This window comes from Elaeis guineensis, chromosome 8, assembly GCF_000442705.2.
Source record: "Elaeis guineensis isolate ETL-2024a chromosome 8, EG11, whole genome shotgun sequence".
Taxonomy (NCBI): domain Eukaryota; kingdom Viridiplantae; phylum Streptophyta; class Magnoliopsida; order Arecales; family Arecaceae; genus Elaeis; species Elaeis guineensis.
The window spans coordinates 14,800,028-14,944,206 of NC_026000.2; the positions used below are offsets into that span (position 1 = coordinate 14,800,028).

Sequence of the window (144,179 nt, forward strand, 5' to 3'; positions counted from 1 at the left end):
AATGTTGTCTACTTCAGCCCCCAAGCAAGGTTTCACAATTTTTACAAAAACAATAGTATGTGAGCTAATTGGATGTTGATAATCTCATATGGTTAATATGTCTTTCTGCTGCGGTCAAATCATTTGGACATCTTAATTGTGCAAATTGTTCCGCACTATCACCGTAAATTATTTTTCTTCTTTATTGAAATTTAGATGCGTACATACCTCTCAGAAACATCAAGTATTTGCAGCGGACCTTTGTGCTTCAAAAAGTTGAACTTATGGGATGTGTCGCTAAGATTATTCAAGATATATAATAAGAAAATAGACCTTCTGCTGTATTTAAAAAATATCATAAGATACTGTATATGCTTTAAAAATATTTATCAAAAGATGAGTGGCAGCATACACTTACGCACATGCGTTAAAATACTAAGAAGAGAGAAATAGATAAATTCCAAAGATATTTAAATAGTTTAGATAAACATCGTATGATCATCTTTTTTTTGATGGACGTCCCAATATATATATGGTACCGTATGATACTTTTTGAATACCGCAGAAGATCCTGTTCCATATAATAAGTGTGCCGGTCCTCTACGGTGCAACTTTTGCACCGTAGGATGCTGTACAAAATTTGATTATAGCCACGTGAAGAGAGCTGGATCCAACGGTTCTCATAGAACTCTCCCTCAACGGATTTTAACAGCGCCAGTCTTCTCATAAAATGGGCGTTAATAACCCCAGATACATGCCCTCCGTCCTGCCGCTCGCCTTTCGCCATCTACCTCACCATCGCCACTATTATAATGAGGTTCGCATGGGTCAGCACACCTCTTGCTCGCCTCCATCATCCCCGATGAGTATAACATTGCCGCCATATCTAACTGGACAACTTTCGCCACTGATGGCGCCGCTTCCAGGTCGCCGCCCTCCATCAACTCTTTCGCTGACAACGGCCCGCCCACGTAGGACTCTTCCGGCATAGAGCGGGTGGTGAGGATGGTGGGGACAGCGGTGGCGGCTATCTTGTGGGCCTCCTTGGGAGCGGCGATGGCATGGAGTTGGGGAAAAAAAGAGAATGATATCGGCTTTTTGGATGTGGAGGGCGTAGTGGAGGATTGTGGCGAGGGCAAGGGCAGAGCGGCAGAGGTCATAGAAGGTGAGGCGGCAGCTATTAGGAGAGGATAAAGGAGGCGAAGCCAGAGCCGCATAGAGCAGCGAAGGATGTGTATCTGGGGTTAGTAATGCCGCTTTTATGAGAAGATTAGTGCCGTTAGGATTCTTTGAGGAAGGTTTTTATGAGAACTGTTTGATCTATTACTCTTCACATGGCTATAATCGAATTTTGTACACCACCCTACAGTGCAAAGTTTGCACCGCAAAGGATCTGCACCCATATAATAAACATTGTGAAGGCATAGGATGGACCTAAACCTAGAGCCTTGGTAGTTCCGAAATTTTTACCCAAAAAAAAGAGGATATTGTTATTAGGGGTGAGCATGGTCCGATTTGGACCAGTTCCTATTCAAACCTAAGCCGAATTAGTCCTAAACAGTTTGGCATTTCTAGAAACCAAACCGAATCAATAAAAGATTGAAACCAAACCAAACCAACATGATTTAAATAGTCTAATTTAGTTTAGTTTACTGGTTTATATTATTATTATTTTTGTGATTCATGAAGATTTGTTTTCTTTTCACATTATAGTTCCACCGAGAGAATTTATCAAGTAAAATGATTTAAATTGATATAAGATATTGTCATCCAACAAAATAAAATTCTTAAACAAACACTATCATTAAGGATTAAGATAAAGATCTCCAACACATTAAAAAAAAAAAATAATTCAGTAAGTCACTTAGAGTTTAAGACTAATCAACACAAAACCAAATTGATAAACAACACCATAAATCCAAAATTATTTTTTAATATATTAATACTCTAATATAAATAATATTCTAATCAATATGACGTCGTTTTATTAAAGCCGGTCCGGTTTGATTTGAGAACGATTTTATTTACCGACAAACTTAAACTAATCCAAATCTAGTTTTTATATGTCAAAAATCAACTAAATCAAATCAAATAAAATTTTAAATCAAATCAAATCTGTGGTTTGATTCGATTTTATTGGTTTGATTGGTTCAGATTTTGCTTACCCCTAGTTGGTGTCAATAGAACATAAGGAGAACAATGAACTAATATTGAATAGAATAGGAGTTGTTAATTGGTTGCGAGTTCATCTTTAGCGTTATAATATGATAGATTAAAATATAAATATGGAGATAGATGGTGCACAAAACCTCTTAAATGTCGTGGACGAATTGACTTTCGATCCTTTATTTTGTGTTTATTGACATGCATGATGTGATTTGCGTGACAATTTGAAAACATTGCCGTTGGATACTTAATTCCTTGTTTAGCATTAGAATCTAACTTGAGTTAGAAAACGTTAATTGGGGGGGGGGGGGGGGGGGGGGGGGGGGGGGGGGGCGCGGCGGTGGGGGGAATAGAAATTTTACCAAAAGCTCAAAAATTGTTTATATACTTAAAAATTGATAGGTATTGAAACAAAGAAGGTAAGATCAGCCATAGAATGTAAGTTAACGGTAAACATAGCGAAAATAAAATATATTTTTAAACAAGCAAGGATTTGCCTAAGACCCCTCTCCTATTCTTCTATTTTTTGAGGGAAAAAAAAAACCTATACCATATATCAGACCATAAGCATGCATTTGAAATTGTAATATATTTTATTATTATTCTCTTATATTTTGATTTTTGGATACATTTTGCTCAAGATACCAAGGCATAGAAGGGGTACTTGTTAACATATTTATGAAGTCTCTTAATTAAACCTTCAGTTGTATAGACCTCGGATCATAATTAGTATTGCAGACAGGGGCTCGGTCCGTCACATGAAGTATTGTCCACTCTGATCAACTATTGGTGCTCTCCACATTATTAGAACTACAACAGAGCCCTCAAGTTAAGGAAAACTTCGATGCATACAGTTCGAGGAGCCCTACAATCAGTCGAGGCGGATCTCGACCCCTACCTGACGCGTCATTGTTGCAGATAATGGCTCGACTCATCACATGAGGTATTGTCCGCTTTGGTCCATGGACCTCACGGTTTTACTCTTTAAAAGATGCCCACGTGGAAAGAATTTTTTCCTCCTTATAAGTGCGAGTTTTTTGACTCACAACCGATATGAGACTATTGATGTCCTCCATATTATTAGAACTACAACAACTAGCATCATCTTGAATCATCACAAAAATCAAATTTTCAATATTTTTACAAAGTAGATGGATTGCAATAACATTAATATAAGCTTTAAGACAAACAATGAGCCAGTCATATTTTTTTAAATTTTAATCTCCCATTACTTCATCAATTCAAGTAGAGAGATGATGAACCAGTGATATTCTCCATCCAAAATCGCTCTCCATCACCAGATTAAAATCTTTCTCCTAATCTTAGCCCTACACTCTATCTTTTCATCTTGTCCATCCATAGAAACACAACCTCAACACCAAGTTGGATTAGAGAAATCCCAACCTGAGATTCGATTGGGTTAGATTAGGGCCGAGACATTCAACCTGACCCAGCCCATTGAAGTTGTAGCTCTAATTGCTTCCCCTTGTAGTCCTTATACCCCTCATACGAGTCCGCCTCCACATCAGGGAGGAATTGAACATTTTTGGTCTTCCTTATAGCCCACAAATGATGAGTCCACCTCCACATCACGAAGGAATTGACAATGTTTGGTCCATGTGGATTTCTGGGCCTTTGGGCTCCGTTCGGTCTGGATTGACCTTCACTGGAACCTATCTCTGTACTCTGCACCCTACAGCTGGGCAAAAAAAAAAAAAAATCTTAAAAAAAAATATTTATGCACCACAGGCATTATGTGTATCGTCCATTATGTTTGGCTCACGTGCAAAACCAAGCATAGCATGAAATTTTTTTCTTTTTTTCATCGGCTCTGTGGAAACTAATCACCGCGGGCGGTGCAGCTCCGCCCGCGGTGCACAAAGTATTTCTCATCTTAAAAATTGGAGGGCCGAGAACCCTAATTTTTGTAGCCCATTTCCTTTTATGGCAGATTGGTCAGTTCCTTCTTAAAGTATATCCACTGGCAAGTCCCAACGTGCACAAAGTATTTCTCATCTTAAAAATTGGAGGGCCGAGAACCCTAATTTTTGTAGCCCATTTCCTTTTATGGCAGATTGGTCAGTTCCTTCTTAAAGTATATCCACTGGCAAGTCCCAACTGGATCAATGTTTTTCCTATTCATTAGATTGTAACTTGTAATCAAAAGGTAAAAAAAAAGGAAAAAAAAGAAAAAGAAAAGGGAAAAAGACCAGTTCTCGCACCCCCCACTCCCTTTTCTATTCTTATTGGATCGTCATGGTGCGGATGCGGGTCCGAAGTTTAGGCAATAAGTGCGGGTCGGATACGGGTAACACGGAGCTAAACCCAACCCGTTGATATTTCTTCACGAACCAGAGCCCAAAACCCTAAAACCCTAAATCCTGAGCCACCCTGGCTCGCCCATCCCTAGTCTCCCTTTAACCACTTGCCCAAATTCCGATTGATCAAATTGGACGCCGGCGCCCTCCTCTCTCTTCTTCTCCCTCTGCTACGTGAGAAACCCTAGCCCCGTCAGGGCTCGTCTTAGGTAGTCCCTGATCTTCCAAGGGTTTTTTTCTTCTTTTCCTTCTCCTAGTTTTTGTCTCCCAGCTTGTCACCTTCCCCGATTCTCGCCTTTTAATTAAATTTTTTTTTTAACGATTGAATGAATATTTATAGGTTCTTGATCGATTAACGTACTAATATGTCTCAAGTTTCTGCTCAAATTGATGAAGAAAGGCTGTTTTTTTATTTAAAATTCCGTTTTTAGGGTTTTATTTAGTAACGATAAATTGTAACACAGGTATTGTCTTTTATTTTCTTTAAGTACTCCTGCTATGCAAATCTCTTTTTCCCCGTGTATATTATTATTAAAATCTGGTTTTCCTTGGATATTGTACTAATTGCTTGGTAATTTTACAATCGAAAATCTGTCCAAACTACGAATTTTTATGACGTGAGAGACGTAATTATTTAAAATAGTATATTTTTACCTTTTCTTCCTGCTTCAATTTAGTAATAGTAAGAATTCATTCCAGTATTAGTGGGAATGGGGAAGAAGCGGAAGCATGAGGAGGCTTCAGAAGCTCCAAAGGAGAAAACCGCCCCAACGAGACCCCAGCGGACTCTTATGGGATGGAAGGAGGGGGAAGTTGAGAAGAAGAGTGATTCTCCAGTCTTCAGAAACAAAGAGAAGGTTTTAGTCACATGCTCACGGCGAATTACTTATAGGTAAGTCTGGTATAACTATACCGATGCCTAACTTTTGAAAAGTACTTTTTCTTTATGTTTTGTTTGAATATGGTTTAATTTGTATTGGTAGGTATCGACATCTGATGTTGAATGTGGTGTCTCTTCTTCCTCACTGCAAGAAAGATAGCAAGGTTGAATCTAAGGAGAGCAAAGGAGCTACCCTTAATGAGCTAATTGAGCTCAGGAACTGCTCCAGCTGCTTGTTTTTTGAGGTCCAAGCTAAATCTTTTTATTTCATATTACTTGCTTACCCAACTAATTATGTTGGAGGTTAGTGCTTTTCTGAATATCACCGTAGTGTGGCCTCTTTGTAATTAAATTCAGCAACCTTTAGGTTAGCAGCTGGAAGTGGTTGAGATCAAGGCTCTAAGCTTCCATATAAACGGTGGATGCATTACGATTCTTTCTCAAATTAATAAAAGAGAAACTTTTTCTTTTTGTTTCTTTCCTTTTTTTCCCTAACATGGCTAGAATTTTAAAGTCACTTTCTAAGCCTACGAGTTTAAGTGGTTTTGTTACATCTGATAGCTCTACACTGTCATCACTTTCTTTTTTTTAAACTTAAATGCAACCATAAATTATATTTTTTATTTTTTTTTTTATTGTTGATTCCTTGTATTATACCTGTACATCAGTGCAGAAAGCAGAAAGATCTTTACCTCTGGATGGCCAAGTCCCCAAGCGGACCATCTGTGAAATTCTTGGTCAATGCTGGTAATTACTTCCAATCACTTACATCATGTTCTTCTGCATATTATGTCAAAGGCAACATGATGTAGATTTTTCAATTACCATTGGAACTTCTGTATCAGCTGAAAGTATCTTCTCTTGATTATAAATAAGAACTCAGAAAAAATTCTGTGTTGTCTGGATACACCACAACCATCATATATTCATGCCTTGATTGAGCATATTTATTTCATTCTTTATTAGTACACACAATGGAGGAACTGAAGCTGACTGGAAATCACTTAAAAGGATCTCGCCCAATCTTAACATTTTCGACAAATTTTGATAAAGAACCTCACTGGAAGCTTCTAAAGGAGATCATAGTGCAGGTATGCTAGGTTTTCCATTCTTACCATGTGTGATGGCCTGAAGCATAATTTCAGAAATAGTTTAGAAGTTGAATCCATAATATTATTTTGATCAAGCATTTTTAAATCATGCATGCAATGGGATCTATGAAAAAATAAGAAATGAAAACATTCACTTTATTGAGCACTTTGTATCTACATACAAAACAAGGCAATAAACTCCTGTTGTGCCAAAAATCATTTTGCCCCATAAAAGTTATTGCTTGTTTTTTCTATATAATTTTGAAATAGGTATACAACTCAAACAGGTATATTGAACTGACTGACCCCTGAAAAATATAGTTTAATAGTATTAAATGAAAACATGAAGCATCAATCTATGTGTGGCAAGGAATTAGAAATCATTTATTAAAAATGCATATGTTTCTTATTTTCCTTTTGAAGTTTTATGTTATATCTTAGTAATGGTGCCGCTACTAGCATTTTGTAATTATAGTTTGTCATTTCAAAATAAAATAGAGGCTGCTTCCTTTTGACTTTTTGCATGTCCAAGGGATGTTCATTATTTTTCTGTTTGTGTAGCCTTTTTTTAATGTTTTTTCGTATTCATATTTGCTACCATCAGATGTCAGATATGCCAATGGTTTACAGTGAAACAGAACCACTGATTGACTTGAAGAAAAATCATGAATTTGGAATAGGATGAACTAATGTTTGATTTGGTGAAAATGGACCAGTGAACATGTTTCATGGTTTTCTTTTCTCAAGTACCACCAACAAATATTTGGAAGAGAACTGTTCCAGAAGTTGAAGAAACCATCAGGATTCAGCCTCATGAATAAGTTTGTTCTTTTATTTTTTGCTTTACTTGTGAGTTTTCAAAAAGGAAGTTTAGTCTTGTTGGTGTAGATAAAAGAGATCTTCCAATCTGTTGGAACCCCTATATAGGTTTAGTTGTGACATTTTCTTGGAGAAAAAGAATTTCTACCTTATGTGTGATGTCTTTTAGAAATATGTGAAAAGGAGCAGTTGAATGCTCCATTGACATTTTTGAAGTGACACATAGAAGCATTTTGCTTATTTTGAAATAGGAAAGCATGATGTACAAAGAAAACCATCACGGAATTTGTAGGGCAAATAGAATGTTTATTGTGAGGTAAGAAGAAGAACAATGTTGGCATCAAGTATGTGAAAGGCATGGTGGATTGTAACGTCAATAATCTTTTTTGTGGTGTGTGCAAATAAGTGATAAAAATCTCTACATCCCAACTTTCAGATGAGCCCAAATTTTCCATGATTGGATATTTGTATGTTCATTTTCTAGTAGTCATGAAACATAAGGAGCAAGATTTGGAGTGTTTTTTTCTAAAAAAAATATTTCTTTAACTGACTAGCAACAGCAACCTGATGTATACACTTAGGGCGCATTTGGTTCGTGACTGGAATTGGAATCAGAATTGGAATAGACTAGAATGGATATTAGAAGAAACATAACCTCTGACGTGTTTGGTTAGTGATTGGAATTGGAATCTCAATAGAATTCGATACTAGGGAAGAGTAGGGATTGAGTTTTGGGGGATTAGAGCATTCCTATTTTTCTTTGGAATCGGAAAGGAATGGGATTACCCCAACCAAACAGCTGGAATAAGAGTCACTAATTTTTATTCCCATTCCAAAGTCCAACTTTCCCCAATCAAACATGCCCTTAAAGAATCTTGTCACCACACAAATTACTCCATTTTACGAAGTATAGACTCATGTAAGAATTAAATTACATTGATAAACAACATATGGAACATATCAGAGTTATATAATACATATTTAATATAGACTACATGGACAACCATATCGAAAATCTCTTGGAGTAGAGGTGGATCATCTTTCAAAAGTATTGCCACTTGAGATGGTGACTGATAGTGAAAAACCATGAAAATTTGTTTTGTTTACGCAACAGCTGTCTTATCTTGGATTTTCTGTAATTTTAGCAATCAAAGCTGTGTTTTTTTAGATATTTTGATGTATGTTAGTGGTTGCTTCGTGATCTCATTAAAGTTCGGATCACATTTTGCTTGGATTATGATATTCTAGCTATTTGTTTCCATAGTTTTCTATCATCTTGAGATGACAGTTCTAGGCATTAAAACAAATAATAATACTGACAGTTCAGTTTGTATTGTTGCTCCCATTATGATGCACGGCAATGGTGTAATCAATATTTATTAGTGTCTCTATGATTCTGTAGCTGATGCTTGTAAGAGTTAACTTTCTTTCCTTGTGTGCATTGATTACATTATTTTGCTGCAGATGTACTGATGCATTCTGCACCTGATGTGTGCAATGGTAACATTATATTGCTGCAGATTTACTGATGCCTTTCTTTTTAACTGCAGATATTTGGAACACCAAAAGATCACAGAAAAGCTAAACCTTTCCATGACCATGTCTTTGTTTTTTCAATTGTTGATGATCACATATGGTTTCGAAATTATCAGGTGATGTGGTCATACAATGATGCTTATGATTAGTTGCTATCAATCGTTATGCAAGCAAGCAGATGCCGTGTTGGCAAGATAAACATTTTGTACACATGAAAACACCATTCAATTAATCTTGTTTTCAGATAATTTTGGAATTAGGATCCAATTGTTAAGCTTGCCAAGTGGTGTCATGTATCATATGCTGTGCTTAATCTCTTGTATGCATGCAAGTGTTATGTCTAATGGCTTCCTTATTGCTTAAGGCCTCCATCTGAGCGAGATAATGAGTTTCAAGCGTTCAATGCAAAAGCATACACACCCCCACAGCCCTGTTAACATTACCAGCAGATTTATAATTTATTTGACCTTGGACCAACCCCCCAATACTGCTGGTTGAATCTAGCTTTGGTGCAAATGCGATCAAGTGGAGCTCTCAAAAAATTAGATTAGGAAAGTTCTTAGGAAGTTATGGAAGCGAGTCTGCACAGAAATCTCATTGTGGGTGCAGCACCCTAGGCTGAAAGGTTATGGCTGCTAAACTCTCAAAATTGAAAGTGAAAGCCACATGTTCCATTTGTGCTTTTTCCTCCTGGGAGGAGCCCTAGCTCTGTTCTTAAACCTAGATGTGGAAACTTCCATAATTATCATGATACTGTGCACAGCTATTTGTGGCCAAAAGCCTTTGAAGTTTGAACCATGAACATATGGAATTTACTGATCCATTGCATGATTTTGAAGGTATGGTACCTGGTCCTTTCTTGCTAGGGATGATGTAAAATTTTACACCCTATGTCAATGTTTTCATGTTGTTTTAACCTGCACATGTTAATCACAATGAATTTAGTGGAAAAACTAAAGAGGCATGGAATAGTTACAAGTCATTTGCCTGATGTTGGATTGAGGATTATATCCCCTGTTCAAGTTTAATGAACTAGTCCTGGATGACTATGCTTTGAAGGGCGCCAAAATGCAGCTTTTGAACTGTAAAATTGTTTTCCAGATTTTTATCAATATAGGTATATATTATATATTTCAAACCTTACTTACTAAGGTCTGATGGCCATGCAGATTTCTGTTCCTCACAATGAAACAGATAAAGTGGACAGAGGAGGTTTAGACAAAATGACGCTTGTAGAGGTATCCAAGAGCTTTTTCTCAAGTTTTTAAGGCACATATCTTGACATGAATATTGGTTCAGTGATAACATGAGTTGGATGCAAATAGGTTGGTCCAAGATTTTGTTTGAATCCAATCAAGATATTTGGTGGCAGTTTTGGTGGCCCAACATTGTACGAGAACCCTTTTTATGTATCACCTAATCAGGTAGCTGTCATCTTTTACTCTGTGTTCAGATCTACCTTTTACATGATCTAAAGTTTTGGCTAGTATTTGTTATTTCATCTAAAATGTTTTGAAGGAAAAATAAGCAGAAAGCTAATACCTACAATAGAAATAAGCATGTAAACACTTGACTGGCGTTTGGTTCAAAATTGTAACATTTCATTGGACCAAAACGAGAACTGTTTTTGTTTGCACAAATTCACCTGTCATGAAGTTCTAATCAGGCTTTGGAGACTGGTTGGGGCCTGTCCATTTGAACCAAGTTTCTTGTGAGCACTCTTCTCTATTAGTGAAACGATTCCAGCTGAAATCAAAACAAAAGGACTTATTTTCCATTATATCTAGATCAGGACCTACCTTGAGCTCATGCCTAGCAAGCCTGAATTATAATGTGGTTCTATATGAATTTTTCTTTGTTCATCTTATAATCATATAAAACGGCAACTTAGCAAGGTTATATGTGTAACTCTTAGTAAGATCTGCTTCTCAAATATCACGTATATGGTTTTCAATTTGATGTTCTTTTAGCATTTTGCGCCCCTTGCAGAAGGTATGGCAGACATCTTCTTGTGTATGAGGGTTTCTGAAATACAATCTGCAGAGGTGTTGCCAAATAAATCTTTGTTTTAATTTGCTTTGACATTTACTTTCCAGGTTCACTATAGGGTCATTCTCTTTTCACTGTTTTGATAAAAACATCGAGTCCACTGAAGCGTTCACTGATCATATCGTTCTAAGGCCCTTCATATATTTTTAAGTGGATGATAGAGATTGTTTGTGATGTTTTGAGTGCTTTTCCTTTCTGCTTTTTGCTTTTCTTTTTTTTTTTTTTTTCAAAGAATCCTTTTTTTAACATGATAAGCCAGATGGCAACCATGCCTTCCTCAAATGAAAGACTGATATGCTGTAAAATGGTCTGGTTATATAATCATGAATCTGATCTTCCATAAGGTTTCACATGGTATTGCTTGCCATATATCCCTGACAGTGCTCTTACTGTAAGGATGCTCTAGAAAAAGGCATGACCCATCCTTGCAAGTAGTTCAGTTTTCATGTCCAACTGATGTGAACCACCCTGTGGGGCATTTACACAACTTGCTTTCTCACCTGGGATATTGCCCCTTATGCCCAAGGCCTCACAAGATAGACATGTTCCTCCATCCAAGCCCTTTTTGCAATTAAACATTAAGTTGTTGTGAAAATCATCCTTTGCAACTCCAGCAGATACCAGCGTTTCTAGAAATTTGTTGATCTTAACTTCATGAAGTCTTAAAGATATCATTTTCAACCTCTGCCTAAGTTACCTATTCATGTAGGCAACAGTTGTGTGCCAAGAAATAGGAGAATGCGTCTTGGTACAGATTACATTCAATTATATTGTATGATGTATGTTGATTATGATTTTATATACTCATAAGAAGTGGTGGTGATAATTGTGAAGGTAGGACGTACCAGAATGACTATAGTCCTGTTGCTTTACCCATTTTTGTATATTATTACGTTCTGGGGACTTTGTTGGTGTCTCAATATTGTTGATCTTTGAAGTTTGGTTTTTCACACTCTTTTAACTTGCATCAGGTTCGGGCACTTGAGAAGAGGAAAAAAGCTGGGAAGTATGCAAAGAAAGTCAAGGCCAAGACAAGGAGGAAGATGCATGAAATGTCAAATCCTCTGGAGCCTGACGAGTTTGCAGATATGTGGAAGGAATAAAGTTCGCCTGCCTATGTTGTTAGAGTTTAACCTATAGAAGATGTATGCATATGAAAAGCAGAATTTTTGGTTGTCTTCTTGCTTTTCAGTTCTGGGAATAGAAAAGGTGAAGGCTGGGATGCATGTTTTCTGAACTAGGAATTGAATGCATTTGGGTGAGGGGAGAAATCATGATAAGATATTCGTTTTTTGATAGAACATAAATAATATTGATTTTTATTTGCCACTAAAGAACCAGAGTCAGAGGTTCGACCCTACCCATGGAGGCTGTTTTATGATACTGCTGTAATGCACCTACGATTAGGGTAGTTCTATAGGAGCAAATTGTTCTCTGCCCTAGTTTCTCCTGCTGCTAGTAAAATTTACATAGATCTAATGCATTTAGATTATTAGCATTATTTTCCTTGTTATAATAAATCAAATATCAAACTGTTTTGAGTATCTGAATTTTTGATTCACTAAAATAGCTTGTTGAATGTCTGCTCAGAGGACATCCGTGCATGGTTGATTACCACGAACTAGTTGGTAAATCGATTATCAAGCAATATTTTCAAATTGGATTTAGCATGCGGTCTAATGTTATAGAGAGTGCAAAGTTTGGCTCATCTCTTGTCAGATTGATGATAGTCATGAAATAACATCCAGTTAAATTTCATTTCGAGTCTTTGGGCGAACTGTTAGCTATAAGCTGCTATCAACACTTGGGAAACTAATCACGAGTGGATTTGTCAGCACAAAAGGATTATGTTTTCACGTTGGACTAAACCAAACCGGCTGGGGGAGAAGTATTATTTGCCCTCCAAACTTTTTCTCAGTTTGAGTCTTTGAGACACATATAATCTTTGGGCCAAGCCTCAACATTGTTATTTGTTAAACACGAACGTGCAAATATGAGTTCTTTGAGTCTGTTCAGCTCGGATCAAGTTTAATTGGGTCAGGTCAAGTCAGTAAGCTGGCTTTTCCATGAGCACGTTTTTAGGTTCGATTTGATTCATTTCCATCCGATTCCACCGGTGCTAACAGGTACATCATCTGTGTCCATCCCCACCGGCCACCCGCGCCCTACCTCTCATGCATCTGAATGAAGCCTGCGATGCTCGGCATCCAGCAATCAAAGAAACCTAGCTCACTATTGGATCCAAATTTGCAGTTGGTCCGGTTCAGATATTGGAACTAGAGCTGTCAAAATGAGCTGGTCCAGTCCGGTCCGGCTCAGCACACAAGGGCCTAAAATTTGATGGGCAGATCCGAGTTAGGTCCAGCCAAAAAATGGGATAGTATATAGCCCAGTTCTTTAAGGATCACGGGCCGGGCCGGTCCATCAAAATATAAAAAAAAAATTAGAGCGGTCGTCAATGGCGTGGTTGGATCAAAAAGCTTAGAGTGGAAGAGAGGAGAGGGTGTAACAGTGTACCTTGTGATCGGACTCGGAGACAGCGATGTCGGTAACGAAGAGAAGGAAGGAGAGGAGCTAGGAGAGAAGGCACTACCGCAGCAGCCGCACTAGGCATAGATCAGATCAGGTGCGGTAGGAGGGCATCACTACAGTCGAATTTGACTCAGAGGTGGTGGCACCGACAATAAGGAGGAGGAAAAAGAGGGGGTTCTGCCTTTTGAGAGCTCGGAGAGGTTGGATGGGACGTCCATCGGCGCAAAGGATTTTGATTCTTATTACTAGACTCGGAAGCAGTGGCGCCAGCGAGGAGGAGGAGGAGAGGGGATCTGAGAGCCCGGAGGCTAGCGATTGGATGGGGGGCATGAGACGAAGATCGACTGATCGAGATTCGAGAGCTAAAGGAAGGAGAGAAGAACCAACGATTATCCAATGACGGTGGTGATGGCGAATAGTTGAATAGTGAAAAAAATAAATATAATTTTTTTTTATTTTTTTGGTCCAGCCAGACTAGTCCGGCCCAACCCATCTCAACCCTTGGACTGATGTGGGATGGGCCAAAAAATCCGATTGTTATTTGGGCTACGAACATGGCAGCCTAGCCCACCTCATTAACAAGGTTGAGCCGGACTGGCCCTGTGGGCCAAGCCCAATGACAGCTCTAATTGGAACGCGAATCTCCACGTCCAACGGATGATAGCGCATAAAACCTCCGTCAACCGATTAGGGTTTGCAGCGGGTTCTTTTCTCCGTCCCAGATAAATCCTTGCCCGCCTCCTCCTCCTCCTCCTCTCCATTTCTTCCTCTCCGTGCTCCCTGTGGTGTTGTCAAAGAGAGAGATGGCGGCGAAGAAGGCTAGCTTGACGAGCAGGAACCCGGAGTTGATCCGGGGGATCCGGAAATACTCGCGGTCGAAAATGTACCACAAGCGCGGGATCTGGGCGATCAAGGCCAAGCACGGCGGCGTATTCCCCCGCCACGAGCCCAAGGCGGCGCCGCCCAAGCCCGCCGAGAAGCCCCCAAAGTTCTACCCCGCCGACGACGTCAAGACCCCCATTCCGAATCACCGCAAGCACAAGCCCACCAAGCTCAGGTACGCCCATAGCGCCCTCTCTCTCTCTTTCCCCTCTGATCTCTCTCTTTGTTCTAGTTTGATAATTAACGGTTGTTTTATTTGGATTTTGGGGACCAGGCCGAGCATTACGCCCGGGACGGTGTTGATTCTTCTCGCGGGGAGGTTTATGGGGAAGCGAGTTGTCTTCTTGAAGCAGCTGCCTTCAGGATTGCTCCTTGTTACTGGTGAGTGTTTGTAGCTCGGTTTAGCTTGGGTCTGTTGTATTGCATTTCTTAGTGCCATGTTTTTTTTTACCTGATTTGTTAAGGATTTGTTTTTATCCCTTAGAAAGGAGATATTGTTTGTTGCTGATGTGTTGGATATGTTTGAGCTGTTTAGAAGTACTTTGGTATTTTATCTTGAGGTGCATGCAAATTATCATGCAGCATCGATTGCATGAATTGAATTTCGTCTGTAAATTCATGTTGATTCCTTTTGTTTATGAATTGGGTAACATGGGGTTCCTTTCCTGCTCTACTTAGTAATTATTTGCAGTCGAGTGAATTAAGAGTGGTAAATGAACATATATTGTTCTATTTATCCTATTAGTTGGGATGGTAAGTATTTGGGGTGGCTGCTGAGCAATTCACATCATTTAGATGGGGTAGGGTGCTATAGTACACTTCCAATATGTTTTCTTTTTTGAGATGGTACCTGTCAATCCCAGCCATCCATTTGAGGGGGTAAAAATGTATTTTTCCATATTATATGGTTTCATCCATGTCATTGGAATGGTGAGGGCAGCTGCAGGGTGGATCGAGCAGAGGTGGACTGTCGAAACCCATGTATTGGTGCTGAAGTGGGCGGTCAGGGGGAAGATGGGAAAGGGGTGGTGGATTGGAGCCTTGAAGCTGTTTTTGGCATGGTGGTGGGGGATCGAAGCCAGAGCTGGTGGAATGGTACCATTAAGCACTTGTGGAAGTGGAATATGATGGCTGAGAGCAGCTACTACAACAGATTTGAGGTTGGATGTGGATTGCTGGAGGTGGTGGAGAAAATTGCCTGGAGTGGGGCTATAGAGGGCCTTGCCAGCAGCAGTAATGACAAGGTGAAGGACCTTATCAGTGGATGGTAGCTGGCGTGGTTTAAGCATGGAGCAGAGGGGCATGGCTCATTGGTGGCCTCCACAATAGGAGACGAAGGAATAGTAAGGATATAAAATGAACAGAAATAACCTTGATAGTTCACCAATATCACTGGAAAAAAACAACAGACATGTATGGATGACTGTGTAGCACCCAGGTTCTGTTGCTTATACTTTGTTCTTTGATCTTGGAAGGAGTGATGATGCTTTAACAAAATTTGGTACTTTTACGGAATTTAAAAGAGCACCATAGCATCTCCCTTTAGATGGTGATGCAACATATTTTTAGGACATAGTACTAAAATGTTTTCCATTATTTGAGGTTGTTTTTCCCTTATCCAATGATTTGGTTCTTCTTAAAAGGATTTATTCTGGTTTTATTAAATATAATTACTATAAAGGAATGGACTTGTTGATGAGTTATGGATGTAGGTGGTAAACTTGTTCATTGGTTTGGTTTGGTTGGTTGGGTACCGAATGAGTCAATTTATGAAAAGCAATGTTAAATTATTGTTATTATTATTATTGTTATTATTAATTATTATTTATGTTTTTTTTTGGGTGTGGGAGTGCTGGGGTCAGGGTGTCCTGAGAATTTTCTGATTCCACATTCGGAATATTTTTGTCAGGATCCCTTCTAAAAATAATCACACTATCTGGTATGTTGGTGCAGTCAGTAAATCCAACCCTAGACCTGCTCAGATGAGTCTCCAGGAGCGAAGGCAGGCTGCTGAGGCCATCTTGTACTTTCATCATTCACCTCTGAACTTTATGTCCAATATAGATATATAACATAGCACACTATTCAAAAACATCTAAATACCCAAATAGTAAATAACCAGTTGACAAAAATACTAAATTGTCCATTAAATTAATTTACAGTGGTCACTATTGGAGTCTTTACTATTAAACAAATATATCATATATTCTCTTCTACATTTTATAGCTTTAGTTTATGTGAGTGATTAATGTAACATTAAGCCATGGTGACTATACAAGCATGCGAATTTTGACCCCAATTCCATCCTTTAGGGTTATCATCTTTACATCATGTTGTATTTGTTTTAAGATGGTGCTGGTGCATCCATTCCATCGGCTAATAGTTGTAAGCAGTGTATTGCACCTGTGACCTAGCCTGAACTATTTTGGTGGCTGGGTCAGATACCGTTAATTTGATCTACAGTAAACTGCAGTATGACTGCTTTGATCCATCATCATCCATAAGGCCCTTCCCCTTCTACCTTAAAAAAGTTGATATTCTACCTTGATCATTACAATCAAAAGCAGGTTTTGGGACATGAAATGAAAGTTGCTGTAAGTACAGCTGCTTTGCCTTTACTGAAAAAAGTATACTTTTTTTGTTTCCTTGGAAACTTTGTCTAGCCTTTAAGAGACATATCTACGTAGCTGTGGGTATAACCATGTCAAAAGTTTTGCATGCATGATTTCAACATGTCATGAATCTGGAGTGTGGAAAATGGTGGTGCATGCAAGACAATGGAAGAGAATGAGGAAGAGAGCTGGACTTGTGCAGGTGGACCTGTGTAGTGTTTTAAATAAAATTTTGGAAGGAGGTTCGCAATAAGGTGGTTTGAATCAAGATTGTTCATGTCCGTCTCTTCTGATACAGGTTGTGGACCTGACCCTGCTAATGGTTCAACCATGTGAATTGAATCAACCTGCCTGACTCAGGGTACCGTAGCTCCTTCGCACATTATCACCACCAGCTGACCATACCTCAGCCTGATCTGATTGATGTAAAACATGAAAAAGGACAGAAAGGAATAATGAAGGGTAAAGCACAAGATGCGGAGCACATTGCAATAGATCATTGATATTAAATTTTAAAGGAGGGAAAGCAAATGATGCTGACTGTTCTGTCATTGCTCTTTAGTATATTTTATAATGTGATCTGTTTTTTTCCCTTTGATGTTGATAAATATGTTGAAATGCATTCTTCTTGAAATAGTTAGTACTTGTTATAATTTTGAAGGCATTGCTACAATTGTTATGTTATTTCTTTTTCCTGTATCTTACAATGATAATCTGTGTTTTCAAGGCAACAATAATAAATATGCTGAAATTCTCAGTTTTTGGAGAATAAAATTAACAGTCTTGTAGCAACTTTAAAGATACATATTATGGATAGCAGCAGTAACTATCAATACATGACTTTAGCTATCTATAGCGTCCTGTTTTTATATGTTTTGATCAAAATCCCAAGTATCTCATCCAATGCACAATTTGATGAAATAGTGCTGAAACCAACATACTCCTTTGACATTTTGTTTCAGTATAGTAGGCCAAAAAATCAGAAACAATAGCAAACAAATATGGTATTAAATCTAACTGTTTAATAGGTTTTACCTGATTCCTTTTTCTGATAGTTGATTTCTATCTCAACCAATTTTTTTTTTGTTGGTATTGCTTCTTGTAAGGGTAAATTGCAAAAATCCCCTTGAAGTTTCGTTTATTACACTTACACCCAGTAATTTGTAAAACCTACATTTACACCCACATAAATTAACAGCATTAGTCAAACCGTTTACATAATATAAAAAGACAAAAATGCCCTTGAGGTCTTTCTTTTTTTTTTAATCTTTTAAATGATGCTTCTCTAACGTCGACACTTCCTTCTCCATCCATCCCTTGGCAACACTTCTTAATGTCATTTCTTCGATCTCAACACTTCTTCCTGACAAAATTAAAGAACTGGCCAAGATCATATTTCACTAAGATCTCTCATTTTTCGCTGATGTCTTTCAATGCAATATAATAACCCTGAGGTCTCTCATTTCCCTGGCCAGGCCGACCACTACCTTCCTTGGATTCGATTTCTAACTGTCCATTGCTAGCTACCTGATCCAAAGGATTGGTTGAACTCTCTGAAAATATAGATAGAAGTGTCTCAGCTACCTTGATAATCATATGTTCCATCTCTACTGCTTTAATTGTCTGCTACTTGTTGTCATCTTCAGGCTTTGCTTTGCTACTATTGCATGAATTTTTTGGTAAGTAAACATTATTAGAAGCTTCAAGAGTTGGGACCTTTATGCCAGAAAACCTTGTTGCAATCAGAATGGCTTGAGTTGTTCCCGAATCAGCTGCAATGGAGAAAATTGCATGTTCTTCAACACTTTTATCTAGTGAAGTGCATTCTATGTCATTGCTGCAGGTTGTGACTAAAGTCGACTTTTTGCTATCAATATTAATATTATATGTGGTTGAACCAGCATGTCGATTTTTGCTTCTTCTGGTTCATATAAGTTTGCATCGGAGGGGGCTGTTGTGTTGACATTATACTGAATTTCTCTAGTAGAAAATCTATAAAATCCTTTCTCAAAGTCTCTGTACGTAGCAACGTGCTGGGTCTTCAGCACTGGATTTTTCATGCTTATGATCTAATCCATATTGATTATCATTATACCCAGAAACCATAGTACCCTTTGTTGAAGCCTGAGTGCAAGAAGGATGTGCATGTTTACTACCATGAAACAATCAATCAACATTCTTTTCTCTTGAATTTTCTAGAGGAAGATCATGCTGAATTGTCAAAGAGGATTCTTTTGGGCATCTGTTGTTTGATTCAGACTTTTTTGGACATTTGTTGCTTCATTCCCTCCAAACATCTCCATGGTGAACAACTGATGAAGTCGTGGATGGAGAAGGAAGTGTTGGCACAATATTTGGTCTCTCATTTTTTTGAGGTCTTGTTTTCTCTCCGACTACGTTGATCGCCGCACCTCCCTCATTGGCAACCAGCTCCAACTCTATGTCAAGATCACCTCCATCGTCCATCATGGAGGAATTGAGAATGGCAGCTAGCAAGAGAGGTGAAGGGAGAGGAAGAGCTGGCAAAGTAGCTCGACGAGCTCAAGGAGGAGCGAAAGGCATTATTTTTGGAGAGTGACGAAAGTTTCCTCATGTTTGAGCACCCAACCCAACCTGGGAATCAATCAGGTGGGAGGATGGCCCGGCAGAAGTACCTCGAGACCACTGAGGGTGGACGGTCCCTCAAGAAGAGCATCTCCACCCCATGCATGAACACCTCTGAGAAACGGTATACTATATTGGAAGTCCACAAACACTCATCCCAGGACTCTACTTGGATCATTGTCTATGGCCATGCCTATGATTGTGCCGGCTTCATCAAAGATCACCTTGGTGGTGCGGACAGCATCCTCATCAATGTAGGCATTGACTGCGTGGAGGAGATCGATGCCATCCATTCCGACAAGGCCAAGGGCATGATCAACACTTACTGCATCGATGAGCTGATCGTCACCAACTACTCTGATAACTCCGTTCATGGTGGTTTCAATCTTTCCAACCTCGCGGCCATCGGCGAGGCTTCAAGAAATCCCATTGAAGCTCTAACTAATCCATCAGAGAAGATACCTTGCAGGCTTATATCCAAGACCATCAGATTGTGTGATGTTCACCTGTTCTACTTTGCACTCTCCTCCAGCAACCAAGTTCTAGGCCTTCCCATCAAGAAGCACATATCCTGCGCACCACCATCGAGGGAAAGCTCTGCATGTGGCCTTATACCCTAACTAGCCCCGTGGTTGAGGTCGGCCGTTTCGAACTCCTCATCAAGATCTACTTCAAGGGTGAGAACCCCAAGTTCCCCAATGGTGGGTCATGTCCCAGCACTTGGAATCGCTTCCTATGGGCTCCATCCTTGATGTCAAGGGACCCGTGGGCCACATTGAGTTCTTTGGATGAGGAAACTTCCTGATCAACGGCAAGCCAAGATTTGCGAGAAGGCTCTCAATGATCGCCAGTGGGACAAGGATCACATCGGTAGGAGGAGGTGCTGGCGGCGCTTGCAGGGTTTGGGCAGGAGGGTGGAGATGGGAGTGGAAACAGCGGTGGCAACAGGCGACAGTGGAGGAGGAAGGGGAAGAGAAGTTGGGGCAGGAGAGGAGAAGGGGAGGAAGTGGGATCTCGCTTTTTTTTAATCTTTTGTTCGAAGTTATTTTGGTCATTTCAAAAATTTATTATGATGTGCTAACTAGATCTAAGTTAACATTAACAGACTACTTAACGGCATGCATTAGATTGTAGGGTTAAATAAAATGTGAAGGGTGTAAATGTAGGTTTTAGAAATTGAGTGTACCTATAATTTTAACCTAATCTTAGGGGAGTTTTTGTATCTATAGCATCCTGTTTTCATATGTTTTGATCAAAATCCCACGTATCTCATCCAATGCACAATTTGATGAAATAGTGCTGAAACCAACGTACTCCTTTAACATTTTGTTTCAGTATAGTAGGCCAAAAAATCAGAAACAATAGCAAACAAATATGGTATGAAATCTAACTGTTTAATGGGTTTTACCTGATTCCTTTTTCTGATAGTTGATTTCTGTCTCAACCAATTTTTTTTGTTGGTATTGCTTCTTGTAAGGGTAAATTACAAAAATCACCTTGAAGTTTTCGTTTATTACACTTACACCCAGTAGTTTATAAAACCTACGTTTACACCCACATAAATTAACAGCGTTAGTCAAACCGTTTACGTAATATAAAAAGACAAAAATGCCCTTGAGGTCTCTCTTTTTTTTTTTGATCTTTTAAATGATGCTTCTCTAACGTCAACACTTCCTTCTCCATCCATCCCCTAGCAACACTTCTTAATGTCATTCCTCTAATCTCAACACTTTCTCCTGACAAAATTAAAGAACTGGCCAAGACCATATTTCACTAAGGTCTCTCATTTTTCGTTGATGTCTTTCAATGCAATATAATAACCCTGAGGTCTCTCATTTCCCTGGCCAGACCGACCACTACCTTCCTTGGACTTGATTTCTACCTGTCTATTGCTAGCTACCTGATCCAAAGGATTGGTTGAACTCTCTGAAAATATAGATAGAAGTGTCTCAGCTACCTTGATAATCATATGTTCCATCTCTACCGCTTTAATTGTTTGCTATTTGTTGTCATCTTCAAGTTTTGCTTTGCTACTATTGCATGAATTTTTTGGTAAGTAAACATTATTAGAAGCTTCAAGAGTTGGGATCTTTATGTTAGGAAACCTTGTTGCAACCAGAATGGCTTGAGTTGTTCCCGAATCAACTGCAATGGAGAAAATTGCATGTTCTTCAACACTTTCATCTGGTGAAGTACATTCTATGTCATTGCTGCAGGTTGTGACTAAAGTCGACTTTCTGCTATCAATATTAACATTATATGTGGCTGAACCAGCACGTCGACTTTTGCTTCTTCTGGTTCATATAAGCCCGCATCGGAGGGGGCTGTTGTGTTGACACTATACTAAATTCCTCTAGTAGAAAATCTATAAAATCCTTCCACAAAGTCTCTGTACGTAGCAACATGCTAGGTCCTCAGCATTGGATTTTTCATGCTTATGATCTAATCCATATTGATTATCATTATACTCAGAAACCTTAGTACCCTTTGCTGAAGCCTGAGTGCAAGAAGGATGTGCATGTTTACTGCCATGAAACAACCAATCAACATTCTTTTCCCTTGAATTTTCTAGAGGAAGATCATGCTGAATTGTCAAAGAGGATTCTTTTGGGCATCAGTTGCTTGATTCAGACTTTTTTGGACATTTGTTGCTTCATTCCCTCCAAACATCTCCATGGTGAACAACTGATGAAGTCGTGGACGGAGAAGGAAGCGTTGGCACAATATTTGGCCTCTCATTTTCTTGAGGTCTTGTTTTCTCTTCGACTACGTCGATTGCCGCACCTTCCTCATTGGGAACCAGCTCCAACTCCTCTCTGTCGAGATCACCTCCGTCCTTCATCATGGAGGAATCGAGAATGGCAGCTAGCAAGGGAGGTGAAGGGAGAGGAAGAGCTGGCAAAACAGCTCGACGAGCTCAAGGAGGAGCGAAAGGCATTATTTTTGGAGAGCGACGAAAGTTTCCTCATGTTTGAGCACTCAATCCAACCTGGGAATCAATTAGGTGGGTGGATGGCTTGGCAGAAGCACCTCGAGACCACTGAGGGTGGACGGTCCCTCAAGAAGAGCACCTCCACCCCATTCATGAACACCTCTGAGAAACGGTATACAATGTTGGAAGTCCACAAACACTCATCCCAGGACTCTGCTTGGATAGTTGTCTGTGGCCATGCCTATGATTGGGTCGGCTTCATCAAAGATCACCCGGGTGGTGCGGACAGCATCCTCATCAATGCAGGCACTGACTGCACGGAGGAGTTCGATGCCATCCATTCCGACAGGGCCAAGGCCATGATCAACACTTACTGCATCAATGAGCTTATCATCACCAACTACTCTGATAACTCCGTTCATGGTGGTTTCAGTCTCTCCAACCTTGCGACCATTGGCGAGGCCTCAAGAAATCCCATTGAAGCTCTAACCAATCCATCAGAGAAGATACCTTGCAGGCTTATATCCAAGACCATCATATTATGTGATGTTCACCTATTCTACTTCGCACTCTCTTCCCGCAACCAAGTTCTAGGCCTTCCCATCGAGAAGCACATATTTCTGCACACCACCATCGAGGGAAGCTCTGCATGTGGCCTTATACCCCAACTAGCCCCGTGGTTGAGATCAGCCGTTTCGAACTCCTCATCAAGATCTATTTCAAGGATGAGAACCCCAAGTTCCCTAATGGCGGGCTCATGTCCCAGCACTTGGAATCGCTTCCTATGAGCTCCATCCTTGATGTCAAGAGACCCGTAGGCCACATTTTCTTTGGGCGAGGAAACTTATCAATGACAAGCCAAGATTGCGAGAAGGCTCGCAATAATCGCCAGTGGGACAAGGATCACACCGATAGGAGGAGGCACCGGCGGCGCTTGCAGGGTTTGGGCGAAAGGGTGGAGATGGGAGTGGAAACAGCGGCGGCAGCAGCGATGGCAACAGGCGACAGTGGAGGAGGAGGAAGGGGAAGAGAAGTTGGGGCAGGGGAGGAGAAGGGGAGGAAGTGGGATCTCGCTTTTTTTTAATCCTTTGTTCAAAGTTATTTTGGTCATTTCAAAAATTTATTATGATGTGGTAATTAGATCTAAGTTAACATTAATGGATTATTTAACGGCATGGATTAGACTGTAGGGTTAAATAAAACGTGAAGGGTGTAAATGTAGGTTTTAGAAACTATTGGGTGTACCTATAATTTCGATCTAATCTTAAGGGAGTTTTGGTATCTATAGCGTCCTGTTTTTATATCTTTTGATCAAAATCCCAAGTATGTCATCCAATGCACAATTTGATGAAATAGTGCTGAAACCAACATACTCCTTTGACATTTTGTTTTTAGGCCAAAAAATCAGAAACAATAGCAAACAAATATGCTACTAAATCTAACTGTTTAACAGGTTTTACCAGATTCCTTTTTCTGATAGTTGATTTCTGTCTCAACCAATTTTTTTTGTTGGTATTGCTTCTTGTAATGTTATGCTGCTGCAGGGCCCTTCAAGATAAATGGAGTTCCTCTGCGTCGTGTGAATCAGGCTTATGTCATTGGTACATCCACCAAGATTGATATTTCTGGGGTTGATGTTGAGAAATTTGATGACAAATATTTCACAAAGGAAAAGAAGAAGAAGACAAAGAAGAGCGAGGGTGAATTTTTTGATACAGAAAAAGAGGTCTGTTTCTATTTATTGATCACAGGCTCTGGGTGATGACATATATACACATAGCTAATCCTATAATTCTTAAAATCATGTAGGCAACCAAGGCACTCCCTCAGGAGAAGAAAGATGACCAGAAGACCGTGGATGCCCAATTGATTAAAGCCATTGAAGCTGTTCCAGACTTGAAGGCATATTTAGGTGCTAGGTTTTCTCTTAGGGCAGGCATGAAACCACATGAGCTTGTTTTCTAAAATGACAATGAAAACATTTCAGCAGCTCCCTCGGAAGTGCTGTTCAAGCTTCAGTGTAGCTGGGTTAGTTTTAGTTTTGGATTCGAGGAAGTGAACTTGAGTTTTGTTTTATGTTTGGTTTGTTGTTCATGAGGGATGTTTGTTCGGTTAGGCCGTATTTGGTTGGTTGGACATAAATCTGAATTATTAAAAGATATACGTCTCTTTTTTTTTTTTTTCTTTTTTTTTTTCTTTTTTAATTTTGAGTAGGACGCGTTCTTTTTTGACCTTTGCGAATGAGTTGTTCAGCACTAAGAATCGTTTCGTATGGAATCTGATCACGAAGGTGTTTTTGCCAGATTTGTGGGAATAAAGTTCAGCAGCGTAATCTTAGACAATGTTATGTGATGCAGTCAGGAGAATATAACTTTCATTTATTTTAGTAGTGACGGCAAATATTCGTGTGCGCGCGCGCGCGCAATTGATGTAACTTTAATTTTCTCTGGGCACGATTTACTTTTAAAAGTAGAGCACCCATGCGTTCTTTGTATTCAGTTGTTCCCAATCAACCTCAAGCACGATTAAATGGTGGAAGGAGAATCCCCTTTTTTATCGATCATACTTTCTCTGGAAGTCTCATTGAGCTGTACCGTCCGCTTGATCTTTTTTTCTCTACTTCATCTAAACATCTTCAAATATTAGCCTATCTTCCACCTAAGGTACCTTGTATTATTCGATTGTAGTGACTAGTGCGTCATTACCTGTGATGCAAAGCGGTATACGAGCAATCTAGAGATAGCTTTTCTCAGAAAAACCAGAGGGAAGTTTGAATAAGAACCAAGTACATATGAAAAAGCAAAATGTCACATTCACATTATTACATCACCGGACTTATAGTAATATACTCTAGACTCAACTCACCATCCAAAATAGAAACAAGAGAGCTGAATTTTGAAATCATTACACCACTTAAACATGTAAAAAAAAAGGCAAAAAGAAAAAAAAAAACCCAGTATAGTTCAACAAATACCAAAATTATAACAAATTTGAAAGGCCAGATCTTCCCCCTAAACAGGTTCCACGATGGCAGCTAACATCCTTTCAGAGCATGCTATCTATCCGGGACGGCAGTCTCTTGAAGAAATTACTCGGCACCGAGGGCAGCTTGCTCCTGAACCGGGGGTGGCGCAGTATATACAGCCCTGCCACCAGTGCTATCACCCTGAATGGGGTCACATACAACACCACAGCCGCAATGAGGCAGAACATCACAAACAGGCACGTCGCCCTTGGATCCCTCCAACTCAGTAGAGACTGAAACCTCTCCCCCTGCGTCGCCATGTCCCCCACCACCGTCTGGATCCTCCCCGCCATGCTCCGAAGCCTGTCATACCTCATCCGGACCAAATCATGCGGCTTCGTCGTGGGAAATGTATCGAACTCTTCGTCGAGCTCGTCCGGGTGTGTGGCCTCCGCCCACGAAAGCTTCGTGTCCATGTGCGGCGGATGCCTCGGCCTGAACCTATAATTCCACAACCCAATCATAAACATGTACAGAAACATCGTCGGCAGGATCAGCTCGGGATAACATGCAGATCAGTGTCACGAACAAGACATGAACCAGTATGGTCGTGATCGGATTCTTCCAGTGGCAAACATCGTCGAACCACCGGCACATAGCAATGGACCCCGACAGCAGCGACATGATCCGGAAGAAGTTGGCCTTGCTCCTCCTCATGCTCCACATGTGGGAGTCCGCGTCCAGCATGTACTCCACCACCTCCTTCCGCAGCGGCGGCTCCGCCCTTCCGAGCCTCGCCGCCACGATGCTCATCGCTTGGTACCGCAGGTTGTCGACCTGGCTCACAGTGAATGGATGGATATAATGCATCTTGGGCAGCAGAGGGTGGCCGTAGAGGTAGATTATGTTGGCGAGGGACAGGCACGTGAACCGCACCGCCAGCTGCAGCTCCCCCATCTTCTTCACCCCCGTCGGCTGGAGAACGATAAGCGGGTACGCGTGTGTGTATATCCTATCCATCTCGAGCGTCGATAGCCGAATCCTCACCTTGCCAACTTTCGTGTCTTTGCCCGGGCCACCTCCGGCAGGCTTGTCGTTGCCACCGAGATGACAGTTGTCGAACACCCCAAGCGTGATCACGGTGCAGGGGTCGTAGACCTCCCATGTGTACTGCTCGTTCCATTTGGGACTGAAAGAGTCGATGATCGTTCGAGTTCGAACCCATTTCTGGCCATATTTCGCAACGCAATAGGCGTCGGTGGTGCCCCTGCCGTCTTTCGTCTTCATGGGAGCCAGACCCTGGGCGCTGAGAATGCCGACTTCCAGGATTCCGATGGGCTGCTTCCAGAGCTGGCGGGCGGTGGGGCGGGTGTCGCTGATGTACATGGTGGACTCGTCCATGACATGGTAGGCTCCCTCGAGGCAGACGCGGAGATGGACCCGGGTCGAGAACCTGAGCTCCTTCCGCTGAGCGGGCCGAAGCCGAACCTCTCCAGATTGAACCACCGCGAGTGCACCGGCCGGTGGTCCAGCCGCTTCTCGAACAGGGTCAGTGGCAAGGCGATCCTCCCGAGCAATTCGTCCTTGGTCGCATGCACCCGGTCCTCGACGGTGAGCACGAGGTGCTCCTCGAAGGGCTCCGCCGCGACGAACACCAGGTCCTCATTCCACATGGGATTCAAGCTTCGTGTGCTGCTGACTCGAGTCTTGAGCACCTGGTTGCCGACTTGGGCCTTGACGAAGGCATCCGGATACCGGCCTCTCTCGTTGGGTTGCACGTCCTGAGCTTCGATGACATTTACTCTGAGGTACCAGAGCTTTGGAGAGACGTAGACCTTGCACCGGATGTTGAACACTCCCTCGCCTTGGACGGAGGCAGCGTCGGCGTGCCACGCCTCCGGGAAGGCCTCATCGGCCTGCGTCCCCATCCATACAGCGAGCATGATCTCCCCCCTCACCTTGACTTCCTCCCGGCGGTCCTCCAGCCGATACCATTGCGGGGCTAAGGGACTGTCCGGCGGGACTCTCGTTGGCACTTCGTTCAGATCAAACACCACCTTGCCGACGTAGTCGTCCCTCGCCACCATCTCCCTATCCTTGACAAATACTTCGAGAATGGTCGATTGGATTCGCTCCTTGGAGAAAGCGAACACCTGGTTCCATTCAGGATTGGTCCTCTTCTCGAAGTGTTTGGTGGTGCCCCGGTAGTTGCCGAGCTTCACCTCCGCGTAGGGGTCGCAGCTTCCGGTGATGGCGTTGGTGGGGAGGTCCTTGGCCTTGACGACGCGCACGTAGAGGTAGTACATCTGCTCGACGAGGTCGTAGGTGCTCGTGAACTTGTCGCCATAGAAGCTCGTCATCCAGGCGCCGCCCTTCCCGTGGGCCCCCGCAGGCCAACGCTCGCCGAGCTGGGGGCTGGTGTCTTTGAGCTTGTACTCCTCTGCCCGGCTCCCCTGGGCCTGCCCATGCTGGACCTGCTGGAAGGTCATGATGGGCACCGGCACCGCTGCTGGGCTGTGCTGCTCGATGGATTTCTCCGACTGTGGCGAGATCTGATGCTTGTTGACGTCGAAATCAGGTATACTAAGTTAGAAAAACTAACTTACGTCTTGTTAATTGCAGTTCGAAGATTCGATCTTACTTTCAAAGGTACATCATAACACTGCTCACCGACCAGCCGATTAAGACAGTTTTGCATCGAGCGGATGCTTCCGGAAGGATAGCGAAATGGGTAGTCGAGCTCACGAAATTCGACATCGACTATCGACCTCGGCCGGCGATAAAAGCCCAAATATTAACAGACTTCATAGTGGAGTGCACATTCCAGAAGAGGCCGAACTTGAACGAGGTGAAGCTGACAACCCAGGGCTTCCGTCGAACTCCCCTGAAGAAAGAATAGATCTCCCTGATGATTTTTGGGCCCTCTATGTGGACGGTTCCTCCAATATGTCAGGCGCAGGTGCGGGCCTGATCTTGGTCAATCCAGAAGAAATTATCGCGGAGTACGCGCTGTGCTTCGAATTTCCTGCGATAAATAACGGAGCAGAATATGAAGCTCTGATTGCAGGACTGAGGATCGCCAAAGAGTTAGAAGTAGATCGGCTCCAAGTCTACAGTGATTCCCAATTGGTGGTGGGACAAGTCAGCGAAAACTATGAAGCTCGGGAGGACAGTATGGCCATGTATCTCGAAAAGGTAAAAGAGATCATCCCTGCCTTCGGCAGCTTTGACATCAAACAGATTTCAAGAGCAGAAAATACCAGGGCCGACCTTCTCTCCAAGTTGGCTACATTGACTCCGGCTGAACTGCCCAAAGAAGTCTTCTTCGAAGTTCTGAAGTGCCCAAGTACGGAAGAACCGCAGCTTGTAATGGAGATCAGCCATGAACCCAGCTGGATTGACCCGCTGGTTGCATACCTCAAAGACGGGGTTCTTCCTCATGATGCAAAAGAAGCTCGAAAGCTTAGGAACCAGGCCTCCCGATACATCCTTTATGAAGATAAGCTGTACAAGAGGTTGTACTCTCTGCCCCTCCTGAAATATCTTCGGCCTTCTGAAGCCGATTTTGCCTTGTGGGAGGTACATGAAGAAGTCTGCGGAAGTCACCTGGGAGCCAGATCTTTATCCCACAAACTGCTCTGACAAGGTTATTACTGGCCTACAATGTACCACGACTCCATCGAATATGTCAGAAGGTGTGATCGGTGCCAGAGATATGCAAACATCCAAAGGCAACCCACCTCTGAACTTACACCCTTGAGTGCCCTATGGCCATTTACACAATGGGGGATGGATATCCTCGGATCTTTTCCCATGGCATCCGGGCAGCGGAAGTTTCTCCTAGTGGCAATTGACTATTTTACCAAGTGGGTCGAAGCTGAACCTTTGGTGAAAATCACAGAAGCTAAAGTGCAGGACTTTATCTGGAAGTCAATTGTCTGTAGGTTCGGCTTACCCAGAACTCTCATTACTGATAATGGCCGACAATTTGCTGGAGCAAGATTTGCTGAATTTTGTGAGGACTTAAACATCTCCCATAACTTCACGTCAGTAGCCCATCCACAGGCAAACGACGAAGCCGAGGTGACTAACAGGACCTTGTTGCAAGGAATCAAGGCGAGACTTGAAAAAGCAAAGGAAACTTGGGCAGATAAGCTTTATCATGTGTTATGAGCATACCGAACTACCCAAAGACTGCCCACGGAAGAGACCCTCTTTGCCTTAGCCTTCGGCACAGAAGCCGTGATCTCGATCGAACTCAAGCTTCTGTCGGCGCAAGTCGTGGCATTCGATGAGCAGTGCAACTCACAGGATCTCAAAGCTAACCTCGACTTGTTAAAAGAAAAGCGGAAGACAGCTCAAGTTCGGATGGCAGCCTACAGGCAGAAAGCAGTCCGCTACTACAACTCCCAGGTCAAGAGCAAAGCCTTCAGAGCGGGGGACTTAGTACTTCGGCGAACCGCTGTTTCATAACCTCAGAACCAAAGAAAACTTGCCCTGAACTGGGAAGGTCCGTATGTAGTCAAGGAGGTAGTCTGGCTCGGAACATATTATCTAAAAAAACTTGGAGGAGCAGACCTTCCGCGACCATGAAATTCGAAAAATCTACGAATGTATTATCGATAACTTTGCCTTAAATAAAAATTTTATATTCGCATATCTTTTCTTTTGGCCTGAGTTTATAACGACAGGGAGTAGCTCCTTCAGACAATCGAAATTGAGCGTGTCAGGAACAAGAGGAGAACCTTGTCCTGACACAAATGAAGGCTCGATTATTTAGAGACCGGATGGGGGGAGAGGCCCTCGCAACGGCCCTAATGCGCCCTCACAGTCATGTTAGGAACAGGAGGAGAACCTCATCCTAACATGAGCAAAGTCGAAGGCCCGATTATTTAGAGATCGGATGGGGGGAGAGGCCCTTGCAACGGCCCTTATGTGCCCCCACAGCCATGTTAGGAACAGAAGGAGAACCTCGTCCTAACATGAGCAAGGTCGAAGGCCCGGTTATTTAGAGACCGGATGGGGGAGAGACCCTTGCAACGGCCCTTATGCGCCTCCACAGTCATGATAGGAACAGGAGGAGAACCTCGTCCTAACATGAGCAAGGTCGAAGGTCCGATTATTTAGAGACTGGATGGAGGGAGATGCCCTCGCAACGGTCCTTATGCGCCCCCACAGTCATGTTAGGAACAGGAGGAGAACCTCATCCTAACATGAGCAAGGTCAAAGATCCGGTTATTCAGAGATCGGATGGAGGGAGAGGCCCTTGCAACGGCCCTTATGTGCCCCCGCAGCCCTGTTAGGAACAGGAGAAAAATCTCATCCTAACATGAGCTGAAATTGATCGTGTCGGGAATAGGAGGAGAACCTCGTCCTGACACAAATGAAGATCTGGTCGTTTGAGACCGGATGAGGAGAAAAGCCCCTCAGCAGCTCCTCTACACCCCTACAATCTCGCTAGGAGCAGAGGGAAAACCCTCGCCCAAACATAAAGAAAGGGGGAGGAAAAAAAAAGAAAAAGCGACGAGCTACACCAGAGATAAAAAAAAATGAACTACATCCAAGACTCAAGGGACCTCGTCTCAACGAGGAAGAAAACCCTTGTCAAAAATCTTCAGTCTCTAAGGGGGAGCCCAACAATGGCAGGAGAAAATAGACTTCCTCGAAGTAACGAGAAGTTCAGACCCCAAGCTCGAACATCGGGAGAGAGCGTCAAACTCGAATGGCCTCGAAAAGACCTTCGATCATGAACAAAAAGGATGAATCAACACGGCGATGATCAAAAATCTTCAAACAACGTCGACATCGAATAAGACAGAAGACAAAAGAAGCTCGGTAAACGACAATTTAATGCAAGAATGGATAAGGTAATAAAAAAATTCTTTTTCATTTCATTAGTAAAGTGCGCGTTACAAAGCCTTTGAAAGCAAAAAAAAAAAGAAACAATCAGAAAAGAAAAGAATACATAGAATAAAAGGTAAAAATACTCTAAGGAAGCTCGGCCTCTTCAGATTTCGGACTCTCGGTTTCAGCCATTGTCAGGGATTGCTTTAAGTTCTCAACTTCTTCTTCCAGTCCCCCTTAAAGGATTTTGCTTCTCCGGCGTCCAACACTTCCTCCATTTCCAGGGTTTTTTCCCCTCCTCTCTTCCTTCGCTCTCCATGGCGCCAAGGAATCCGAGGGCTTCGAGCCGAAATCCCGAGCTCATCTGCGAGATCGAAAAGTACTCACAGTGGAAGATGTACCACAAGCGCGGGCTCTGGGCGATCAAGGCGAAGCACGGTCGGGTCTATCTCTTCTACCCTTGCCTTCTTCGCTGATCTAGAAGTTGCGGCCCCTTTCTTCTTGTGGGCCTTGAGACCCTTGGCTAACATTCGAGCCGCGTCTGCGTCTATATCTGCAATGAAAGAAGATCGGCACAGCTTAGAAATAGAGCCACGAAAAAAGGAGAAAGTGAAAGTCGAAGCCCGGTGCGGAAAGCTTCTTGGTATAAACAGAAGCAGCCAGAGGGAGTGGCGCTAGCCCGGCCAGTTGGCTCGGGAAGCTCCAGCTCGTACTCCAGAGGAATCCCGTACTGAATCCTAATCAGTGAGAGTTCCTCCAGAGTCAGAGAGCTGGGGATGGTGTCTGGTACAAAGATCGGACGAGGTTCATTTACAGAACTAAGATTTTGGGGGGCTGGAACGGACGAACTCCTAGAACTGCTAGAGGAGGAAGTGTTGGAGGATATTTTGAATCAAGTGAAAATCCTAAAAAATCTCGAAAAATTTGAGAAAAATAGGAAACAGGGCGCTCGCAGAAAATCAAACAGGCAGAATGCAAAGGAGAAAAAATGAAAGAACAGTAAGAAAAAAAAGGGGGGTTCTGAAACTAACCTAGGCTGGTCCGAGAGATGCAGAGATGCAGAGATGGGGGTTGACTCGAAGAACGCCTAAGGCCGAGAGGGACGCTGGAGAAGAACGAAGCTCTCGGGAAGAAGGAGGGACCGAATAAAACCTCAGGCAAAATGAAACCCCTGAAGGAGGGGAGCGGGTTTAAATAGACGACAGGGTCCGGCGCAATAATGATTGCGGATCTCCTCTGGCCGATCTACAACCGCCGCATGTCCCACTCATCATGGCAGGCGGCTGAAGGCGGCTGACAACTGACAGAATCATTATTGCGCCGTACCTAGAGCAACGCTCCAGCGGGAATTTCAAAAAAAAATTTTCGGATTGCCTCGATTTGAAAAGACTCCAGCACCAGTGCGCCAAACGTCAAAATATCTGGAAACAATCGAGTATGAAAATCGAAGGAGGCAACTTCGGCTGTGAAAGTTTCTCTGTACTTTTTTCATTCGGAACCCGAACTTAGAAGTAGGGGGACTGGTGTTGGGTATAAAATAACCTCAGTCGAAGTTCGTAAGAGGCCAACCCTCCCAGGACTCTTCCGGCTTCCGACCTTGTACGATATTTTTTTGAACTCCCCCGGTCGTCTGAGCTTCCACAATACCATCCGGACTCCTCCAGTAGTCGACCTTTCATAGTGCCCTCCAGATTCCTCCAACGGACGAACTTCTATCGTGCCATCCGGACTTCTCCAATAATGAGCTCCTCCATCCATCTACTGGACTGCTCCAAATGCTCTCTGAGCTTCACTATCAGTCGATTTTCTACAGTGATCGACTATTCTCTGAATCTCTTCCAGACTTCTTTCAGCCACGATCGACTCTACTCCGAACTTCTATTGCAAGCGGACTTCATCCGAGCTCCTACAAGAGTCAGACTCTGTCCGAACTTCTACAATAGATGGATCCCAGATGAACTTCTACAATGGACGGGCTCCACCAGCCGGATCTCTACCCCAAACTTCTTTCGGACTTCGTCAATGATCGAGCTTCTCGATCTCTACCCCGAACTTCTTTCGGACTTCGTCAATGACCGAGCTTCTCCAGCAGTGGGACTTCTACAGTAACCAGACTCCATCCAAGCTTCTACGGTGGTCGACCACCTTCCAAATTTCATCCGAGCTTCTACAATAAGAAGTCTCCATCCGAGCTTCCACGGCAATCGATCTTCGTCCGAGCTTCTACAATAGGCGGCCCCCTTTCAGACTCTTACAAGAGCCGGACTCCGTTCGAACTTCTACAGCAGAATTGAATCTCAGACTCCTCCAACGTTCGACCTTCTACAGTGTCCTCAAGACTCCTCCAACAGACGAACCTCCACAGTGCCATCCGAACTCCGCTGTCGGTCGACCCTCTGTCGGATTCCTCATGAAATCGGACCTCTCCGACGGACAATCTTCAGACAAGCTTCTACATCAGGTAAATTCCAGACGGACTTCTCTAGCAATCGGACTCCTACCGGACTTCTCCAACAGAAAATTTTCGTCTGAGCTTCTACAGCAAATGATTTCCGCCTGCAGCATCAGTGCCTAAGGCACCCCACAACTGTGGACTCGTCAGCAACCTCGGAAACATTCGAATTTTTCTTAGATTGCTGAGACAGAGAGCCATTCCGCTCCACCAGACATCCCAGCCGAGCTTCAACCGTCCAGCCCGAACTCTCTGGCAAGTCGCGACAACGGACACCACTCCACTCTCTGTAACAGATTTCACATGGCCCCACCACTCTCTGGCAAGTCGCGACAATGGACACCACTCCACTCTCCATAACAAACTTCATGTGGCCCTGAATGGCCCACTGACGCCACTACTCTCCGTAACAAACTCCGTGTGGCCCCGAACGGCCCACTACCAGGCAGTTACAGATATCGCTATCAATCAGTTACACTCTTCCGTCTATAAAAGTGACCCCCACATACGTTCTTCTCTAAGCTCTAAACTCTATCTCGAAATTCTGCTAAAATCTCATTCGAGTGCTCCATTTCTGTTGAGGCAGAGTACTGATTTGAGCGTCGGAGGGTCTTGCCAGAGTACCCCCAACTCCGGTTTAGACTTCTCTTGCAGGTCCCGATGGTGGCCACGATCCCCTCGACTCCAGCTTCTCCGGCATCGGCGAAATTCTGCACCAACAGACATGTTCCTCTATCCAAGCCTTTTTTGCGATTAAACATTAAGTTATTATGAAAATCATCCTTTGCAACTCCAGCAGATACCAGCGTTTCTAGAAATTTGTTGATCTTAACTTCATGAAGTCTTAAAGATATCATTTTCAACCTCTGCCTAAGTTACCTATACATGTAGGCAACAGTTGTGTGCCAAGAAATAGGAGAATGCGTCTTGGTACAGATTACATTCAATTATATTGTATGATGTATGTTGATTATGATTTTATATACTCATAAGAAGTGGTGGCGATAATTGTGAAGGTAGGACGTACCAGAATGACTATAGTCCTGTTGCTTTACCCATTTTTGTATATTATTACGTTCTGGGGACTTTGTTGGTGTCTCAATATTGTTGATCTTTGAAGTTTGGTTTTTCACACTCTTTTAACTTGCATCAGGTTCGGGCGCTTGAGAAGAGGAAAAAAGCTAGGAAGTATGCAAAGAAAGTCAAGGCCAAGACAAGGAGGAAGATGCATGAAATGTCAAATCCTCTGGAGCCTGACGAGTTTGCAGATATGTGGAAGGAATGAAGTTCGCCTGCCTATGTTGTTAGAGTTTGTTACGGTCAATCCCCTCATCGCCTGGTCGTCGGGAACGAGCACCTGTAAAAAAAAGTCCACACTGATCGGAGGGGGCTTCGGCGGGGATCCTTCGATGGTCAAGTCAGAGAGGAGACTGGACAATAGTGAAAAGAAAATAAGGAGCTCAACGAGAGAGGGAAAGAGAGGGAGAGGGAGCAAGCCTGAGAGTTTTCGAAAAGGCCCCTAGCACTGTTGCCTTCCCCGATATATATAGTGGAGCGTGGTATGGCGCCGTCATTAATGGCGCGGACAATTGAAGAATTGTCAATTTACTGTAGACTGTCAGAGTCGCCGTAAATGTGTCAAATCACCGTGGGACTGTCAAATTACTAGGGTTAACAATGCCCTAGGCGGGATAATGCCCTTAGGCGGCAGTGCCGCATGCTGTTGTCAGGACTGACAGTCTCTGGCAGTACTACGGCGATTGGAGGAGCCGACCGACCCTAGGTCGGCGGCCAGCTGAGGGGCGTCGGGTGAAAATTTGGGCCCCTCCGACAGTCAGTCGGGCACGTCGCAGGAGTCGGACATCGGACTCCATAGTGCAGTCGGTTGGGAGAGCGAAAAAGGTCCGCCCGACCGACGTATCCTCGGTCGATCGATAGCCGTCGGTCGGTCGGTAGCCATCGGTCGGTCGGTAGCCGTCGGTCGGTCGGCCCGACGATGAGTCGGCATGAGTGGGGTCGGTCGGTATTCTCCAACAGTTGCCCCCCTCCACTCCTGAGTCGGACGGCGCGCTGACCAATGTCTTTGTTCGGGCAGCGGCGTCGGGCGAAAAGGAGTGGATTACCAGCGTGTCAAGTTCCGACTGTCCCGTGGGCTGATGTGACGACCGTACTGTGGGGGGACATGATGACAGGCACCTCATGAATGCCGAGAAATCCACTGGTGTTAGACGTCCTGTCGGTGTCAGGCATCCTGTCGGTGTCAGACGTTCGGTCGGTGTCAGACGTCCCGTCCCGTCGGTGCCAGACGTCTCGTCCCATCGGGAAGGAGAACCGTCATTCCCGCCGCCCCTTCGGGGATGCAAAATGTCACGGCCTCTGTGCCACGTGGCGTGTGGCCATTGAGACGGGTCCGTTGGAGCGGATGGAGGTGACGTGGCCTGATCTGAGGATGGGTGCGTCGAACCGTCGGATGGCCCAGACGATGCCATGTGGCGCGATCCAGGAGTTCCTCGTTGGTCGTGCCTTCATCTCGACCGTCGGGGGTTACTATATATACGGGGTCGTCCATATTCAGGTTTTTACCCCCCTCACTTTGCTGTCGAGACTCTGCTCGCGTAGTCCCCTATTCCAGGTACTCCACTTTCTTTCTTCTTGGGAGTTCTCTCTTCTCCTTCTAAGGGCCATCACCATTTTCACCGTCTTCTCCTTGGCCTCCTCGCAGTCTGCTCCTTTTTTTTTTCTCTGTCTTTTGTCTTACTCCATGGCTAGAACATCCCCACGAAGAGGTCGGTCGGGAGAGCCGACTGACGACCCTCGGTCGACCCCGGAGGTGGAGGTCTCTTCACTTTCGGTGCCGAACGTCGATCGGCTCCGGGAGCAATATTGCATCCCGGGGCAGTTTCGGCTGTTCGCCCCTGGTGCCGACGGTCGGGTTAATAGCCCGTCCGAGGGCCAGATGGCCTTCTACGTTGAGGACCTTCGGGCCGGCCTTCGCTTTCCGGTCCCGGAGTTCGTCCGAAACGTGCTTGACTATTACGGGCTGTGCCCGGCGTAATTCGCATCGAACTCAGTTCGGCTAATAGTCAGTTTTGCTCTTTTATGTCGGCTTTTGCCGACTGACCCTCGGATCTCCCTCTTTCGAGCCTTCTTTGTCCTCCGACCCCACCCTAAAGCTCGAGGGTGGTGGTACTTCAATCCTCGGAAGGGGCTTTCTTTCATTACTGATCTTCCGTCGTCTATTCACGGATGGAAGAACCAGTTCTTTTTTGCGTCTTCTTCCACTCCTTGGGGGTTCCCTGCCCGTTGGGAGAATCCCCGAACCGAACCGAACGAGAACAGTCGGGTGGAAGCCGAAGATCGGGAAGACTTCTACCGGCTGAAAGACCTCTCGGTGCCGAAGCAGAGGGAGCTCATCACTGAGCAGGCCCTATACGACGCCGGCCTCAGTCCGGTCCCTCGCTTAGGTCGATTTTTTATTTTTCTTTCCTTTTTCTTTTCGTCTTTTCTTTATGGTGCTGATCGTCTGTCGTCGTTTGCAGATATGCCGCCGAGGTCGAGACTGACGGCAGCCGATGTACGCCAGTACGCCGTTCGGAAAAGGCCGGCGCAAGGGGCCGGGCCGTCGCAGCCTCCCAAGAGGCCCCACGTAGCCCCGCCGAGCGAACTGACTGGGTCGGGGGCGGAGCCAGTCATCGCACTGTCGGCACCGACAGTGCTCGTCGAAGTCCCGTCCGAGGGACCGTCGGGCGAGGGCGCAGCCTCGCCCGAAAGGAGGGCGGCCGATGAGTCGGTCGATGGCACACCGACTGCTCAGCCGGCAGAGGAGGATCGAGAGGAGGCGCACGAGCCCGAGCGACCCATGCCCGCTGCCGCCGCACCGTCGGTCGAGACTCGGTCGGGCTCAAGTTTGCCGTCCATCTCCGACGTCAGGGCCTGGGCGTCCGGCCGAGGGAAGGCCCCTATGGCGTCGGGCGATGAAGGACGGTCGGCCGACGGTGGAGGATCGACCGACTTCCCACTCCCCGAAGGTGCATCGGGCTTGGCCAACCATGACTTGGCCAGGAGGCTGTGCCAGGCGCTCCTCCTTCCCACCGACATCGAGGCGATGAAGAACCAGCGTGTCTCCGACATGCTGTCTTCGTTCTACCCGATGATGATCCGGGTAAGTTTCTCTCTCCTTCGTTTTCAACGTAGTTTCCATAAGCTCGGTTCTTTAACGGTCAGCTTTGTTTTGTGCAGCTGGTCTACAACATATCCGAGCTAGAGGCTGGATATTGAAAGTTCGGCGACATGCGCGCGGCTTGGAGAGACAAGGTCGCGGCCGTTGAAGCCGACAAGGTCGTCCTGGTCGACCAGCTGCAACAGTCGGTCGAACGGGAGGGCCGACTTGAGGGGGAGGTCTCCCGACTCACGGAGGAGGTCTCCCGACTCAAGGGCGCCTTGGCGACATCGGAGTCGGAGCTGCAGTCGACCCGGGATGATGTGAAGAAGAAGTCCCAGACCGTCCATCGGCTTCGGCACGAGCGGGACAGCTTCGCCAAGGAGCTGGAGGCCGATCGCGAGCAGCTCCGAGTAAGCCTCGAAAATCTCACTAAGGCCGAGGAAGGTCTATCCGTTGCCCAGGCCGATGCAGACATCGCGAGGGCAGAAGCGGAGTCGGCGAAGGAGGCCATGAGTCGGGCCGTCGAAGACTTCCGTGACTCGGAGGAGTACCGAGAAGAGCTCCTGGAGAGCGGCTTCCTTTCATACCGGGTCGAGTACGAGGATGCTCGGGAAGCCATTCGAAGTCTGTACCTGGAGCTTGATCTCAGCAGCATTGTTCTGCCAGAGTCGGAGGCCCCAGCTGCGGAGGAGACGGCCGACCCAGCATCGGAAGGCCTCACCACCAGGGCGAAAGCCGAAGAAGACGCAGAGCGAGCTACTGAAGATCAGGCGACCCCGACTGCTGAAACCAGAGAGGGTTCGCCGACCGTCCCCTGTCGTTATCCAGTGGAGGAGGCTGACTCTGAGGACTAGTCGGTCTTTTGTTTTTGTTTTTCCTGTACTTTCGCTTGTCATACTTGACCTGATCTTCAATGAAATCAAAGTCAAAGTTTTTTGGACTTGAACTTTTTTCCTCCTGCATGTCTTTCTTTTTTCATGTGTTGTGGAATGCATTTGAACACGTAAGTCGCTAACCCATATAGATCAGTTAGGACGTTCGGTAATTCTTGCCGCCACGAAGGTAGAACAAGTTCCGACCTTGGATCGGCCTTTCGATGGTCAAGGGCCTAAGTCGGGCATCCTTCGCCCGGCTGTGAGTCGGGCGTCCTTCACCCGGCTGTGAGTCGGGCGTGTTCGTTGCGTCGAAAGCCGATCGATCGTCGGATAAGACCTGGCAGTCGGGTCTCTTTCAACGCATTCAGTCAGATGTCGTCTGATGCATTTAGTCGGAGAAACGATGATAAGTCAGATCCCGATACCCTTGTATCGGGTACTTACACTGCGCCGCATGATATACGGTGGTAAGCCGAATATCTCCCGGCCGGCTATAGCTCGGTCGGTGAGTCATGAACGCGACAGTGGTCGCTTCGTATGATAGACGGTGGTAAGCCGAATATCCTTCGACCGGTCGTAGCTCGGTCGGTGAGTCGCGACGGCGGTCGCGCAGGCGTTAAGCCTTTCTTTGGTCGGGGCTCAGTCGGCAAGTTAGCCGATCATTTGGCTCGAAAGTTCAACCGTAGAAGGAGTGTTAACTCCCGTTGCAGTGGGCGGTTCGGCCCTTGTGAGCGTCCGATACACCGTCGACGATCGAGCCGACAGTCCCATGCAGACATTAAGTCCGAGTTGGGGCATCGGGATTCGTCCTTCTTGGCGAGCGCCGATCATCAGTCGAAGAGTTAAGACTCCGAAATTTGAAATCGGATTTGTATTCCGAATGAACAGGTACAAAGTTCATTGGTGATACAACTTCAGGTTGTCAGCATTTCAGGTCTGGAGAATGGGTTTCCCTTCCAGAGTTTTCAGTCGGTAAGCCCTTGGCCCGTAGGTGTCCACTATCATGTAGGGTCCTTCCCAGTTCGGAGCTAGCTTCCCTTGGTCTAGGGGCTTCGAGACTTCTGCCTTTCTTAGGACTAAGTCCCCAGGCCTGAAGAGCTTTGGCCTGACCTTGGCGTTGTAGTATCGGGCTACCCTCTGTCGGTATGAAGCCATGTGAAGTTGTGCCTCGTTCCATAGTTCGGGGAGGAGGTCTAGGTCGGCTCTCCGACGATCAGAGTTGTTCGGCTCTTGATACTGCTCGATCCTGATTGATGGCAGCCCAATCTTGAGCGGTATCATCGCCTCCATCCCATAGGCCAAACTGAAAGGCGACTCCCCGGTCAGAACGCGGGGGGTCGTTCGGTAAGCCCACAGGACGGAGTTCAACTCGTCGACCCAGAGGCCCTTGGCTTCATTCAGTCGAGTTTTAAACCCGTGTAGTATGGTCCGGTTGGTCACCTCGACTTCGCCATTGGACTGTGGGTGCCCGATTGAAGTCAATCAGTGCGTGATGTGAAACCTCGCGCAGAAGTCTCTGAAGTCCTGGTTGTCGAATTATCGTCCATTGTCGGTGATAATGGTATGCGGCAATCTGAACCTAAAGATGATGGACTTCTGAACGAAGTCCTCCATCTTGCGCTCGATAATCTGCGCCAGGGGTTCGACCTCCACCTACTTGATGAAGTAGTCGATAGCAACGACTATGAACTTTCTTTAGCCCGAGGCCGGAGGGAAGGGACCGAGAATGTCGACCCCCCACTGAGTAAAGGGCCATGGGGCGACGATAGGAGTGATTTGGCCGGCTGGTCGGTGTTATACGTTGGCGTACTTCTGGCATGGTTCGCACTTTTGGACCAACTCAGCCGCGTCCTTCCTCATGGTGGGCCAGTAGTATCCCTGCCGCAGGACCTTGTAGGCTAAGGATTTGCCCCCCAAGTGACTCCCGCAGATTTCTTTGTGCACTTCTCTGAGTGCGTAATCTGCGTCGGTCGATCCCAAGCATCTGAGCAAGGGAAGGGAGAATGACTTTTTGTAGAGTCGGTCATCCATGATCACATATTGGAAGGTCGACCATCGGAGCCGCCTGGCCTCCGCAGGATCTTCAGGGCTGATCCCGTCGGTTAGGTATCGAACAATCGGATCCATCTAGCTTGGTTCGGCCGTCAGTTGTAGCACCTCCTCGACCTTGTCGATACTCGGCTGCTCGAGGTTCTCCATGAACGTCCGACCCAAAGAGTCGAAAGCCGAGGTCGCCAGTCTGGAGAGTACGTCGGCCCGGGCGTTCTCCGATCTAGGGATATGGGAGATTTCAAAATATCTGAGGTGCGCCATGAGATCCTTCACTTTTTGAAGATATTTTGCCATAGCTGGATCTTGCGCCTCGAATTCGCCTTTGACCTGCCCCACGATCAGCTGAAAATCGGAGAATGTCCTGAGACTGTCGATCCCGAGTTCCTTTGCCATCCTCAAACCGGCGAGGAGCGCTTCATACTCGGCTTGGTTATTGGAGGCTTTGAAGTCGAATCGGAGGGCGTACTCGGTGACTACCCCATTCGAGTTGGTAAGCAGGAACCCAGTCCCGCTCCCTTGAGCGTTTGAGGCTCCGTCGAAGTGCAGTACCCAGGTAGAGATCGGGTCAGGCTTGGAGGCCGCATCTCGCTCGGGGTCCACGTCTTTCGACCCTCGATCGGCCGTCGGACATTCTGTGATGAAGTCGGCCAGGACCTGAGCCTTTAAGGCAGGTCGCGGTCGGTACTGTATGTCCCTCGGTGAGCTTCATCGCCCACTTTGCCAGTCGTCCCGACGTGTCGGGTCGGCGCAATATTGCCCTCAGGGGCTGGTTGGTGAGAACCACAATGGCATGCGCCTGGAAGTATGGGCGGAGTCGCTGTGCGGAGACGGTCAGGGCGAAAATCATCTTTTCTGTCTCGGAATATCGAGCCTCAGCGTCGCGGAGTACTTTGCTGGTATAGTAGATAGGTTGATGGGTCCGACTCTCATTTTCTCTGACGAGCACCGAACTGACCGCCTCGACGGAGGTGGCCAAATAGAGATACAATGTCTCCCCGACCTCCGGCTTCACAAGCAACGGCGGGGAAGCCAAGTACCTCTTCAGATCCTCGAAGGCCCGTTGGTACTCATCCGACCAAGAGAAGCCCTTCGCCTGCCTCAGAGTTTTGAAGAACGGGAGGCACCTTTCAGCCGATCGAGAGATGAACCGGCTGAGAGCGACGATTTTTTCATTCAACTGCTGGACTTCCTTCTTGATGTTCGGGTGGCGCACGTCGATGATGGCCTTGATTTTCTCAGGGTTGGCCTCGATTCTCCATTGCGAGATGAGGAACCCGAGGAACTTTTCCGAGGTTACTCTGAAGGTGCACTTAGTCGGGTTCAGCTTCATCCGGTGTCGTCGTAGAGTGCGGAAGGTTTCTTCGAGATCCCGGACATGATCCAAAATCTGCACACTTTTCACCAGCATGTCGTCGACATATACTTCCATGTTGCGCCTGATCTGATCTTTAAAGACCTTGTTGACAAGTCGTTGGTAGGTGGCGTCGGCATTCTTCAACCCGAAGGGCATTACTCGGTAGCAGTAGAGGCCCTTGGGGGTCATGAAGGCAGTGTGCTCCTCATCTTCGGGCGCCATCCGGATCTGATTGTACCCGACGACGGCGTCCATGAAGCTGGTCGATCTTTGGAAGTGGAAAGCTGTCCTTCGGACAGGTCCGATTCAAGTCGGTATAGTCGATACAAATCCTCCACTTTCTATTGGCTTTCTTTACCATGACAACATTGACGAGCCAATCGGGATATGTAGTTTCTCTGATTGTCCACTTCTTCGTCGATGGCCTTCTGTCTTTCAGGAGCAAAAGACCTTTTCTTCTGCCTCACCGGCCTCATCGTCGGGTCGATGTTGAATCGGTGCGTTATCATTTCCGGGGGGATGCCCGGCATATCCGCTGCCGACCAAGCAAATATGTCGGTGTTGGCCTTCAGCAGCTCCACCAACCATTGTCGTTCTGGGTCGGGTAGTTGAGACCCGACCCATACCTTTCGGTCGGGGCTCTCTGCTATCGAGATTGGAATGAGCTGTTCGGCCGGTGAGCCCCGCTCTTCCTCCTCCCGTTGGTCTAGTTTGTCGATCGTCAGGGAGCCCTTCAACTCGCCACTTTGAGTGGAGATCTGGAAACATCGACGAGCGAGCTATTGGTCTCCGCGCATCTCCCCGACTCCATTTTTGGTTGGAAACCGAACCAGAAGATGGTACGTCGAGACAACCACCTTGAGGGCGTTTAGTCCGGGTCTTCCAAGTATGGCGTTGTAGGTCGAAGGCACTTGGATGACCGCAAAAGTCAAGTGGACCGTGCTTTATCGTGGTTCGGTGCCGACCGTCACGGGCAGAGTAACTTCTCCTTCCATCGCGACGGTATCCCCGGCGAAGCCTATCAAGGGCATAGGGACCCTCTTGAGTCGGTCAGTTGATAGTCGCATCTGGAAGAAGGTCGAGTAAAACAAAACGTTCGTTGAACTTCCATTATCCACAAAAAAAAATTTTACATCATAGTTCGCTATTGTTGCCGAAACAACAACAGCATTGTCGTGGAGAGTTTGGATGCCCCGAACATCTTCTTCCGAAAAGGTAATTACGTCATTCGGACGCAGCCTCTTCGTCGGCTCCCCTCCAGCAGACGTCTTCGAGCCCAGTCGCTTGAAAATCATATTGATGACCTCGACCGTTGGCTGATTAGTCGTCGCTTCTTCAGTCGGCTGGGGTCGTCGATCGGCGATTGGTTGAGTCGGCAGGTTCCTTCAAAATTTATCGAGATACCCTCGGTGGATGAGAGCTTTGATCTCATCCTTAAGTTGGATGCATTGCTCGATATTATGGCCGTGGCCCTGGTGGAATCGGCAGTACTTCCGTCGGTTGAGGCCTTTTGCCTTCAGAGGCGGAGGCCGTCGCAGGTACTCTTCCCCCTCGATCTCCATCAAAATCTGCGCACGGGGAGCAGAGAGAGGAGTGTAGGAGTCATACCTGGGGCGTGTCGGCCTTGGAGTCTGCCGTTGGGGCGACTTCTGGTTTCGTCGCGGGGGTGAGACCCGACCGTCGGTCGGGGGCCTGCTAGGTTCGACGGGGTCCCGACCCTTTCTTCGCTTTTCCTTCGGACCCTTGAACTCGGTCAAGCGCCGGTCGGAGGCTCCTTCGTCCGTGCGCATGTACTTGTACGCGCGCTTCAATAATTCGGCATACGTCCGGGGGAGGGTCTTGTCCAGGGAGTATGTGAACCGGGATGCCCTCAGCCCCCGTTTCATGGCCGAGATAGCCATGTCTTTGTTGAGGTCCCGGACCTCAAGCGTGGCCGCGTTGAATCGCGTCACGAAGTGTCGGAGCATCTCGTTTTCTCCCTGTTTGAGGACGAAAAGGCTGTCCGACGTTCACGGCGGCTTCCGGCTGGTGCTGAAGTGAGCCACGAAAGAGTGCTCGAGCTGCCCGAAGGAGTGGATACTTTCCGATCGAAGATCGGAGTACCAGGTCCTGACAGCTTTGCATAGCGTGACGGGGAAGCCGATGCAAAAGAGGGCGTCAGTTGCCCCTTGAATCGTCATGAGAGCTTTATAGCTCTCCAGATGGTCGATTGGGTCGGTGGAGCCGTCGTAGGGCTCCACATGCGGCATCTTGAACCAACGATTATCCAACGGCGGCGGTGATGGCGAATAGTTGAATAGTGTAAAAAATAAATATAATTTTTTTTTATTTTTTTGGTCCAGTCAGACTAGTCCGGCCCAACCCATCTCAACTCTTGGACTGATGTGGGATGGACCAAAAAGTCCGATTGTTATTTGGGCTACCAACATGGCAGCCTAGCCCACCTCATTAACAAGGTTGAGCCGGACTGGCCCTGTGGGCCAAGCCCAATGAGACAGCTCCAGTTGGAACGCGAATCTCCACGTCCAACGGATGATAGCGCATAAAACCTCCGTCAACCGATTAGGGTTTGCAGCGGGTTCTTTTCTCCGTCCCAGATAAATCCTTGCCCCGCCTCCTCCTCCTCCTCCTCTCCATTTCTTCCTCTCCGTGCTCCCTGTGGTGTTGTCAAAGAGAGAGATGGCGGCGAAGAAGGCTAGCTTGACGAGCAGGAACCCGGAGTTGATCCGGGGGATCCGGAAATACTCGCGGTCGAAAATGTACCACAAGCGCGGGATCTGGGCGATCAAGGCCAAGCACGGCGGCGTATTCCCCCGCCACGAGCCCAAGGCGGCGCCGCCCAAGCCCGCCGAGAAGCCCCCAAAGTTCTACCCCGCCGACGACGTCAAGACCCCCATTCCGAATCACCGCAAGCACAAGCCCACCAAGCTCAGGTACGCCCATAGCGCCCTCTCTCTCTCTTTCCCCTCTGATCTCTCTCTTTGTTCTAGTTTGATAATTAACGGTTGTTTTATTTGGATTTTGGGGACCAGGCCGAGCATTACGCCCGGGACGGTGTTGATTCTTCTCGCGGGGAGGTTTATGGGGAAGCGAGTTGTCTTCTTGAAGCAGCTGCCTTCAGGATTGCTCCTTGTTACTGGTGAGTGTTTGTAGCTCGGTTTAGCTTGGGTCTGTTGTATTGCATTTCTTAATGCCATGTTTTTTTTTACCTGATTTGTTAAGGATTTGTTTTTATCCCTTAGAAAGGAGATATTGTTTGTTGCTGATGTGTTGGATATGTTTGAGCTGTTTAGAAGTACTTTGGTATTTTATCTTGAGGTGCATGCAAATTATCATGCAGCATCGATTGCATGAATTGAATTTCGTCTGTAAATTCATGTTGATTCCTTTTGTTTATGAATTGGGTAACATGGGGTTGCTTTCCTGCTCTACTTAGTAATTATTTGCAGTCGAGTGAATTTAGAGTGGTAAATGAACATATATTGTTCTATTTATCCTATTAGTTGGGATGGTAAGTATTTGGGGTGGCTGCTGAGCAATTCACATCATTTAGACGGGGTAGGGTGCTATAGTACACTTCCAATATGTTTTCTTTTTTGAGTTGGTACCTGTCAATCCCAGCCATCCATTTGAGGGGGTAAAAATGTATTTTTCCATATTATATGGTTTCATCCATGTCATTGGAATGGTGAGGGCAGCTGCAGGGTGGATCGAGCCGAGGTGGACTGTCGAAACCCATGTATTGGTGCTGAAGTGGGCGGACAGGGGGAAGATGGGAAAGGGGTGGTGGATTGGAGCCTTGAAGCTGTTTTTGGCATGGTGGTGGGGGATCGAAGCCAGAGCTGGTGGAATGGTACCATTAGGCACTTGTGGAAGTGGAATATGATGGCTGAGAGCAGCTACTACAACAGATTTGAGGTTGGATGTGGATTGCTGGAGGTGGTGGAGAAAATTGCCTGGAGTGGGGCTATAGAGGGCCTTGCCAGCAGCAGTAATGACAAGGTGAAGGACCTTATCAGTGGATGGTAGCTGGCGTGGTTTAAGCATGGAGCAGAGGGGCATGGCTCATTGGTGGCCTCCACAATAGGAGACGAAGGAATAGTAAGGATATAAAATGAACAGAAATAACCTTGATAGTTCACCAATATCACGAGAAAAAAACAACAGACATGTATGGATGACTGTGTAGCACCCAGGTTCTGTTGCTTATACGTTGGCCTTTGATCTTGGAAGGAGTGATGATGCTTTAACAAAATTTGGTACTTTTACGGAATTTAAAAGAGCACCATAGCATCTCCCTTTAGATGGTGATGCAACATATTTTTAGGACATAGTACTAAAATGTTTTCCATTATTTGAGGTTGTTTTTCCCTTATCCTATGATTTGGTTCTTCTTAAAAGGATTTATTCTGGTTTTATTAAATATAATTACTATAAAGGAATGGACTTGTTGATGAGTTATGGATGTAGGTGGTAAACTTGTTCATTGGTTTGGTTTGGTTGGTTGGGTACCGAATGAGTCAATTTATGAAAAGCAATGTTAAATTATTGTTATTATTATTACTATTATTATTATTGTTATTATTAATTATTATTTATGTTTTTTTTTGGGTGTGGGAGTGCTGGGGTCAGGGTGTCCTGAGAATTTTCTGATTCCACATTCGGAATATTTTTGTCAGGATCCCTTCTAAAAATAATCGCACTATCTGGTATGTTGGTGCAGTCAGTAAATCCAACCCTAGACCTGCTCAGATGAGTCTCCAGGAGCGAAGGCAGGCTGCTGAGGCCATCTTTTACTTTCATCATTCACCTCTGAACTTTATGTCAAATATAGATATATAACATAGCACACTATTCAAAAACATCTAAATACCCAAATAGTAAATAACCAGTTAACAAAAATACTAAATTGTCCATTAAATTAATTTACAGTGGTCACTATTTTAGTCTTTACTATTAAACAAATATATCATATATTCTCTTCTACATTTTATAGCTTTAGTTTATGTGAGTGATTAATGTAACATTAAGCCATGGTGACTATACAAGCATGCGAATTTTGACCCCAATTCCATCCTTTAGGGTTATCATCTTTACATCATGTTGTATTTGTTTTAAGATGGTGCTGGTGCATCCATTCCATCGGCTAATAGTTGTAAGCAGTGTATTGCACCTGTGACCTAGCCTGAACTATTTTGGTGGCTGGGTCAGATATTGTTAATTTGATCTACAGTAAACTGCAGTATGACTGCTTTGATCCATCATCATCCATAAGGCCCTTCCCCTTCTACCTTAAAAAAGTTGATATTCTACCTTGATCATTACAATCAAAAGCAGGTTTTGGGGCATGAAATGAAAGTTGCTGTAAGTACAGCTGCTTTACCTTTACTGAAAAAAGTATACTTTTTTTGTTTCCTTGGAAACTTTGTCTAGCCTTTAAGAGACATATCTAGGTAGCTGTGGGGTATAACCATGTCAAAAGTTTTTGCATGCATGATTTCAACATGTCATGAATCTGGAGTGTGGAAAATGGTGGTGCATGCAAGACAATGGAAGAGAATGAGGAAGAGAGCTGGACTTGTGCAGGTGGACCTGTGTAGTGTTTTAAATAAAATTTTGGAAGGAGGTTCGCAATAAGGTGGGTTGAATCAAGATTGTTCATGTCCGTCTCTTCTGATACAGGTTGTGGACCTGACCCTGCTAATGGTTCAACCATGTGAATTGAATCAACCTGCCTGACTCAGGGTACCGTAGCTCCTTCGCACATTATCACCACCAGCTGACCATACCTCAGCCTGATCTGATTGATGTAAAACAAGAAAAAGGACAGAAAGGAATAATGAAGGGTAAAGCACAAGATGCGGAGCACATTGCAATAGATCATTGATATTAAATTTTAAAGGAGGGAAAGCAAATGATGCTGACTGTTCTGTCATTGCTCTTTAGTATATTTTATAATGTGATCTGTTTTTTTCCCTTTGATGTTGATAAATATGTTGAAATGCATTCTTCTTGAAATAATTAGTACTTGTTATAATTTTGAAGGCATTGCTACAATTGTTATGTTATTTCTTTTTCCTGTATCTTACAATGATAATCTGTGTTTTCAAGGCATCAATAATAAATATGCTGAAATTCTCAGTTTTTGGAGAATAAAATTAACAGTCTTGTAGCAACTTTAAAGATACATATTATGGATAGCAGCAGTAACTATCAATACATGACTTTAGCTATCTATAGCATCCTGTTTTATATGTTTTGATCAAAATCCCAAGTATCTCATCCAATGCACAATTTGATGAAATAGTGCTGAAACCAACATACTCCTTTGACATTTTGTTTCAGTATAGTAGGCCAAAAAATCAGAAACAATAGCAAACAAATATGGTATTAAATCTAACTGTTTAATAGGTTTTACCTGATTCCTTTTTTCTGATAGTTGATTTCTATCTCAACCATTTTTTTTTTTGTTGGTATTGCTTCTTGTAAGGGTAAATTGCAAAAATCCCCTAGAAGTTTCGTTTATTACACTTACACCTAGTAATTTGTAAAACCTACATTTGCACCCACATAAATTAACAGAGTTAGTCAAACCGTTTACATAATATAAAAAGACAAAAATGCCCTTGAGGTCTTTCTTTTTTTTTTTGATCTTTTAAATGATGCTTCTCTAACGTCGACACTTCCTTCTCCATCCATCCCTTGGCAACACTTCTTAATGTCATTTCTCCGATCTCAACTCTTTCTCCTGACAAAATTAAAGAACTGGCCAAGACCATATTTCACTAAGGTCTCTCATTTTTCGCTGATGTCTTTCAATGCAATATAATAACCCTGAGGTCTCTCATTTCCCTGGCCAGACCGACCACTACCTTCCTTGGACTCGATTTCTAACTGTCCATTGCTAGCTACCTGATTCAAAGGATTGGTTGAACTCTCTGAAAATATAGATAGAAGTGTCTCAGCTACCTTGATAATCATATGTTCCATCTCTACTGCTTTAATTGTCTGCTACTTGTTGTCATCTTCAGGTTTTGCTTTGCTATTATTGCATGAATTTTTCGGTAAGTAAACATTATTAGAAGCTTCAAGAGTTAGGACTTTTATGCCAGAAAACCTTGTTGCAACCAAAATGGCTTGAGTTGTTCCCGAATCAGCTGCAATGGAGAAAATTGCATGTTCTTCAACACTTTTATCTAGTGAAGTGCATTCTATGTCATTGTTGCAGGTTGTGACTAAAGTTGACTTTCTGCTATCAATATTAATATTATATGTGGTTGAACCAGCATGTCGACTTTTGCTTCTTCTGGTTCATATAAGTTTGCATCGAAGGGGGCTGTTGTGTTGACATTATACTGAATTCCTCTAGTAGAAAATCTATAAAATCCTTCCTCAAAGTCTCTGTACGTAGCAACGTGCTGGGTCCTCAGCACTGGATTTTTCATGCTTATGATCTAATCCATATTGATTATCATTATACCCAGAAACCTTAGTACCCTTTGTTGAAGCATGAGTGCAAGAAGGATGTGCATGTTTACTACCATGAAACAATCAATCAGCATTCTTTTCTCTTGAATTTTCTAGAGGAAGATCATGCTGAATTGTCAAAGAGGATTCTTTTGGGCATCTGTTGCTTGATTCAGACTTTTTTGGACATTTGTTGCTTCATTCCCTCCAAACATCTCCATGGTGAACAACTGATGAAGTCGTGGATGGAGAAGTGTTGGCACAATATTTGGTCTCTCATTTTCTTGAGGTCTTGTTCTCTCCGACTACGTTGATCGCCGCACCTCCCTCATTGGCAACCAGCTCCAACTCTATGTCAAGATCACCTCCATCGTCCATCATGGAGGAATCGAGAATGGCAGCTAGCAAGAGAGGTGAAGGGAGAGGAAGAGCTGGCAAAGCAGCTCGACGAGCTCAAGGAGCGAAAGGCATTATTTTTGGAGAGTGACGAAAGTTTCCTCATGTTTGAGCACCCAACCCAACCTGGGAATCAATCAGGTGGGTGGATGGCCCGGCAGAAGTACCTCGAGACCACTGAGGGTGGACGGTCCCTCAAGAAGAGCATCTCCACCCCATGCATGAACACCTCTGAGAAACGGTATACTATATTGGAAGTCCACAAACACTCATCCCAGGACTCTACTTGGATCATTGTCTATGGCCATGCCTATGATTGTGCCGGCTTCATCAAAGATCACCTTGGTGGTGCGGACAGCATCCTCATCAATGCAGGCACTTTCTACGTGGAGAAGATCGATGCCATCCATTCCGACAAGGCCAAGGGCATGATCAACACTTACTGCATCGTTGAGCTGACCGTCACCAACTACTCTGATAACTCCGTTCATGGTGGTTTCAGTCTTTCCAACCTCGCGGCCATAGGCGAGGCCTCAAGAAATCCCATTGAAGCTCTAACCAATCCATCAGAGAAGATACCTTGCAGGCTTATATCCAAGACCATCAGATTGTGTGATGTTCACCTGTTCTACTTTGCACTCTCTTCCAGCAACCAAGTTCTAGGCCTTCCCATCAAGAAGCACATATCCTGCGCACCACCATCGAGGGAAAGCTCTGCATGTGGCCTTATACCCTAACTAGCCCCATGGTTGAGGTCGGCCGTTTCGAACTCCTCATCAAGATCTACTTCAAGGGTGAGAACCCCAAGTTTCCCAATAGTGAGCTCATGTCCCAGCACTTGGAATCGCTTCCTATGGGCTCCATCCTTGATGTCAAGGGACCCGTGGGCCACATTGAGTTCTTTGGATGAGGAAACTTCCTGATGAACGGCAAGCCAAGATTTGCACGAAGGCTCGCAATGATCGCCAGTGGGACAAGGATCACACCGGTAGGAGGAGGCGTCGGTGGCGCTTGCAGGGTTTGGGCAGGAGGGTGGAGATGGGAGTCGAAACAGCGGCGGCAGCGGTGGCAACAGGCGACAGTGGTGGAGGAAGGGGAAGAGAAGTTGGAGCAGGGGAGGAGAAGGGGAGGAAGTGGGATCTCGCTTTTTTTTAATCCTTTGTTCAAAGTTATTTTGGTCATTTCAAAAATTTATTATGATGTGGTAACTAGATCTAAGTTAACATTAACAGACTACTTAACGGCATGGATTAGATTGTAAGGTTAAATAAAATGTGAAGGGTGTAAATGTAGGTTTTAGAAATTATTGAGTGTACCTATAATTTTAACCTAATCTTAGGGGAGTTTTTGTATCTATAGCATCCTGTTTTCATATGTTTTGATCAAAATCCCAAGTATCTCATCCAATGCACAATTTGATGAAATAGTGCTGAAACCAACGTACTCCTTTAACATTTTGTTTCAGTCTAGTAGGCCAAAAAATCAGAAACAATGGCTAACAAATATGGTATCAAATCTAACTGTTTAATGGGTTTTACCTGATTCCTTTTTCTGATAGTTGATTTCTGTCTCAACCAATTTTTTTTGCTGGAATTGCTTCTTGTAAGGGTAAATTACAAAAATCACCTTGAAGTTTTCGTTTATTACACTTACACCCAGTAGTTTATAAAACCTACGTTTACACCCACATAAATTAACAGCGTTAGTCAAACCATTTACATAATATAAAAAGACAAAAATGCCCTTGAGGTCTTTCTTTTTTTTTTTGATCTTTTAAATGATGCTTCTCTAACGTCAACACTTCCTTCTCCATCTATCCCCTGGCAACACTTCTTAATGTCATTTCTCTAATCTCAACACTTTCTCCTGACAAAATTAAAGAACTGGCCAAAACCATATTTTACTAAGGTCTCTCATTTTTCGTTGATGTCTTTCAATACAATATAATAACCCTGAGGTCTCTCATTTCCTTGGCCAGACCGACTACTACCTTCCTTGGACTTGATTTCTACCTGTCCATTGCTAGCTACCTGATCCAAAGGATTGGTTGAACTCTCTGAAAATATAGATAGAAGTGTCTCAGCTATCTTGATAATCATATGTTCCATCTCTACCGCTTTAATTGTCTGCTATTTGTTGTCATCTTCAAGTTTTGCTTTGCTACTATTGCATGAATTTTTCGGTAAGTAAACATTATTAGAAGCTTCAAGAGTTGGGATCTTTATGCTAGGAAACCTTGTTGCAACCAGAATGGCTTGAGTTGTTCTCGAATCAACTGCAATGGAGAAAATTGCATGTTCTTCAACACTTTCATCTGGTGAAGTGCATTCTATGTCATTGTTGTAGGTTGTGACTAAAGTCGACTTTCTGCTATCAATATTAACTTTATATGTGGCTGAACCAGCACGTCGACTTTTGCTTCTTCTGGTTCATATAAGTCTGCATCGGCGGGGGCTGTTGTGTTGACACTATACTGAATTCCTCTAGTAGAAAATCTATAAAATCCTTCCACAAAGTCTCTATACGTAGCAACATGCTAGGTCCTCAGCATTGGATTTTTCATGCTTATGATCTAATCCATATTGATTATCATTATAGTCAGAAACCTTAGTACCCTTTGCTGAACCCTGAGTGCAAGAAGGATGTGCATGTTTACTGCCATGAAACAACCAATCAACATTCTTTTCCGTTGAATTTTCTAGAGGAAGATCATGCTGAATTGTCAAAGAGGATTCTTTTGGGCATCAGTTGCTTGATTCAGACTTTTTTGGACATTTGTTGCTTCATTCCCTCCAAACATCTCCGTGGTGAACAACTGATGAAGTCGTGGATGGAGAAAGAAGCGTTGGCACAATATTTGGTCTCTCATTTTCTTGAGGTCTTGTTTTCTCTCCGAATACGTCGATTGCCGCACCTTCCTCATTGGCAACCAGCTCCAACTCCTCTCTGTCGAGATCACCTCTGTCGTCCATCATGGAGGAATCGAGAATGGCAGCTAGCAAGGGAGGTGAAGGGAGAGGAAGAGCTGTCAAAACAGCTCGACGAGCTCAAGGAGGAGCGAAAGGCATTATTTTTGGAGAGCGACGAAAGTTTCCTCATGTTTGAGCACTCAACCCAACCTGGGAATCAATCAAATGGGTGGATGGCCCGGCAGAAGCACCTCGAGACCACTGAGGGTGGACGGTCCCTCAAGAAGAGCACCTCCACCCCATTCATGAACACCTCTTATAAACGGTATACAATGTTGGAAGTCCACAAACACTCATCCAAGGACTCTGCTTGGATAGTTGTCTGTGGCCATGCCTATGATTGCGTCGGCTTCATCAAAGATCACCCAGTGGTGCGGACAGCATCCTCATCAATGCAGGCACTGACTGCACGGAGGAGTTCGATGCCATCCATTCCGACAAGGCCAAGGCCATGATCAACACGTACTGCATCGATGAGCTTATCATCACCAACTACTCTGATAACTCCATTCATGGTGGTTTCAGTCTCTCCAACCTCGTGACCATCGGCGAGGCCTCAAGAAATCCCATTCAAGCTCTAACCAATCCATCAGAGAAGATACCTTGCAGGCTTATATCCAAGACCATCATATTGTGTGATGTTCACCTACTCTACTTCGCACTCTCTTCCAGCAACCAAGTTCTAGGCCTTCCCATCGAGAAGCACATATTTCTGCACACCACCATTGAGGGAAAGCTCTGCATGTGGCCTTATACCCCAACTAGCCCCATGGTTGAGATCAGCCGTTTCGAACTCCTCATAAACATCTATTTCAAGGATGAGAACCCCAAGTTCCCCAATGGCGGGCTCATGTCCCAACACTTGGAATCGCTTCCTATGAGCTCCATCCTTGATGTCAAGAGACCCGTAGGCCACATTTTCTCTGGGCGAGGAAACTTATCAACGGCAAGCCAAGATTGCGAGAAGGCTCGCAATAATCGTCAGTGGGGCAAGGATCACACCGATAGGAGGAGGCACCGGCGGCGCTTGCAGGGTTTGGGCGGGAGGGTGGAGATGGGAGTGGAAACAGCGGTGGCAACAGGCGACAGTGGAGAAGGAGGAAGGGGAAGAGAAGTTGGGGCAGGGGAGGAGAAGGGGAGGAAGTGGGATCTCGCTTTTTTTTAATCCTTTGTTCAAAGTTATTTTGGTCATTTCAAAAATTTATTATGATGTGGTAACTAGATCTAAGTTAACATTAACGGACTATTTAACGGCATGGATTAGACTGTAGGGTTAAATAAAACGTGAAGGGTGTAAATGTAGGTTTTAGAAATTATTGGATGTACCTATAATTTCGATCTAATCTTAAGAGAGTTTTTATATCTATAGCGTCCTGTTTTTATATCTTTTGATCAAAATCCCAAGTATCTCATCCAATGCACAATTTGATGAAATAGTGCTGAAACCAACATACTCTTTTGACATTTTGTTTCAGTATAGTAGGCCAAAAAATCAGAAACAATAGCAAACAAATATGCTACTAAATCTAACTGTTTAACAGGTTTTACCTAATTCCTTTTTCTGATAGTTGATTTCTGTCTCAACCAATTTTTTTTGTTGGTATTGCTTCTTGTAATGTTATGCTGCTGCAGGGCCCTTCAAGATAAATGGAGTTCCTCTGCGTCGTGTGAATCAGGCTTATGTCATTGGTACATCCACCAAAATTGATATTTCTGTGGTTGATGTTGAGAAATTTGATGACAAATATTTCACAAAGGAAAAGAAGAAGAAGACAAAGAAGAGTGAGGGTGAATTTTTTGATACAGAAAAAGAGGTTTGTTTCTATTTATTGATCACAGGCTCTGGGTGATGACATATATACACATAGCTAATCCTATAATTCTTAAAATCATGTAGGCAACCAAGGCACTCCCTCAGGAGAAGAAAGATGACCAGAAGACCGTGGATGCCCAATTGATTAAAGCCATTGAAGCTGTTCCAGACTTGAAGGCATATTTAGGTGCTAGGTTTTCTCTTAGGGCAGGCATGAAACCACATGAGCTTGTTTTCTAAAATGGCAATGAAAACATTTCAGCAGCTCCCTCGGAAGTGCTGTTCAAGCTTCAGTGTAGCTGGGTTTGTTTTTAGTTTTGGATTCGAGGAAGCGAACTTGAGTTTTGTTTTATGTTTGGTTTGTTGTTCATGAGGGATGTTTGTTCGGTTAGGCCGTATTTGGTTGGTTGGACTTTTTAGATAAATCTGAATTATTAATAGATATACGTCTCTTTTTTCTTTTTTCTTTTTTTTCTTTTTTAATTTTGAGTCGGACGCGTTCTTTTTTTGACCTTTGCGAATGAGTTGTTCAGCACTAAGAATCGTTTCGTATGGAATCTGATCGCGAAGGTGTTTTTGCCAGATTTGTGGGAATAAAGTTCAGCAGCGTAATCTTAGACAATGTTATGTGATGCAGTCAGGAGAATATAACTTTCATTTATTTTAGTAGTGACAGCAAATATTCGTGTGTGCGCGCGCGCGCGCGCGCAATTGATGTAACTTTAATTTTCTCTGGGCACGATTTACTTTTAAAAGTAGAGCACCCATGCGTTCTTTGTATTCAGTTGTTCCCAATCAACCTCAAGCACGATTAAATGGTGGAAGGAGAATCCCCTTTTTTATCGATCATACTTTCTCTGGAAGTCTCATTGAGCTGTACCGTCCGCTTGATCTTTTTTTCTCTACTTCATCTAATCATCTTCAAATATTAGCCTATCTTCCACCTAAGGTACCTTGTATTATTCGATTGTAGTGACTAGTGCGTCATTACCTGTGTTGCAAAGCGCTCAGAAAAGCCGGAGGGAAGTTTGAATAAGAACCAAGTACATATGAAAAAGCAAAATGTCACATTCACATTATTACATCACCGGACTTATAGTAATATACTCTAGACTCAACTCACCATCCAAAATAAAAACAAGAGAGCTGAATTTTGAAATCATTACACCACTTAAACATGTAAAAAAAAAGGCAAAAAGAAAAAAAAAACCCAGTATAGTTCAACAAATACCAAAATTATAACAAATTTGAAAGGCCAGATCTTCCCCCTAAACAGGTTCCACGATGGTAGCTAACATCCTTTCAGAGCATGCTATCTATCCGGGACGGCAGTCTCTTGAAGAAATTACTCGGCACCGAGGGCAGCTTGCTCCTGAACCGGGGGTGGCGCAGTATATACAGCCCTGCCACCAGTGCTATCACCCTGAATGGGGTCACATACAACACCACAGCCGCAATGAGGCAGAACATCACAAACAGGCACGTCGCCCTTGGATCCCTCCAACTCAGTAGAGACTGAAACCTCTCCCCCTGCGTCGCCATGTCCCCCACCACCGTCTGGATCCTCCCCGCCACGCTCCGAAGCCTGTCATACCTCATCCGGACCAAATCATGCGGCTTCGTCGTGGGAAATGTATCGAACTCTTCGTCGAGCTCGTCCGGGTGTGTGGCCTCCGCCCACGAAAGCTTCGTGTCCATGTGCGGCGGATGCCTCGGCCTGAACCTATAATTCCACAACCCAATCATAAACATGTACAGAAACATCGTCGGCAGGATCAGCTCGGGATAACAGATCAGTATCACGAACAAGACATGAACCAGTATGGTCGTGATCGGATTCTTCCAGTGGCAAACATCGTCGAACCACCGGCACATAGCAATGGACCCCGACAGCAGCGACATGATCCGGAAGAAGTTGGCCTTGCTCCTCCTCATGCTCCACATGTGGGAGTCCGCGTCCAGCATGTACTCCACCACCTCCTTCCTCAGCGGCGGCTCCGCCCTTCCGAGCCTTGCCGCCACGATGCTCATCGCTTGGTACCGCAGGTTGTCGACCTGGCTCACAGTGAATGGATGGATATAATGCATCTTGGGCAGCAGAGGGTGGCCGTAGAGGTAGATTATGTTGGCGAGGGACAGGCACGTGAACCGCACCGCCAGCTGCAGCTCCCCCATCTTCTTCACCCCCGTCGGCTGGAGAACGATGAGCGGGTACGCGTGTGTGTATATCCTATCCATCTCGAGCGTCGATAGCCGAATCCTCACCTTGCCAACTTTCGTGTCTTTGCCCGGGCCACCTCCGGCAGGCTTGTCGTTGCCACCGAGATGGCAGTTGTCGAACACCCCAAGCGTGATCACGGTGCAGGGGTCGTAGACCTCCCATGTGTACTGCTCGTTCCATTTGGGACTGAAAGAGTCGATGATCGTTCGAGTTCGAACCCATTTCTGGCCATATTTCGCAACGCAATAGGCGTCGGTGGTGCCCCTGCCGTCTTTCGTCTTCATGGGAGCCAGACCCTGGGCGCTGAGAATGCCGACTTCCAGGATTCCGATGGGCTGCTTCCAGAGCTGGCGGGCGGTGGGGCGGGTGTCGCTGATGTACATGGTGGACTCGTCCATGACATGGTAGGCTCCCTCGAGGCAGACGCGGAGATGGACCCGGGTCGAGAACCTGAGCTCCTTCCGCTGCTGGCCTTCGAGCGGGCCGAAGCCGAACCTCTCCAGATTGAACCACCGCGAGTGCACCGGTCGGTGGTCCAGCCGCTTCTCGAACAGGGTCAGTGGCAAGGCGATCCTCCCGAGCAACTCGTCCTTGGTCGCATGCACCCGGTCCTCGACGGTGAGCACGAGGTGCTCCTCGAAGGGCTCCGCCGCGACGAACACCAGGTCCTCATTCCACATGGGATTCAAGCTTCGTGTGCTGCTGACTCGAGTCTTGAGCACCTGGTTGCCGACTTGGGCCTTGACGAAGGCATCCGGATACCGGCCTCTCTCGTTGGGTTGCACGTCCTGAGCTTCGATGACATTTACTCTGAGGTACCAGAGCTTTGGAGAGACGTAGACCTTGGACCGGATGTTGAACACTCCCTCGCCTTGGACGGAGGCAGCGTCGGCGTGCCACGCCTCCGGGAAGGCCTCATCGGCCTGCGTCCCCATCCATACAGCGAGCATGATCTCCCCCCTCACCTTGACTTCCCCCCGGCGGTCCTCCAGCCGATACCATTGCGGGGCTAAGGGACTGTCCGGCGGGACTCTCGTCGGCACTTCGTTCAGATCAAACACCACCTTGCCGACGTAGTCGTCCCTCGCCACCATCTCCCTATCCTTGACAAATACTTCGAGAATGGTCGATTGGATTCGCTCCTTGGAGAAAGCGAACACCTGGTTCCATTCAGGATTGGTCCTCTTCTCGAAGTGTTTGGTGGTGCCCCGGTAGTTGCCGAGCTTCACCTCCGCGTAGGGGTCGCAGCTTCCGGTGATGGCGTTGGTGGGGAGGTCCTTGGCCTTGACGACGCGCACGTAGAGGTAGTACATCTGCTCGACGAGGTCGTAGGTGCTCGTGAACTTGTCGCCATAGAAGCTTGTCATCCAGGCGCCGCCCTTCCCGTGGGCCCCCGCAGGCCAACGCTCGCCGAGCTGGGGGCTGGTGTCTTTGAGCTTGTACTCCTCTGCCCGGCTCCCCTGGGCCTGCCCATGCTGGACCTGCTGGAAGGTCATGATGGGCACTGGCACCGCTGCTGGGCTCTGCTGCTCGATGGATTTCCCCGGCTGTGGCGAGACCTGATGCTTGTTGATGTGGTGGATGGTCTCTAGTTTTACTTCAATTGGCTCTTTGATTAGCTCCGCTTCCTCTTCAGCAGGAGAAGAGGTAGGAGTTTTAGTAGTAGAAGGGGCGGTTTCGGTGCTTTCACTTGTATCAATGGAAGGAGGATTAATATCGATGGAAGGAGGGGGAGATGGAAGTGGTGGAGGAGTTTTGGGGTCTGGAGAGATGTAGAGCTTCAAGGCGATGTCGCCTTTGACCGAGGAGAAGAACCACTTCTTCTCTAGTGGGAATCTCTGGAGGATTTCCTCTCCTTTCCTAACAATATTTGAGCCGTGGATTCTTACCTTTCCGAGGAAGTTGCGACCGGGGAAAGTCTTCCGGTCGTTGTAGATGGAGACCTCGATGCTCTGTTTCGAGAGGCTTTCAGGATCGTCGAGGTAGAAGGAGAGCCTCTGGTTCCACACAGGGTTGAGATCCTTGGGGATGGTTCTGGTTCGGGTGAGCTGGTTGCCGAAGTCCACCTCAACGAATGCGCTTGCCGACCCCTCGCCGTCCTTGGGCATAAGATCATGGGCGTCCACCACCTCTACCACCAGCTTCATGATCCTCCTCCCTCACCCAATATTCTCGGCTTCCCTTGCCGGCAAGGAAGCCGAAATTTTTGGCCACCTTGCAAGTAACCTCAAGCCCAATCGTGACGCAAAGTAGTCTCGGATTGTCTTCTCCTTTCTTTCTTTCAGGGACTCAAGATGGCAGCCTCTGCCTTGAAGGGGAAGGAAGAGGACTTCATTCATGGAGAAGCTACGTCTTTGTGGACAAGGGACTGAAGGGTCCAAAGAGGGAAGAGCTTGAAGCTATTTTTAAAAGGAGAAAGTGGAGGGAATAAAGATGTGATCATGATGGATGGGTGGCGGTGCCTTAACCAAGTCGGTCATGGACAAATTAAACTGGAGTTTGTTTGCAGAGAACCGACCATGTTGAGTTACATGTGGTGCCTTCTTTAGAAGGGGGAACTGCAAGAAAGCCTCTTGCTGGGGAGGGTATAGGACAAGGAGAGGTAGGTCAATTTGAATGGGGGGCTTAGATGGGTTCGCTTGGTGTTAAAATCCTCACATACCTTCCTTCTTAGGGCAGCAATGCCCGTGGGAAAGCAAAGCATGGGGCCAAAACAATAGTGCAAAGAAGAGGGCGTTTGAAAAGCAAAAGCAAAAACCAGAGGCTTTTGGGGCACGGGGCCTTTGGCCAAAGATGCTTTACTGGAGCTTTATTCTCCATGTTTGAATTAAACAGTTGCTTGCACTGCTGCCACCCCATTCACTGGGTGCCACCTGTTCCTGATGTTCGATTTGAGTGAACTGCGCCTCTTCTTGGTCTCATAGGACGGGAGACTGGAGAGGGACCAGGTTCAGGTTTTGGTGGGAAAATGAGGCCAGGCTGGTCTTGGAAAAATAAAATGGAGGAATGCGAGGAAAGGTTCAGAGTTCAGACAAGAACGGTACAATGAACAATAATCCGAATGTCTGAGAACAGTCCAGAGTGATTCGAAAGAGTGAAAAGTTTTTGAATAACACAAAAGTTTTTAATAACTAGAGAGATTGTTAGGTTATTTTTATGTGCCTTATGCACCATTTGGTAAATCCTAACAAAAGCTGATCTAGGGCAGACTAGCTGATACATTTGAGGAAAAAAAAAAAAAAGTGGAAGATGATATTAGTCATCTAATAAAAAGAGGCCTATAAATGCCTTGTCGTGTAGAGATTGGGCGCTCATTTGCTTCACAACCGAATTGTAATCGATTGAAATAGAAATCGGAACGGCGATACCCTCGATATATTTGATTCGTGATTAAAATCAAAATAGGATTAAATATTGAGGCCAAGTAGGAATTGGATCTTAAAAAATTAAAGCATCTCCATTCCTCTCAAAAGTCGAAAAGATACGACACCCTCCCAATCAAACAGCTATAATATAAATCACTTATTCTCATTACCATTTTAAAGCCTAATTTCTTTCAAAAAAAAATATCCTAACTAATGAACGCATAGATGTATCTGACAACGAATTTAACAACTGTAAGATAAGCTTCCGTTGCCTCGCCTTTTTTGCCAGGAAGGCATAAGACATTTGACAAAATATCTTTTTGCCTCCGAAGAAGGGGAGGCTTAAGAGCCGGAACTTGCAGATCACTTGAAATAAAAACCAATCACTGCCTTTAAATTTTTTTTTTTCCCCCGAAGGGGCAGTCTGGAAGGCTGATAACCAGATACCCCTCTCTCTTCCACTCCATCTGAGTACGCCGAAGGGATTATTTTATTCTTTACTGCCGACCAAGGTCTCGGCGATCTTTCCAAGTTGGAATTGATTCCATACACACTTTGAACATGCAAGGAATGGATTCTCAATTATAGCTGTCCTATAATTATACCATGGTTCAGTGTTAAGTAGGCCCATGACCAGGTAATCATTCAAGGGCCACTAATGCTAAATTTATTTTTACAGCTCCCACTGGGTAAAATTCAATATGAATGAATTCATTTAATTCACTAAAATGAGCATTACACCAACATACATAGGAGAAAGACTACTGGGTTAAAAGCTCACCATCTTAGCGGTATTAAAACAATAAAACTAACGCTAATAAAAAGAGGCTAATAAGAGCGCTTGAATGGAGCATTGCCAAAACAAATATTTTTAGAACTGTTTAAGTGGCCAATATCCCATATTTTCCAAGTTAGAAGGCCTTGCTGGCCATGCTCTTCAGACATAATGTACAAAATACATCATTTAGGAAGTAATTATGACCTGTATGAAGAGAAGCTCGTCTGGTTGCTGCATCTGCCTTCTTGATTCAAATGGCTAAGCAACCACTTATTCGAAATGAAACCCAAGTTGAGTCCATACTGCCAACTGGAGGTTGGATCTTTGCTAGAAGCTAGAGCATCCAAATGAATAAATCATGAGAAGACGTGATCAATCGAACAAACTTCAGCATCTATCTGGATGTTCATGACTCCAGTTGATGCCATCGTATAAAAATCTTCACCTTCACGACTGAATGAAAATGTTCACTTATTATCATCAACTTAACACCAATGAAGCATAAAATGCTCTGTGATCCTTAAAAATCACATCCATGTCCAAAACCGCAGGCTATACAGCCTAAGTGATAAAAACACCATTTCCTTACTCGAGCTGCAGCCTGTGGTTTTGATTTTTGCTTCTTGGAATCCAAAGAACCAAAATAAGTTCCTAAACCAATAGGAGCTCGATCTTCATTGTTCTCAGCTGACCCATCGGCATCCTTTGTGCCAACTAAAGTATCATGCAAGGTAGAGCTATTGCTTCCTGATCAATACATAAAATAGGATATTAGAAGTATTAAATTTTATGTTATTTAATTTATATTAGTTAGAATTTGATGCTTCTTATTATCTTTTTTAGGTAGTATTATGCACAGAGAAATATCATAAAATCAACCAGCAAATCATCTAGTCCAAGCTCAAATCAAAGATCCAAACTATGGCAGGTCACTGACCACGCAGTGCAGAACACGAATCCATATGATACGCAGAATACGACAAGAAGTCAAATGTGAAAATGAAGCAAGAGACATGCACGACATTAATACAGAGAGAGAATTTCTTGGAAGAAGTAGATGTCGGCTTTGGCATTAGTAATTAATGGAGGAACCTATGTTTGCTTTAAAATATGGAGTAAAGTGGTGCTTTGGTGTGAGCAAGTGGTATGAGTACTGGCACTAATGTAAAAGCAAGAAGAAGTGCTGGAGCGTGGGCTGTGTGCAGATGGCTGAGTTGTATTGCACGCGAAGACTCATGGGAAAAAGCCTATACGCAGATTTGAAAAGGAAACGAGGCCCGGAAGGAAGCACACATCATAGATGCGCACCACGAAGCTAGAGCAAGCATGAACACGAGCGATAAGGCTTCTACGTGAAGACGTGCGCAAACATTGTTACGCGGAAAAAAAAAATACTTGAAAATTTTTTTTAGAGAAAGAGTTTGAGTTGGAAAAACCTCTTTCCTCTTGCCTTATCCTTCCTTGTTCTTCAATCTCGTCCATCCATCTCCTAATTCTTATTCATATTTTTAGTCCCATATCTAGAAAACATGAAAACCACCTTCCTGCCTACACCTATAAATAAAGCCCAATGCCTCTACCAAAAGACATCTTTCTCTCCACACCATAGCTCTTGTAGAGATCTTCATCCTGTCTTAGGTTCTTTAGCCACCTTATTCTCACTTTCTTCCACCCTTTCAATGTACGAGAAAGAGAGTCAGTCAGGAGGAGGTACGAGAATTAGAAGAGGAGAAAGTTCTACAAAGGAAGACTATGGGAGGAGATCCTAGTTTAGATTTTTCTTTTTCTTTAGTTTTAATTTCTGTTTTGAATCCAACTTTAAGCCCTGTTAATAACTTAGGAGTTAGGAACATTGTAGTTATAGAGTTTAAATTTCTGCAATGAATTCTTGCATGCAAGTTAAATTCCACAAGTTTAATTTCAACATATAGGATAATTTAATTTCCTTACTCTTTTCCTTCTTATTTAATTTTTGCATTCTTTTTATTTTCTGCAACATTAAATTCTAACAAATAGTTAAGATTTCTTTCATATTTTTTAATCAATTTTATAGCTTTTTAAACAAGCCATGTCTGACCAAGCAATTCCTCTGAGATTTGCGATGAAGCTAGACTATAGTTAAAAATCAATTTTCTTTGGATTTTTTTTGTACTTTTAATATTTAGAATCCTTCCCCTTTGCTTCCTTCTTGCCAAGAGACTTGATGAATTATAGTTGGGTTGAAAGTCCTTCATAGTTCATGCTTGATTCGGTGCAAAAAGTGGTAACGGGTAGAAGATTCACAATTTCTACAAATCATCTTCTCCTCTCTCTTGTGGAAAAGCTTAATAAGTTATAGTTAGATTAGAGCCCCTTCATAGCCCATACCTAGATAACACAAGAGAAGAAGTAAAGAGAGATTAGAGTTCTCAACCCTTTCTTGCTGTAAAACCTTGATAGGCCATAATTGGGTTAAAATCCCTTCATGGCCTATGCTTGGATCAATACAAAAAAGAAGAGTGTTTTATCTAGGATAAAGCAAAATGCTTGATGAATCATAATTCAGTTAAGTCTTTTCATGATCCATGCTTATTTATGCTTTGCACTCTGATAAGAAGATCTTAAGGATATTTTATGAGAAACTATGAGAATGGCTATCTAAATCATTGATCTAGTGGATTCAAAAACCCTAGATTCTTTAGTTAATATATTTCTGTAATTATTTTTTTTACTGCTTTATTAGTAGGTTACAATCAATCTCCAAATCTTCTTCAAAGCTCGCTCGAGTAAGAGTTTAAATACATTTCAAATACCCAATTCCTTATGGGATCGACCCATACTCGTCGAATGTGCTATCTTGCACGTCATGTGCTTGTGATTATTTCAAAAATTTAATATATTTTAAAAATAACCACAAACGTACGGTGTGCAAGATAGCACGTTCGACGAGTACGAATCGATCCCACAAGAAATTAAGTGTTTAAAGTGTGTTTAAACTCTTACTCAAGCGAGCTTTGAAGAAGATATGGAGATTGATGGTAAACTACTAATAAAGCAGTAAAAAAAATAATTATAGAAATATATCAACTAAAAGATCTAGGGCTTTTGAATCCAGTAGACCAATAATTTAGATAGCTATTCTCATTATTTCTCATAGAATGTCCTTAAGATCTTTTTATCAAAGTGCAAAGCATGAACAAGCATGGACCATGAAAAGACTTAATTGAACTATGATCTATCAAGCATTTCGCTTTACCCTAGATAAGAGACTCTCCTTTCTTGTGTTGATCCAAGCATAGGCCATAAAGAAATTTTAACCCAACTATGACCTATCAAGATTTTACAACAAGAAATGGTTGAGAACTCTGATCTCTCTTTACTTCTTCTCTTGTGTTATCCAAGTATGAGCTGTGAAGGAGCTCTAACCCAACTATTACTCATCAAGCTTTTTCACAAAAAAGAGAAGAAGATTTGTAGAAATTGTGAACCTTCTACCTGTTACCACTTTTTGTACCGAATCAATCATGAACTATGAAGAGGTTTCAATCCACCTATAATTCATCAAGTCTCTTGACAAGAGGAAAGAAAAAGAGAAAGATTCTAAATATTAAAAAGATGAAAAGAATCCAAAAAATTTAGCTTCTAACCATGGTTTAGCTTCATCGCAAACTCCAAAAGAATTGCTTAGCCAAACATGACTCGTTTAGAAGCTATAAAATCGATTAAAAATATGAAAAAAACCTTAACTATTTGCTAAAATTTAATATTGCAGAAAATGAAAGAAATGCAGAAATTAAATAAGAAGGAAAAAAGCAAGAAAATTAAACTATCCTATGTACTGAAATTAAACTTACAGAATTTAACTTGCATAAATAAAAAATAATGAAATATTAAAACAAGAATTCATTACAAAAATTTAAACTCCGTAACTACAATATGTTCTTAACTCCTAAACCATTAACAGGGCTTGGAGTTGGATTCAAAACAAAAATTAAAACTAAAAAAAGAGAAAAACCTAAACTAGGATCTCCGACAGCCTTCCTCTACGAAACTTTCTCCCCTTCTGATTCTCGCACTCCTCCAACTGAGTCTCCTTCCCGTATGTTGGAAGGATAGAAGTAAGTGGGAACAAGATGGCTAAAAAATCTAGGATGGGATGAAAACCTCTACAAGAGCTATGATGTAAAGAGAGATGTCTCTTGGTAAAAGCATTGGGCTTTATTTATAGGTGTAGGCAGGGAGACAGTTTTCATGTTTTCTAAATATGAGACTAAAACTATGAATAAGAATTAGGAGATAGATGGACGAGATTGAAGAACAAGGGAGGATAAGGCAAGAGGAATGAGACTTTTCCAACCCAAACTCTTTTTCTAAAAAAAGTTTAAATAATAATTTTTTTTGCATAATAGCACTCGCGCACATCTCCGCGTAGAAGCCTTGCCGCTCGCGTTCACACTCGCTCCTAGCTTTGTGGTGCCAACCTGTGCTGTGCACTTCCTCCCGAGCCTCATTTTCTTCTCGCGTTCACATACAGACCTTTTTTCCATGGGTCCTCACATGCAATACGACTCAGCCATCTGCACACAATCCTATCCCAGCACTTCTTCTTGCTTTTACATTAATGTCAGCACTCACATCACTTGCTCACACGAAAGCACCAGCTCACTCCATGCTTTAAAGCCAACGTAGCCTCTCTATTAATTGCTAATGCCAAAGCCCACATCCACTTCTCGAAAAATTCTCTTGTTGTATTAATGCTGTGCATGTCCCTTGCTTCATTTTCACATTTGGCTTCTTGCCGCATTCTGCATATCATATGGGTCTGTGTTCTGCACTGCACTCTGCACCATGCTGTCAGCAATCTGCCATAGTTCGGACCTTTGATTTGAGTTTGGACTAGGTGATTTGCTGGTTGATTTTATGAATATTTCTCTGTGCATAACAATACCTATAAAAGATAATAAGAAGCATCAAATTTTAACTAATATAAATTAAATAACATAAAATTTAATACTTCTAATATCCTATTTCATGCATTGATCACTTCTCTCCCTCCTGGGTTCATTTGCCTGGGCATTTGGTTGAGTTTCAGAAGCAGCAGCACCGGTGTTAATGATGTTAAAGAGTTGACTCAGTGGGGGAAGAGCTTGGACAGGGACACCAATCTGGCATATGAGGCCTGTAGCTTCAGCTTTCTTTCGGATTTCTGCTGCTGCTCGAGCTGCCCGTTCATCAGCACGCCTTCCCCAAGGCAGGGTCTCACCAGTTATAGCTGCATTAAGGGACTTGTTCACTGATGATGTGCTAGTATTTCCAGAGCCCCCAGCCACAGCCTGGAATGCCTGTAAAAGGGCAGGGTTAGCCCGCTGAAGCATATTACTAGAATCATATTGTGCCTGTCCTGATATGGACCAAATATAACAGGAGATATGACTATTACAATGAAGCTACATTTATGAACTCTCAAGGGAAATGCTAGAGTAACTGCAGAGTGCAGTGCAGGGTCTAAATCAAGGATCATGCTGTTCTTTATTATGAAGAGGGAAGGGCTTTTAAATTTTGTTCGAGCCTTCTGATATAATTACCAAAATCCAACCAGCTTAATCTTGATCAGTACATCTTGAAACACATGCTTGGCCCACTTCTTACCAGTTTAGATACACACTTATAACCACAAACAAAAGGAAACATCTGTTGCTAGAAAAAAAAACTATCTACTTTGTGGCTGTATTGTGCAACTATGGCCTAGAAGTAAATCCACCCATGCATCTGTTCTATGAAATTTTAAAACTTTACAAATTCCTTTGTGAGAATTCTATGATCATTTTTGGGTTTCAGCGCTGCAATACTGGAGAAACAAAATCCTATGACATTTCCCAAATGATCAAACGTAAAGATTAATCATGTGCAATGTGATTTGCTCCACTCTATACCAGGGAAGACAGTTCATGGTCAAATGATTTAACAGGAACTAACAAAAACTAAAGTTTAACATTGAAGCAAACGAATACACACACAACTTTATAAAGATAAGTTTGGACATACCTTCAAAATATCAATACCCTCTAAGGCAGAAGCTGTATTCACCACCTGCCACTTTTGTTTCTGTGCACTTGCCTGGCCCCAAGTAATTTAATTTTAAATAAATCCATCTTCTATGCATGTATATAAAAGCAAAAAGCAAAACAGATTCCAGCTCTAAATAAGCTCACAAGACGATCAAGCAGAATATTAATGAAAAACACCAATTAGAGTAATAACACCATGTTCTCATTTGTACAAGATATTGGCAAAAATTCAAAAACTATTTCTAAAAAGGAAAGTTTCATAACCTATCTATAAAGCTAAAATGTGAGACAGACTGTTCTCTTGACACTATCTTGAACAGATTCTGATGGTGTTACCATGAAAATCTCATAAAACAAAAAGGCAAGGGCCTGAATATCTGAGAAAATTGTAATGCTTAACACCTTCTTGCAAGGGAGAAAGAAAAGCTAAAACAGATTAAAATGATCTTATAAGCAAACAATATCTATCTATTCTTGTAACCAAAGGCGGCATTTATCTTGAGGAACAGGTAAAAAGAGTCGCACATTCTTAATAACAAAATGCTAAAATATCACCTACCTATCCATGTTAAAAGATCATATCGAAATAGAAAAGCATTTCAGAGTGTTCTTGAACACATGAATTGCTCCTGGAACCAGCAGTAATACACTTGGTTGATACATTTTCAGTTTCCTCATTAATTTTTTGAGTGTTAGTCATCTAACAAAAAAATTTCTCCAATGAGATATGCAAATGGTCCCCAAATCATTCTAATAAATCAATAGTTTATTTCTTAAATGTTTATTTTTTTAAATTCTCTTCTCCCCTTCTGTTCAGTAGTTATTCACTTGTTTTCATTTGTTTCCACATAATATAACAACATTTGTACGATAGTACTGGTCCAATAACAGAATTTGCAGCTGCCAACTTATCCCACATAACATTAGAATTAGATAACAATATTGTCATCTTCCTGATTTAATGCACAGCCCAGTTTTTGAGACCATGCTTCAAAGTGCTGAAACTTGCATTTACCTGCTGCTCATGCAATTTAAATCTCTTTATCCAATTTTCTGAATCTTTTGTTCTTGAATCCTCCTCCCCAACTTGCTTAACGAGTATATCGTAAGTTTTCTTTTCATGATGCCATAAGAAGAAACAGTCAGTATCATAAACAAATCATATCCTTAATTTGTCCAATGACTAGTGCTTTAAGATTCAAATTACGTGCCTGAATAGAAAGTTTGTAGGCACCCATACAGTGAAATGCAATGGCAAGAGCATGGTAACACACAGCAGTTTGAGTATGCTCAGGACCAAGAAGCCACTCATTCTTTTTTAGTGCTTCTTGCAAATAACGGAGTGCAATATTCATATTCCCAATATCCTGGTACATCATAGCAACATTTATGAAAGTTGCTGCAAGATCAGGATGATCTGGCCCTGATGATAAACTTAGCAGAAGCAACATTCCAGACATATGCTGCAGAGCAAGTTCGGTCTGTTTGAGGCCATGGTAGAAGAGAGCCATGTTTCCATAGCTGTAGAACAACACAATGTTACAGAAGCTTAGTCAAAGTGGATTTAAAAGATGTGATTAGTTAGGATAATAAGCAGTGCAAGAATAAGTCTGTGCCTGTGTGCAGTATCAGGATGATCTGACAGAGACAGCACTCATTTATTATTAGTTCTTTGTGCTGCTGCACTATGGCTCCTGCCATGTCGCCAGCATGATATAGAACCATTGCAAGGTAGCTGAAAAACAAAACACATGATATCAAGAACAGGAGGTTATGGACATAATCATGAGTTAATGTTTTATCCATCTTAGGGAGCACTCTAGTAAGAAAAGAAACCTCCATAACCGCTCAGGACTCAAGAGAGAAAAGCCCATTTTTACTAATACACCTCAATGAACTACGGGGGAAATAGTAAATACCAATAATCACATTAGGTACATGGAGTATTTCTTATATAACTTACAATTCATCATAGTAAAATTTGGGTATCCAAAAAAAAAGATAAGATACCACTAGCAGATGATGTTGGCCTTAGATCCAAAAGGATTTTTTATCAAAATAACATTAATTTTAAAATATTTTACCAAAATAATGCTGTTTCCAAAATATTTACGAAAGTACTGCTCCAGGCAAAGTCGCCCTATCATAGAGCGACTTTCTATGCTGACTTAGCACATCCAATGCCAGGTGGGGTGATGCGTTGGACAACAGTCGCCTTATGTTAGGACTACTATATGAGTTGCCCTATCATAAGGCGACTCTATTAGTCGCTTATTGTAGGACAACTATATAAGTCGCCTTACCATAGGGCGATTTCATCAGAGCCATAAACACTTCAAAATCCGAGACCCCCCTACATGAGACCTCCCTCTCCATCTTCATTTTCTGGTCGTGCACAGTCGCCCTACCGTAGGGCGATTTCCTCAGAGCCCACCCCAAAACTCGAGACCTCTCTCCCTCTTCCGCTCCTTCTCCCTCTCGTGCGCCCGTCTCCCTCTCCCTCTCTCTCTCGTGCATCCCTTGCGGGCAACCGGCTTTCCCTCTTCCTCTCCCTCTCATGCGTGAGGCCAAGCAGGTCGGCATTCCCTCTCCCTCTCATGCGTGCAGTCAAGTAACAACTCTCACTCTCCCTCCCCCTCTCCCTCTCGTGCGTGCGGGCAGCCTCTCCCTTTCTCTCTCCCTCTCGTACATGCGGGCAGCCTCTCCCTCTCGTGCGTGCAGGCAGTCGGCTCTCCATCTCCGATCATCTACAGTGGAGTATAGGAGGTAAGGCATTTATTTTGTTTTTTGTTTTTTTTGCTTGATATTTTTGTTATTTCTTCTTTTTGTGATAGATATGTGAGAAAAAAAAACACCTGAGGGAGATTGGAGGGGTTTATTAGGACCATAGTAAGATGGGACTGTCCAATCTCTAAACAGCTCGTCCATATCAAGTTGTTTAACAATCCACGTTTTATTGTAAGATGCCTTGCACTACCATATATCACATACATAACCCTGATAGGTTGATATGAATATGGATATCTCTGTCCTAACCGAACCTCTAATGATATCGGCAACCATGCGTGCATTAAGCTGTGGATGATCTTGTTGGAGCACGATCCCAACTCCTTCCACGGACCTTGGGTGCAGCGGAACCAGCAACGAACAAATCTGGAGACTTCTGGACTCGATTGAAGGCCCTTGACGAAATCAGCCTGGTTGATGTCTTCTTCGTCAGCCTTTCATTCCAGATGAAGAACGCCTCTGAAATCACCTCTAAAAAATCCAAGATCTGGTACCCAACCAGATCAGGCCTGGACCGAGGTCTTCCAATTCGTAGATCTCGAATCGGGACGTTCTAGATAGGGAAGAAGGTAGATGGAGACAGACCTTGCAGATCTGTCCTGCTGCAGCCTTTCCTGTAGATCTGTTGATGGAGATCTCACCCGCGCCTCAAATGACCTCAGATCAACTCCAGATCTGAGAGAAACTTGTACCAACCTCTTCTCAAGAGATTTCAGGTCCTGGACCTGATGTTTGGGCGGCTGCAAGAGAGGGAGAGAGATCTGGTTGGCAGCACAAAGGGGGAGGGGCTAGCGCCTCCCCTTGTTTCCTGCCTTTTTGGGACCTAGCGGCAAGAAACCCTAGGGTTTCTTGCTCCTGGGGCGTGGAGAATAGCTGGAGAGAGGAAGAAGAGAGAGAGAGACTTGGAAGAAAGAGTTTCTGTATTCCCTTTGGCTTAATCAAACCTATACAGTGCACGTATATATAAACACAGGGTCAAGTGATCCAAACCCAAAACTCCCTTGACCAACTCTATGGGAGATTAGGTTAACCCAAGCCCATGTACACCCATGACTCGACCTAATCTCACCTATCCTGGGCCCAGACCTGGCCCATAAAGAGTTGGTCCCTTGAGGCCCACATAACCTAGACCTCAAGAACCCGAAAGGCCCACAGCCTTTCAACCTAGGGCCCAACTAGTCCTAGAGCCTCCATGAAGCCCTCATGAATGATGGACCTTGGCCTTAGCCTTGGTCCCCTGGGCCTTGGGCACACCATCTGGATCACAACAATCTCCACCTTGGTGTCCCAAGGCCTCAACCAGGTCCACTCTGTCCATCAGCCGAATCAGCTCAACACATCTCTGAAAGCTGTCCCGTGGAAGTACCTTCGTAAGTGCATCAGCTGGATTCTCCTTGGTGTGTACCTTTATCAACTCCACCTCATCATCCTCCACAAGCTCCCTGATCCGATGATACCGAATGTCGATGTGCTTTGTTCTTGCATAATAGACTGAGTTCTGTGCTAATAGAAGTGCACTCTGGCTGTCACAGTGCACTCTAATGGCCTCCTGAGTAAGGTCCATCTTCGTCAACAAACCCTTCAGCCAAATTGCCTCCTTAGCTGTTTCTGTTAGCCCGATGTATTCCGCCTCTGTAGTGGATAGGGCCGTGATAGGCTGCAGACTCGATCTTCAAGAAATAGGACCTCCATACAGGCTAAAGATGAAGCCTGTCGTAGACCTCCGGGAATCCACATCTCCACCGAAGTCTGCATCTACATAACCACCAATCAGCCCCTGAGCCTCCCTGGACATGTCAGAGTATCCCACTGCACCTCCTCGCTGTCCGTAGCAGATGCCAACTCCAACTGAACCTGTCAGGTATCTGAATATCCACTTCAGAGCTCTCTAGTGCTCCCTGCCAGGCTGCGCCATGAACCTGCTAACCTGACTCACTGCATGAGCGATGTCTGGCCTACAACAGACCATCGCATACATCAAGCTCCCAACTCCTGAAGCATAAGGAACCGTCTCCATCTCCTGAGCCTCCACCTCAGTCTGTGGCGCCATGGTCTTCGAGAGTCTGAAGTGACCGGCAAGTGGCAGCTCCGCCGGCTTTGCTCCCTTCATCCCGAACCTCTCTAAGACCTTCTGTATGTAGCCCCCCTGAGATAGGTGCAGCACCCTCCGGGCTCGGTCTCTGAAAATCTCCATGCCTAGGATCTTCCTTGCAGGGCCCAAATCCTTCATCTCAAACTCCCGAGATAAGGATGCCTTCAGATCCTGCACAACCTTCTTACTCTTGCATGCTATAAGCATGTCATCCACATACAAGAGTAGGAACACCCTAAAACCATCCTCAAGAGACTGAACATAAACACAGGGATCAAACTCGCACCTGAAAAGTCCAATGCTGTGCACATAGGAGTCGAACCGCTTGTACCATTGCCTCGGCGACTGCTTCAGCCCGTACAACGACTTCTGCAACAAACAAACCTTTTCCTCTGATCCTGGATCCCTGAAACCGGGTGGCTGCTCCATGTAAATCCTCTCCTCCAAATGCCCATGGAGGAACGCCGTCTTAACATCCATCTGCTCCAGCTCTAAATCCTGAGCTGCTACAATGCTCAGCAACACTCTGATGGAAGTATGTCTGACGAGGGGAGAGAAGACCTCGCTGAAGTCGATGCCTTCCTTCTGGGAGTACCCTTGGCCACTAACCTCGCCTTGAATCTGATACCTCCCTGCTCTGAAGGCCCTTCCTTGCGACTGTAGACCCATTTGCAGCCAATGGGCCTCTTCCCCTATGGCAACTGCACCAATCGCCACGTCTGGTTCTGGTGGAGAGACTGCATCTCCTCGGACATCGCCTGGACCCACCACTCTCTGTCCTGACTCTCAATAGTCTCCTGATACGTATATGGGTCTCCATTCGCTGTCACCAGGGCATATGACAGCATCTCCTCGAAGCCATATCGGTCCGGTTGCCTAATGGTCCTCTTGGACTTGTGTAGGGCAACACCGATATCAGTCCTCGGTCCAGCTCGCTCCTACTGGACCTCTCCTCCTCGATCATCCATCCGAGTCCTCTCCACCTGTGGAGACACCTTAGGTAGGTTCTCCACCTGAATGTCATGTCCTCCTGTAGTACCTGCAAGAGGCAAAATCAAAGAGGTAAGCTGTCCAGCAGCGCCCTGCTGGACCTCCTCCTGCTCCTGCTGCTCCTCCATGCCTGCTCGCCTCTGTAGGACTGACTCCTCATCAAAAGTCACATCCCGACTAATGATGACCTTCTTTTCCAAGGGATCCCACAACCTGTATCCCTTAACTCCTCGCGGATAGCCTAAAAACACCATCTTGCGTGATCTGACGTCTAGCTTGCTCTGCTCACCAGCTCCAATGTGCACATAGGCCGTGCACCCAAATACCCGTAGATGGCCCAGCCCAACTGTCCTCCCAGACCACACCTCCTCTGGAAGCCTGCCATCCAACCTGGTGTGAGGTGATCGATTGATCAAGTAACCCGTTGCGTCAACTGGGTCAACCCAGAACACCTTTGGAAGCCCTGCCTGCAGCCTCATGCATCGTGCCTTTTTCAGAAGTGTTCTATTCATCCTCTCGGCCACCCCACTCTGCTGTGGAGTCCCCTTAACTGAGAAGTGTCTCCTGATCCCACACTCCTCACAGTAGTCTTGGAACTCTCTGCTGGTGTACTCCCCACCATTGTCTGACCTCAGACACTTCACGCTCCTCCCCTGCTCCTTCTCCACCTCAGCTCTCCAGATCTTGAACTTGGAGAAGACCTCTGACTTCTCTCTCATGAAGTAAATCCAGAGTTTCCTTGAGAAATCATCAATCAGAGTCATGAAGTATCTAGCCCCATTCCTAGCTGAAACTGGGGCTGGTCCCCACACATCCGTGTGTACTAACTCCAAAGGGGCTGTACTGATGTTGAACTGAACTCTCCTCTGCTTTCCTATCTGGCAAGGCTCACAGATCTCCCCTGTAGCACCATCCTCCAGATCAGAGATGAGTCCTCTCCTGCTCAACTCCCTCAGCCCTCTGTCACCCATGTGGCTTAGGCGATAGTGCCACATCCTGTAAGCCCCCTGCTGGTCCTGTGCTGCAGCTGCTGCATCAGATTCTCCGGTCACCACAGATCCCTCCATGCAATAGAGGTTATTGTCCAACCTCCTGCCTCTCATCACTACCATAGCTCCAATGGAGATGTTCAGTACTCCGCGTCTAGCCTTACTGTTGAAGCTGTATCCACTGCGCTCCAAGTAGCCTAGTGATACCAGATTCTTTTCCAGCTTCGGGACGTGCTTTACATTTGTCAATGACCTCACAATCCCATCAAACATCCTCACCCTGATTGTCCCTATCCCAGCCACCTTGCAAGGATAATTGTCGCCTAGAGTCACTGATCCCTCATCTGTCTTGGTGTATGTCGCAAACCAAGACCTGTGTGGTGTGTAATGATGTGAGCACGCAGAGTCTAGTGTCCACTCCTCTGTGTAATACCTGTGACCATCTGATACCACAAGTAAATCATCCTCCACCTGCTGCCCAGCAACTGCACTCACTGATTCTGAGCCACTTCTTTCTCCCTTCTTGCTCTTCCATAGTGGACATTCTCGCTTGAAGTGCCCGAACTCGTTGCACTTGAAGCATTTCATCTCTTTCTTTCCCTTTCTGGACTTGGACCGCCCCCTGGACTTGCTTCTGCCTCTGCCTCTACCTGTCCTCTCCCCTACTGCCAAACCCTCCTGGGGAGCCCGATCTCTGGTCAACTTTTTCCTTTGCTCATTAGACCTCAGCACCGAGACCATGTCCTCATATTCCAGAGTCTCCTTACCGTAGAGCAGTGTAGTCACCAAAGAGTCATATGATCCTGGCAGCAAACACAAAAGCAACAGGGACTTGTCCTCCTTATCCAACTTCACCCCGATATTCATCAACTCCGTGCACAACTGGTCGAACCTCTGAATGTGGCCAATCACATCAGATCCCTCCTGCATCCGAAGACTGTACAACCTCTTCTTCAGCATTAGCTTGTTGCACATATTCTTCCCCATATATATGGTGTGCAACTTCGACCAAAGGCCCTTCGGGATCTTTTCTTCCAGCACTGAATACAACGCCGCATCCGCCAAACATCCTCTGATCACCGAGCATGCTTTCTTCTCCAACGATACCCACTGTCTATCTGTCATTCCCTCAGGCTTCTCATCCAAAGCCTGATCCAGATCTGCTTGCACCAGAAGATCCTCCACCCGGATTTTCCACATGGAAAAATTTTCCTTGCCATCAAACTTCTCGACATCGACCTTCATATTGCTGCCCATTACTAGATCCAAGCCAAACAAGCAATATAAAATCAAGAAGTGTAGAATATACCTTGATGGTACCTTGCTGAAAATTTTCAGCACTTGGGATCTTCAACTTCTCGCGCTTGGAACCGCTTCCTCACCACCGTGGCTCTGATACCAACTGTTGGAGCACGATCCCGGCTCCTCCCACGGATCTTGGGTGCAGCGGAACCAGCAACAAACAAATCTGGAGACTTCTGGACTCGATTGAAGGCCCTTGACGAAATCAACCTGGTTGTTGTCTTCTTCGTCAGCCTTTCGTTCCAGATGAAGAACGCCTCTGAAATCACTTCTAAAAAATCCAAGATCTGGTACCCAACCAGATCAGGCCTGGACCGAGGTCTTTCAATTCGTAGATCTCGAATCGGGGTGTTCTAGATAGGGAAGAAGGTAGATGGAGACAAACCTTGCAGATCTGTCCTGCTGCAGCCTTTCCTGTAGATCTGTTGATGGAGATCTCATCCGCACCTCAAACGACGTCAGATCAACTCCAGATCTGAGAGAAACTTGTACCAACCTCTTCTCAAGAGATTTCAGGTCTTGGACCTGATGTTTGGGCGGCTGCAAGAGAGGGAGAGAGATCTGGTTGGCGGCACAAAGGGGAAGGGGCTAGCGCCTCCCCTTGTTTCCTGCCTTTTTGGGACCTGGCGGCAAGAAACCCTAGGATTTCTTGCTCCTGGGACATGGAGAATGGCTGGAGAGAGAGGGAGAAGAGAGAGAGAGACTTGGGAGAAAGAGTTTCTGTATTCCCTTTGGCTTAATCAAACCTATACAGTGCATGTATATATAAACACAGGGTCAAGTGACCCAAACCCAAAACTCCCTTGACCAACTCTATGGGAGATTAGGTTAACCCAAGCCCATGTACACCCATGACTCGACCTAATCTCACCTATCCTGGGCCCAGACCTGGACCATAAAGAGTTGGTCCCTTGAGGCCCACATAACCTAGACCTCAAGAACCCGAAAGGCCCACAGCCTTTCAACCTAGGGCCCAACTAGCCCTAGAGCCTCCATGAAGCCCTCATGAATGATGGACCTTGGCCTTAGCCTTGGTCCCCTGGGTCTTGGGCACACCACCTGGATCACAACAGATCTCGCATCACATTTGTATTCTAGTATGTGTGTGGCCCTTTATATACCGTAATCTCCCATCACTGCGTCTTAATCCGAAGGAATGTACGGAGATGCCAACTGCAAGTATCAGACTGTTTACACATGACGCTCCATTTAACTCTGTTTGACTCGATAACTTTGAAAGATTGGTAGATGTGAATGGCATACTGTTTTACGATGCGTTGGACCTGTTCTTTCGATCCGAATACCATTTCCTTTCTTAACTTTTCATTTCCACCAAAAAATGGATGTTCCGGCAAGCTCTATGGGATGCAATCTCATCGTCGTTGATGCATGTCGTCAGGGCATCAAAAAAATAAACTCAATTCTAATTTATCACATAGCTAGGATGAATCAGGATCGTATCCACAAGGATCTCGGACAATTATTTTATAATTATTAAAAGAAAAAGAGAAGATAAATTTTAATTAATTATTAAGAAAGCAGTAATTTTAATTTAATTCACGAAAAAAAATCAAATAGGAAAGAAGCCTCGAAAATTCAAAATCCACCATGCAAAATAGATTTTATATATATATTTTTTACTTTTATGTAGCAATGATGAGATTTGTAATTAAGATGGAGTGTAATTTACCTCGGATAGGTATGAACCATATCCTTGGATTATGGCTCATCCGTCCAGAGTATAGATTACCTTATCTCAACTACAAATTAAAGATTTGAATTAAAAATACAATAATTTATCTCTCTTAAGTACGCACCGTACCTATAGATCACGGCGTGTCTGTGAAGAGTATAGGTTGTGCATGCTGAATCCAAACTTCTAAAGAAGAAATAATATCAAATAAACATGAAGCACAGAATAATTTTTTATTTCATTGCAACGAAAAATAAATACAAAAAAATAAATAAATTTATGTTGCCGGATTCATCGTCTTCCCGAGTTGAAGAAATCTAGCCTTCCATGAAACTCTTACGCACTGACATCCTGTTGCTGAGGAGACTCTTGGACAATAGCTGAAAAATGTTTGATGGCAACAGAGGGAGAGACATGGATTTTGATGTGAAGAATGATGAACGTGTCCACCCCCCCGACGTCTTCTACGATCTTCTTTTTATAGACTTTATTTTACGCATTCAAGCTGTATTTGTTTCGCATCTTAATAGCCTCTTCTTATCCGTATCTTTTTCATAAAACCGTACGTCTTTCCATGTTTATTTTCTGTTTAGCCGTTCTTCTGCGATAGCTTCCACAAAATTTAAACCACGCTCACCGTTTGCCAATGCACATCCATCCCATGCATTCAAGTTGCTGGGTTCCACATACTTTTTAAATGCCTTAGTGATCACACGCCAAGCCCAGCCAACATCTTCTTCATTTAATATTTCCATGTGGGTCTCTACTTTAAATCACCCATTACGTGAAACTTGTTGTTGACTTTTTAAACTATTCCCTTTTCAAACTTCATGTGCTGTGGACTAGATCATGCAACCAACTCTTGTATACCAAAGCTTCTGTACATTGTGTGGGCTGCATGAAGAGGTTTTGGGCCTTCCATCATTTTGGGCTTTTGAATTTTATTCTAAACTTGAGTTAGGCTTGATTTTGAGCATTTCTTGGGTTTGGACTCAATCTCCTAATTACCTGCAAAAGAGATTAAGAAGCATTAAATACCGACTAATAAAGATTAAATAATATAATATTTAATACTTCTAACATTATAATTCATGTATTGATCACACTCCCCAACTCGAACTTTTGCTCGTCCTCGAGTAAAATAGATAAATCAGTAGTGTGTATAGACTCGTCCTTGAATTAAAAGTTATCTTGACAGTTCTAAGATCAGATGATATCCGGCTTGACCATTAAAGTAATATTTATCGGATTATCAATTCTACCCATCTAATGGTTGAGTGAAGTCCATAGAATTTTTAAAATTTTTTCCTTTCACCAACTTTCTACTTCATTCTTTAAGTCCTCTAACTTGTTGTGGGCTTAGTGTAGTGTCTTTTTGTAATTTAGTCCATTTATTTATTTATTTATTTATTTTTGAATATATAGTCAGTGCAATGTCCAACTCCTTAAGCGTTATAGTTGACCCATGTAACGAGCTTTAGGCCAATGACTCCCAAACCAATTGGCTTTAGGGCATTAGGTGCAGAGCACCGCTTAGACTTACTCGAGTCAAAAAGGCTACGAGTTAAGACTGACTCTACAAGAGGTTTCTTTGCATTCTCACCTTTTGACGCGAACAACAACACTTACTTAGGTGAAGGGACCTGATTACTTAGTGAAAAATGCTAAAAATCTATTTTATTAATCTGGATAAACTTTAACTTCAAGGTGGACTTTTTTTTTTTTTTTTGCAAACTTCGACTTTTCCACTTATACCCTCATGAAGTAGATTCCTTATTGAGATCATTGGGCAGAAGATTCTAGAATTACTCTAAAATTCATTCTGGTATTCTGGTCCAAACTCCATTTATTGGGCTTTCTTAATAATTTATCCCTCAATATTTCTAAAATTATCTAAACCGTTAATCATTCATTAATTAGAATGCCCGATTAACTTAATTCAAGACAAAATCTGGTACACAAAACTGATTATAATCACATTTTGAGGACTTGATTAATTTAATTATTCTCTTCCTCCATCTTTATTTTCATTGTCCTCAATGGAAGAAAAGAAAAAAATAGAATAGAAAAAAAAACTATAAAGAAAGATACCACCTGAGTTCGATGTGCTCATTTATTATCGAATAAGAGGTTCTTCCTTTGCGGGTCGTGACTCCATCTGGATTTTAGATGGGATGCTCCCTCCAACTTATTTGATTGTTGTTCTCAGGTTTCCCTAGCAAAAGAAAAGAAGATAGATGAAATGCATAAGCTGGGTTGCCTCCCAAGAGCACTAAGTTTAAAGTCTTCAGCCAGACTATGCTTAGTATCATTCTATTGGATCCACTAGATCAACAGATTCAATTAGCTCTCCATCATTGATTCCTTCCAGATATGATTTCAGACGCTGGCCATTTACCTTAAAAGTGTTCCCCTGTTTAGGTTCTCTGCGTTCTACAGCTCCATGGAAAAATACCTGGGTCACGATGAAGGGTCCGTCCCAGCATAAGCGAAGTTTTTCAGGAAAAAGACGCAACCTAGAATTGAAGAGCCGTACTTTCTGATTGGGCTCGAATATTTTTCGTGCAATGAATTTATCGTGGTATGCTTTAGTTCGGGCTTTATAAATTTTAACACTTTCATACGCTTCATTGCGTAGCTCTTCTAACTCATTCAATTGGAGTCTCCTATTAGAACCTGCAGTTTTCATATCAAAATTAAATTTTCGTATGGCCCAAAATGCACGATGTTCTAATTCGACTGGTAGGTGACAAGCCTTTCCAAAGATAAGTCGATACGGAGACATTCCTATGGGTGTTTTAAAAGCCGTACGGTAAGCCTATAGCGCATCATCCAAGCGTGCTCATCAATCCTTTCTATTAGGTTTTATCGTTTTTTCAAGAATATGTTTGATCTTCCTATTGGAGACTTCAACTTGGCCACTTGTCTGGGGGTGATAAGGTGTGACAACTTTATGGGTTATTTCATATTTTTTCATTAAATTTTCAGAGTGCTTATTCGTGAAGTGTGTACCCCCGTCACTTATGATGGCTCTTGGGCACCCAAACCGACTAAAAATGTTATGTTGAAGGAACTTGATCACAATTTTATGATCATTGGTTTTGGTTGCTATTGCCTCTATCCATTTTGAAACATAGTCTACTGCGACTAAAATATACTCAAATCCAAATGAGGAAGGAAAGGGTCCCATGAAATCAATCCCCCAAGCATCGAAAATTTATACGACAAGAATAAGGGACAGGGGCATCATATCTTTTCTTGAAATATTTCCTGTTTGTTGGCATCGCATGCAATTATGGCTGAATTCATGTGCATCTTTGAATAGTATCGGCCAGTAAAATCCACTCTGCAACACCTTTGCTGCAGTTTTTCTTTCGTTAAAATGTCCCCCACATGCCAGCGAGTGACAGAAGGTAAGAATACTTTGGACTTTACACTCGGGGATACAACGTCGGATCACTTGATCTGAGCAATATTTGAACAACTCTGGTTCTTCCCAGAAATAGTATTTTACTTGGGAAAGAAATCTTTTTTTCTCTTGTTGGGTCCAATAAGACGGGATCTGTCCCATTACCAAGTAATTGATTATATAAGCAAACCAAGGAAGAACAGTGGAAGAGATTGAAAAGAGTTGTTCGTCCAGAAACCTATCTTTGATCGCTTCTTTATTGTGTTCTATCAAGATCCTAGAAATATGATATGCTACCAAGTTTTCGGAACCCTTTTTGTCTAAAATTTCTAAATCAAATTCTTGTAATAGAAGGATCCATCTAATCAGCCTTGGTTTTGTATCCCTTTTTGATAGCAGATGCTTCAGTGCTGCATGATCAGAGTATACCAAGACCTTGGAGCCCAGAAGGTATGATCTAATTTTTTCTAAGGCAAACACAACTGCGAGCAACTCTTTTTCGATCGTGGTATAGTTCAATTGGGCATCTGAAAGAGTTTTGCTTGCATAATATATTACATATGGTTCTCGATTAAACCTTTGCCCTAATACTGCCCCTATAGCATAATCAGAAGCATCACACATAATTTCGAACGATAGGGTCCAATTCGGAGGTTTTATGATCGGTGCAGTGGTTAAAGCAGTTCTGAGCGTATTGTAAGCAGCCATGCAATCTTCATTAAAATTGAAAGAATTTTTTTTGGCTAGGCGATTGCACAAAGGTCATGAGATTTTGCTAAAATTTTTAATGAAACGCCTATAGAAACCCGCATGGCCTAAAAAGGATCGTACTTGTTTAACCGAGGTTGGGGGAGGTAATTTCGAAATTACTTCAATCTTGGCTTTATCTACTTCGATCCCTCGCTCGGATACAATATGTCCGAACACGATTCCCTCACGAACCATAAAATGGCTCTTCTTCCAACTTAAAATCAGATTTGTTTCCACACATCGTTGAAGGACCTTGGTTAGATTCTAAAGACAGTCATCAAAGGTAGGGCCGAATATCAAAAAATCATCCATGAAGACCTCTAGGAATTTGTCAACCATATCAGAAAAGATGGCCAAAATACACCGTTGAAAAGTGGATGGTGCATTGCAGAGACCGAACGGCATACGTCTGAATGCGAATGTTCCAAATGGGCATGTGAAGGTGGTCTTTTCTTGATCAGTAGGGAACACCGGAACCTGATTATATCCTGAATATCCATCCAGGAAACAGAAGAAACTGTCCTGCTAGCCATTCTAAGATTTGGTCAATAAAAGGCAAAGGAAAATGATCTTTTCTAGTGACGGCATTCAGCTTGCGGTAGTCAACATATACTCGTCAATCAGTTGTTGTACGAGTAGGAATTAACTCGCCCTCGTCGTCCTCTACTACAGTAATACCTGATTTTTTAGGTACTACCTGAGTTGGACTACCCATTGGCTATCCAAAATCGGGTAGATGATACCAGCATCAAGCCATTTGACTACTTCCTTTTTCACAACTTCCCGCATATTCGGATTCAATCTTCGTTGCATATCCCTATGTGGTTTGGCCTCAACCTCACAGTGAATGCGATGCATGCAAACAGAAGGATCTATACCTTTTAGATCGGCAATCGTCCATCCTATGACTTCTTTATGCTTTTTGAGCACCCTTACAAGTTGTTCCTCCTGGTCAGTGGTTAGGTCGGATGCAATGATCACTGGTAAAGTATCATTAGGTCCGAGAAAAGAATATTTCAGCATGGCAGGAAGAGGTTTTAGCTCTAGGATAGGTGGTGCTTCTAAGGATGGTACTAGAGGGCTTGATTGAGTTGGTAATTGCTCATATTTTACAGTCCAAAGGGGAATGGTATTAAACTTGGGAGGTTCTAGCAAAGCATGTACTTCAGTGTACCCATCAATATCCAAATTATCTACTCTAAGATGTGTTAGGCATGTCTGTAAAGGATCTGAGTTGAGCAATGCAAGGGCGTTATCTTCTACAACTTCCTCTAACATGTTGATCTCGTTATGGTCGTACGTGGGTGGTCCTTGAAATGCATTGAAAATATTTAATCTCAGCTTCTTATTTCCGAAAGATACATCCATAACCCCGATCCTACAATTTATACAAGCATTAGCGGTTGCTAGGAAGGGTCTTCCTAGAATAATTGGAATTTGGCTAGGGTTGCTACCAGATTCCATATCCAGCACAAGAAAATCAACAGAAAAGTAAAATTCATCTACTTTCACCAATACATCTTCTAGCATTCCACGGGGTACCTTAATGGATCGATCTGCTAGTTGTAAAGTTACCGTTGTAGGTTTTAACTCTCCAAATCCAAATAGATCATAAACAGAGCTTGGGAGAAGATTGACACTTGCACCCAAATCTAATAATGCCTTTTTAATCGTGAGATCCCCTATGACACACGATATAATTGGGGTACCTGGATCCTTTAGTTTGGGTGGGGTACTTTGCTGAAAAACTGAGCTGGCCTGCTCAGTTAGGTGTATTTTTCTTGGTATCTGTGCTTTAGATTTTCGTTTTTGTGTGCACAGATCCTTAAAGAATTTGGCATATGCAGGAACTTGCTTAATAGCATCAAGAAGCGGTAAGTTTATTTGAACCTGTTTGAAAAGTTCTAACATTTCTTTCATCTTAATACCCTTTTTGTCGAAAAACAAAAGAGATTCTAAAGCACTGGAAAATGGAGCCTTAGGTGCAGGTGCTGGATTAACAGATTCTTCCCTCTCTTTCGGTTTCTTCTTTTCTGGTGTGGCCGGCATTGGTGGCTCCGGTTGTTGGGTTACTTCAGGTTGATTTAAGATTTTTCCGCTTCTAAGGGTCATAATCGATTTGGCATGTTCGAAAAAAATTTCGGGACTGGTGGAGCTCTCAGCCATGTACTTGTCCTTTTGGGTTATTGATGGGTTGACTTGGTAATTTACCTTCCTCCCTTCTACTAAAAGCTGTTGCTAACTGTCCTATCTGGATTTCTAGCTTTGCTATTGATTGTGTATGGGAGTGAAGGAGTTGGGTGTTCATTTCTAGTCCTTTAAGTGCTTGCAGCACCTTTCCTTCAAAAGCTGAGCTATAAGTATTTAGGGTGGGTTGAGGACGGTTCTGGTATTGTGACTGGGGTGGATGCCTAGAAGTCGCAGCTGGATAACCTGATCCTTGTTGCACCGAAGGAATCATTGGTTGTAGTTTCTATGAAAAATTCGGATGGTTCTTCCATCCTAGATTGTATGTACTAGAATAGGGATTGTTCGTGCTAGAATAAAGATTATTCCCTGGTCTATGAGTGGTTTGGGCTTGATGGACTTGCTCTTGTATATATTCAGAAAACTGTGGTGCAGTTGGACACTCACTCACAAAGTGAGTGGGGCTTGAACATAGTGCACATATTTTGCATATGACTAGATTGAGAAGGAGAATGTCCTATACTTAATAATCGATCTAATTTTTGGGACAATTCATCTACCTTATGATGGATATCTATGGCATTTCCTACTTCATAGATTCCACCCCTCCTTGGGTTTAACATGGGTTTGTCTCTAACAGAAACAGGCATACAATGTAATGAATTTTCACTTAAAGTTTCAAATAGTTATCATGCCTCATCTTCACTTTTGAGCATGAATGTCCCACCGCATTATGCATCAACCATTTGTCAGTGTCTTTCAGATAGCCCATCATAAAAATATTGGACTAACTGCCACTTGGGTACAGCATGATGGGAACATTTTCTAATAAGTTTCTTTAACACCTCCCATGTTTCATGAAATATTTCTCCATCTAGTTGGAAAAAACTAGTTATGGCTTTTCTTATTTGATTAATTTTTCCTATGAAAAAATATTTCTTAAGAAATTCTCCTTAGAGCTGGTCCATGGAATCCAAAGTATGTAACCAATATTTGGCTTTGTCTTTGAGTGAGAAAGGAAATAATTTCAATCTAAGGGCATCATCGGAGAAGTTGTGAATCTTGACTGTTGAGCATATCTCAAGAAATTCGTCAAGATGCTTATAAGGATCCTCGTTACTAAGTCCATAAAATGAGGGTAACATTTGAATTATACTGGACTTAATTTTATATTGGGTGGCCTCTACAGGGGGCACTTGAATACAAGAAGAGTAGGTATATGTGGAAGGAGTAAAATACTCCTTCAACTGTCTAGACGGATCTTTCTCCTGATTTCGGTCCATATTTCTACGTTTGTTAGCTCTAAAGGTTCTTTCTATTTCTGAATCAAAAGGTAGGATTTCTGGTCGTAACGATCTACGATCAAGCATACACTTTAAAATAGAAAATTTTTAATTTTTATAGAATTTTTTTTTAATTTTAAATTTTTCAAACACTTACTCAAACAACTTATTTCTACCCTAGGTTATCTTAAATCTAGACAGCTCCTAACTGCCAAAGCTATCTTGGAGCCCTCCAAGTTAGAAACCGACTAACTAACTAGCCAGGTAAGGGTAAGATTGATGGGAGGCTCCTCGTACTTTCGCAACAGACCTAATTAGAGAACCATCTTTCTTCGGGCTCTTGTCCCTGAACCCCTTTCCTAGACACCAATCAACTAGTCAATCCTGATCCGGTCCAACTCTGTCGAGTGCCTTGTCCTAGTGAGCTCGAACACCTTAGTGGTCAACGTCTAATTAATCTTAAGTTAGGCTTAGGTATGCAAAATGAAGATTATGGTTTGTCGGCTAAGGGTGATCAAATCTCCACTTTATCTGATTAATGGGTTAAATACCCTTAAAGTTAATTATGGATATGCAATGCAAAACAAATAAGGTGTCCAATCGAGTTAAAATTTTTATATTTTAGATTATGCTATATTAATTAAGTGTTATGAAATATCTTTTTTTTTTAGGATTTATGGTTCTATCTTTTTTTTATAGATATTTATTTATTTATTTATATATATATATTTTTAGGTTTTACAAAAAAATAAATTTAAATAATTAAGCAATAAATCACTAAGCTAAAAAAAATCTCTAAAATTAAAAAGCACTAAATTAATTATGCAAATAAGGTAATCTAGTTAGGAAGCAATAAAAAAAATTAAAGCAAGAAATAAAAACTGAAAAGCTGAAAAATATATGTTTTTTTCTTTCAAATTAACTGTATCAAGATCCCCAGCAACGGCGCCAAAATTTGATGCACGTCGTCAGGGCATCAAAAAAATAAATCCAATTCTAACTTATCACATAGCTAGGGTGAATCGGGATCATATCCACGGGGATCTCGGACAATTGTTTAATAATTATTAAAAAAAGAAGATAAATTTTAATTAATTATTAAGAAAGCAGTAATTTTAATTTAATTCACAAAAAAAAATCAAATAGGAAAGAAGCCTCGAAAATTCAGAATCCACCATGCAAAATAGATTTTATATTTTTTTTTTACTTTTATGTAGCAATGATATATTTGTAATTGAGATGGAGTGTAATTTACCTCGGATAGGTATGAACCATATCCTTGGATTATGGCTCATCCATCCAGAGTATAGATTACCTTATCTCAACTACAAGTTAAAGATTTGAACTAAAAATATAATAATTTATCTCTCCTAAGTACGCACCGTACCTGTAGATCACGGCGTGTCTGTGAAGAGTATAGGTTGTGCACGCTGAATCCAAACCTCTAAAGAAGAAAGAATATCAAATAAATATGAAGCACAAAATAATTCTTTATTTCATTGCAACGAAAAATAAATACAAGAAAAAAAAAATAAATTTATGTTGCTGGCTTCATCGTCTTCTCGAGTTGGAGAAATCTAGCCTTCCATGGAACTCTTACGCACTGACATCCTGTTGCTGAGGAGACTCTTGGACAACAACTGTAAAATATTTGATGGCAACAGAGGGAGAGACATGGATTTTGATGTGGAGAAGAATGATGAAGGTGTCCACCCCCCCGACGTCTTCTACGATCTTCTTTTTATAGACTTTATTTTACGCGTTCAAGCCGTATTTGTTTCGCATCTTAACAGCCTCTTCTTATCCGTATTTTTTTCATAAAACCGTACGTCTTTCCATGTTTATTTTATGTTTAGCCGTTCTTTCTACGATAGCTTCCACGGAATTTAAACCACGCTCACCGTTTGCCAATGCATGTCCATCCCATGCATTCAAGTTGCTGGGTCCCACATACTTTTTAAATGCCTTAGTGATCACACGCCAAGCCCAGCCAACATCTTCTTCATTTAATATTCCCATGTCGGTCTCTACTTTAAATCACCCATTACGTGAAACTTGTTGTTGACTTTTTAAACTATTCCCTTTTCAAACTTCATGTGCTGTGGACTAGACCATGCAACCAACTCTTGTATACCAAAGCTTCTGTACATTGTGTGGGCTACATGAAGAGGTTTTGGGCCTTCCATTATTTCAGGTTTTTGAATTTTATTCTGAACTTGAGTTAGGCTTGATTTTGAGCATTTCTTGGGTTTGGACTCAATCTCCTAATTACATGCAAAACAAATTAAGAAGCATTAAATACCGACTAATAAAGATTAAATAATATAATATTTAATACTTCTAACATTATAATTCATGTATTGATCAGTCGTCGGATGCATCAACTAGCCCAAATTCAGGAACAATAGGTGCCTCATGTGGTGGGACATTCTCTTCTGCACTAGACTCCCCACTATCACTGCCATCAGACTCCGCATCATCATCCTCATCTTTTTCATCAGTAGGATTAGGATCATAACTGACAACAGCTTCATTTTCGAACAAAGTTGTATCAGCCACTGCGGTTCCCAATCCTCCAATCCGGACATGGCATGCATGTGGCTGATTAAGTGATACAGGGTCATTAGCTTCATGCTCCACATGCTCCATGGTAGTTGCCACATAACTAGGACCGACCCCTGCATCATCAAATGCGGCATTACTTCACTATTGATACACAGCCTCTTCCCCTACTATGCACCAATGATTATCAGTTATGGATATAGCTGGAGTGCCTCCATACTCATATCCAGTTTCATCGATCATTGGAGATGCATCAAGTAGAGATGCCCCCATGCTTGACTGTGTAAATAGAGTAGATACATACTGAGACACACTTACATGCTGTTCACCACCACCTGAAACTTCTACCACTGCTGGCTCGATAAAAATTTCAACTGCCAGAAACATCCCTTGTAATGGGATGCCCAAGACGGTATACATTGTCTGATCATCTTTAATAGGTATAACCAAATATTGTCCAACTGTATGAATTGAAAATCTACACATTAGAAAAACTCCACATTGATTGGGATCCCATCTAGTGACAGTATAGCAGATCCACACAAGTTCTTGATATGTTGCGTTACGATCTACCATGGCCATCTGAGTCTGTCCACCGTTATAATATGCACCGTTAGCATCACGATTGATCCTTCCATCCCAATGGAAGATAACAGTGATAAATCTTGAATCCATTTTTCAAAAATTATTGTGAGAACTAACTGCATTAATAAACAAATTGTATGGCACATTTTTTAAAATGAATCCCTAAGTTTGAAATGCATGGCAGATGCATTTCAAACTTGAGTCCCTAAGTTTGACAAGCAGATCTTCAGCAATGAAGACATTGGGTCTTTGGCTAGCTGCAGTTTTTCGTGCCAATAAGGTGATCGTGATAGATTTTGCAAAAATTCCTACAACAGAGGCAAACACAAAGGTGTTCCATCGAGTTTTTTGGACATTCGATCCATGCATTCAGGGCTTCCAGTTCTGCCGCCCACTGATTAATATCGATGCAACGCATTTATACAGCCGATATAAGAATACTCTCATGATAACTGTAGCAAGAGATAGAAATGAGAGTATCTATCTGCTAGCATTTGCCATTTGTGAAGACGAGAGCCATAGTAGTTGGTCATGATTTTTATGGCATTTGCACCATTATATGACACATGATCGTATGGAGATTAGTATAATTTCAAACCGGCACAAAAGAATATTAGCTGCTATTTCAGATGAATTTGTTGGGTGGACACCACCATATGGGTATCACAGATTATGTCTTAAATATATTGAGGCTAACCTATACGGTCGATTTCATGATGCAGTATTTTTTACTTATTTTCATCAAACTGCAAAATAAAATCAGCCCTAAAAGTTTGATTGAAGCATGCAACACATTGAGAGAACATGACCAATTGCTTCCAATATCTGAAATCATATCCACTTGACGATCTGAATAAATGGTCGCTGATGCATGCATGGGTGGATGTAGGTATGGAATAATGAATACCAATCTATCTGAAAACTTCAATAAGGTATTGAAGAGGGCTCGCTCATTGCCCATTACCACTCTTGTTTCCCTTTCCTTCACACACATGTCGAAGTGGTTTAGCATCAGATGTGCAATAACGGCACGGAGAAGGGAGGCCGGCAGGATATTCATAGATAAGATTAAACGAAAGTTAAATGAACGCCAGCCAAAGTCAAGAGAGTATTGTGTGGTTAAGTACAATAATCAATCGAACTTGTATGAGATTCGGTTAAGACGAAGATATTATAGCCCCGATGAACCTGATTATATACAGATAGTCGACTTGGGCATGCACATGCACATGTAGGAAGTGGCAGTTACTACATTATCCATGCTCCCATTTGTTTGCTGTATGTGCCAGTGAGAACTTGAACTGGAAGCAGTTCATTGACGACTGTTATACTATTGTACATTATGAGCAGTCATATGCATCTACCTTCCATCTCTCAGAGAGTCCATGTTATTGGACTGAGTAGACTGCATCTAGACTCATACTGCACCCATCCACAAGAAGACAAGAAAAGGGGCATCCACAATCGAGGGGATCCAAGATGATATGGACGCAATGGAGTGCCCAAATATTGTACGGTGCGGATTGTGTAAAGAGATAGGGCACAACCAATGTAGATACCCCCAATGGCACTGATTTATGTATTTATTCATATTATATAGACTGACTTTATATATCATTTGTGTTCCTTTCAAAATATTTTAGTTATATAATCATGTCGTGTAAACTTTTTTCAAATTATCCTATGTAGCATGTGTTGCTTATCATCTTTGATATTTTTTGGTAGTAAGATAGTCTTTTTATTTTGTGCCTTAGACATGGTAAGTTCGGACTCCGATGTTCATCCGGAGTCGACAGACCCTACCATGTTGTATCTCCAGACTCGACACCACAGTGATCTTATATATTCTGGGGAGGACATAGGGCCCCTATGCCGTAGACACAGAGGCTCGACAGCTATGCACGTTTGATGGCCACATGAGAGGATCCGAGAATATCTTCATATGGCTGATTTTGATGGAGTATTTAAAATATATGATATACAACTAGATTGGGCCCTCATCACAGCCATGGTAGAGCGATGGCATCAGGAGACATATTTTTCACTTGCGCATCGAGGAGGCGACGATCACGTGGCAGGATGTTGCTGTTCTTCTAGGATTACAGGTGTACGGGCCTGCCATCACCGATACTGCAGGAATCATCTAGTCAGATCTATGTGAAGAGTTATTCGGGATTAGACCGCCAGAGTCGATGTTGTCGGAATCTTTGCTCAAATTTTACTGGCTTCGCGACACGTTCCACCACTTACCGAATGATGCAGATGATGAGACCGTACAGAGGCATGCTTGAGCATTTATTCTTTACCTTATCAGAGGTCATCTGTTCACCGATAAGTCCGATTTCTATGTGCAGTTGTTGTACTTACCCCTGTTACGTGATCTCCACATGTAGACAATTGAGTTAGGACAATGCTACCTTAGCCTTCTTGTATCGCGAGCTCTACAGGGCCACCAGACTAGATGCATGTGAGATAGCTAAGCCATTGGTCTTACTGCAGCTTTAGGTGTGAGGGTATTTACACATCGGACGACTAGATAGAATGCTCCCCAGGGTAAGAGCCCACCAACCAATGATGGGAAGTGATGTAGTAGGACATGGCCTGTTAGATGAAAATGATACTGGTTTTGAGGACCCATTTGACGACATACAATACAACCAGACTGATCTACTGGAACGCAGGTATGTAATCAGTATCACTGATTTTATATGTAAATGACTACATATTTTAGCACAATAACATATTGACTTTGTTTTGAAAAAGTGAAGGACTCGACTGATTGGTGCTAGCAATCCATACATAGTCATATACTATAGAAATCAACTTGACCAGCAGCGCGACAATCAGATGGTGTAGGTGCCTTACACACCAAAGATATTAGCCACATTGCCCGAGGTATGCCGATCAGATCAGTACATATGAAGAACACGCACATCTCTCATTTGCTTCGACATCGTGGAGATCTATTGTCCGAAGCGTATGATGCGATAATTTGGCATGCATCAGGACGCTCTCCCAGCATGTGACACTCGTGACGGTCTCTACAATTTTGATCGACGAGGGCAGCATCACCACAATTGGGGTAGAGAGCATCGGGAGCATATTGACGCATTGGAGCGATGAGAGAATTTGATTGTGGATGGCCCAAATATGCTCCCCATGATGGATTATTATGATCCATATATGGTGTAGTACAAGAGCATCACTAGATGATTTATCTTGCCATTGATGAGTGAATGGTCTAGGATGAGGTTCCGTCCTTCAAACAGCGTGATGGACATTGTGGTAAGTACATTTTGCTTTTGTCCCACTTTGTTATGTTGTTATTGTTATATTTATGAATAATATTTGTTTTCTTTTTCATACTGATAGTTTCAGAGGATCACATCGCTACACCACCGAACAAGGAGCGGCTTCCATTTGATCACTGTTGGATGCAAAGATCGAGCATTTGCCAATATTATGGACAGTCTTGTCAACACTATGCGAATCATCTCAGAGGATAGACGACTTCAGACTGCACCATCGGCGGATGATCCAAGTACCTCATCATATGCCCAGCACACCTCATATCCTGGCTTCTCGGACTTCAACCTCCCCATAGATGATGTGTCTATATCACAGAGGATGAGCAAGCCAGGAGACACGTCGTACCGACCCGATGAACAACACATCAATCAGCATGGGAGGGCCAAAAGCAGGAGTCGACTGAGAGTTTTTCGAGGTAGATGCCAGGCACATGTTGATAGGCCGAGCATGCCAGCACCTCCCTCCCCGCCAGTTGATACCATGCCTAAGCCATCACGACAGCAACCAGAGGTGACACACGTTTACGAGAGACGGACGCGGAGGCTCCAGTATCTTGATATATACGTCTTTCGATAGTTGTGATACTTGTACATATTTTTTTTGCTAAAAAATTTTGTAATCATCAACTATTGGATTACATTATTTTGAAATTAATGTTATAATTTTTTTTTATCTGAATGCACATGAATTAATTTTTGTTGGTTATGCAAAAAATTAATTGTTGAGCTTGATATAGATTATATGGCTGGAGTTTGGGATTGTCAAGCATTTCTAAAATATCCTATCATGTTAATTATAAACAAGGTTGGAGAAATTTGAATTTGCACCTCAGGAAAGCCAAGAATTTTTGAATAGATAAAGATGCTTGGAGAATGCCAAAATGAGCATTTCATCAAGTTGGAGATGCAAATAATATTTTTGAATAAATAAAGATGTTGTTTTGGTTTATAGCACAGCAGGGGTCGACCCAAAATATAGATAAAGATGCTGTTTTGATTTGTAGCACAGCAGGGGTCGACCCATGGGTCGATCCGTTCCAAGTTGCTATACCAAGTTGCCGTTGTGCCGTGGGCAAAGGGACGTTTCAAAGTCGCCCTATTAAAGGGCGACTTATAGAGGTGCCCTATCACAGGGCGACTTATAGAGTCGTCCTATCATAAGGCGACCTATATAGGAGCTCTACGATAAGGCGACTCATACTATCATCCACCTATTCCCCAGCTGGCAGTAAGATTGGTGAGTCAACATGAAAAGTCGTCCTATCATAGGGCGACTTTGTTTTCGACAGTATTTTCGTAAATAATTTTGAAAGGACATTATTTTCATATTTTTTTTTAAATTAACATTATTTTGGTAAAAAATCCAACCTAAAATAGTGACACCTGGCAGAGGCACTATATAACACTTGGTAGCATGAAATTTATGATGCACATATTGCATTCTAATTTGTTCATTCTGTAAACACAAAATCCTTTTCATCTGTCAGGCACACTCCAACATTTAGAAGACATGCCATTTTTAATGCTCTTGTCCATAGGTCACCGACAGAACAATAAGCATGTCATATACATATTCATATATGTATACATGTAGGGGTATAAATGGACTGGATTGGATTATACCTAAATCCAACTCCAATCTGAAATATTTTGGACTTGAAAACTTGGCTTCAAAACCAAACCAAATACTCTACTAGTCCAATCCAATCCGGTCCGAAAAGTTTGGATTGGATTGGACTGGATTTTTGGACTTTTATATGCAATAGACTGCAATTTGGATCATAATTCAAAAGTAAGTTATATGAATTCGAAACATATACTATTTATAGGTACTCTATAATATCGCCCTACATCTAACAACTAATATTATAATAGTGATTGATAAGAAATAAAAAATATAAATTTCAATACCAAGGGTCTCAACAAGTCGTGCTATAATAGCATCATGTCAAAAATATAAGTTCTAGATTTTCAAGAAAAATTACATCATCAAAATATAACAAGTTCCATAACATTTAAAAGAAACTAAACTTGAAACACACACACAAATATATATGTGTGTGTGTGTGTAAAATCCAAAAGTCCAAACTAGAAGAATGGATTGGATTTGGTTTGGACCCATAGTTTGGACTTTGGATTAGATTTGGATTTTATAATATTAGATCCAAATCTAAGTCCTAAGTCCAAAATGTTTAAAAATTGACTTCAAATCCAAAACCAAAGTCCAAAAATCCGATCCAATCCTCTAGTTCGTTTGGATCAGTTTGGATTTTGGATTTTTTCCAATCCGCTTACACCCCTATATACATGTATTACGTAATGTCTTAACTGTCAGTGCTAGATAGGCAATATTTCTCAAGAGATATCAAAAAAGATTAGGATCATACCGACAGCAGTTAGCAACATCCCGGTGCACAGGACCCATAATCTGCAAACCATAGCCGACCAAGTTAGAAAAAACTCCAGAAGAGAAATCCAAATAAGAGGAATGGAAAAAATCCTACTTGTTGAAGCATAGAAAATGCTTCAGAAAAAAGCGTGTAGGCTTCATTTAGCAATCCCTGAAACATGAGAACATCATATCACATACTGCATCAGCAAACTAGAAATTATATACCCAAAAAAATTGCTCACATAGATCAGCTAAGTTCATACCTTGCTTAACAGGCATGCACAACACAGGCGCACACACACTCACACTTAAAAAAACTCTTGCAATAATAAATCGTCTCCAGGAAATTCATCTCACATACCTCAGCCAGTCAGGCTTTCCCTGCTTCCATGAGATTCCTTGCTTCTGAGCACACTGGAACTGAATGCTTTATAACTGGTTGGAGATTTAGAATATCTGAGGTTCAAAATGGTGCTGAAGAATCAAGATCAAATGTATGTGCAGCAATTGTTACTCCTACCTGTCACAAAGAGAGTATGCATGATATACAGGCTCTGCCACCGCAAAATTCTAAAAGTTGCAACATCAATGTTGAAAGACAAGAGCATCATCACAGCACTATCAAACAAACCATGCAAAACAGGCATACTTAACATGTACCACAACTCTCAGTCACTTTTAATACACAGTATTAAGCACTAACCTACATATGTAAACGAAATAATTAACAGGAAGAACTCAAACATGGCTTTTATTGTATATTGTAAAACCTAGATTAAAAAATAAAATAAATATCATCTAACATCCTGCAGTATTGAGACAAGTTTCAAGTATTGAAGTGTTCAAAAAAAATCCAAGACAGGATCTTCAAGAATTTGACATGGAAACATCAGTATCCGTATGGATGTTTGTGTGCACGGATGTATGCATGCAATGAATAATCAGTAAGACCAATTCCTGGCTAAATGTTATAAAACATCTACCAAGTTTTATATAGAAGTGCTAAAGGTTGAGATATGATCGTGATAGCATCAAGATCTGATGATTTTAAGTGTCAAGGATTATCATGAGTTGTGTAAATATCCTAGTCTATTAACTGAAAATGTAGAATGTCCAGGTAACAGTGGTAAGTGGTAACTTTGCATGAAATTAGCATAAGGTGTCCTAAAAATAATAAAAAATCAAAAGCTGAATTGAGAATTCCAATCATCCTGCATAAAATTACAATGTGGTTTCAAATGGACATGCATTATTAGTGGGGTATGGTAAGAAAAAAGCTGACAGCAATAATAGACTTTACCTTTTGGCACAAATTACGAATGACTGCAAGCTTTTTTACTCGAATCCTTGCGTCATCTGGTAATTCAAACTAGATCAAAGAAAACTCATTCAGGGCACAGGATTGTGTAGGTTGTTTCAAAATTTGAACACGAGAAGCCAAGGTTGTCAAAATTGCTGCTTAGGTCTCTAGGTAGTCCACCTAGGTGCCTAGAATGGCGGAACTGCATAGGCAATTTGCAATTAGGTAATCATATATAAATATTACTTTAACCCCTTCTTTTTCCGTTACAAACTTCCTCCGTTCTATCAGTTTTGAATGTTTGTAACTTAAGTTATATGGGAGTGAAAATGACATTATATATGTCATAACTTTCCTAATTTATAATCCCTCATCTCACCATACAATTTCTCTCCCCTCTCTTCTCTTCAAATGATCTTTCTTTTTTCCCCTATTATTCCAGTTCTTTATTTCCCTTTTTCCCTTCTATTACTTCACTATTAGTCCTCTTGTTCCTCTTCTTTACCTCAGTTTTTTCTTGTTTTCTCTATTTTACTTCTTCTTGTTAACCTTTTCTTATCCTTTTCATCTTTTCTCCCTTTTTTATCCTTTTTTCAGTATTTTCACTGTCTCTCTGCTGCTGAAGAACTTGCTTTTGTTATCTTATCACACTTATATTTGACTTGGTGGACTTGTGCGATAATGAAATGTTCATTTGGTTTCGATTAATTTTATCCCCTACTATGCTATAGTAGTTTATTAGGTTTTTGTATGTATGACTTAAAGAATAAAAATTAATCATGTTATGTCATGACCTTTCATGTGTTTTTTGTCTTTTTTTTTTTTTTTTCCAAATGGACTGCTTATTTCAGTAGGTGTTCCACCTAATCATCTTGGCAGTGTCTAAGCAATAAAGGACTCTGCCAACCAGGGATTGCCTGGCCTCCTTGCAAAACTTAGGAGCAGCTATCTGAATAATGTTACCTAATCTTTCAATCTAGCAAATTCTCGAATGTTAGACCATAGTCCTTCAGAGGTCCAGAACAAATGTGCTGAGTGACCTTTTGCAGATGATGCTCCATGACTCCACCTCATTTGCCCCTTTCCAGACTTAAGTGGAGATTGATGGCTCTCTTGGCCCTGAGATAAAAGTATGAAGGTGAAATGGAAACTGAATCATCAGCAGAACATTCTAAACTCAAAAGTACTATTTTTTTGTTTTAATCATGTGTATTTAAAATGTCCATATAAGTTGCAGAAGAAGCATAAATAATGAATTGAAATTGTGGTGTCATAGCTAGGAGCAGCAAACTGGATTCAGAATATCAGATATCCATGTGATTGGACTGCATGTAAAGCAGTTAAACTAGCGTTATATTGATACATTTGATTAGACCATTACAGAGGACACATGATCTTTCTTCTCCTGATAATTTGCCTTTAGCTATGGCAGGCATATCCTTAGAAGCCAGAAAGCCAGGACCAAAAACAAATCCAGAGAACATTTTAAATATAATAGGCAAAGCCGGCAACGGGTTTGCCGACTTCACACGATTAAAAAGAAAAAAAAGATGAAACAGGGGCAAACCCCTATTTCGCATGGGACGAGGGCAGAGGCCCTCTTCCATCCTCAGCCGCCCTCAAGCCCCTCAGCGCGGCCTCGAACGGCCTCCGGCGGTCACTGGAGGCTCTCTCCTCCTCTCCCTCTCCTTCTCTCCCCCCCTCCACTCACTCTCTCTCTCTCTTCCTCTCTTTCTTCTCCCTCTTTCCGAGACGACTGCTATGTCGTTTTCCATACCAGAACCAGACTGGTTTTCCGCCAATACGGTTCGGCATGGCCTGAACCATCCAGTTCAGGACGGAACTGGATGGTTCAGAAAATGCTGTCAACCATATTGAAAGCCTAACAATTGCCTCCCAAATTTGTCCAAAAAACTATTCGTCCATCTTGCAGCCACTGGAAGTCTGGAAGTATTGAAAACACCATATTAATTGGATAAGATGGTTGCTGCCATAGCCATTGCAGCTATATAAGATGGTCACTATTATAGCACTTGTAGCTACTATACACATTTCTTGATAGCCATCCTAAACAATCCAATAAGCACCTCCATGTTGAACTGTAGAAAGTGCCTCCAGCTACAAATGTTCTGATGATAACCTTCTCACAAGAAATCAGTAAGATAAAAGCATAGAAAAATTTTGAACATGGTTCACCATCCACATACAATAAACACTCAATTGAAATCCAGAGAATTGTTGCTAAGACAATCAAGAAAATTCACATCAACTATAGAGGACCTCATATCGCATATATTAAATGGACCTAAAACAATACTGATCAAGCAGCACCTCCAACATTAAGAGACTTGAAAAATTGAAAGTTATGATAAACCAAAGTTCATAATCCGAACAAGAATTTGATGTTTTCTAATGGAAAAGAGAGTCAAACCATAACAGATAGTGACAAAGAAAAGGCATAAAAGGAGAATCTATAAAATTAGAGTAAGTGACTCACCTTGGAGTAAAATGATTCATCCCAACAAATTTTCTTGCCATTGTCAACAGAACCATATAGAAGGGAATCTGATTTATCTCCTTGAAGGATGCCAGGGATAATGTGCTGCAAATTGAATATGAATAAGTGACTAATCAAAAAGCTGAAGCTTGCAATGATACAAAAAAAGTTATCATAATACAATGGCTTCGGAAGTAAAAGGAAAAAGGGTTTAGCATTATAAAATGTAAGAGGAATAAGTCTACTTAGTTACAGGATAAAAAGGGCATCTCAATGCACGAGCTCCCACAATTGCTAGGTCTGAGGAGGGTTATATGTACACAACCTTACCTGTGCATACGGAGAGTATGTTTCCATGTTTCAAACCTATAACACCCAGGTCATAATGAAGCAAGCTTACCACTGCACCAAGGCCCACCCTCTTGTTTAATTATAGGATCAAAATGAAAATTTGCATTTATAAATATTAAAAAATAATGGGTTTAATCAAAAAGAAAAAGGAAAAAATTATAACCAAAGACACCTTAAGTCTTTTAGAAATTCTAGAGAATAAAATCAAAAGTTTGCATCCCTTCACATAGCCAAGCTTAGTCCACTCATAAACACAAACGGATGGCATAAGAGAACATAGATAATATCATCCACTGAGGCAACTTCTTATCCTTTACATTCTCCCTATGATGCACTCCTGCATCGGCCCACACAAACAAACATATTCTAGTGTCTAACCCCTTGCATTTCTCCCCCCACTTTTATCATCACCCTTGCCTCTTTTCTGGATGTAGCTTATGTTTTGGTCCCATAGGAAAAAGGAAGGTGCAATTCTCTTTTTAAATTTTGAAAGTGTGGTTGTATAAGGTTATAAGAAGTTTAGAACTCCTCATTTTCGAAATAACTACCAAATTATAGTTGAAAAAGGAAAGTGAAAGATTTCAGACTCAGGAAAGATTAGCTGATACTTGAGAAGAATACAGAACATCTGAATATGATATGACAAGAAATATAAAGCAAGCCATTATGTTGAACCACTAATTCATAATTTAATTAAGAAAGCATCAATCGTGAAAGAATACCAGCTATAACCAAAATTGGTGCATGCAATCATACAATGGAGCAGTTGAAACTTGAATATACATATACATATACATATACATATACATATACATACATACATACATACATACATATATATATATATATATATATATATATATATATATATATATATATAAAGACAATCGGAAAAAAACTTTTCCCAAAATACCTCATCAAGAGCCATTGTAATCTAAGGGAAAAAAGGATCTCTATGACACACCTGTGCTACCACTCTGTAATCTCTGTAATCAATTATAGCCATAGCCAGATTATAAAGTCCAGGAACATCAGCTTTCTGGTAAGGTTTAGTTCCTTTCAGGTTATTATTTGCAGAAGCATATGTAGCTTGTTCATTGTCAGAAATGTGTCTTGGCAGATGCATCAGAAGTATCATCTGAAACATTTTGAAATTGTTCAGTGTTCAGGCTCATAGACATGCATGGCTGGAGTTATTACAGGTCCCATGGAATGTATTACCTGATGCCTTTGCCAATAAAACAGGTGAGGTTGCATCACTGCAGTTGTCAACACCATGCCAAGAGTTTAACTTAATACTCGATCCTTGATCTTCTGATATCTGCCCAAGGTCAGCATCCACAGCAAAACTAAAGAATATGTTATTGTGTACATACCTGTAAGAAGATAGGATGGTTAATTAAAAGAGCACTGATTTCCACAGAAATTGGAATACTAATGGTTAATTAAATGATTCTGTTATGCATGTACAATTCTATGCAGCTATAAAGCATGCCTAGTGGAGCTGGAGATAAAGATGAGGATCAAAGCATGGTATGCATAGAAAAAATCAGTTCCAACTAAATAACTAGTTCAAAGAGTCAGCAGAAGTACAAATAATAAACACAAACATGCTACCCATCTGTATATCACACATGTACACAAACACATCTCTCTGTATATTTGCTTTATCTCTCTATTTGCCTGTATATCTATAGGTATATATTTATATGTATTTACCCGTATATACGTGCATGCATCTTTCTCTCTATTTATGTGTCCGTGCAAGTCTCGAGTGCAAGGTTTTACGTCCCAATGGGACCGGGGGTATCCCGGCCATCCCATCCCATTCCTGTGAGAAAATGGGACCGAGACAAGGTCGGGCCTCTAAAACCCATTCATGCAAGGAAAGAAGAAGAAAGAAAAAAGAAAGAAAAGAAGATGAAAAAAAAGAAAAATGAAAGGAAAGAAGAAGAAAGAAAATGAAAGAAAAAAGGGAAGGGAGAAGAAAAAGAAAGGAATGAAAGAAGGAAGAAAGGAAAAAGATAGAAAAAGAAAAAGAAAAACAAGAAATAAAGGAAGGTATGATAAAAAGAAAAAAGAGAAAAAAAGGAAAAAACAAGAAGGTAGAAGAAAAAAAAGAAAGAAAGAAAGAAAGGAAAAAAAAGGGAGAGAGATGGAGGATATCCATCGAGATGCACGATCGGGAGGCTATTGGGACGAGACAGGATAGTGGGTCATCCTATTCCATGGAGATACTGGGACACCTCCATCTCACGAGATTTAAAATCTTAGTCGAGTGTGCATGCATATATGTACATGTGTATAATCATTATAAATTACATATTTTGTTAGTCCATAGATATTGGCCAATATGTAACAAGGCTGCAGACCTTTCGATGACAGTGTCTATAGACAATGCTTTGCAAGTGGCGTATATTGGAAGCAAAAAAAAGCAATATGTAATTATAAGTAACTCAAAAGAAAAGCAAAAAGAAAAAAGAGGAATTATGAGCCAAAAATTAACTACAGTGAGAAAGTTCATTCACCCTGATCAACTAGTATAATGCACAGAAGCTCCATCTACTTGATTTAGTTTCCAAAATCATACCAGGATATATGCTTGTACCAAAAAAGATGCCGAAAATCTAACTACAAGGACAATGATGAGACAAACTTCTCTGGGTTCACTCAGATATGGAAACATTCTGGATCAGTTGGATTAATTGGGTGTATACATCTGTTGATGACTCCGATTTCTCCTTTAATTGCTGAATCAACGAAATCACATCACTTCATAAAGAGCCCTGCCATGCAGCATCCTACAACAAAATAATCTCTGTAAGCAATGCAGAAAGCTATCTTTAATAGCTTCTTATCTTTAGTAGCAACTGCAGCTGCTGCAATTGAAAGAAAAAGGAATTGAATAAAAGGGTAAAAAAAATGCAATTCAGTGGATGATCTGCATCAAGCATTGAAGATATACACCTCTCCTGAGAAGTATTATGAGGAAATTCCCCATAGGATTGTAATTCCTCATTCCAGCCTTTCTGCATGCCAATTAGTTCACTTGCATAAGAAAGAGCAAAGGCATCCTCTGCTCTGGCTGCATCCCGTTCATGATCTGCAAGCCAGTGTATTAAAAAGCCCTAGGTGCACTAAGGCGCAAAGGGCTGTTGGCGCCTAGGCGCTAGGCGCGCACCTCAGTGAATCTAGGCACCAATTAAAGCAAAAAATATATAAAATTATATAACAGCATCTATAACACAAAATACTAGTATTATATAAACTAATGAGCCTCAAACAACAATCCAAAACACCATAACAATAAACCTCAAACAACAATCCAAACACCATAATGTCAACTCAAACAACAAAATATAAGCTAAACCTCAAACAACTAAAGATAAGGAAACTAAAAAACACCATAATGTCAACTCAGCTCTAATAAATATGTCTAAGATTCTAATAAAACATAATCTTTTCCATCCTGGATCTTTTCTAACGTTTTCAGAAGCCATGCTGCATGTAAATGAATAGTTACATGAGCATGAGCATAACAGGAAAAGAAAAATAAAAGAGAGAGACAAGAATAGGCATGGCATGAGAGTGGATGAGAGAGAGATAGAGGGAGGGACGAAGGGAGAGATCGGTTCAGGAAGTACCAGACAGCAAGCAGGGAGAGAGTCCGAGAGTCCTTGTGTAGTTGTGTTCTTCGTGTCCACTGGTTAGACACTTTGCTTCTCTGGTTTTCTTGCTGAAGGAGAATTCTATAAGACGTGAACTTCTTCTTGATCAAGAGTAATTTAAAATTTAAATAGAAGTAGACTCTTTGGTTTTAGATTTTGTTTTTTAGTAAATGAAGAGGCAGCTGGCAGCCCACTCTAGAGTCCCTAGCTAATTAAAACTCTTAACCTAACCAGCTGTACATTCCTTGTTTCACAAAAATTCTTTAATCTAGTAGCTGAAAAGTCCTATTGGGACTTAAATTCACTTAGGCACGCTTATTGAGTGCCTTACATGAACCAACCAGGTGCAAGCCTAGGGCACCTCAAGTGCGCCTAAGGCAAATCACCTCGTCTGGCTGTTATTAAGCACCAGGCATCACGTACCATGCGCCTAAGGCGTGCTTTTTTATTCACTGCTGCAAGCATTGAAAAGATTCAGTTTGTCTGAGCATTTAAAATAGAAGAAAATAGATGTAAGTTAGATTTATGGATTGTAAAAGCGTAGACACACTTTACAACATAACAGGCATCTAAATTCTCAATGATACTTTACCCAAGACAAAAACAATATATTTTCTGAAAATGCAAAATCATGTTAGTCGGACCAAAAGTATCAGTAAAGTATCATACCCATATAACAATTTCATATATAATAATCAACAATTACAAAGATTTGAAGATATGCCCTTTTGTTATGCATTATAATGTATCTTTCATCGATACAGCATATTTACCACTGAAATCTGGGCATGCAGCCAAATGTTTGCTCATGTTTTTTAGTTGGAACAAAACAAATGAAGAAAGATTTTGCAAAAAATAATTAAAATTACAGCATCTAACTTTAATCAAGTTATTCTTCTGGCAACATCTATACTCTATGGCCATCAAATAGACTCATAGAGTGTGTATACAGAGCTACAATACACATTAGATGCAGTGCACCAGCAATTTTGCATTTGCAAGCAACTCCACTTGCTATAATATGAACTGAGGATCATCTTATAAAATGAATCATTGCAAGTGCCAAGGGGACAAATGGCATTATGAGTCTGAAAGGGAAGAAAAGTAGCACACAGGATCACTGGAAGAGCACCAACATGGTTTTAAACATGGACACAGACCATGAGTCAGATCCAATCATTATATATATGCAAGAAGCCTATACAACAAAATCCATTTCTTAAGAGCAGTGACTAGGCCTCTTTTAAAGCCAGTGAATCTTAAGAGAATAAACACTTACTGCTTTCAGTTACAGCAAACAGTCCCCTCGTATGTTGTTTGCAGCTATATAGTTTCATGAATGAAATTTTAGGAAAACTATAGTGGAATTTTGAAAAAAAAAAAAAAGAAATCTTAGGAAAAAGAGAGTTTCATGAAATAAAGGAAAGAAATAATCTATAAGAAAGTTGAACTTAAAATTTGAAGAGCATTGCACCTTATAATGTAGGAAAAACCAAGAAAGAAGTTAAGACAAAAATCTCAACATAAAGAGTACAAAGGTCAGCTGTCATTTATACCAGGAATGCGATAGTCACCCAACCATGAATTTGGTGGCAACAGGGATTGGACAGTTTCAAAAAGATGTGCGGAAGCTTTCCAGTCCAAAATTTCATGAAAACCATCAAACATATACCCACTTGTTGATTAAAGACAATGGCAACATACCCAAGTCATGCACAGAATATCACAAGTTCACAACTGTTATTGCTTCAAAAAACTTGTCCACCTTTCTTGAACTTGGAGCTGATTTTTTGCAATAGACCAATTAGAGTACTTGCTTCATAAGCAGGCCTTGATGGTCTTGGATCCAATATAATCCCTGTGCTAGAGTTCACATAAAAAGCTCTTGTGGTCCCTGTGATGCAAAACTTATTTCCTTCTAATGTTACCACATCAATATAGATCAGATCTCCAACTCGCCTGAAAAAGAAAAGGAACAAAATTAATTAGTTATACTCCTTTCCATCGTGATGTGCTAAAAAGCGATTGCTGTTTACTTTGTAACTTGTGTAATGGTTAAATTTCTAAAGATCAAAAGGTGTTCAAACAGAATAATGTAGCCAATGATGTGCAGTGCCTCTAGACCCACCACTCCAAAAGATGTGGTCATTGTGTTAAAAATCTTTTTGTATGTAGGTAAATAATGACAGGTGATTCAGCAAAAGAGGCCATAACATAGCAATTATTTATAAAGGAGTAGACAGCCAGTATGTTCTTCTATCTTTCCAGAGAACTACTAGTTTCCTAGATATAGCTGGACAGGAAGTTAAACATAGTGAAGTTCAGAAGGTAACTTTTCAAGTACAAACCATATCGCATTGTAAGTGGGTTAAAATTTGAGAAGGGAACATTACACAGATAAAGATAAAGGCAAAGAAGAAAGATCTAAAGGGAAAGGATTTACTTTCTGTAAGTTGGAGGAGGGTTGAAAGAAGAAAATTCAATGTTTTCCACACATTTGATCTCATGAGGTGTTGGTGGCTTGGCGCCACCAAACGGTGGAGGGAACCCATCAAATCCTCCATGAAACCTAACCCATCTGGAGTTTTTGGTTTCACATCGGTATAACAATGAGATCAGCAGTAAAAAAGCAATAAGAATTGACAGTAAAACTGCACCTACTCTAGCTTCAAGGAAATTTGCCAAGTGTAAAAGATACAATTAAGTTAAAAAGAGGCAGAAAACAATATGAAACTATAATCCAAATGATGACTTTTAGTTTAGCATAATAGCTAACTACAGAGACAACATGCATGAGGTTAAAAACATTGCACAGTGCATGGCAGATAGAAACCTGAAATTTTTTGCGGTGCGGTCTCATGCTGCAAAGTTAATGATGTTGATAATGAGACATGAAGAGTTGAAAGAGAAAGCAATACTCGTGCATGGCGTACATGTGACCTAATGGATATCTCATCATATAATGCTGCAAAAACACAGTCATAATGCCACCAGGTTACTACCAATACAACCAAAATGCTGAACAGATAAATGAAACCTAGTAAATAAGGTGCACAAACCAGCAACCATCTCTAAGGAGCAACCACCAGCGGTAATATCTGCAACTTCAGAAATTTCACTGTAATCATCTAAATGATGAACTGAACCATCTTTAGTATGTGGAATTAAATCATAGCAAGTAAAGAAACAGGTCTCTGGAGCATCAAGAAGGAATTGTCTGACATCCATCACAGAATCTCCAGGACTTAGCTGCACATCCAAAATCAAAATTAGAATTTGTAGAGTTGCAAATTTATTGAGCAAGGGACAAAAGAAAGTTTTAAAATACTTCAACTGTTGAAGTACATCAAAGACTTAAACTTCAGTAGATAATGTTATTCCAAAGTACAACTGCAAGAATTTATGAAGTATGAACCACACACAGAAATAAAACTACTACAAAGTACTCCTTCATCAGGTACTTGATGTTTTAGTTGCCAGTGGAACTGAGCATGGTTGCCAACTGATGGCAACCATGTAATCAAGCAAGCACCGGGAGACCAGGTTTTCAACAGACATGTTGCATGATTTAGGAAAACTTCGTATTTTGCTTTGTCAGTGAGTTGGTTGCCTGCCATCTGGCACAACTAGTCATTTTTTGGAATTCATGGCCAAAGGACTACTTTTGAAGATGAGTCGTCTTTTGGAATTTCATGGCCAACGGACTACTTTTAAAGATTTGAGATATTCAAGTAAGAAACGAGTTAAGCTGTTCCCAGCTTCTTTTATCTTCATTGATTCTTTTATCCCAGCTTATTTATTACATTCTCTCTTCTCTCTTCTTTGGTATGTCAGAAATATTCTTATTATGTCTTTATCTTGCTGCACTGAAACTCTGCAGTTATTCACACTTTGCCAATGCAATCTGCAAATCAGATGAAGACAGGTAAGTTCTCTCTTGATTTTCTTTGAACTGTTTCTGTTGCTGACCAGCCCACTTGTCCAATGACAAACAATCAATCAATATGCAAACCCTCGCTTGCAGGTAAAACATGCAGAAAGAAGAATCAGTATGATACAGGCTAAATGTTCTTGACTCTTCAATTGATTTTACTTCTCTATAAATCTGTAAAATTAATGCTAACCAAAGCTTCATCAGCAACAACGAAGACAAAAAGGACAAATGCCCATGCAAAGTGACAACACTATTGGATTGTTGGAAATCCAAATTTTCTTTTGCATTAAAAAGTTAGATTGTTGCCCAACCAGGATAAAGCAACAAAAGATTGTATAAATGTATGTAGACCTCCAAATCATGAGTCCTGAATCTAGAAAAAGAAATTCCTTAGCTCCCGCAACAGTGGCAGTGTGCCTTTTATTATATTAATTACTAGAAGTAGAACATAACTCATATGGCAGACCTCACCAAATTACTATTTTCTCATGGCGTTTATTGTTTCCAAAAACATGCAGGGCATGATATCGTTTTACCAACAAAATCCATTATTATCTTCCTATATATTGCTATACTGCATTAAACTTTGTATGCACTCAAGAAAGTGGCATGACTTCACCTTTGAATACCCTAGTCACTGATAATAGGCTACAATAAATACTAACAGGAACATGGTGATTTCACACCCCAAAATAGCATGAGCTAGAGTAAATTCTATTGTCAACAAATACCAGTTTCCCCAATGATTTACAGATCATCAGGAAAAGTAAAAATAATTAACAAAAGAAGAAAACAGCAACCAACATTCCACATGAAAAGGCAAAGTAGAAAAGTGACTGCATGTGAACTAATTCAAAAGATAGAACACTAGAAACATGTAAAAAGAATCTCCAAACGCTCACAAAAACAACCAATCTAAACTTTGATTAATTGATTGCTGATAAGCATAATAAATATCCCAATAAAAGCATCAAAATACACCCTAATTGACCTTTATTCCTTAAGAACTGATGCTTTTACTTGTGTTTTGCAGAAAAGATGATCGCAGATCTCGATTTGTAGATTCAAAGGAAGAAAATTTGAAGCAAATCAGACTCAATTCAGACCCCAATTGAAGACCTCAAGCCAAAAAAAAAGAAAAAAATTTTTAAAAAAAAAGCCAGTCAGCCCATTAAGCCGCGCTGTCTACGGCGGTCCACGAGCCCCCACGGTCCACAAGCGCCAGCGGGCAGTCTACCAGAACAAGGGCTGGTCCACGGCCCGTGCGTAGACCCTGCCGCACCAGGTCTACAAGCAGTTCAGAGGAATAGTGTCTCCTGGTCTTTATCACGGCACATGAACAGGGCGGCTGAGTTCTGCACTATCGGATGGCTGCCAGCGATCTTTACATGAAATTGGACGGCCATGGTTCCGCTCTCCCATATCTAGCGGTGGTGACCCGTAACATTAGCGCGATCCAACAGCTGCGCTTCAACCAAGAGAAAGATCGGATGGCTGTGGTGGTTTTCGACTGAAAGAAGGATTTTGGGATGATTTTATGCGCTGATCAACGGACGGGATTCGATCTAGGAAAGGATCCGACAGTCAAAAATGAAGCTGACTTGATCTGGGCTGTTTCGAGCAGGTTTTTGAGCCGTTGGATGCTGATCGGATGGTGGGCATGGGTAGAAGAGTTTGAACATGATACAGAGCCCAGTTTAAGTCGATTTCAACTCGATTTCAACTCTGTTTTCAGCTATAAAAAGGGGACTGCAGACACAACATAAGGAGGGCGAGCAACAGCGATCAAAAAATAGTGGGCAGTCACAAAAAAATTTTTCTTTATTTCTTTAGTTTTATTTTAGGATTTGAGAGAGAGAGAAAGTAGAGAAGAAGGAGATTGCTTCAAAAAGAGGAGGCACTGTGGCAGAGTACTAAATTTTCATAAGATATATCCAGAAGCCATGTCTGGCTAAGCTGCAGTCTGTAGGGGGAGCACAGATGTCCTTTCATAATTTTTTATATTTATTTTCTATTTTATGCAATTAATAAAATACTTTCAAGTTTTATTCACTTTCTTTTATGCTTAATTTCTGAATAAGTTACCTATAGGTGGGATAGATCATGATAGTGACAGGATATGGCCCATGCTCAACAAAGATAATTTATTTTAGGATTTAATATTTACATAACCTGTTAGGATTTGTACAGTCAAATCTTTTGATAGTCTATACTTGTAGGACGGGCTATGATCTTGACAGGATATGGTTCGTGCTCGGCAAGATAGTCTATGCTTGGGATTTGTTTGCAAGACTCCTAATTGATTATGAATTTAATTGCTTAGAAGAAAGACAAATATTAAAATTTATGTTTGTGATTATCTAGAAACCTAAATACATATTTTTCATTATCTATATCTCTCAATTTCATTTTTGAATTAAATTAATTAGTTTCAATTAAAACATTACCAACTTTTAAGAATCAAACTTTCTCTTTTGCTTAATTAATTGCATCTCAGTCCTCTGATCCTCATGGATATGATCTCGACTCATCCTATTTACATAGTAGTGAGTTAGGTTTATTTTTGACCGCCTACGACAGCGATCAATTGCCAATAAAAGTTGGCATGTATGCTTGCACATATGTGGAGATGGATATCTGCATATGAAACAAGCATATGCAAGTGTGCACATATGTGCCTCATCGAGTACAAGGGACAGATCCATAGAATTGCTGTTGCTAGAAGCAAATTCTTGATAGCTACATGTCCTCTTTCACTGAAGGTGCCAGCTAGCCTGCTGGTGACGTCCCTTGGACGTTGTGCCCAACAAATGCGAACCTCACCTTCATCAGGGTTAAGGGTTTAGGTCTATGGAGGGAGGGCTACCCATCTGTCTAGTGCATTTAAATTTTTTTTAAAAAAAGACAAAAGAAGACTCCTGTTGCTTAAAAATACATCTGATATTTGTTTTCGAACAACTTACCTGTAACTCTAGCTTTTCTCCAGACTGTGTCTTCACAGAACAGGGTAAAGATGAAGCTCACCTGCCCACCAAAAAACACACAGTTTCTTAGAATTGCTAGCTCAGATTTTGATTGGTCCACGCGCATGCGCATGAGAGGGAGAGAGATGGACAGTTTCTAAATGCCCTTAAAAACACATTAAGCTGATCCAAAATCAATGTCATGTTAGAATTGCCACTACTAAAGAAGATTAGCAGAAAAAAAGTGCATAAAAAACAAACCAACTAGTGACAGCAGCCCAACCAGGAGTTCCAGTCTAAGCACGGAAAATCCAAATGGATCATAAACTTTGCTGTTATAATGAAGCCACTGACTTTTCAAATACAGTCAGAAAAGTCAGCAGCAAGCCCACAAATTTTATACCCATAGTTATGGTTGTTCGTAGATAATAAGTTATTGCTGCTAAGCAAGCAAAGGATTATGATTGCAATGAACAAATCTTGCCTTATTTATTCTTGTCTCATCCGCAAGGCTTTTGTTTGGCGTTTATCCACACAGATGCGGGGAGAAAAGTTATCATGAAAATAATGAGTGATAATGAAGACATATGTAAAAAAAGTTAGAGCTGACTGGATGGGGTGGAGGGGTATTTCTAGTGTACTATGTGGTCAATGTATCCTTTGGTGACTTGATGGAAAATTCTATGGAAAAAGAAAAATGCATGCCATGTTTTGTGATTGAAATTATTTCACAATAAAAAGGATCCAAGAAAATAACTTAAATGTTCTAGAAATGAAAATATTGAGATGGATGTGTAAAACAAAGGATAAGGTGAGAAAGTGAGCAACAAGTTTATCAGAGGAGAAGTTGCACAAGTTAAGGATAAAATAATGGAGACTCAGACGAGGTGGTATAGATATGTCCAACAAAGATTTGAGGGGGCTCCAATAGGAAAGGTATTTCAATCTTCGTTAATGTAGGAGGAAAAGACGAGAGCTAACACAGATTAAAATTGTGAGAGGATATGAAAAGGCTTGAAATAACAGTAAAATCTAGCTTTAAACAGGAATGCTTGGTAAAAGAGGACGAAGAAAGTGGACAGAAAATAGTTAGGAGTTGGGCCATGGTATGATGGTTAAGGTTGTGGACCTTCTAGTAATGGTCTAATATTAAGTTATAATAAGAGGAGAGAACAAGAAGGAAATGGGAAAAAATAAATGAAAGGCTTCAAGGATAAAAAGTGCCAAAAATGAGTATGTTCCATGTTTATACAGGGTGTACATTGATTTTACATGTTTCATGAGTATTCTTGGGATGGCCATTATGGGAGGTTCCTGTTATATTAAGTTCTCAATAGAAGGTAGGATTTAAATAAAGAAAGTGACTAGAAATGCAAAAACTGAGATTTTTTTCACCAGCAAATCAGAAATGCAATAAATATTAGTTTTAGGTTTTCCCTTTTCGCACTGTCTGATCGTCTTTTATCATCTTTTACCTTCTTTATTTACAACTTCTGAACCAGATGTGAAAAAAAAAAATTAAAAAAAATAAGATCTCAACAGTTAGTCCTTTGGATTTTTCTTATTTTCTATTTTTTTTGGCAGTTCTTCATCTCTACTTCACTACAATATCTTCTTCTTATTGTGCTGAATGTTGATATCAGAACTGCAATAGATCTTATCTAAATAAGTTGGATAACCACACATTATTACTCTTACATTACTACTAAAATACACTAAAATATCTTCAAGAATGTGTTAAAATCAAACAAACCCCAAAAATCCTTCCTCAAACCAACATAACCATCTAAGTTCTGTCTCTCTCATAGAGTTGCACACTCACTTGCTCCCTCCCCCAAAATCATGATCCATGCCTCATGGTACCACATTGCATTAGCTAAAGATGCTTAACTTAAAATTACTACTTTGCATATCCTTCGAACCATTTTCAACAAATGCCAATTTACACCACAGAGATTACTAAAACCTAAACTTTTCTAATAGGAAACACATATATATGCATGTGAATATGCACACATGTAGAGAGAGAGAGAGAGAGAGAGAGAGAGGGAGGGAGAGTTGAACTAACATCCTTCTAATAGAATTAAAATCTCAATTTTACTAATTGGATATCAATAATGGACATTCGAAATTGAGGATCTAAATAGTTAAAACACCAATAAATCCAAAATAGTACATTTTGAAGGCCTCTTTCCTATACATTTTTTGCCCAATAAATAATGGGCATCCAGAATTGAAGATTCTGGATCATAGATGGATCCTATTTATGGAAGTGCATCTTTGGGCTTTCCAAAATTGGAAAATATAGTGATGAATTTGATGTTCAACCAAAACTCAGGAACCAAGATGTTTTGGCTTTGGCTGGAGCCACCCAAAACTAAGGGACTGTTTGATACAATCATATGTGTGTGTGTATATATTGGTGAGTATATACATATGTATGGATGTGTATATATGTATGGGCAAATTGTAAAGCTCTTTTGCCTTTTATAGATTTTGTTTCTTGATTTTCGAAACACTTATCAAAAATCAAACTTAATTACAATTTGAGAAGAATTAGAAGCATTTTGACATCATGTTATATGTGTGTGTGTGTGTGCATATATATATATATATATAGAGAGAGAGAGAGAGAGAGAGAGGTTTATTGAATATTATCGACAGATTTAGCTATCCTAGAGATCAAATTTCAAACAGATTGTCCTCAAATAATTTATGACATGCTGCACACTAACATGATGTAAAAACAACTTTTCCTTATTATTTTCAAATTGTAATTTCTTGTTTGTCTCAGAACTGCAAACACTTTTTTTAGTTTCCTAATTTTCTGATATTTTTTATCCTTTTTGAATTTAAGCTGAAACTTCAAAAATTGAACTTCCAAGGATGAAACTTGTGGACCTGGTAAAACTTATACCAAAATCAAATTATTGAACCTTGGTAAAACTTAATATCAATCTTACTTGGCAACTTCTACCCCAGGCCATCGAGCACCTACACACCTATATTTTACTCACTAATCAGACCTTAAAAACAATGAGTTAAAGAATACATGAAAGAAAGACTAGTTGAGAAGAACATGAAAGGGTGCAAAAAAGAAAAGAGAAGGGCTACACAGAGTTCACAAGGGAAATATTGAAATCCCAGGCATAGTTTATGACATGAAAGGAAAGATTCAAGTTAAAAAAAAAAAAAAAAAAGCCAATTTCTCTTTATTCTGCAAGCTGAAATGCCAATCTGTTGGCACTTTAGTAGATGTGGTTAATGGATTACCTCTTGAAATTCTTCTAGGACAACAAGTTTATAAAATATGGCAAGCTGATGATAACATTACCTAAACACAAGATATGGATGTATTGATTGAAACTATGCTTAAAAAGGAGTTGGCCAAAATGGAAGGTTCTTCTTTTGTGATTGTTGATCCAATATGTATGCTTTTGAAGCAAAATTTATTAGCTGACACTTTAGGACAGATTTCCCTGTTCACTGATTAGTAATGAGTTTGATGGTTGTCCATGGGGTAATATCACACTAAGCAATTGAGAGTTTACTTTGCCTTCACCATCGTACAGCAGTTCAGGAGCTCAAAACATAAGATTAGATAGCATATCATACATCTGAATATAGTCATATGAATCTCACCCAAACCCTATATATGGTCATCTACATGACAATAAATAAAAAATTAGAAAGTCATTGACGATTCAATATTGTTTATACAGGCACAAGGACTTTAGAAATCAGAGAATTGAAAAAGAAGAAGAAGAAGAAGAGAGAGAGAGAGAGGCCACTGTTGAGAGTCAACCTCCCTTGCACGATTATATTCAAGATATACAGAGATTAAAAGATCGACAAAATCACTTTGAAACAGGAAGTCCTAGCTAGAAAATCAAAACAAATTTTCTTTTGATGAGCAACCAGGATTTGATTGTATGATCTCAACGTTCCAGTAATCTTTTCAGTCAACTGAAAAGTGAACAATAACATATTATACAGCAAACAAGCATGACATCGACTTGTCTTTTAGCTGAAATAAATAAATAAATAAACAAAATCAAAAAAAAAAAAGAAGTCTGAGGGTAACAACTAACATAACATCGAATGAAGAACAAAGAGTTCACCTTCAGCCTGCTTCGATGTGGTTGCCGAAGGATTTGCCATCTCTGCCTTATCACTGATGGCCCCGTTTGCTGCAGGAGACCTACTGCTTGTGTCTCCAACCCCACTGGCGTCACCGTTAGATGCTATTGCAGCACAAGCACCCCCATTCACGGATGCAGATGAATGAAGTGGCTCTGATTCAGAATCAGCAAGATTGGACCGGAAGGTCCGCCCCTTGTTTCTGGCCTTGTTAGATTTTCTAGCCATTTTTTGATCCTAATGCCAGTATAATAAATCAGCGCATATTCAAAAGAAATATAGTTACCTCTACTACATTACCTAACCAAATCATCCTTCCACTGCAAGTTTAATGTAACACATAGACGACAAGTAATAGACAGCAAGCACTACTAATCAGTCGGCACAGCGCTTTTTGTGTTTTGAAGCCAAAAATTACCGTCAATTAGTAAAAAAAAAAATTACTAAAAATGACAAAAATATACGTTTTTTATTCATTCAAATATGCCATCTTTACCGATCAATCTTCCCCATGTCAAACACCGGCGGTCAACGTAGAAACAAAGATAAAAGAACAACAAATAAATAAATTCCATCAACGGGAGATGAAAAATATAATCGACATTAAAATTTAAAAAAAAATATATTCATCTTATATCTACTAAAGATATAATTGATATTTTGTATAATTAAAAAAAAAAAAAGTGCTCAACCAAATATAAGCTATCCTGTAATAAATTATTTTTTTATGAACAATCAAATATATCAAAATTTTATTTTTAAAAAATAATTTTTTTAAAAATAATTTTTACAAAAAAAAAACATTCATGAACCAAACAAATCCTAAAATATTTGAGTTGGAAATTTGCTTGTCTTCATTCTTCAGGGGATAGGAAACATCGTGAAGAATATATTCGGCCTTCTTGTATTGAGTGATTCGCCGCTAACAAAGCAGGAAAAACTCTAATTTTTCTCAAAGTGGTCCGTGAAAATTGTGGCACCCACATGGTTATGCATGTCCTCAAACCTGCGAGCTATATCTAATTAAACTTGACAATTACACCCGACCTAGATAAGTCCTGACCCGATCTGGCCTAATAGATCGGGTTGGTCAATATGTTGAATGAGTTTTGATCCAAACCTGATAAATTTATATCTCGGATCGGATCGAGTTCAGATAGTGACCGCTCTGATCCAAACCTAATCCGATCGTATGTATATATATTATTCAAATGTGAGCTGGTTGTATGAAATATGGGCCTCATGGCCTTTAGGCTTGGTTAAGGCCTTAAGAGCTGAAAAGTAGTAGTGAACTATTGTTCAATGCTTCTATTTTCATCTAAAAAATCTTATTTAGGTAGGATGGATATCCAATCAGATAATCCGATATCCAATCGGACAGAGTATAGATAAAAAAAGTGTTGACCCACCAGATCATAAATCGGATTCGAATCAAAATATTCTTTCAAGGTCCACCACTAAGTTTTGCAAAATATCAATAAATAGTTAGGATGAATACTAAATAGTGATATAATATTATATTAATATTATTTTAATATTTATATAAATATAATATTAATATTAATATTATAATATTTATTATATTTTAATATTTATACTAATATTATATTTATATTAATATAAATATAATATTTATATTTATATAAAGTTTAGGAGTAAAAATGTATGATCTTATATCTACTAAGGATATAATCGATATTTTACATAGTTTTTTCTAAAAAAATATGTGCTCAACCAAATATAAGCTACTCTGTAATAAGTCATTTTCACATGATCAATCAAATATATCAAAATTTTATTTTCAAAAAATAACTTTTCATAAAATAACTTATAAAAAAAAAATTTTCACAAATCAAACAAATCCTAAAATATTTGAGTTGAGAATTTGCTTGTCTTCATTCTTCGAGGGATAGGAAACACCACGAAGAATATGTTCAACCTTCTTGTATTGAGTGATTCGCCGCTAGCAGAGTAGGAAAAACTCTGATTTTTTCTAAAAGTCATCCATGAAAATTGTGGCACCCACATGGTTACGCGTGTCCTCAAGCCTGCGAGCTATATCTAATTAAATTTGGCAATTATACTCGACCTAGACGGTCCCAACTCGATCTGGCCCAATGGGTCAAGTTGGTCAATATGTTGAACGGGTTTTGTCCTAAACTGACCCAAACCCGATAAATTTATATCTTAGATCAAATCGAGTTTGGATAGTGGCCGCCCTAACCCAAACCCGATCCGATCTTTTATATATATATTGTTCGAATATGGACTGGTTATATAAAATATGGGCCTTATGGCTAGTACTGTCAAAATGGACCGGCTCAGACCGGCCTATAAGGGTCTAAAATTTAATAGGCCGGGCTAGGCCCATCCAAAAAATGGGACATAATATTGCTGGCCCCGTCCAGCCCTTTAAGGACCGTGGGCCGGACTAAGCCAGCCCATGGACCTTGAATCTCAAATGACTGATAAAAAAAACTAATAATTTGATAAAAGAATCAACATATCATCAATTGAAAGTTGAAACATCATCAATTCAACCATTTAAAATTCAAAAATTCAACCCAAACATTAATAAAATAGAAATTAAAAATTTCCAACATCACCTATTCAATAATTCATCACACTAAACCATGTAAAATACTAAAATTTAATGTCCACAATAAATCATATTTCACTATCTTCATTGGTTTCTTCCTCAAGCTGTACGACATTTGAATTGGAATAAAATCTAATACTAATGGTAATAGAGTTTTTTTTTAATTTTCATGACCCACCTGGGCTAGCCCGATCCAACCCATATTAGCCCTTGGGTTGATGTAGGGTTGGCCAAACAGGTCTGATTGTTATTTGGGCTGTTCATATGGCAGCCCAGCCCACCCTATTTATAGGGTTGGATCGGACCGGTCCTGTGGGCCAAGCCCATTTTAACAGTCCTACTGGCCTTTAGACTTGATTAAGACCTTAAGGACTGAAAAGTAGTAGTGGGTTATTGTTCAATGCTTCTATTTTCATCTAGAAAATCTCATTTAGGTAGGACAGATATCCGATCAGATAATCCGATATCCAATTGGATAGGGTATAGATAAAAAAAGAATTGACCTACTAGATCATAGATTGGATTCGGATTAAAATGCCAAGATATCATATTAGATTTAGATCGATCCAAACCCGCACCCGACCTGACCCATTGCCAACTTCTATATCTAATCCATGTTGAAAATGTTAATGGCATGTAAAAACAAAAATCATATGAGATGAACACTATAAAATATCATGTGGATCGTGCTTCCTAGTTTATCAATTTTTTAAATATCAATTTTAAAAATAAGTTTAAAAGTTAAAAACTTTTTTCACTAATAGAATTATTAGTTTTATAATTAAAAAATATATTTTGTTTCTTTCTCATTTTTAGCATAAAATCTTTAACAATATATACTATATGGCCATATGATACATACTAAAAAGAATTTGGTCCGAAAAAGTTAGGGTCTAAAATCAAAATAAAAATAAGTGACTTCGATTCTAATTGTTTGGTTAGGAGGAGTCCTATTTCGATTTCAATTCTAAGACGGAATGATAATGGTCCAATTTATTGAAAACTCAATCCCTATTCTCCCCTAAGCATTCAAATTTTTATTTTGATTTTCATTCCAATAACGAACCAAGTGCTTCGAGGGATTTGACCATTCTAATTTCGATTTCAATCCATTCTAATTTCCATTTTGATTCTAATTCCGATTATGAACTAAACACCTTCTAAATAAATTAATCATCAAACAAGTTAATATATACAAATAAATAAATCGATACATAATTTTCAGAATATGGAGTTCATCAATATATAGTATATAGTCAAATGATACATATTTAGCAAATTGATACATAATTTTTGAAATATTATATTTATCAGTATGTAATACATACTTATCGACTTCCTGATATATAATATATGCTTCTTTTATATACACCCAATAGTAATCCAATCCATATATTCTGATAAAAAGTATAGCTGTGTATTAATTTATTTTGGAGGTGTATATTAGACCATTTCAAGTGTATATCAAAGAAGCTTGCAGTATATATCCAAAAATCAATAAGTGCATATCACCATATCATATAATATATACTAGAGAATATAATATTTTAGAAACTGTATATCAATTTACTAGACAGCGTATATTAGATTGTTAAATGACTAATTTATCAAGTATGTATTAGTTATTTCTATGTTATGTATTGATGAACTTCATGTTCTAAAACTATGTATCGATTTATTTATAGGTATATATTGGATCACTACTAGATATACATCAAAAAAAATCTATAATATCTATTAGAAAATCAAAGTCGATGAATGTGTATCACCATGCTATATAATGTGTACTAGTAAATATAATTTTTGAAAATTATGTATCTATTTACTTGGAGATGTGTATTGAGTTACTATATGACTAATTTGCTAATATATATCACCTGGCTCTGTATTATGTATTAGTAAATTCTATATTCTAAAAACTATGTATTTATTTATGTGAAGGTGTGTATTGACATGCTTAATGATTAATTTATTTAGTATATCAATTGGCCATATTGTATGTATTAATTAAAAGTATATTATGAAAATGAGGAAGAAAAAATATCATATTTTTTTTTATTTTTTATTACAAGACTAATGATTCCATTAGTAGGAGGAATTTTTGATTTCTGTATTTTTTTTTAAAGATTGGCATTAGAAAAGTATGGCAAAATAAGAAGCCCGTCCTATACGATACACCCCATATAATATTTGTAAGGTCCTTTTGAACTGAATGTGATTCAAAAATACTACCTTTATTGTCTTTAGGCAAGGATAAGGAGTTCTGTTCTATGGATATCAACCCTAGCTTCAATGCTCCATTATACCAAGTTTTGGTTTACCAGGTAGTAGCTCGATCTATTGTACGACTTAGGCCTCCATCCAATTAGAGTTAGGGATGATAATTTATGACGTGACCTTTCAACCTGATCCATAATTGATCCGATTTGGATTTGGAATGGATTTTAATGGATAAATGAGTTGATCTGCTTGAACCTATTTATTGAATAGATTGGATTTAAATTTAGACATTTGATCTATTTAATCTCTTTTTGACCCATTTAATGATTGGATCAGATTACGACCTAATCTGCTTAACCCATTTAAAACCTATTTAACTCATTTTATACCCATTTAACATAACAAGTTTAACTTGTTTGATCCATTAATTTTCTATTCAGCTTGAAATTTGACTTAACATGGCTCTCTTGATCATTAAACAAGCCAAGGTAAAGCATGGCTCAATTAAACATAGTAATAAATAAAAGAATAAAAGGATTACATGCATTTCATATTACTTAGTTTTATGAATAAATATTGTTTTATATATATATTTATTAAAAACTTCTATAATTTATATGTAGAGAAATGCATTGAAGCAATAAGAGAAAGATACGACATTGAAAATTAGCTCAAAACATAAAATATGAAATCTTTGATGCTCATAGGTCCTCACATCGTTGCCAAATCTCAAGGAAATGTATATAGATATCCAAAATTCAGCTTTCAAAGCAAGTGTATTGTACCCCTAGCTCAACTTGCAAGATATTAAGTTAGATATGGGTTTAAATCATTTGAGCTTAGTTCATTTGCATTCCTATATGTAAAGTGGCTGCTTGCCGGCTTGCTCGAGAATAGGTATTCTAAATGAAACCATGATTTAATTATGAGGGGTGATGAGATGATGTTAGCTTAGTTGCTTCAACTTTGTAATTTTTTCTATTGAGAGAAAAAGATAAGTTGCACTATTTGAATGTTTTACATTGATCGTTTTACCAAATGATGTTTCATTGGACCTTTTGCAATAAAATTCGTGCAAGCTAACTAGCATATTAAAGTAACAATTTATATATAGAAGCCTTAGGTTTCTAGCCCCTCTATCTCTCTCCTTTGCTTTCACATACAAACATAAAGAGCGAAGGAAAGGGAGATCTTAGCAATTCTATGATGCATGTCATAAAAATAAATATGATTAAACATCTGATATTGCAATTGTATCCTACTATAGTCATGATGTTTGATAATCTAAGATCGAAATTGTTAATGGATCTAGCAAGAAAGCACAACGTGCCATCCAAACTTTAGCAGAGCTTTAAATTTTTTAAATATTTATATATACCTTGATTTATCTAGATAACAAGGCAATTGTTTTTATGAGTCCGACCTATTTTAGCTTTTAAATAAAGCATTTCACCACCATCCAGTTTAGAATGCACCCCCATCCAAACAAAAGTGTCATTTAACCTAATGTGAAAATTGTGCATACTATGCTATTTTTGAAGAAATGTGAAAAGAGAAATCTTATCCTAGCTCATGCAAACATTCGAGCACATGGGGATTGAATTGAAGGGTTAGCTAAGTCATGAATTGCCATATTATCGTCAACATGTTCCTAACAAAACATTTCAGGTAACGGAGCAGCACCACGCAATTTTTCTCACAAAAATGCAATGCTACGTCATGATGCCCTAGCAAGATACCTTTATATTACTACAAAGCATGGTACTTGTGTGTACCATCTTCAAACAAATTTTAGCAAGATCATGAGTTATTAGTTAACAAAGTGGCACATTTAAGCATATAAACTTTTGAGCTAGCAAAAGTACAAAAATATTATACATGAATAATGCTAGAGTTTTTGATTTTAGATTGGTGTTAGGATAAATATTACAAAATAAGAAGTGCATCCCATATTCCTTTCTCCGGTGCATTTTCTCTGTGATTTTTGTTCACGCATGTCCCCTAAGTCACGTGAACATCAATGTGGAGTGCAAAAACTTTTGCAATAATCAATGCTTCATGTATAAGTTTTAATTGTACATTGATTGCCACATTTTGTAGGCTTTAATGGACCCTTCATCGAACCCGAACACCCCAAAATAGAAACAGACCTAGCCTGAAAGCCACTTCAATCGGACCCTACAAAATACATAAAATATTTTTTTAATAAAAATATGTAAACAAGTGTAAAATTTTGAGCATCAATCTAACGTATAGAGAATTATTGATTAGAACCATTCTATCCCATATATACCTTGCACAATTCAATAAAAAATTATCATATCATTTATTATTGAAAAAAATTATTATTATTCAAATTTGATTTGAAAGTTTTGGAAAAAAAAATATTAGCTGATATTCTTTATTAATTTGTATAAAAAAATATTTTTTTAAATTAATATAATTATTTTTTACTGGATGATGTAAGATTCATATTATAGAACGATTTTAATCAATAATTATTCCTGATGCGCACCGCTGCCCCCTGGGACGCAGCGCAGCCCATTTGCTACGATGGTGACCGCAACATAGTCACCCACCTTGTAGATAAGAAACCGGTGAGCTCGGGTTGGAAATGAGACCTCACGTCAAGCGGTCTTCAACTCTTCCCCTCTCCAGGAATGCGACTACCGTCACCGCCGGTCAGACTAGCCGCCTATTCCAAGTTGAATACCAGCTTACGTCTCAGAACGTGGACCTGGTGACTTGTTTAGTTGCACGATCAAAAAACGAGGTACGTTAAGGGGAGGTAAAGGGACACTCTAGTTCCCTGGTCTAAAATATCTTCGTCTGCACTTTTTGGAGATTTTTAGTCCGGAGCTCGCGTTTCCAAATCCACTTCCGGCTCGCGTCCCATGGGAGACGAACCCGGTGGCGGCGCCGACGCGGTCCCGCCGGCGACGGAGGCGGCGATGGTGGTGGTCGTGGACGAGGAGAGGCGGGCGACGCTGCTGCGGAACATAACGGTGGAGGGGGGTTTCGCGTACGTGAGCTCGGCGGAACTGGCGGCCGGTGGGGACCTCCGGGCAGCGGAGGCGGCGAGGGAGATGGCGTGGGAGCAGCTCCACTCTGGGCCGTGGCACGAGGTCGTCCCGGCTTGGCGGGACGCTTACGCCATGGCTTGCCTCCACGTGGCGGAGCTCCGGGCCGGCGCTGGCGATCGCCGGGAGGCCCTCCGGGCGCTCGACATGGGGCTGATGATGGGCGGCCCGCTCCTCCGCTGCGATCTCCACGCCGCGGTGGAGAGAATCATGGCGAGGAGCGGCGAAGGGAAGGCGGAGGGATCCGACGGGGGGGATTCAGTGGAGAGGTGGAAGGAGGAGTTCTCCAAGAACTGGGACTTGACGGAGGTTAGGAAAGAGTATTTCTTTTCTCAATAAATTTATATTTTTCATTTATTATTGTTATCTCTAATTTATTGGGAAGAATTCATTGCAATGCGATAGTAATGAAGTTTTGGTGGGATTGACAGACTGATAGGGTTTGGATTACTGTTATGCTTACGTTGGAAATTTAAACTTGATTTGTTACTTAAAGCTTTTCCTTGTCCGATTTGTTTGGAAATGGTTGATATCGACCGTACACTGAGCTCATCAAGCTTTGATGGACCATTGCTGGAATTTTATGTAGCCCTGGTATTTATTTATTTATTTGTTTGCTTGATTTCTTTTGCAATTTCTATATTTATTTACAAGCATGGGAAGTATTTATGAATTATCCTACCGTTTGTGCAATTTCATTGAAATGCTTTCGCTTTATATTTATGTGGAGTTGGATTTTTTTTAAAATATAATTCTGGGTTTGCTGTTTAAAAATTGTTTTATTATATTATTGTTATCATCAATTTTGTGTCTTTTTAATGGCCAATCCATGTTGTTAAATTTCAATGTTAGCAATCTTTTATATCAAAACAATAAGATTTTACATGTACAATATTAAAATTCTGTACTATTAGATTAACTCAAGAAACTTAGTTGCGGTTTTATTATTTTGATAGATGATGCGGAACAGAGTGGTAAGTAATGAGTTTATGCTATTGTCTATTGATTCTCATCTTGTAGGTGCTTCGAGTTCTGCCAAGCAGATCATTATCCTGCAAAATAGTCGAGAAACGGTCATCCCTTTCTTTGGAGACATTTATACGCGATTATTTTTTACGTGATTGTCCGGTTATAATCAGTGGCTACATTGATCATTGGCCTGCAAGGACAAAATGGAAAGACATTGAGTATTTGAAAAGGATTGCAGGAGATCGAACTGTCCCTGTTGAGGTGAATAGCCTTTCTCTTTGTAGGTGATATTTGATCCTCACACATCGTGGCATGATATTTGGAGAGCAAGTTGCTTATTGTCAATAGATTGTTTATGTTGGATCTATATATTTGAGAATTCTGTACTCAACCTGATGAGTAGAATTTGTGAACGTGATCCATGCACCTCTCCTCAAGCAAATGCCCTTTATTGACAAAAATATAACCTATCATCATATCGAAGAAGCAAGGCTTATGATTGAAGACAAAGTTGGGAATCCACCAAGTTGACTCATGACTCAGCTATCTTGGACCAATCACTTGGTGGGTGAAACTGATGTAATCAAGCAAATCAAGCATGGCGCAGATAACATTAATGCAGATTTTGATCTGACCTCTCCATTGGATATGTTGTTTATATTTTGAGGTTATACTTTTGGATATTAGTCTTTGTGGTTTCATTTAAATGTATCTGTTTACGATTTTAGTAATTTTATATCCTTCACTCTTTGGTTTTCACAAATTTATGATAGTCTTTTGATACTATGTTATTTGGATATAACAAACATTGGAATGTGTTGCTATTGGCAGATTAAAGGTGAACTTTTTACCCTCTAATTATTGATATTTAAAGGTAGCTAAGATGATTGTTTTGTGTTATGAGGTTATGTATGTATAAATATATAATGCATATGTGCATGTCTGCATGCATGCTTTTAGATAATTCGTAAGTGTTTTGTTTTAGTTTGGATTCTAAATTTCTTCAATTGAATAAAAAATATAAATACTTACATGATAGCATTTTTTTTAAAAGATATTTGGAAAAAAATTCTTTATGTTTTCAATGGTACATATACAATCATGACTTGTCAAAGCCTGAATAGCTTGAGTCAAATGATCAAACAAGTCTTAGGTTTATTGACTTGGTTTTGGTTATGCTATAATATAACTAATCTACAAGTTTTCTTCATCAGTTAATATTTATCTGGTTGACACATGGAAAGATATATCAGTTATAATTTATATTTATCTCTTTCTGTTTTATTTTACATTTGTTCAGTTGACTAAATGCTTCTTAATTTTTATGTTTATATTTGTATGCATTTGTCTTCATGCATGCTCTCATTTGCTTGTTCATTAAGTTTTCATGATTCTTGCTTGAGAGGGAAATGTTTTTGGCTTATGTTTAGCATTTGAGCTGAAGTTTGGTAAAGTTGCTAATATTTTCAGGTTGGAAAGAATTATCTCTGCTCTGAGTGGAAGCAAGAGCTAATCACCTTCTCTCAGTTTCTTGAGAGGATCTGGTCCACTTACAGTTCTGCCAACATGACATACCTAGCTCAGCATCCCTTGTTCGATCAGGTTTCTCAGTCATTTTCTAATGCTAAATTTCTGCACCATGTTAGGACTGTATAGTAGTAAAATAGTGATTTTTGATTTTTGTCACTACTGACTCTTTAAATTTAGATACAAGAGCTGCGCAATGACATCATGATTCCAGACTACTGTTTTGCTGGTGGCGGGGAGCTCCAGTCTCTAAATGCTTGGTTTGGTCCACTTGGAACAGTGACACCACTGCACCATGATCCACACCATAATCTTTTTGCTCAGGTATATTGAGATAACCATGATAAACATGGTAACTGATATTTGACAATGTTATAACTTTAAATACTTTATATTCATATTGTTAGACCTACTAGATTGCTCCTGGTACTTATTGCCCTTAGAGTGATTCCATTGAAAATTTCTTTTTTCTGGTTGTTCCTAGTAAATGTAACCTTCTTCTAGGTTTAGTAAATTGTCAAGTAAAAATAGTTTCCTGAGTCATTCTCATTGATCTTGCACTGTGTAGAATTTTAGACAGCAGTAACAGTGAAATGAATCTTTGTCATCGTGATGCTTCATGGAAGGCACAGGATCACACATTTGTGCACAATAATGCAGAAGACATCTCCCTCATTTGTATTGCATACATTCTGAATTCAACTCTAATTTATGATTTTTTTTTTTTTTGGTCACTAAGAAACATTTAGAATTCACTTAAGGAAGCTGGGATTTGCATGTGCTTTTGTTTACTGTGACCATTGCAAAAGCAACATGTATCTTGTCTATTTGGGAATTGGGATCAACTTGATAAATCCTTTCCTATTGTTCTTATTGTAATCACTTTTCAAATATGCAAACATTTGGGTTACTAATATATGCTATATAAAAGTCTTGGTTCAGCCATATGTTTTGTTTACCACCCTAGAGGTGAATTGGAAGTTGGAACCAGAGCTTTTCCCATTAGGGAGGCCAAAATATGCATTTGCTAAAAAACAACAAGTTATTACATGATTCATCATGGAAAGTAATAAACTGATGTTGAGGTATATTCATTCTGTTATCATCTCTTGCTTATATTTCTTCTAGACCATCTCCATATTGTTGTCAACCACCATAATTGGCACTTTGGAAAATAGGGGCATTTTTGGTTATATGCCTCTGCATTATTAATATTAGCGTCAAATTGGGTGCTGATGTGTTTTTCCAGCTGTTAAAGTATAACAAAACTATAGCCTTTGCATGGGTTCATCTAACTGAAGACTTGCAATTTTGTGGCACCCAAGAGCATTGCAGGTGTAGGAAATTCGATGCACATGTTTCTGCTGTGGATTAATTTCTCAATTCTGACAGTGCTCCATAAATTTTTCAATTCTGATTTGCTTCCAGTATTCGCAGTTCTTGCAACAGTTGTAAGCCAATCATTCTTATTTTGTGCATGATTCTTCTGAAGTTCAACATCTAAGTTCTATAGAATCTCTTTGAGGGTCCCATTTGCTTCATTTTTCCCAAACCCACATGCCAATACTTGTGAATGATTATGACAACATTGTATATGTTCTTACGAGGGTGCTAGACATGCCCTCTTTATTTTTCATTTTTAATTTTTTCCTGAATTAGAGTGATATTTCATCTTTGATACTTGCTAATAAAAAATTGTCTCAAATCTTTGTTCTGGTGGATCCAGTAGAAAGAGGCTTTTAGTCTTTTATCAACCAAATGGAACCATGTTCTGTGATCAGATCCAATATGTTGCGTATGCAGCAAACTACTTTGAAATATTCTGTCAAGCATTTACTAGTTGATTCCTACCATTATGTAAAGAAAATTCAAAAACTTATATTTATTATTCTGGATCCATTGATAATATGCTATATGTTAGGGAAGGTGATGACATGTCCGGTGTCTTGCCAGAGGGTTGATTAGGTTTGCTACTGAGTTGTCAAGCATTCCATAGACTGCTGATGGAGTTGCCATTGAGATGTACTTTTACCACAAATGATCAACCTGCTGTGACTGCCTAGTTGATAGGAGCAAGTGATGCCCTAGTGTTTCAACTGGCGCTCCTTATGCTCATAGTTGTATATAATATAAAGTGCTGTTTTTTTAATTTATATTTTGACTACCGGTAATCATCAATGTGATGTGCAAATGAAGCTGAAACCAAGCCGTTGCTTGTTAGTAAAGGAAAAGAAAGAGTGGTTTTTCACTCATGCTTGCCTGCTTGTCATAAAATCATTTTTGAATAGTTTCGTGTATTCTTCCTCATTTTCTTTTGCTTCCACATTTGTTTTCAATTGTCTTCTTCTCTTTCACCATTTATTTTGTATTTTTAGACCCCTTAGCTCCTCTTCCTCCTGCCAAGTTCATGATGTCTGGCAAGAACAAAGCACAGGTTGAGACATCGTAGGACCTCCTTTAATGTCCAAAAGAGTTTATCATCATGTTCTTCTTATCTTGGAAGGAGACATTTGGATTAATATATTTTGGGAAGAGATTCCTATCTTAGTCCCCTGCATTTTGTGCATTCCCTTGAAAAGATGCATGTGTAATGCATGGTAGAGAGCCCCACAAGTAGGTGATATCCACTAATTTTTTAGAAACATCCTTTTAAAAGATTTCTCCAAGAATAATTAGCGACAATTAATCCTCTATGTTAATTGTCAAGTAATACCTCAAGACTGCATGACAATTCATGGATCCCTTAAAAATGCAGCATGCATATTTTGTAGTGGACTTGTCCTGGTCGGTTAGAATGGCAACATCTGTGTTAATCCCACGAAAATTATGTCCTGGATAATTTGATTGGCAATGCTCATCATAAGGTTAGATGAAAGTTGTCAAACACATGTTTTTCTTTAGCATGCTGTTCAAAATTTCATTAATTGGTAATCCAAGCATAATAATCATCATAGCTTAAAAAGGTGTGTCTCAGTTCATCCACCAACTAGCTGATCAAGAAATACTGAGCCCATGTGAGCTTTATCTCAGTTCCTAACATGTTAACAAAAAACTGATATAAAGGTGCTACGAATTGTTAAATCATAATTTGTGCTGGTGCAGCTAGCGCCCAAAGTGCTTAACGAAGTGACATCTGGGCAATCTGATTTGTGTTTTCATATTTTCTTTCCATATAAATTGTTGGAAGGTAGGCACATCAACACTTGAGACTTATTGTTCTCTTCTTTTTCCTGATATATATGTATAGGTTGTGGGCAGAAAGTACATTAGACTCTATCCAGCTTCAGTTTCAGAGGACTTGTACCCTCATAGTGAGTCCATGCTGAGCAATTCCAGCCAGGTATATGCAGTTTCTCTTAGCATCTCTTAGAAAGAACTAGGGATGATGGTGTTGATCTTCAAACAAGAATGGCAATTATCCCCATATAATTTTTGTCTTTGAATCCCGGTAAAGGGCATGACTTTGTTCTGTTGTGAACTTTTCCATTGGACAATGCTCTACTTCTCCAATACAGATGAAGCATTTATATGTGTTAACATAAATATGAACATGCAAAGTCTAGTTTATCTTTTAGATAAGAACTGTGTTAGTAGTTTTGATATATAGCGTTTGAAGCTTGTGTCGTTGGAACTTGGCACTATTTCTGGAGACTATCTTTCAAAGATTTTTCCCCACCAAACATAATTAATCATGTGCAGACCACTCTCACCTCTTCGTAAAATCAGTTTATATACCATATCCAAAGATTGTTTCCAAGTTTTTTTTTTACAGTGTTCTGATTTCTGATGAAATTATACTTGCAGGTGGACCTTGACAATATTGACCTGAAAGAGTTCCCTAAGGTAGAAGATCTGGACTTCACAGATTGTATCTTAGAGGAAGGTGATATGCTTTACATTCCACCCAAGTGGTGGCATTATGTGAGGTCACTTTCCACAAGCTTCTCTGTTAGTTTTTGGTGGAGTGGCACAGGGCCATCATAGTGTTTATAGTAGTTGTCTTATAATTTTCCATACCATTTGCCTTACGGGTATTGGACATCCAATGATAGAAATTTAGAACCTCATTCTACCCACTATTTGCGATCCATCATCATGGGAACGTCATGTTAACTTATACATGGTTGTTTTTGTCTACTGATTGAAGAAAATATACCATAACAAACTTTCTAGTTATCAAACATTTCTTCTACCTGGTTAACATTTGATGTAGCTTTTTGCTGCCATGACTTACTGAGGCAAGAGAATCGCTTCCTGTAACCAGTTCAATCTGCATTAATCCATTTCAAATTGATCTATAAAGATGAATGATGCATCTGACGAGAAAAAAAATCGATATGTTTTGTTGTGGGGTGGGGGGCATTTTTTTTCCCTTCATTTTTTGAAAGGAAACAGAAGTAAAGGAAGAGAGAATTACATAGAAGAAAAAGAAAGAAAAAGGATTAGATTTGATCTAATCCGAAAACAAGTAAAGTTTAGAAACAAAGAGACCCAAGCCAATACCAAATAATGGATGCATCAAGTAGTTGTTTTTAGGAACAAAGTATAGACCTGCTGTTAGAGAGCACGGTTGTTCATTAATGTGATTCAGGTGAAATGATTTTGTTCAGAAATATTCTTGCTCTCCCTCTAACAATTATAAAAGCAGACAAATTTTCCCGACACGGAGCTGAAATTCTTTGAATGGTAGTTTCTTCTCCAGGTAGTCAAACGCCAATGTGCATTATTTAGCTAGGCCAGGAGTGATTGCCAAATTTGACGAATAACAGAATTTAAGGAAGATTCCGCGGTCTTATTGTAGAAGGCACAACCTCCTGAGTTTGATCCAGTTTTCTTCTTGAGATTTTCTTTGTTGCTGAGTTTGTTTGAAGATGAAACACAGAAAATTATTATGTTGACAGAGACAAGGATGGGGCTTCTCTACAGAATAAATGCAAAGGGACATTTCAAGCCTCCTACTGTAATAGTCATATGGTGAAGCTGTGATGAACTGGTATGAGATATTACTTTGCAGAGGTGGTTGCCCTAACCTGAGATAGAATATCCATCAATGAGATGGGTTCTTGCTGCAACTCAATGTGCAGAGGATGAGAGACCTCTGTGCTCCATGAGATTTTTCTGTAGCTGCCATTGCGTTAAGACCTTCCTCATTTTGTTTCAGCCTATTCCAGAAGGGTGGAAGGGAAGAAAATATGCCTTTCCAGACTGGCAATACTCTTGTCCTAACTAGAAAATATGATGCAATTCTAATTTTTCTATGATAAGCTCATTGAATTTGTGTCCTCTAGATCCTCTTTTGACTTGCAAATTGTCTTCCAATTGACTAAACAAGATAAGCCTGAAGTTGAACTTTCAAAGAAAAGCTTTTCTGTGTTTATCCAACCTCCTAAGGGCCCCAAGTGGTAACTTGTAGATTGATATAAAATAATGGAGGAGTGCGGTAAGAATGGCATGGACCTATGTTAGTCTTCCAAGCAAAAAGAAGAATTTGGACACGTTTGGTTCACAGGAAAAAGAGAGGGAAACGTATGGTAATACGAAAATGCAGAATGACATAATATTTGGTTGGAGTTTTTCCAGAAAACCAACTTAATTATTAATTAGGGACTGCTAATCAGTTTAGTGAGCTGATGTGGAGAGTGGATGGCTCAGACGAGATAGAGGTCGCTTCTTTAGTCCGCAGTTCATCCAGCCGGCACACCTCTAAGAAGCAATGGATTAATTTAAGCAGGCTGTAGAGAAGATCAACGTGTCATCTGCGTAATTGAGGATCTTTATGCTGTCTTGAATACTCAAGGACTGCCAAGTCCTCCAACTAACTCTTTCATGCCAGCTTCATGGAAGATTGGGTTGAGAGGATCTACTAAGAAGAAAGGCGAGAGGGGATCGTCTTACACCCTAAGTACATTGAAACTAATTTTAAATAATTTTAAATTTCCCCATTAACATTAACCACAAATATCAAGGAACTTGGAATGTTTGGGACCCACATAATCCATCCAGATGGGAAATCTTTGTATCTGATAACTTATAGAGATAATCAAGATCCAATTTATCAGAAGTTTTCTCAGAGTCAATTTTGTACCTCATCCCATCAAATAGACTTTTTCCTGCTGAATAAGGTATCATGAGTACCTAGGATGTTATCTGTATCTTTCTTTAATCAATTAGCGAATTTAAGTGGGGGAAGAGTCTGTTCACTAAGATCTTAAAGATGACCTTAATACAGCTACAAATGAGGCTGATGGGACGATAAGCAGCCGGTGGGGTTTCCTGAGAGGGGAAGCATGCATGAAACCTCTCTCCCTCCCTCTCTCAACTTTGATGTGATACAAAGCAGGAGAGCATTGCTAGTGCAACTCAGAGATCTCACTGGGGAAACAGCACAACCCGTCTCTGTGACACTTCATTCAGCTGTTCCTTTTAAACTGACCGACGCCTCTCCTTACTTTCTCAACTAATTTGAATTGCATTAGCCTTCATCACTTCTATTCGGGAAGAGCAATGATGTGGAGATGGATTCTGTTTTTATTTTTATTTTTTTCTCAACTTTGTGTGGTGGGAACTGAAGGTGGAACTCTGCTTTTATGAAATGTAGTCTTGCTGGTCTGCCTCTTTAGTTTTTGTTCGATGTAGCATTCAATTTGATAGCAAGGATTCGCTAGTGAGTAAGAACATTTAGGCATTCCTACTTCACGAGACGTGCCAATGAAATCTTTTGACATTCTGGCCCCAAGATGGGCACCTTTTGGTGAGGCACTTGGGCCTCGGCCTTATTTCAACCCATTCATCGACCCCTCTCCATCCGTTGGCTGGATCTGTGAATTTTGTGGACCCGCTTAATCCGTGTTTGATGTGATCTATTTTTTAATTTACTAGTTGACTGTGCATGTTAAAATGTCATGCTGGCGTTCCTTGCCCTACAGCTAGTTGTAATCGGGTTGTGAAATAATTAGCAAGCAAATCTATTAACTCACTTGCTGACTAAGGATCATACCTTTTTTTTTTTTTTTCAGAAAAAAAGTTTTTGAGTCTGTTATTTGGGCTGTTTTTCCCCCCTAGGAGTGATAATTGGATTTTCATTTTGGTAAAATTAATTTATTAAATCAATTGGGAATAAAAATATCTGTAGAATCGGCAAATAAGATATTAAAAAATTTAGAAGAAACATCTAACCATGTTGTCCAACATGTATGGAGCCCATGTGATTAGCCACATACGTCGCTATCCAATTTATAGTATTTTTTTGCTTTATCATAAATATATTTAATTTTAAAAATTATTCAGCTATCCTCATTTCCCAACAATCCTGCCAAAGTGAATGGTGACCCTAATTGGATCTTTTTAGGGATAGGAGTGAGCTTCCTCTAGTTTTATGGTACCTTAAAGCTTATTTCTTAATATTTTTATTATAACTATTACTATCATCATCATCATCATTATTATTTATTGGAAACGAATTTTCTTAAATTTCTTTGATGACCATATTTTGTTATCTCAAACGAACATGTGCAACGATCAAAGGCAGATAGCTGGGAGAAGCAAGTCCACAGGAATAAAGGTAATTATTTGCAAGCCTTGTTACCATCTGATGGATACAAAAACCCTCCACTTCTTTTAATCCTGCTCCCTTTCTGAGGACAGGCGGCCAGTCCTCTTTCCTCGGATTATTCGACTTGCATAAATTTTCATGTTGTGCTGTGCTAATTAAAGTTACCCATTGCCAAGGAAAAATGAAGCAAGCAATCGGCTAATAAAAACAAAGATAGCTTGGGCTACTAACCTCACTTTGAGCGTCCTTTTTTAGGTTACTTGAACGAGGCTTATTCTCAACTAGTAAAATTTAGTTTGTGCAGACAAGCTTAGTCACAACCTTAATCAGGAATGCAATAGTTACCAAGTCGACCCTAAATTTTTAAGGGAACCTTCATTTAATGAAAATACGCCAATGACCACTATCTAGTTTCTCTCTTTCCCAAAAAACATGAATTTGTATGTGTTAGCGAGTTCTTTGACTAAATTTGCAACCAGATTATGAATGTGCTTGCTTAATCCTGCATGCTATTGAGAACTGGAAGCGATCTGTACTAGGTATAATGCGTTCCACCGAGTAAAGTAAAGCGATCCATCTAAATTCGATAAACTATTCAATGCAACTCAACCTTTTTCTCTGACTCAGATGGCTGGGAGCATTGGTATATGTGGGAAATGACCCAAGTCGTTTGGGGAAGGTAGGGGATGTCAGTTCTTTAAAATGGAGGGCTCTGATAGCTAGTAAATGGCGTTTTCGAGAGCCCATTGATTCCTGTTCGGAGGCCCATGTCAATATGTCCTTGGATGCTTTTGTTCTCAGCATCTAGCTAAAGTGGTGATAAGAGTCAAGAAGTTTGAAAGAGAGCCACTGTGTTACAACCGGAAAGGCCCTTGAAGGTCCCAGGCAAAGGCTAGTGTACCTGCAACCTTACCACTCGAATGCAGAGAAGAACAAAAAGTTGGAGGAGCACATGATGGCAATTGGTGAGAAACAGGAAAGCGAATGGGAGGGATCAGGTTTCTGCAGTTAGAACCAAAAGCTGTCATTTAAGAATCTGAATGGCTCTCGACCACTACTCGTCATTTATTTCTAGCAACCCATTTGTTATCTGGGTTAATTAACTCTCTGTGATGTAATTAGTTGGGCACTTGAGGATGAGAGAAAAAAGAGTCGGAAATTAAGAGCATGACTTCATACAATCGATTGGAACTAGCATGTTTTTTTTTTTTTTTTGGGAAAAAACATTGATTTTGTGATGTTCATGTGATTAATGTAAAACTGGAAGGATGAAAGAGTTTCAAGAGTATGTTTGATGGAAATTATCTCATTTAGCTGACACAATGGAGGCTGGTATTGCTGACAGCGTACTACTAGATTTTCAGTACGTTTTGATGCGATTCTAATAAATCTCAAGGAAATTCCGATGGTCGGGGACTGGGTTCGATCTTGCCAATGTGTATAACAACTTCATGTCGTCACTTGGTTTTAGATTCTTATACCAAATGCTACTTGAATTGTCCTATTAGTACTAAGCAGGGGCAGAAAAAGATAGAAAAAAACGTTCAAAAATGACTGAAGCTTCGTACTTGATCTTCTTGTACATGACTATTAACCTAATGTCAATCTTCCACTTCTACACTAAAATGGAGAACAGAAAGAACAATCAAACCTATGTGTAAACTATCTTTCTGTCTAAAATTATCTTACAAGTTTAAAATTTCCTGGGGTTTGCGTAAAAGAGAGTTATAAGACAATCCCATATGATTGAAACACAATTGAAGTGTGTGGTTATTATATGATCTCAAGCAAACGCAAGTCATTTATAATTTGGAGAAAAATTTGATCACCCTGCAGTTACGTCATTTTTATCTTTTCACAAATGCTAAACTGACTTGCCTCTGGAAACCCCAGTGGAGCAGCCTCTCATTGATGAAAACTAGTCTTTGAACCATATAGTGCTACACCCATGCACACCGGCATGTTAATTTTTTCACTCTGTACTAAATTGCTTAACTTTTGTATGCAAAATTTATACGTAATCAAAGGAAAATGTATTTCTGAGTGAATTTTGAGCTGTTTATATTCCCAGATTCCCACAGGTTGGGGTGGTTGCTAAAATATAAATAAGTATTCATTAGGTTTAATGTGGAAGAAGCCTGACATGAGAATTGGATCTTCCATTCAATGAGTCCTATTGGAAAAATTATTGGTTGGACCAGGTCCAATTACCTATAAAAAAGGGAAAAGCGGTTATTCGGAGCACCAAATCCCCACTGTCCTCTTCCCAACTCCCTCCGACAGCCACGCCCTCCATTAGATCTCATGACAGCAGGGGAATAAAGCAAACCCCACCCTCCTAAATAATATATGGCCTCCACCCGAAAGGCCAAAAGAAGCCCCATTCTTTCTAAAATTTTCCCGGACAGACAAAGCTATCTTTGAATAGGAAAGGTGACCTTTGTGGAGGGGCCAGGGACCAAAGGTTGTTGTTGCGAGGCTACTGGGTCCTCCTTTCTTCTTCACCTTCATCCACGCTTAGGCCTTTACCTTTTTATCGTACCAAATCACCCTCAGGGACTGGCACGGTACCAAGCTCAATGCCGCGGAAAAGTGGGAGGTAGGGCCGCGGATACTAAAAAAGCGAAGTGCTATGCCAACATTACATTATAGTCCCTTCATGCTTTTAAGATTTTAATGTTATTATTATAATAAACTTTACCGTTAGAGCATTTATAAGTTCTATGAGGAAAGTGATGGCGATCCTGCTATAAGACTTGCTCTTTTTTGGGGCAGGATAATGCAATGAGGCATTGCTATTGAAGTGAACTATAATAACCAGCATTGAGCAGTAGAGTTTAGCTTTCTAGGAGCAGGAAGTAAGACCTGTGAGAATGGTTGGCACTTTGAGAGCATGCTTATGGACTTAGTGCCACGACACAGAATATGCACACAAGATTTAAAATAATGATCAGAAATGGTAGTGTTTCCTTTAGCACCATTTTGTTGCAGTCAAAGATCAGATGACTGGATTGATCTCCACTCTTGTATACATAAAATAGTATCCTTTTCGACTTAAGTTGCACATAAGTTAGAATTCTTTTTGACTCACAATCAATATAAAATTAAAAATATCTTCCTTCCACAATAGATAGTATTGCGGCCAATCGCCTCGTCGTCCGATCGCCGGGGAACGTGCACCTGCAAAACGAGAAGTCCACACTGACCGGAGACGGCTCCGGTGGGGACCCTCCGACGGTCAAGTCAGAGAAGTGACTGGGCAACAGTGAAATGAAGGCAGAGAGCTCAATCGAGAGAGGGAGGGAGAGAGAAGCGAGCCTGTGGTTTTGGAGTTGAGAAATGGACTGATCCCTTGCACTGTTGCCCTCCTCGATATATATAGTGGAGCGGGTATGGCGCCGTCATTAATGGCGCGGACAATTGAGGAATTGTCAACTCATTGTAGATTGTCAGAGTCGCCGTGAAAGTGTCACGTCGCCGTGGGGCTGTCAAATCACCAGGGTTGACAACGCCCTCGGCAGGACAATGCCCCTAGATGTCCGTGCCGCATGTTGCTGTCAGGACTGACAAGGTCTGGCGGCTGTACGGCGATCGGAGGAGCCGACCGACCCTAGGTCGGTGGCCAGCTGAGTGGCGTCGGGCCCCTCCGTTGGTCGGCGAGGCTTACGTGAGTCGGCCATCAGACCTCCGGGTTCAGTCGGTCGGGAAGGTACGTCCGACTGACACATTCTCAGTCGGCAGTGGGCCGTTAATAGGTCGACGATGGCGTCCGTCAGTCGGGCGGTCGGTGCCTCCGGCCGTTAGTCGGTCGGTCGGTCCCTCCGCCTGTCGGTCGGTCGGCCAGTCGGTCGGTCGGTCGGTCCCTCCGGCCGTCAGTCGGTCGGTCGGTCCCTCCGTCCGTTAGTCGGTTGGTCGGTCCATCGGTGGGTATTCCCCAACAGTCGCCCCCCTCCACTCCTGAGTCGGACGGCGAGCTGGCCGATGCTTTTATTCGGGCAGCAACCCTGGGCGAACAGGAGTGGATTCGTCGTATGCAAAAATCCGACCGTACCGTCGGTCGATACGGTGTCGGGCGTCAAGGAGAAACGGCCGCGCACGCCGTCGCCCTCCCTCTCGGAATCTTTCGGAGACTCCACTCTTGGGGTCTCCCAGCACCGACGAGCGGACGACTACGAGCGCCGGTTCGAGGAAATCGACCGTCGGCTCGCGCAGTTGCAGATGGACGGCCAGAAGTCTTCGAATGACGTCGACTTCCAGACCGCCCAACCTCTTTCCCAACTAGTCCTCGACGAACCGATTCCCAGTCGGTTCAAGATGCCACACGTGGAGCCATACGATGGTTCCACCGACCCGATCGACCACCTCGAGAGCTATAAAGCTCTCATGACGATCCAAGGGGCGACCGACGCTCTTTTTTGCATCGGCTTCCCCGCCACACTCCGCAAGACTGCCAGGGCCTGGTACTCCGATTTTCGATCGGGAAGTATCCACTTTTTCGGGCAGCTTGAGCACTCGTTCGTAGCTCACTTCAGCACCAGCCGGAAGCCGCCGCGAACGTCGGACAGCCTTTTCTCCCTCAAACAGGGGGAAAATGAGACGCTCCGACACTTCGTGGCGCGATTCAACACGGCCACGCTTGAGGTCCGGGACCTCAACGAAGACATGGTTATCTCAGCCATGAAGCGGGGGCTAAGGGCGTCCCGATTCACCTACTCTCTGGACAAGACCCTCCCCCGGACGTACGCCGAGCTACTGGAGCGCGCTTACAAGTATATGCGCGCGGATGAAGGGGCATCCGACCGATGCTTGGCCGAACCCAGAGGCCCGAAGGAGAAGCGGAGGAAAGGTCGGGAACCCGCCGAACCCAGCAGGCCCCCGACCGATAGTCGGGTCTCACCACCCCGACAAATCCAAAAGTCACCCCGGCAACAGATCCCGAGGCAACAGACTCCGAAGCCGGCACACCCCAGGTATGATTCCTACACTCCTCTCTCCCTCCCTCTCTCGATTGAGCTCTCTGCCTTTATTTCACTGTTGCCCAGTCACCTCTTTGACTTGACCGTCGGAGGGTCCCCGTCGGAGCCGCCTCCGGTCAGTGTGGACTTCTCGTTTTGCAGGTGCACGTTCCCCGACGATCGGACGATGAGGCGATTGGCCGCAACAGATAGTAATAATATTAAACAATAAAAATAAATGTTAGGAGAACAATAAAAAATATAAGAAATAGATAGTTGTGGTGGCTTCTTAATTTTCTTTTGTATATTCCATTGAAATTATTATCCTTCACTTTCCCAGAGAAGCTAAATTGTGCATGAGAAACGTGTACATCCACCTGATGGCATCTATTCCTCTTTTCCATCCACTTCATGATGTTACAAAAGCCAAGAATTTGACGTGCTAATTTAGGTTTTGAACCATTTGCTTCTCTACGTTCTCAAGATTTAGAACTATGTGTTGTGAAAAGGCTAGTTTTCTTTGCACTCTGTTCTTATAGAACCGTATTTTTTTGTTTGAAGTTCCGGGGTACCGATACATTTATTATTATTATTTTCTCTTAAGAATGACTTCCTTTACATCATTATTCAGATATCTCAAGTATGATGTAATTCAAACCATGCCTGATTTCTAAATATTCTATTTCTTGCACATGAACCCAGCATCCTTTCTTTTCTAGAATGATGCTTGATGCCTCTTAAATTCTTGATTAAAATAATACCTGTACAACCAGAAAGAAGGATTTTGTTCTTGCTGGCAGCATGAAGCTAGTTTTTGCGTCTTGGCTTTTTAAGAGAGGGTTTTTATTATTCGTGTGCAGACAAAACTCCTAGGGTTCACCATCTTCTCGCCTCATGGCCTCTTTCTTGGACAAAAGGCTATTCTGCCACTCATGAAATGGGGCACATTAGTAGCATAATAAGCCAAAAGGCCCTCTAATCCATCAAAGCTAGCTGGTCAACAATGGAAATCCACAAGATTCAATTTAGGGCCTATAGCTTGGTTGATAATGATATCTTCAACCTTTTCTTCCATCTTGCCTATTGCTATAAAATATATAAAAGAATAAAAATTGAAACTCTGGCACCTACTAATAGTTTTGTCTATCACGACTCACGAGCACCACAGCTCCAATTTAGAGCTTATAGCATGGTTGGTTGACAAATCCACCATTTTTTCTGACATAAGATCCATCCCCTTAGCAGCTAAAGCAAGCAGCAGCCTGGCAACAGCTAATAGGACTCAAAGCATCAATAATCTAGTTCTTTCTCATCATTAGAAAAAAAAAAAAAAAAAAGGATGAAACTAACTCCTCTTTCTGGCTAGTATATCCGCTTGACATGTGCAGTTTACAGTAATCAAATCAAAAGTTCTTCACACCTAATGCTTGCTTAATCTAATCCAAACAATAACTAAAGTCGGTTTCTTCTCATCTCAAAAGAAAGGTACCTTCTCAGCAACAACAACAACAACAACAAAGAAGAGAGAGAGAGAGAGAGAGGTACCTCAACTTTTCATCATTTTTATTACCATTACAACTATAATTAAATTTTAAGAATTCTAAATAATGATATGCTGATAAAAAGAGAGCAAAGGCTTTCGAGTAATTCTGACCGAAGTGGCACGCTCCATACTATAATAGTGTTGCCATTCATTCCGCTGAGCACTAAAAAAAGGCAGTTGCTTCCCTTACCAAAGAAAAAAAAAAAGGGCTGTTGCTTTCTCTCTTGAAGATATAAACCCCCACTGCCTCTAACCCTCCTCTTGGGGGTCTTACCCTTTTACCCCAGACCTGAGACTTCCAGAATCCCAACACGCACGCTCTCTATCATTTCTCTGGCTCCAAGTTAGTTTCTCTGGATATGATCAAATTATTATCTCCTCTGGAGCTTAATCCCCAACCTCCGAGTGCCTCTGAGCTCCATGGCTTCTTCTACTGCTTCGCAGGCGCAGGGGATCCACAGGCATGACGTCCAGGCCGCGATGGCCAAGGCCGTCGAGCTCAGGGCCCTTCATGCGGCGCTGCTCCAGGGGAGCGGTGGCAGCCCTGCCGTCCCGAGGCTCCAGCCCGGCGCTTCCCCTTCTCTTTCCAGGGGTCCTGACCAATGCTCCGCCGACGATTACCCCGTCTTCACGCCGGTGAGTTCTTGCTGCTCTTGGTGAAGTTGTTCCCATCTTTTTTTTTTTTTTATGGTGGGTGGGTGTGTGTGGGTGTGTGTGTGGGTTATTTTGTTTTTGAGTTGAGAATGTTGGTTTTCCAGAAAGGCGGTTCTTTGGCGGAGATCATTGCATGAATCTTCTTCTTTTTTTTTTCCCAGTTGAGTTTGATGGGTTCATTGTGTTGGTTTATGTCTTTCTGATTGGGTGGAGGTGTATTTCTTAGTCATGCTCTGGATTTTGATGGATTTCTGATGCTGTGGTGCAGTTGAATTTCTCTTTTTATCTGGTTGTCTTGATTTGGCATGGGAATTTCATGTAAGGTTTGTGGATGGTTTGGAATGTATATAAATAGAGTTCCTCAGGCTCTTTATACGGCTATATATTTTAATTCAAAGGGTGCATGGTACTACGGTGTTCTAGTTCCTTCTTTTGATACCTCCTCATTCATCATGCGTTCTCGAGTGTGTTATAACTGCCTTTGGTACTTTTGTGAGATGGGTACTGGTGGCATCTTTCATGAAGTGTTAAGTGGTTCTATGTTTACCCAAGTTGCTTTTTTTTTTTTATAATTATTATTATAAATAAAACTCTTGATGTCTCTGTTATTATGCAACTTGTAAGACAAGATTCGAAGAAGATTATGAAGAGGCATGCTTGCATGTAAAGAAAAACGAATGCAAGTAGGAAAGTTATGATTTCTGTGCTATGAAAAGAGGACTACATCCATCTGCAACAAGAAGTAGATGATTCAGTTAGGAGAGCAATTCACAAGGATAAATAAACCACCCAGTTGTTTATTTTCTTCCATATAAAGAAAAGGGCTCTATTTTTCTGATGCTTCTTCATAGTTCTTCTCATGCAAGTTTACTATGGTGATTTTCTCTTCTAAGAACCCAATCATACCCCTCCCCTTCTTTTTTTTTTTTTCCTTCCTTTCCTTTATGAAGCCTACATTCTTTGTCCCAAGTACAGTTTGTACAAAACTGTGAGAAAACAATACTACATCTCATATGCTCTAGTGGTACAGAAACAATGCTTGATTTTGTCTGTTGCTCTCATAAACAACCATGCTAGAGTTTTATTTGTTGGAAAATTTTGGTAGCCTGGTTAGTCTTAATGTCCACTTTCTAACAAGGCGGGAACTAACTTCCCAGCATTCTCTATATTTGCTTCCGCTTGGTCCTTCCTGGCTGTTTTCAGATAATAATGTGATTTAAATATTAGCCAAAGTTTATGTAAATCAGGACTTGTTCATTGTAAGCCATTGCTCCAAGCTAATTACCATCATTTAGATCCCTTGATAACTCAAAAGAGCTGAATCAATTGTTGAACTGTCCAAGCATATGGGTGACGAGGGTGAGATCATTCCTCATGAATATGAATGGTGCACATATTTGTTAATTTTCCTTCTTTAGTCAGTTGAGTAGGGTTGTGCCAGCCCAACCAGATTCCCTAGCTTTCTTGTGATTAAAGCCCTCTAGTTATAAATCTTTATCAAGTGGTTCTACTTGGCCTAATTGAGTGTTCCTAGTGGTGATTCTAGAACATAAAATTTCATCAAGGACTGTCGGTACTTGTTTGAAAACTGCATTCTCAAAGTAAAGAATTATACTAACTTTTAGCTCCTATACGTACCCAGAAATATTTAAGGCTGGGATGTTGCTTGCAAATTGGGCCTTGCTCTTCTACATGCGAATATTTGTGGCACTTGAATATTTATAATGAAGATTAATCACAAAAGCTGTTAGCTTTATCAGTGAAATGTTTTATTTGTTCTGTTGAGTTATCCATATTGAATTGGCCTTGCATATTGTTTCAATGTTATCTCTGTTTTGAAACAAAATTTTCTAAATGTTGATTAGAAAGAATGGGATTAATAAGTCAAAAGAGCAATACTCTTTCAGGATTTCAGCTTCTGTTACTCTTGCTGCTTTTTCATGGGTGACATGGTGGTCTTAATCATTTTTGTTGGGCAATGGTGACATGGGTTCACTTCTTTGCTTGTTAAGGCTTGTTATCAGCTTCTGATATTTGTCCAGTATGGTAGCATGGTTTTGTATGCCTATCCGTTTTTGATATTTTCTAACTTACACTGTCTTGGGAATTGAATGACTATTATTAGAAGAATATGCATGGTGCAGTGAAAAACAAAGATATATATATATTTGTCACAATTTCATTTTCACTGGAAGATAGTAGTTGAGCAAAATATCCATTGAAATATCATTTTCTGGTTTCATCTTTATGTATAATTCTCCATGAGATTATGTTGCTGTGGATTGTGAGATCTTTATGTCACTAGACCTGTCAATATTTGAACTTCCAATGAGTACTATTGTCAGCAGACAAAATATTAAGTTTTATGGATTCTAATGGGGGAGATATCACTCATTATTAAGTTTTATTCATTTATTGGGTTCGTAAAGACAGCTTTGTGATTTATTGACATTCTTGCAGAGTTATGAAGCAGAAACCTTTCCTGGGTATCACTATATTTGTCCAGAGAACCGAAGCTTATCAGAAATCTGGAGTGGAATTGTGCTGGAAGGAGAAGGAAAAGATGATGAAGCAATTTCCTCTGATAATAAAAGTGTAAATAAATTTTCTTCCTCAAATAGTGAACAACATATTAGCTCTTCAAATAACTATTTCTCCAACAGAAGCCCATATATAAACCACATGTCCCTTCTGCAAATTGCTTCTGGAGCTGATAAATCTTCAAGTAGGAGAACCAGTTCAGAAGAGTTCAAAACCGCCACAACATCCAATACGTGTAAGCCTGCAACTATCAACATGGAATCTGAAAATGATCAAAAGAACCATAAGAATGTTACCAGCACAGCACCAGTGCCTGACACACAGCCATCCATACAGTTGCATACAAAGCAGAGAGGACCAATACTTTCATGGTTGTTTCCCAAATCTAAGAAGAAAACCAAGTTGGAGATGTCCCCAAACATGATAGAATCTGTGGACACAACCCACTATTTAAAAGATTGGGGGGTGTTTTCCCTTGAGTTATTGAAGAAAGAGCTGCTCGAGGCCAATGAGAGAAGGGATGCTGCATTGGCAGAAGTTGCAGAGATGAAATCCTCATTAGGAGAACTAGTACAGAAGCTAGCAAGCTTAGAAACATACTGTGAAGAGCTGAAGAAGGCTCTAAAACAGGCAGTACAAGCGAAGGACACTCAGGTTCTGGATAGGCCAAATTTGTCAAAGAGAACAAAATCCATCAGTAGCAGCAGAGACAATTTAATTCCTGTCAGTCATGAAGTAATGGTAGAAGGTTTCTTACAGATAGTATCTGAAGCAAGGCTTTCTGTGAAACAACTCTGCAAGACACTTGTCCACCAGATTGAAGAAACTGATGGTGATCTAATGGAGAAGCTAAACTTGCTCCTCCAACCTCATCATATGACATTAAGCAACAAATACTCGAAAGGAGTACTGTATCATTTGGAAGCTCTTATAAACCAGTCTCTATATGAGGACTTTGAGAACTGTGTGTTCCAGAAGAATGGATCACCAAAATATCTGGACCCTCAGCAAGATAGCCAGGAGAACTTCTCAGCTTTTGTTGCTCTACGGAACTTGAGCTGGAATGAGGTCTTGCAGAAGGGAACTAAGTGCTACAGTGAAGAATTCAGCAAGTTCTGTGATCAAAAAATGAGTGGCGTTATTTCTATACTGAATTGGTTGAGGCCATGGCCTGAACCGCTGCTTCAGTCATTCTTTGTTGCTGCCAAGTGCATTTGGTTGCTTCATCTGCTGGCTTTCTCCTTCAGCCCACCCCTGGTGATCTTGCGGGTTGAGGAGAACAGAAGTTTTGATCCCCTTTATATGGAGGATATCCTTTTTGATCGGCACAGAGCACAAGCTCCAGCTCAAGTCAAAATCATGGTAATGCCAGGATTCTATGTTCATGATAGGGTTCTCAGATGCAGAGTTCTGTGCAGGTACAAATCTGTAGCATAACAATTCATTGTGATGCCTTTTTAAAGTAAATTTAGGCTTTTAACAGATTCTCATATCTGAATCAGCCTCTCTTCTCAGTGAGGGAAAGTTTGTAATTTCCATTTGACTAATGTTAAAGAGCATTTTGTGTACCAGTTACAATGAATATGAACCAGATAATGTCTAGTAGGATTTTGTTGCTTGACTGACCCTACTAAAATTTGGGTCAAAGTGTCAATGGTTTAGCTGATGATCAAATTGAGCAACTGAAAGTACCTGGTGGATGAGCATCCTATGTTGTTGAAACCCTTGAGATTTAGAGCTAGCATGCGCACAGGTTTGTCAGACAAATGAGTAGGGGATCCATTGACTGAAGAAAGTAATTATTGTTAAAAGATGATGCAAGTCATTTGGTATTCTTTACTGGTGACATGGATGTTGCTCTAAACTAATTTGTTCGAAGGAAATTATTGTTTAACGGAAGTTTACAAAACCATATTTTAATTGGTGGCGAATTATGAAACCTCTAAGAGAAATTTGAGCAACTTTTTGGACATATAGGTGACCAATGTTCTTCTGTTCTAAAAGCCCTAAGATATCAACTTGACAATGAAATGAAAGGAATGAAAATGGTGGGACAAGTAACGCAGAGAATGACAATTAGCACTAGAAAAAGTAAAAGAAGCACAGAGTTATGACCAACGGAAACGTTTGTATGTTGTCTGGCAGATTCCCGACATGGATTGTAAAAGAGCTGTGTTCGTATGGTTATTCTAGCATCCTCCTCTGCCTCTTCTATCCCGATGATGGTGACTTTCCTCAAAGGCCCTGGTGACCTCTGGTTTTTTCCCTTCTCCATAGCTCATTCCTGTACTTTCCCATGAAGTAGCATCTTCTATCTTTCTCGTCGTGGCTTGTTGGGAGAAGGATTAAACACATCCATACATGCACATGGATGCTCATAATAATATTTAGAGGGCGTTTGATTGAGAGGAGTGGAGGAGTCTAGAATCAGAATCAGAATGGATGATTTTCATTCTCACTGTTTGATTGGGAAGAATCTCGTTCCGATTCTGGAATGGAATGAAAATGGCTCAATATATATAGAACTCAATCTCTACTCTCTTTTATGGATTCAAATTTTCATTCTAATTTTAATTTCGATTCCGATTCTGGTCATGAAATAAACACTTCGAAAAATTTGATCATTCCGATTTCGATTCCAAATTATTTCGATTTTTATTCTCATGCAAACCAAACACTCCCGTATTAATGTTCTCGGCCGATATTAAAGTTTATTTCTTAACGTGAGACATATATCAAGGATGCTATTATTAATGTGCTTGACCAATGACCATTATTTAAGGTTCATTGCTTATTGCGCAATAAAAATTTAGTTATTAATGCCTTATGTTGATTATACTTGTTACATTTTTTATATTATATTTTATGAATATTTGAAAAAATAGGATAAAGGCCGTACCCTGTGCATCGTTTAAGGCCAATATAAATGATGTTGGTATGAATAACGAACATCTTTTAATTGAAATCCATACTAGCATCAATGATGTTGATATTTAATACATCATTCAATTTTGTTATTTAATATAATTTAATTTATGTGAAGTTCCCTATTTGCTATATAAATGCCACTATTATGGCATTAACATCAATAACAGGAGTTTCTATACAAAAACCTTGACCAATGCAAAGTTATCTATTTACTATGTAGGCTCATTATTAATATGAAAGTTTATATTTGATCATTATTAACATTTATTGTTTAATATCTAATAAAAATTTAGCTATTGGATCTTGGTATTTATTATAATTTAATTATATTGTTATAGTGCATTTTGAATATTAGTTGGAGAAAGGAGAACTGCACTACACTAATGGGCTATTTGGTTCGTAACCGAAATCAGAATGAGAATAAAAATCAAAATGGTTTGAAATCGGAATTGGAATGGTCAAATCCTTTGAAGCATTTGGTTCGTGACCACAATCGAAATTGAAATCGGAATTGAAATGAAAATTTGAATTTATAGAAGAGAGTAGAGATTGAGTTCTATATAAATTGAACCATTCCCATTCCACTCTGGAATCGGAATCGAAATGGAACTCCTCCCAACCAAACGATTGAAATGGGAGTCACCCGTTCCGATTCCGATTCCAATTCCAAACCTCCACTCCCTCCAACCAAACACTCCTTAATATTATTGATACCGGCATTAATATCTGCATGGAGGATCAACTTGTGCAGCATTGTTCAATCATCGTATGCATATTGATATTAATGATGCTAATATTAATGACATAAGTTTACCCAGCCATCATTAAAATTTATTGCATGACATGCGTGAAAAAGTTGGCTATTGTAGCCTTCTATTTGTTTTGATGTCACATTGCTATGTTGAATTTCAAGAATAGATGGAAAAAGGAGGAAAAGAATGTATATGTGGATTGCATGAGTTATACGCTAGTTTTTGTGAATTATGTTGGAGGCATGGTAGGTTGGTATAGGAGATTGTAATTAAAAGTTTGCAACAATTCTAAGCATCACACATGGGAGAACAAAGTCAAAATTTAAATACATACAAAACAAGTTAAAAGCTTGGCCTGAACCATTTTATCATTGTGCGCAACATAATGCTATACTTAGCTTGTCTAGGATAAAGCATGACATATTACTTGGGTAATAATCGCAACTCGGAAGCATCATGGGTGGAAAATGAGGCACTTGCCAAGGATTTCCATGGGACCTAACTAGATCTTCTTCAC

General features: G+C 41.2%; 6 protein-coding genes, 1 non-coding gene and 7 pseudogenes across 10 annotated transcripts; 10 read left to right on the plus strand and 4 right to left on the minus strand.

The window, feature by feature from the left end:
* Positions 1-4,532: 4,532 nt before the first annotated feature.
* LOC105050219 (ribosome biogenesis protein BRX1 homolog 1) lies at positions 4,533-12,175 on the plus strand. Its single transcript, XM_010930151.4, has 9 exons — positions 4,533-4,672; positions 5,163-5,355; positions 5,447-5,588; positions 6,012-6,090; positions 6,310-6,434; positions 8,804-8,905; positions 9,959-10,027; positions 10,115-10,213; positions 11,810-12,175. Exons 2-9 carry the CDS (start codon positions 5,174-5,176, stop codon positions 11,939-11,941), a joined length of 930 nt encoding a protein of 309 aa, XP_010928453.1. The 5' UTR covers positions 4,533-4,672; positions 5,163-5,173; the 3' UTR covers positions 11,942-12,175.
* A 1,900-nt stretch (positions 12,176-14,075) lies between these two features.
* LOC140859680 (large ribosomal subunit protein eL6-like) lies at positions 14,076-24,576 on the plus strand. The gene is made up of 4 exons (XM_073261895.1): positions 14,076-14,427; positions 14,527-14,633; positions 23,945-24,126; positions 24,210-24,576. The coding sequence occupies exons 1-4, from the start codon at positions 14,174-14,176 to the stop codon at positions 24,363-24,365; spliced, it is 699 nt and encodes a 232-aa protein (XP_073117996.1). The 5' UTR covers positions 14,076-14,173; the 3' UTR covers positions 24,366-24,576.
* Positions 19,309-20,735, plus strand: LOC109506203 (nitrate reductase [NADH] 1-like; annotated as a pseudogene).
* Positions 22,007-23,627, plus strand: LOC105050220 (nitrate reductase [NADH] 1-like; annotated as a pseudogene).
* Positions 24,577-25,192: 616 nt separating the features above from the next.
* Positions 25,193-27,990, minus strand: LOC140859681 (FT-interacting protein 1-like; annotated as a pseudogene).
* A 16,670-nt stretch (positions 27,991-44,660) lies between these two features.
* LOC105050221 (large ribosomal subunit protein eL6) lies at positions 44,661-55,191 on the plus strand. The gene is made up of 4 exons (XM_010930153.4): positions 44,661-45,037; positions 45,137-45,243; positions 54,569-54,750; positions 54,834-55,191. Exons 1-4 carry the CDS (start codon positions 44,784-44,786, stop codon positions 54,987-54,989), a joined length of 699 nt encoding a protein of 232 aa, XP_010928455.2. The 5' UTR covers positions 44,661-44,783; the 3' UTR covers positions 54,990-55,191.
* On the plus strand, positions 50,072-51,228 carry LOC140859611 (nitrate reductase [NADH] 1-like; annotated as a pseudogene).
* LOC140859610 (nitrate reductase [NADH]-like) lies at positions 52,786-54,550 on the plus strand (annotated as a pseudogene).
* A 702-nt stretch (positions 55,192-55,893) lies between the features above and the next one.
* On the minus strand, positions 55,894-59,996 carry LOC105050275 (FT-interacting protein 1). Of its 2 annotated transcripts, XM_073261501.1 has the most exons (2): positions 58,860-59,007; positions 55,894-58,600 (listed from the first exon to the last, which is right to left on the minus strand). In XM_073261501.1, exon 2 carries the CDS (start codon positions 58,464-58,466, stop codon positions 56,052-56,054), a length of 2,415 nt encoding a protein of 804 aa, XP_073117602.1. In that variant the 5' UTR covers positions 58,467-58,600; positions 58,860-59,007; the 3' UTR covers positions 55,894-56,051. The 2 variants fall into 2 exon arrangements, with proteins under 2 accessions (XP_073117602.1, XP_073117601.1); XM_073261500.1 differs by having other exon boundaries at positions 55,894-59,996.
* A 1,174-nt stretch (positions 59,997-61,170) lies between these two features.
* Positions 61,171-112,665, minus strand: LOC105050276 (clustered mitochondria protein-like; annotated as a pseudogene).
* LOC140851056 (uncharacterized) lies at positions 78,030-82,694 on the minus strand (annotated as a pseudogene).
* LOC114914472 (small nucleolar RNA R71) lies at positions 84,165-84,270 on the plus strand. The gene has a single exon (XR_003801729.1). It is a non-coding gene; the product is annotated as a small nucleolar RNA R71 (small nucleolar RNA).
* Positions 112,666-119,983: 7,318 nt separating the features above from the next.
* On the plus strand, positions 119,984-126,918 carry LOC105050222 (lysine-specific demethylase JMJ30). 2 transcript variants are annotated; one of them, XM_010930154.4, is made up of 6 exons: positions 119,985-120,550; positions 121,262-121,471; positions 122,681-122,812; positions 122,918-123,061; positions 125,985-126,077; positions 126,542-126,918. In XM_010930154.4, the coding sequence occupies exons 1-6, from the start codon at positions 120,056-120,058 to the stop codon at positions 126,719-126,721; spliced, it is 1,254 nt and encodes a 417-aa protein (XP_010928456.1). In that variant the 5' UTR covers positions 119,985-120,055; the 3' UTR covers positions 126,722-126,918. The 2 variants fall into 2 exon arrangements, with proteins under 2 accessions (XP_010928457.1, XP_010928456.1); XM_010930155.4 differs by lacking the exon at positions 121,262-121,471 and having other exon boundaries at positions 119,984-120,550.
* A 9,871-nt stretch (positions 126,919-136,789) lies between these two features.
* On the plus strand, positions 136,790-141,664 carry LOC105050224 (IRK-interacting protein). 2 transcript variants are annotated; one of them, XM_073242362.1, is made up of 3 exons: positions 136,790-137,130; positions 137,232-137,423; positions 139,902-141,664. In XM_073242362.1, the coding sequence occupies exons 2-3, from the start codon at positions 137,268-137,270 to the stop codon at positions 141,417-141,419; spliced, it is 1,674 nt and encodes a 557-aa protein (XP_073098463.1). In that variant the 5' UTR covers positions 136,790-137,130; positions 137,232-137,267; the 3' UTR covers positions 141,420-141,664. The 2 variants fall into 2 exon arrangements, with proteins under 2 accessions (XP_073098463.1, XP_010928460.1); XM_010930158.4 differs by having other exon boundaries at positions 136,791-137,423.
* The last annotated feature ends 2,515 nt before the right edge of the window (positions 141,665-144,179 follow it).

Excerpts from the sequence above, each read along its gene's own strand:
- LOC105050224 (XM_010930158.4), top strand. The coding sequence starts at position 137,208 with ATGGCTTCTTCTACTGCTTCGCAGGCGCAGGGGATCCACAGGCATGAC. Across the intron at positions 137,424-139,901 it reads ATTACCCCGTCTTCACGCCG|AGTTATGAAGCAGAAACCTT; the intron begins GTGAGTTCTTGC and ends ACATTCTTGCAG.
- LOC105050221 (XM_010930153.4), top strand. The coding sequence starts at position 44,784 with ATGGCGGCGAAGAAGGCTAGCTTGACGAGCAGGAACCCGGAGTTGATC. Across the intron at positions 45,038-45,136 it reads CACAAGCCCACCAAGCTCAG|GCCGAGCATTACGCCCGGGA; the intron begins GTACGCCCATAG and ends TTTGGGGACCAG. Across the intron at positions 54,751-54,833 it reads TTTTTGATACAGAAAAAGAG|GCAACCAAGGCACTCCCTCA; the intron begins GTTTGTTTCTAT and ends AAAATCATGTAG.
- LOC105050275 (XM_073261500.1), bottom strand. The coding sequence starts at position 59,117 with ATGAAGCTGGTGGTAGAGGTGGTGGACGCCCATGATCTTATGCCCAAG.
- LOC105050222 (XM_010930154.4), top strand. The coding sequence starts at position 120,056 with ATGGGAGACGAACCCGGTGGCGGCGCCGACGCGGTCCCGCCGGCGACG. Across the intron at positions 120,551-121,261 it reads AGAACTGGGACTTGACGGAG|GTGCTTCGAGTTCTGCCAAG; the intron begins GTTAGGAAAGAG and ends CTCATCTTGTAG. Across the intron at positions 123,062-125,984 it reads ACCATAATCTTTTTGCTCAG|GTTGTGGGCAGAAAGTACAT; the intron begins GTATATTGAGAT and ends ATATATGTATAG.
- LOC140859680 (XM_073261895.1), top strand. The coding sequence starts at position 14,174 with ATGGCGGCGAAGAAGGCTAGCTTGACGAGCAGGAACCCGGAGTTGATC. Across the intron at positions 14,428-14,526 it reads CACAAGCCCACCAAGCTCAG|GCCGAGCATTACGCCCGGGA; the intron begins GTACGCCCATAG and ends TTTGGGGACCAG. Across the intron at positions 14,634-23,944 it reads AGGATTGCTCCTTGTTACTG|GGCCCTTCAAGATAAATGGA; the intron begins GTGAGTGTTTGT and ends ATGCTGCTGCAG.
- LOC105050219 (XM_010930151.4), top strand. The coding sequence starts at position 5,174 with ATGGGGAAGAAGCGGAAGCATGAGGAGGCTTCAGAAGCTCCAAAGGAG. Across the intron at positions 5,589-6,011 it reads CCAGCTGCTTGTTTTTTGAG|TGCAGAAAGCAGAAAGATCT; the intron begins GTCCAAGCTAAA and ends CCTGTACATCAG. Across the intron at positions 6,091-6,309 it reads GAAATTCTTGGTCAATGCTG|TACACACAATGGAGGAACTG; the intron begins GTAATTACTTCC and ends ATTCTTTATTAG.